Genomic DNA, 144,179 nt, shown 5'->3' on the forward strand with positions numbered 1-144,179 from the left:
TTGTGTATACTGTAATCAATTACTCCTACCAGCAAAACCAAATGAAATCTAACCAACTTAAAGCTGTGATACACTTTTTTGATTCGATTTTCTTGGCTCTGTAATTGTGATTTTATTGCAACTCAAAGTAAGAGCTTTAAAACAATGCTGATTGCACACTGCAATAAGCATTGCATTTCATTCATTGCCATGGCAACCTCTGCACACATCTCATGTTGAAGCATAGGTGCTAATGTTACTAACAGCTGTTTGCTGGCTGTGTTTGTACTTGCTTTGCCAAATGCTAAAATATTTCAGGTTTATTTGAAAACATGATGTTGTAATGGTGTCCAGGACAAAGATCAATTGGCTCAGCACTTGCTTGTCAACATTTGCAGTCACTTTTGTCAATGTGTCTTCCCACAGAGGCTTAAACACGAAACACACTGCATAATAAGCTTCATTAAAAAGAAAATATTTTTCCACACAACCTTTTCCTTGTTTTTGTGAAGTATACTTTTAGAACATGCCATAATGATGCATTTGATGCAACATTTTTCTATATTAATATATGATTTCATCGTGGTGGCCTGTGTTCTTAGTATAGGTGTATGTTGGAAACACCAAAGGGAGTCATCGTCTTCCTTTTGCTGCAGTTGGTATAGTTGGTACAGATTTCACTAAATGCTGCACAATCCACTTTTTTTTTAAATCAATTTAATGCAAATTTACTTTCTCATTATTTACTGAGGTGTCAGGGGCAAGGAACCAAAGAAATACGTACTGGATATAAAATGTCTACACACCCCAGATGAAAGTCCAGGTTTTTGTGATAGAAGGAATGACACTGATAAGCGTACAAGTGCCTCTATTAACTGGGGGTGGGTATTCTGAACACAGTCATTCAGAATTCACTTTTACATTCAAACCCATCAAGAATGGGAGTCGTTGCCTTCAATTAAGCCCATATAAAGTTCATGTGTTCTGCAAGGGTTTTCATGACAGTTTTGTAGTCACCTCTTAGAGTAGAGGTGTGTCAATGTTTTCCATGCACTTTAACTGACACATGGAACACAACATTTTGATCATTTATTTCATCTTCTTAATTTGACCATTTAATTCTCAGGCATGATCATCATTTTACCTCCAACATAAAAATATGTTATGAACATGTGGCCTTGAATTAAATATTTAATATGAATAAAAAAGATATACACTTAAATCTCAATTTTAATGGCTTCGATTCTATGCGACTTTCTAACGTGGTTTGGTTATGGACCCCAATTTGTTTTGCCATAATACATTTTCAAGTAGTATTCTACATGGATGATATAAGGACCGTACAAAATGGCTACCTTTTTTTCTCTTCCATCCAATTCACATAGCATCAAGATGACTTACTCAATCCACCTGATATTGTCACCTGCGTATTACTTCTCTCATTAAAATGTCAACAGACTTCGATGTGTGTGGAGCACTCAAAGTGACGGACGGCAAATGACCCTATCGGCTCCCCAACAACGTGCCTGACATAAATTAACGCAACAAAGGACCCCTTTCGATGCACTTTCGGGGTTAACGCGATTCACAAATTCTGGACCCCAAAGTCCGTGTAAAATTGAGATTCAGGTGTATATTAAATCAAAACCAATAATAAGAATAATAGAATAAGTCCACTTTAAACTGTAACTATAAAAAAATAGGACACTTGTCTCCCTTGGGAAACAAGTTATACTGAATGGGATACCTTTAACACGACAGACACAAAGATAAAACCCTTGAACGTTTTTGCAAACTTAATGAAAGAGTTCAAATTAAAGTCACACGGAGCAGTGTGTGTGTGTTTATTCCTTACAGTGGCCCAACTCAATAATCAACAGGCGGCAGAGTCACCAATTCGGTGAACTCTTCATAGTTAACAACTCCACTCGGCTTGATGTTTGCTTCTTTGAACAGCTCTTCCACTATCAAAAAAGAAAACAGAAGATAGCGTTTTAAGAACGTTTCAAAAGATTGCAATGCTGCCAGAGAAAATAATTTCTAAGTGTTACTAGTTAAAAGGTCAGCTCGGACCTCCTTTCATGACCTATTACTCAAAACATCTGGGCTCAGCCAGCGAACACTGAATTGTTGGAATATGTGAGAATTTAGACTTCTGTACAGTTTTACCAAATTAGGCTGCAGGAGCGAAACAATTTATCATCATAAAGTAAATTAATCAGTAAATTATATACCGAGCTATATTATTCTCTTGAAATTTGTTAGACATCAACTCTAGTTCACTGCCAGAGAAATTAAGGGGTAGTGTCAAGGCACATTTCCAAACAGGTGACTGATCACATTCGGTTCCCACAGTTGTAGGTAGAAGATGGTTTCAGCTATGAAATACTGGTATTGTGGCATTATATCAAAATCTTACAAATGTGTAGTTAATAGGGATGTTCGATACTATTTCAAACCGATACCGATATGAGTACTCGACTCTTGAGTAATGACGTTCCGATACCAAATAACCGATACCACTAATACTTTTGACGCAAAAAAATTGCATGATAACAATGAAAAATCATTTTACAGAAAGATGTTTTATTTATTTCTGACATAAGACAGAATAGTCAATCTGCAGTAGAGAATTTAAAAAACTTACTCTAAATTTAGGATTATTTTATCATTCATATTAGTGGTCTGTGTTAAAAAAAAATCGATGTTTTCAACTGATTCAGGCAGGTATTTACACTTTGTGCATATGTAACAATTTTAAGGGGTGTTGACATTTTTGTAATGTATTAGAGAACAGACTGGTTTTTTTGTCATGACGAGTGAGCCTTTTTCTTACCTTCTTTATCAGTAAGTTTCTCTCCCAACATGGTGAGCTTGGCTCTCAGTTCCGAGGCTTGAATGTATCCTTTCTTTTGTCTGTCTGTCATCCTAAAGGCTTCAAGAATTTCTGCCTTTGGGTCTTCCTGTTGTATCTGCCGGTGCATCATGGTCAGGAATGTAGAGAAGTCCAAGCTCCCTGACTTTTCTTAAACATAAAGAAGCATTTATTATTTACTTGTTCAATTCAGTTCAAGTGAAATAGCAATGAAACGGGCTTGTGTTATTGTACAAGTCTCGAAACACTACTACTCTTGAACTACACAATTTGTTTTCATCAGTTTATTGTGATATTTCCCCACAGGGCAACAAAGTGAATACAATTTAATTTCTTCCACTCATTAAGTCCAATAAGTCGTTTTTTCTCCACACAAAACAAAATGTACTGATTACTGGCTCTGGTGTGTTGGTTTCCTCTTACTACAAATTACTAAATTATGTTCAGATTGTAAATTGAATATAATGATTCGTGGTGGTGAATATGTTATGTTGATTCATCGTGTAATCAAATGCCTCTACCTAGGAAGATGTTTTGAGTGTTAAAAGCAAGATGACTAAAAAAATAATAATAATTGATTTCCACTGAGCAAGTTTCTCCAAATAAAACTAGCATATGCAAGAGGATGGCATTTACTAAGGGGCTGAGTGAAATTAGGATCCTTTGACCTGGTCAAAGATCTGCAATTTAATCGAGACCATTGTAGTGAAAATGCAATCTATCCTACCACAGCTAAGTTAATTTTAGACAACTATTAGTCAGTCATTGTTTCATTGCTTATTTACCAATTTTATGAACTTGAAGATGTCTTTCAATTTCACCAAGGGTGGGGCTTGTCCCAAGGCAGCGCATAACTGTGATCAGGTCCTTGACGTCAATTCTTCCCTTTTGTTTCTTGTCATACAATGAGAAGCACTCCTTGAACTCTACAAAGAAAATAATCTTGAATTGCGGTAAATCATCAGTTTATCAAAACTGTATCATCAAACAAGTTTACTTGAAAGTAAAATGAACTTTCAGGAAGTAGATAACAATATGGCATTCTAAAGCACACATTATTTTCATTTCACTGCCAACCCACTCATAAAAGGGAAATGTACGTAACACGCATCAAAAAAGGCACATCGAAAAGTCCCATTCAAACATTCTTTTGTGAATGATGGGGAAGGAATGGTGGTACAAAGCATGCGGCGAAGAAACCTTACCATTGATTTGAGCTGGTGTAAAGAATTTGGCCTGTGTGATGAAATAACAAAATGTACAATCAAAAACTGGTCTTTGAAGGTCAAAATCTTCCAAGTACTAACACAAACAATTGTTCTTACCATTTCAAGTACTTAATTTGCTTCCCAGTAAGAAGAAATTAATTTTATGAAGTCTCTCCCTCCACCTGTTTAAAGTCCAGCACCAAGCCTTTGTGTAATTTAATATGCGTTGCTGTGGAAACGCAGATACCAGATCCAAGGTGCAGAAAAGTTTAACCCTATTCTTTCCCAGCAAGCAATAAGAGCAACAGTTATAACATAACAACAAACTATTGATTTAAAGTACATTTGAGTTGAGATAAAAAAAAAAAAATAGACAATGCAAAGACAATCCATGTAAGAAAAAACACACAGACAAACACAAGCTTTTAAAGTGCAATATTACCTAGTTAGATCACAGAGACGATCATTTTCTGATGGTGGGCAAAAACAATGACTCATGCAATCAATAAGGACTTATTTAGTCATTTTACCAGTGATTGAAAAATGTCACCAAATCATTAGCATTACAGATGAAAATAGCTTGCTAAGTCTAATACCTTTTTCTCCCCACCATTCGGGATCAGGAGCATCTTTTACTCCACTTCCTCCTCAGAAAAAAACATGTTAGCTTTGCACATTTGGCTGATGTTTTTGGCTATAACTGGACACGAAATAAAAACGAGGGCCGATATAATTAAAAAATATATATAAAGTCAATGCTGGGCCATGTCGGTCTTGAATGAAGCAGCCATTTGGGGAATTGTTCTGAATTTTCCAGTTACCGCCCCGTCAATGGATGCTGTGAAGTTTGTAGCTTCAGTGGAAGCTACAGAGTTGAACACGATCAAATTGTGTTCGACAGGTCTTAGACGGTGGTACCTCAAAATGGCCATTTTGCAGAGGAAGGCGTGTCAGTGGAATTGAGGTTTTATCAGAGTACATTAGCCTGATTTCAATATACACTGCACTTTTCAGATATATATGACAATAATTTGAAAACCGTGTGTCATTTTCTTTCCGCTTGTATGCTTGGAATGCCCTCTCCGGATCGGGGATGAGATCCTGCCCCAAGTTGAGGTGTTCTAGTATCTTGGGGTCATGCACACAGATGGATGGATGGATGGATGGATGGATGGATGGATGGATGGATGGATGGATGGATGGATGGATGGATGGATGGATGGATGGATGGATGGATGGATGGATGGATGGATGGATGGATGGATGGATGGATGGATGGATGGATGGATGGATGGAAGATTTGTGAAAAGATATGAAATTCACCAAATTTGGATGGCCTGTTTCCGCTTGACACCAGCCATATACAAATAGAGGAATCATTTAAATGCTGGACTGAAAAAAAAGTAGATAGTGGAAAATGTGCAAAAGATTATTGTGAGGAATTATATAAATTCTGGACTGATAAAAAAAAGTAGACAGTGGCAAATGTGCAAAGGATTATTGTGCGGGATTGGGTAGCAGAGAATCGTAACGTTACATACAACAGCATTCCGAGCATTCCATTCATTTATTATTGACATCAGTATTGTATTGAGCACAAGGACAGTAGTTGTTGAATACATCGGTAATAATTGGTTATGCCTGAACCGAGCGGTATCAAAACTTAAAGCGACAAAACTGTCTAATAATTGAGCAATGCAAAAAAAAAAACATAAAAAAGTATAACACTTTGTAAAACAGTTTTGAAAGATTTTTCTTGTTCCTTGATAACTGTCTATTGCATAAGTGTCAAGCTCAAGCTAATTTCAAAACTAGTTATTCATCAGTTTGTTGTGAAACCTAGTATACTGTATATTGACAGTCATAACGGCCCTCCAAAGGCAACTTGTGGCCCCCGACAAAAATGAGCTTGACACCCCTGGTCTACTGTAACTGAAAAGGGGGGAAAGCAAATAGAATTCAAGCCAACATATAGTAAAAAGTGTAATGAGGTAAAAATGTTCTGATTCAGTGATCTTTTTGTATATGTAACATGTAGTAGGACCACGGTTCCGGAACGTACACAAAACCAGGGTACTTGTTGCGTAGTACCGGGTCATTCCATAGATAACCAACCCAGAGTGCCACTAAAAGCACAGTCACACAAAAACTATAGAACAAAAAAAGACCATTGCTGTCTGGGCTTAGGCCATGATGCCTTTGATGAATCACCACGGCCACCATTGCAAAAAAGGTGAGGAGAAACAGTTCAGTGATTTGTCCTTCCGTAACCAAGTACCTGCGGTGTAAATGAAAAACAGAAAAGTAAAAGATAATTAAAATTGATAGAATCAATTATCAAATAAATGCATTTGAAATCAACGTTCCTGGCCACAGTAATCATGCAAATCCCGCAGCCACGGCTGGCGTTAAATTTAATGTAAATGAACAGCACTAAGTACAAAGTGGGACATGAAAGCTTCATAAAAGTACGGCTGGAATGGAACACATTGTGCAGGACTCAATCGTTTTTATGGGTATTTTTTTCTTTTCCAGTCAAAAATGATATTGTCGATCAAAAATTCTGACGATATAACAAATATTGTAGGTATATTATGGATTGTGATATTGTCATTATCACGAGCTCCGGATCGTCACCGTGTTGAATCGTGAGTTACCGGTACTCACAAATGTAGACTTTAAAGAACATGATGACAGGAAACTGACCAGTAATAGAGTGCGCTGGGTACAAGTAACAGCCGGCCTGTGACTGGAATCTTCATCTGCTCTGTGGGCTCCGTGAAACATCCAGTGAAGTAGATGAAGAGAATGATAAAGAAGGGGATATACCTAAGACACCAGAGATGGCTTCTTGTGAACTGCACTGCTTGAGTTTTATTCATGAGTTGCACTTTAAGGGAAATAATTAGTGTGTGTGGTGCAGCATCCTATTAGCATACATTCTTTTATATTTCATCTTGTATCCTCACAAACATTCTACCTTAAAGGTTAAGAATGCTATACTGAGAGCTCAAACCTTCACAGCAATCTAATTTAGTCAGTGAATCAAGAATACACCGAGCATTTCAAGACATGGATCTGTTGCATGTTGCTTTCTTTAAACCACCGGTGAATTATAGTGCTCGTCTTTGTTTCTTTTCAAAAGTCTGATCGTCAAATAATTATATAATAATAATAAAAAAATAATTAAAAAAACACACGAGTAATACATGGTGGGTATATTCATTCTGAAAGATTATTGCTGCAACTTACCACATTAAATGTCCCAGATGTTCATCATAAAAATACAGCAGCTCAAATGAGTCAATCTGTAAATAAACAAGAGGCATGGAAGTATTAAAACGCATTCTTCCCAAATTACCTTTCGAACCTAATGACTACGAGTTAATGCAGTGTTGTTCTCTTGCGCAACAGTGACACCTATTGCATTTCCCCTTTTGTGCGTACTGTGGTACGTATGGAATGAGGCTGCAATGTAGAAAAAAAAATATTCACTTATGACTCAATCCTATTTTCTTTGCTTGTCAGAAATAAATAGAAAAGCGTAACAAAAAGGCTGCTTGGAACAATAGATTGGAATGCAAAATTCCAAGGAAAAAATAAACAAATACAACCTGCTCCAGATTAGTGCTGTGCAAAGAAACCTTATTGCCTTAAACCTTAAAGTTTCACTTTTATAATCTAATAAATACATAAATAAAAATAAAGAATAAATGCTTATTTATGTAGTATGCCGTCATAATTAAAAAGTTTAGGATTTCTTTTCACTACCCTGCACCTTTCTCAACCAGCCCCGTGAGAGTCAATATCAAAATGGCCTACAAGATGATCAATAATATCGAGCTCTCACGAAAAGTAGTCAATGGTCCAAAGTTTTACTTTTTGAATTGACACAGGAAGAGTAATGAACAATGGATTTGATCATCAGTCATGGAAGACAAATCCATTGGAGCTGGTGTGCATGGTTAAAGTTTAACGATACAATAAAAGGATGACTGGATGTGAAGGCAGGTTTGGTCTTATGTGATATGTATTGAGAAGTCATTTCTACCTTTTCTTGGTGCAACCTAATATATAAGTGTACAATATTTCATTAGATATGAAAAATAACACTATCTAATGCAACTAAAAGCAATATTTAAAGCCCCATGTCACCACTGTTTTATGCATTGTCAATAAAAGTTAAAAACGAACTGATCAGATTTCGGCCTTTGTGTAATGTAAATTCGTTCATCACCAATCTATCTTTTTATGGTTTATGGAATGTGATAAAGTATCATACAATATGCTCCATGCACAGACTCAAAAACTTACAAAGCCTCCTTCAGGTTGTATACGTGACACGGCTGATCGATCCGAGGAAAGCTAATTTCCAAATTTATATTGAGTCCAATTTGAGAACTACAGTTCGAAACAATATCTTGCATCGTCATTGTGTCACCAAATAAAAGATGAATACAAGTTCATTCTAACAAAAAATGGCACACTTCAGTTCTATCTCACTCGCAAATTACAGAAAAAAAGGCTTCACAAAGCTCACTCAGGCATAATTGTAGCCTTACCAGGGAGGCAGGTTTGAGGTCTTTCATGATCGGGTTTTCTCTGACTGACAGGTGGAGCTTGTAGCCACTCAGAACAAGTCTGTGGTTGATGGAGTCTCCAACCAGGTGGATGCTGGCTCCCATGACAAAAGTGATGATGCAAAGGTAAACTGCCGAGCGGGGCAGCGCCCTTGGACTGCGCTCAATCAACTAACAGAAAAAAAGTGACAAGTCAAAATACGCCAGTGATGGCAAAGAATTTGGTTTGAAAGCCTCTCAGGGTTCATTTCAAATCATGTCATTTCATTCCACATTAATAGCTTTTAATTGATGTGTCCTTGATATCTTAAGGCAAATGCGTACTGACAATGTGTTCGCACTTACCCGAAGCATGAGGAAAGGTGTTATGACATTGTAGGCCATGTGGAAATAGTCTCCGGCGCTTGGTTTGTTCAGGGGAAACCACTCAAGTGGAAGCATGATCTATGTATGGCACACCAAGAAAGTGATAGTGCTCATTGTTTTGTGCCTTTAATGTACACACGTATAAATGCTGGGTACGAGGATACTTGCTTACCATGACAATAGGCCGTCCAAAGTCTAGAATCCAGTTCTGCAGGGTTAGGTAGAACCACAAATCTAAATGGAAATCTTGCATTTTCTTCTGTGCCATGTTGAGCTTCGACCCAAGTACGCAGCTAAAACAGATGAATCCAGTTACACACAGTACAGCACAAATAAATATTTTTGCCGTGTATGTAAAATTAAAAGACTAACACAAAAGGTTAAAAGTGTTAAGGTACCACTTCATATTTTTATGTCTGCCTAATCCACACAAAAGTATATGCAGTTGATTCTGATTATTTTTTTTGTCTTCACACAAGAAAACGCGATTGCAGACTATTATTGATCAAATTCAGAAATGTTTAACTTTATCTTGCCATCAGTATGACCACATTCACTGTTAAGCATCTCTCAATGAAATATTGGCATCATTTTCTTCTTGCTCATGTGAAATACTTTGCAACTGAATGGGAATAACTGGGAAATGACAGTAAATTAACATATTGTTCTGTCTGTTCTGTCAGGTGCACATTGTAGTGGCGAACATTGATTGGCATGACTGTTTTAGCACTATAAAACAAAATATATTTCGGACTTTTGGGGGAAATCGGAAGGTTAATTAACACAAACTCGGAATCAGGTTAAAAAAATGAACTGAGAGAATAGAATGCAACGATGTGCAGAGGATAGAACAAAAAGATTGCATTACTTTATCTTAACCATTATTATTGGAAAATAATTTAACATAAAAATACTTATTTGTGTGTGGCTGGTTCAGTGGTTCTTTATAATAGTAAACTAGTAATCATATCAATGGCCACAACGTTCAGGCCATATTAAATAATCATTATTGATAAATATATTAATTTAAATGATTAAGATTTATTTTAGTATGTTTATTATTTTCCCAAGATGGTAAACAATCACAATGAGTTAATGGTGAAGCTTAATTGCATTTATATAGTACCTGAAAAAGGCTCTTCGTGCAACTATCGACCACCCCAGTTTAATGTTTAATGGGTCGGTTTGAATGTTAACAGTTAAAAGAAGTCTTTGACAGAAACCGCTGAATTATCGACTCATGCAGAAGAAACACGGTACTCTGTCCGCACAAATGGAACGCTATTAGTCCATTGACCTTGTAAAAGGCAACACAACCTGGATGACTGGCTGAACTTGACAGCTGTCGATACCAAGAAAACAGACACTAAGAGCAATCAGCTTCCATGTTTGTGTCTTTATTGTAATAATCAACAAATATGCGATCCTGTCACACCCTGACGAGGATAAGCTTTGCTGAAACTAGATGGATGAATGGACTCAAATTAAAATAACTTCTCAAACTGCAGAATTGCACACGAAATGAAGCATGACAGCTACCACGATGGTTGTTTACATTCGTTGTAACCACCATGGTTGATTAAATTCGTTGCAAAGTAAGCACAGCCACAAATGCAGATGTATTTCGTTTTTAAATAGCACTCCTTTGTTAAACGCTTCAATCAAACCAACCTAGTTTGTGAATTTGTTCGAAACGTTAAAAAGTTGTCCCGGCGTTTCCGTAATGACTGCATGTTCGGCACTGTGTTGGATCCAGTTGGTTTTGATAAATATTACAAAAACCAAAATAAAAACCACGTAAGTTATTAAACTCGCATTTTCTCGTCGCTTGTCCTACACTTCCTGTTTACTGTTACGTCACCAGTTGTCAACCAACCAGCATGCAGCTGTACGGAAGAGTCTACGGAAGAGGATTAGGGCCAGTGAAGAAAAGAAAACGAGGGGTGACAGGATTCTTTTTTTCTCAGAGTTCTGAGAATAAAGTCAGAATTCCGACTTTAAACTCAGAATTGTACTAGTGGGGGCAAAAGTTGCATTCCAATTTTGTGGATAGCACCAAATAAAAAAATTAACAAAGATGTCTGCAAATGGGTGCACACAACGCTAAACACAATGACAACATGGGAACTTTGAATTAACTCTCACAGCTAAAAATTTTTTTATATAGAAATGAAGAAAAATGGGATCTTTATTCAAATATTCTGCACAAATAAGACATGCTTTGCTTATAATAAGCAAGCTGTTGAATACAAATGAAAAGGTGATTGCTGTTCAATTCAGAAAATGACCTTTATAAACAAATCCAAGTTTGTTTGGAATTGGGGGGTTAAATCACCAAAAATGATTCCCGAGCGCGGCGCCGCTGCTGCTCACTGCTCCCCTCTCCCCCAGGGGATGGATCAAAATCACATGGGGATGGGTTAAATGCAGAGGACAGAGCCCTTTGAGACTGCTTGTGATTTAGGGCTATATAAACTTGACTTGATTGATTGATTGATTGATTGATTGATTGATTGATTGATTGATTGATTGATTGATTGATTGATTGATTGATTGATTGATTGATTGATTGATTGATTGAAATCCGACACCACGTTTTCGTATCAAACAAAAGGCAATGTAAGTTTGGTTTCCATGCATTGCCTGTGTCGCTTGATACACAGTTCAATGACAGTCCTATGCTGCAATACTATATTTAAAAGGTCAATCTAATTCTTCACAGTGGATACTCGCATTACAAAGCGTTTCTTTTATTTTTATGTCTAGCTATTCAGAGTTTCATACTTATTTGTTGTTTTTTTTGCATTGATGGAATTTGGATTATGAACCAACCTTGATTTTACTGTTTGATTGTACTGTGTACTGTGTGCTCTAGTAGGCACCATTATTGACATAATGGGGGGGGGGGGGGAAGAAGTGACCAGTGTATATAAATAAAGAAGAAAAATGACAGATTATGGAAGTTCTACTCGACTGAGTGCTGAATACGAAAAACATGCAAAAACTGCAAATCTTGTAGTTTTACTGTCAAGCCGATGTCCACATATGTTTTCCATTATGCATGTTGACTTCAAGTTCAGGCAGACTCCAGCTGTATCCATCTGTTACACATTTGCCCATTCAACTACAAGCCAGTTACATAACATGCTGCACAAAAACATTTTTAATCCTTTTATATGTTTTATATTAACATCCAAAACCTAAATCAAAACAATAAATAATTATGAAAGGTCATAACTTGTCCATTTAATAGCTTTTTCTTTTCATGTCCAACCTGGGTTAACCAGTAACCATGTAACCAGGGAGGAGGAGTCATTTTAAAAACACAGACATAACCAAGCTGCCCCACTGAGGTCCACATCTCTTCTCCATTTCTTCTTCTGAGCTACCATGGATCCACATGGTATTCTGCTTGTTCTGCTAGTGAGTGCATGCACAGTCCAAGGTAAGCTGCCAATGTGTTTAATTAAAAAAGAAACTGTTTTTTGGTCGGTGGGGGTGTCACTTTTCTTGCTGTCATGCATGACTCCCCCAGTGGCTTTGTTTAAAATTTAAACAAAGGCACTGGGGGAGTCAAATTTAAACTTTAAATTTTTGGTGAATTTCATATTGCATTAAATAGAGCCTACTAATAATAATATGTGTCCACAGTCAGTCGCCAGCCTGTATGCAGTGGGACATTACAATGTGTGGAGATATATTCAAAACATTTTCACTTCGTTTTTTCAAAATGACAATCATCATATTTTTGTTCATCAATTTATGCCATCAAGAGGCTGATTAAACCCGCAAGATAGATGATACATAATCATTGTATCTAAATTTTAATGCATCTCATTTTAGGTTGTCTTATACACCTGCCCAAGGACCTGCCAAAAAAAAAAAGTGTTTATTTTAGCTACCTTGAGTGCATTTACGTTGTATAATGTTGTCAGTGTGCATTGTCCCTTCTACATAAAAGAAATAATAAAATACCCTATTTTTGTGACATATTTATTTAGTGACATTTTTTTCCAGAAATTAAATATACTAGGTATCATAACATATAATTTCTGCGAACTACTGGTCCAGATTGTGCAGTACTTAATATTGAACTAGTATCTGTTGATAGAAAAAATCGCAATCAATGAAGATAAACAATCCGAATGTTCTATTGACTGGTAGATTTAAAAAGGCAACAGTGCTCAGTTCTGACTGTCATAACAAAAACAGCAATCGTTTTGTTCATGTGGTTTTAGTTTGCGGTAGAGTGCGATTGGACTGCAACATAATATAAGATGAGTTAAACATCATATAAGAAGAAAAGGACCAAATATTAAAAAGTACATTTAGAATGTTGGTTTTAAGATGGTTCTACAATTATGTTCCATTTCCAAGCATATTTGCATGCATTCCTGTAACCCTCAAAATAGGTTTAAAAGTCAGTGTCAGACTTCTAATCCTCAAAGAACTATCTGAACTTTACTTTTAAATGCAACAATGTCTGTATACGACCAAGACAAATCACATTTGCACACTTTAAATTTTAGTCTTAGCTAAAGTTATCATATTTAAAAACATGTTTGGCAGGGTTGTTCAACCATTTTGAGTATTTCCACAGACCTGCCTTTGATATCCAACAAATATTATCCCATCAGTGTTCACATTAACATCTTAGTCGATGTGCACCAGCACCCAATAATCAAATCTTAAGTCTTTCATATCTTTGGATTCAGGTTTAAACAAAAAGGAGGTGAGCTCGATACAAATAAATGAAACACCAATATCAGAAAGCTATATATTCATGAAAATGTCTGAATTGTTTCACACAATTATGATTGATGGTCCAATCATGTGAACTATATTTATACTCCAGCATCTTTAAAAACACATTTACAACATGGTTTGTCAAACCGAAACGAGTGGCAACAGTGAATTGTGATAAGTGTTGCTAATACTGTTTTATATATATACTGTATATATATTTTGTTTTCATAGTTTCCATTCAAGGGCCAAATGAGCGGAGGCTCTTCGAAGACCTGCTGCGTGAGTACAATGTACTTGAGAGACCAATCTTCAATGAGTCGCAGACTCTCAACGTTGATGTCGGCATCTTTCTCAGGCAGATCATGGATGTGGTGTGTAACTTGTTTTTATGATGATGATGATGATGATTATTGTTATTATTATTACTACAACTACACAGGTAAATTGTAAAATGAATTCATTTTGTTTGAGCAGAACATGGCAAACTGAGAAAAAAGGTATTAGCATTTTGATGATAGAGTATATGAAATGTCAAACCAGCACGATTAAATATCAATATCAAACTCTGAAGGTTTTATAGGAGCCACAAACTGAATTTCTTTTCTCACAGGATGAGAAGAATCAGGTGTTGACAACCAGTATTTGGCTGCAAATGGTAAGTGTCGGTGTGTTGTTAGAAAGCATGAGAAACCCGTTCTCTCTTTAAGACTAGCATAAGGACTTCAGGTTGGGCTGATGGTTCAACCTAAGCTTCGGGTTTGAAATAGGAACATCAGTTCCAGAAATGCTGGTCTGAATTTGTTGAGTTTTCTTATATATTCACCTTGAGTTGACTGCGCTCATAACCACAATAAGAAGATGCTCAAAGAAGTCTATTTACTGTACAAGATGTCTATTGACAGAGAAAAATGTCAAACCCAGTTAAAGTGGGTGCATTAAAATGATGAAAATACAATCCGTAAAATAAACAGCACTGCTGTGGGTGTAAAGAAAAGAAAAGAGGCTTGGAATCAAATTGATGTGCAAGTGAATGCAGAAGTTAAGAAATGACAAAATATTATTTGATACACTAAACATTGCAATCCTGCATTGGGGAATAATAATTGGAAGTATTTTAAAGTGCAATATAAATCCATCATTCAGACAGGCAAGGCATATTTTGATTGGCCCACCTTTAGATTTCATATTTGACCATTAAGTAAAATATTCATTAAGTATTTCACTCGTCCATATTCAGCACAATAATATTTTCAAATTTTTGTCACTGATTTTCAGATCAAGGTAGGACAGTTTAAAAAAAAAACTAAGAGGGCTTACTTCAATACTTTAACTCTAATCCATGTATTAGATGGATCCCAGTCTGAGCAGCAAAGTGTATCAGAATTTAACAGAATCTAGATGAGCGAGTAAGTTTTAGTGAACAATATCTGTGTCTGTGTACATAACCCACTTTCTAGAATATAAAAAGTGGAAAAATCCTGTATATCCTAATTATCTGCTCCACAGTCCTGGAATGACTATAAACTGCAGTGGGACCCATCTGAGTATAATGGATTGCAAGCGCTACGATTTCCTGATCATCTCCTTTGGAAGCCAGATATTCTACTTTATAACAGGTACAACCAGATGTGGATATGAGCAATATACTTATTATTATTATCATTTTATGAATATAATTTTATTTATTTCTGTATATATGTTACTCTATATATGTTACTGAATATAATTTTCTTTTATTTTTATTATATATATACTGTATATATATTCCTTTAAAACCACAAATAAATGTATCTTTTTACACGTCATTTGCATTATTATTATCATTTTATTAATATAATTTTATTTTTATTACTATTCCTTTAAAACCACAAATAAATGTATCTTTTTACACGTCATTTGCAGAGGTTGTCGTAAAAATAAATACTCTTATTTACAATACAATAACAAAGTATGTTACCACAAACCAGTATAAAAGATCAGATATACTTTAATTGCTGCCAATGTCCCCTCGGGTTCTATTCAATATCAGTGTGGCATCATTTTTCACAGGTTCGGTCAAAAATTGAATTAAAAGGTGTGTCTGCATTTCTCACAAGCTGCACTGATGTTGTTCTATGTCATCCACAGTGCAGACAAAACATCTGATCTCCTTCATACCAAAATTCTGTCTTCCTTCTCGGGCGACTGTCTTTATATACCCCCAGGTAAGGAAGATTTCTTTCCACTCTCACACTTGCACATAAGTTCTTTCCTCTCCATTTTCCTTATTGAGCTTTTAGCTACTGAAGTGCATGAGTTTTTGTGTGCACATGTAGTGAAACTGCACTTGGAGTCTTTGATGACTTCCTTCACTGAGTGACTTGACCTCCTCCTTCTTCAAGCAAAAGCACTGTTCTGTCCTCTTGGCTCGCCATGTGAATTCATTCCAGCACTAATAGGTTTCTCAATGACTTCCTTCTGCATTGATTGCTTTTGTGAGATGCAACTTGTTTCTTGACCTTCACTCACAATTCACTATGCATTTCATCAGATTGTAATTTAGTGTTGACCTTTTGCTTTTTGATTGAGGAAAGTTTACACTTGTCTGTCATTCAGATTTTGTCCTCGTTGTATATCCGTTCATTTCATGCAGTGCCACAGTCCATTAACCGCTTGCAACGGAAAGACGTTGTTTATTGCCTTCTGCATAATTACTGAATACATTCACTGCATTATTATTATTTTTCTCTTGCTGTTTTTTTTTTATTATTTATGTGAGTTACTACTAAATTAATGAGTTTATCATGTGTCTCTTTTTTTCTTGTTCTGCATATATTTCCCTGCTAGGGATCATTAAGAGCACCTGCTATTTCGATCTCCGCTGGTTCCCCTTTGACATCCAGAAATGTGAACTTAAGTTTGGCTCCTGGACCTACGGGGGCTTCTCTATAGACTTATCACTGATAGAGGCGGACATCAGTGAATACGTACCTAATGGAGAGTGGGACCTTGTTGGTGAGAATAATTTGATACTCTGCACGTCTAACATAAATTTGTAATAATAATGTGGGAAAGGGTGGGACTCAGATTTGAAAACATTTTCAGGAGATGTTATGCTTAGTACTACTTGGTGAGAATCATCTGTATGTTAAATCGCAAAACAGACAACCTCGTAAGAGCAATTAAACAAGACTATTGAAGTAAGGGACCTGTAGAATTGATCAACAACCATGGCGGATTAAAAAAAAATGTAAAAGTGTCTTTTCACCCGGATACCAAGGGACCAAACTAAGGTCGATGGATAGTTTCTGAACTAAATAGCAACCAAATATTTTAAGGAACAACTACAATCCTATACTCGTAAAGAGCAGAATATAAGAACAACAAAGAAACAGATTTAAGATACACAAAGTTAAGAAGACAGTGAGTAAACAAAAACACAGAAAGTAAAAACAAGAAGGATCTAAACTTTCCACCTTATTTATGGGGGCTCTCATGGGTAACCAAATATGTTAGGAACTTCCGGTAAGAGATTTCTGTTCAAATGCTCCCATTGATGACAATGAGAGTTTTCCCTTATGAAGCGGCTTTTCTACACCCCCCTTTTCTAAACGATCATTAAATCAAGTCAAGTTTTTATATATATATCGCCCTAAATCACAAACATTCTCAAAGGGCACATTAGCCTTCATGCATTGAACAATTTCTTGCAATTCTTGCACATCTTGGGAGCGTGTTGTACTGCTGGTGGTTGTACAAACAAGCAGAAGTTCAATCTGGACTTCAAGGGCATTGAGCATTGTTGAGCATGCCTCTCCAGATGAGGAAAGAGCTGTATTACTCTCTATAGTGTCCACCTGGCAATGAGGAACACAGAGAAACTAGGCTGATGGTCATTTGAAAAGACCAGCTCAATGTTGCACATGTTTTATTTCATGGACAAAGCTCATCACAACACTCGCATTGAACTCTGTGCTAGTGCTTACATTGAACCACCGGCAAAAACGCGCTGGGTGAGTGCCACTTGTATATCTTGTGTTGTTTAAATGTATGTGGGAGACTTCTTTTCGTGACATTGAAATGTTTTCTCTTATCCAACAATTGACATTCACATAATATTCGCAACAGTTACCATTGAAATAAAACGCCGGTTTCACTGGAAATGCCTCTCATGTTTCACGCAAGTTTAGAAACAACAATGACCCAAAATTAATAGAAAAATAACTATAAGAAAAAGACAACAAAATTCTGACTTTGATGCATAAAGTACCTCAAAACCAATTCTGAATCGGAAATGTTAAAATATCAGTAGAAAGCAGTAGAATAATAGCTCACAGCATATTTTCATTTGGATTAAGAAAATACTCTAAAGATATAGAATAAAATATTTTTGGTAAAATAATAAAATACATGTGAAAATATGGCTTGATGGCTCGATCGGGGAATACTGTAAATTACAATTACAACACGTGTAGATTCAATGATGTGTTGTTTTTCTCACAGTGGTTTCAGGAAAGAAGAATAGCCGGATTTATGATTGCTGTACGGAGCCCTACCCCGATGTTACGTACACTATTGTGATGCGCAGACGGACTCTCTTCTATGTAGTTCATCTGCTCATTCCTTCCATTCTGATCTCCATTATGGCCCTGTTTGTGTTCCTTCTGCCCGCTGACTCCGGGGAAAAGATATCACTGGGTAAAGCAATGAGCTTTAAATTCTCTGTATCTCAAAATGTTTAATCCTCTGGAAATTGAATTTGCATTGATAGCCTTTTTTGCCCATTCATTCTGATCAGAAACAGATAACATTGTAATGAAAACATGTTGTATTTATCGTAATATGTGATGTTTCAACATACAAATTCTTATTATTTTGAAGGTACAAGGATTCTTCCCCATTGATATGTAAATAATATCCTCAAAAACGTATACATTTCAGAAACGTAGGATGTATGTTAGGCTTCTCTCATGCTTTAGTAATATAATTAGGCCTGCAATGAATTTTCTTCGATGGACCGCTTCACAGTTAGGAGGGTTCGGGTTCGATTCCACCTCCGGCCCTCCCTGTGTGGAGTTTGCATGTTCTCCCCGTGTCCGCGTGGGTTTTCTCCGGGCACTCCGGTTTCCTCCCACATCCCCAAAACATGCTTGTTAGGCCGATTGAGCACTCCAAATTGTCCCTAGGTGTGAGTGCGAGTGCGAATGGTTGTTCATCTCTGTGTGCCCTGCGATTGGTTGGCAACCAGTTCAGGGTGTCCCCCGCCTACTGCCCGAGGACGGCTGGGATAGGCTCCAGCACGCCCGCGACCCCCGTGGGGACTAAGCGGTTCAGAAAATGAATGAATGAATGAATGAATGAATGAATGAATGGTTAGCTGTTCTTCGGGAATACGCTGTGGAAGGTGGCTGGCTCAGGGGAAGGAAAAACATCTGTGACACATGACTGATTGGGAAATATTTTATTCGACCGATGTCAGAATGAAGTGTCTCACGCCCAGAAAAAAGGTCGAGTGTACCCGAGTCGTCCAGTCTCCCTCCTTTATACCGACTGGTTGCTGTTTGATATATTACTCGCTAGTCCGTCCTACAGATTCTATACGGTCTTCCTAGGATTCTTTCATGAGTACATCCACCTGCTTCCTATATCTTCTGGCACCAGTAGGTCTACATATCTGGAGCTAGACATCAACATCCCGTACCAGGCACCAATATCTCACACGACTTGACCAGTGCCTGACCTGATACGTAAACCAGGCCTTAAGTTAAATATACATGGGATAAGAGCAGAATGAAAATATACTACAGGCCTTTACATTTTGTGGTACCTCGCCCATGAGTTTTACGTAATGATTTTCAATGTTTTTATCCCAAGAAGATGCATTGTTTTGCATGCTTGTATGTAAAATGTGAATTCTTTGGTTTTGAAGCACTAATTGAGATTTGGTATTTTCAGGAGTCACAGTCATGCTCTCCCTAATAGTCTTCATGCTGCTAGTTGCTCAAATTATACCACCCACTTCAGACTCAGTGCCTCTAATAGGTAAGTGGGGGGAATTTTAGAAATTGTTAGTAGTAGGAATTTGCATTGCTCTTTCATCTCAACACTTTGTGTTTGTGTACTTATTCACAAAGCACGTGTTCTGTTTTGCAATGTAGCTACCCCCTATATTTCGAAAAGATATAGTTCAGAAACCCTGATTCCAGGTAAAAGTGGTAAAAACATATTCATGCATGGCTTGCTCTGCAGGGAACATGTGCCCAATGGAGACAACTGCATTAGAGACTATATATGCTATTGATAGCTTGACATTAGAGCAGCATGATGCTTGAAGCAGAAGGGGCTTTAAAAATGATTAAATGAAATAATGTTTTGCCCTAAATGAGAGGGGATAGGCTCAAGTTTGCCCCCATGAAAGTGATTTTATATTATAAATGATGAATGGCTGAATAACCAACCATTTTCTCCTCTGTCTTCACCTTTATAGCTCAGTACTTTATCATCACTATGGCCATTGTTGCGCTCTCTGTGATTGTCACAGTTGTGGTATTACGAGTTCATCATCATGACCCTCATGGCGCCAGAATGCCAAAGTGGGTGAGTGTCCATTTCCTTGTGATGTATACCAGAAACTCATCCTCGCCATTTGTTTTTGTTCAGCTTAACATTGTACTGGTTTATTAAATGTTGAATCAAATGTGAATGATGTTAATTGAATTGGAAGACATATGCAGGTAGTTCCTCAAAACATCATTTCCAGATTACAAAGGGCACATGACTAAAAGCTGCAAAAGCTAGATTTAGCTCAAACCAAATTTGTACAGACAACTTTCATTTACGTTAAAGACCAGTAGACACCCACCACCACCAAAACAATACCAATTATGCAGTGGCGTCACAGAGTATTAGGGCAGCCTGAGGACACCCGTTTATTATATGTTTGGATCTCTCTCCGGAGCTGCTAATAGTGACTGTTGTCCTTTGCCAGCGATGGTGAGTCGGTAGCCAAAGAAACCAAAGCGAGTCTTGGGTCGCACTACAGAGACAGCTGTATTTATGGCACCTTTTGCTCATTACACTCAACATCTCTTTGATATCAATCACTCCATCCACAGCCGCGCATTACGCACACATACTTCCACATTTCTATTTCAGGCAGCCTGCCTCTGCTTCACGCGTGCACGTTCCAACTCCAAATGGCTAATATAAAGATGTAGTACTCATACTCGGAAAGTTTCATTAGTCCACTGTGACGTGTTCTGTAATTTTATTGCTCAGGTGTGAAAAGACTATGGGAGATGGTACGTGTTGAGGTAGTGTTTAATGACATAAGCAGAGCATATGGAAGCCGATAGCCAGAGAAGGGGGTCTTTTGGGTCCGCTGGGCAACAGAGTGACTTGTAGAACAAGGCTGGACAAGGGCCTCAGCAGCGAGCCATCTGGAGGCACACTTGTGGAAGATGGAATCATATGACACTGTATTAAGATCAGACTGTCTCTTAAGATTAGACTGCAATAGTTACTGAACATTTGTATAAACTGCCTCGCCCAGCTTAAAACAAAAAAGTCAAGTCAAGTCAAAGGTATTAATACAACCCTTCATCACAGAAACATGCCCACAGTTGACAAATATTAACAACATACCCTGATCTTAACCCCTAGGGGGGCAAGGAAAATCTAAAAAACTGGGGAAAAATGAAAAAGCAACCAACAATAAACCACAATAAGTGGCTATGTATATACTGTTGACAGCTTTATTTATTGACTGACTAGCAGAAAGTAACGGCCGGCAGTAGTTGCACTTTCACACATTTGAGTTACTGATGGAGCTGCCGGGTGCTTTGATAGGTAGAGGCGTAAGCATCATGAGAGGAAAATCAATGTGACTAGTTTCTGAAAGGCACAGACAAAATCATCCTCTGAGGCTGCGGTGGCAGTCTCCTTTTGAACGCCCGAAGAAGCAGGACATACTGGTAGGGTCAATGTCTCTTCAAGCTTCCAAACTCGACTCCAGCTTGTGCCTAACTTTGATTAAACAAAAAAAAAAGTCTACCCTAGTAATTTTAACGTTAACCTCATCTTTTCGACTTTTTCTTTTTTTCCTCATTGTGATGAGACAAATTATTATTTTGTCATCCCTAATAAGCCATTCAGCGTGACTGGCCCGCCCCGAGCTATTCTATTAACAAAATCAGGGGTCTGGGAGGATTCTGGACAGCTGTTCTCCCTCTCCTCCTGGGTTTTAATGCTCTCTGAGCCCCAATTTCACTGTTTATATTTTTGCCACTGTTTGATGGTATCCTGCCTTGGACAATTCAGCTCTGCATTTCATGTGAGGAATAGTAATGAGTCCTATCTCTCGTCTTTGTATGATCCCAAAGATCCGTGTGGTCTTCCTTGATTGGTGTGCCTGGTTTCTGCGCATGAAGCATCCTGGTGAGGACAGCATGGACCTCAAAGCCAGAATGGCAAGTGTTCACCCTGCCTCGCCCAATTCTGGCTTGATTGGAAACGGTAAGGGTGAGCTTGCCTTCACCAACAATCTGAGCTCCACAGTCGGCTGCAGTGGACCAGAACTCGTCAATATCCTCGATGAAGTGCGTGATATTGCCAAACATTTTCGTGACCAGCAACAGGGAGAGACTACGCGCTGTGATTGGAAATTTGTGGCTGCTGTCATCGATCGTCTTTGTTTTGTGATTTTCTTGCTATTCATTATCCTGTGCACCTTTGGGATTCTTGTGTCAGCACCAAACATTACTGAGGCTGTTTCCAAAGATGTGTTATCCTGAGAACCTGGTCTGAAAATAAATGCCATAGCAAAAGCAAAAAAACTACATCATTATTTCAGAATTTCTTCTTGTCTTTCAAGCATGTGGTGGTCTAGAAACCGGTGTGTATGAGACTAAATATTATCCATCCATCTATCCATCCATCTTCTTCCGCTTATCCGGGGTCGGGTCGTGGGCACAGCAGCTTTAGGAGGGACTCCCAGACTTCCCTCTCCCCAGCCACTTCATCCAGCTCATCCCGGGGGATCCCAAGACGTTCCCAGGCCAATTGAGAGACACAGTCTCTCCAGCGGATCCTGGGTCATCCACGGGGTCTCCTACCGGTGGGACATGCCCGGAACACCTCCCCAGGGAGGCATCCTAATGAGATGCCCGGGCCACTTCATCTGGCTCCTCTCTACGTGGAGGAGCAGCTGCTCTACTCCGAGTCTCTCCCATATGACCAAGCTTCTCACCTTATCTCCAAGGGAGAGCCCGGACACCCTGCGGAGGAAACCCATTTCGGCTGCTTGTATCCGGGATCTCGTTCTTTCGGTCACGACCCATAGTTCGTGACCATAGGTGAGGGCAGGAGCATAGATCGACCGATAAATTGAGAACTTTGCCTTTTGGCTCAGCTCGCTCTTCACCACGACGGACCGGTACAGAGTCCACATTACTGCCGATGCTGCACCGATCCGCCTGTCGATCTCGCGCTCCATCCTGCACTCACTTGTGAACAAGACCCCAAGATACTTGAACTCCTCCACTTGGGGCAGGATCTCATCCCTGATCTGGAGAGGGCATTCCACCCTTTTCCGACCGAGGACCATGGACTCGGATTTGGAAGTGCTGACCCTCATCCCGACCGCTTCACACTCGGTTGCGAACCGCTCCAGTGAGAGCTGGAGATCACGGCTTGATGAAGCCAACAGCACCACGTCGTCTGCAAAAAGCAGAGACGCAATGCTGAGGTCCCCAAACCGGACACCCTCAACGCCTCGGCTAAGCCTAGAAATTGTCAATATGATATTAAAGGTAAATAATCAACTGCCAGAGTATGACTAGCATTTGTAGAGAAAGTCTCCCCCCAAAATTGCATGCCTCTCCCATGCATGCGTGTTTGCCTTCTTACAGGGCGTCACATAAATAGTCAGTTACACCATGTATATCCCTGAAACATCCTTAGTCATTGATTTTCCACTGGAGCCTGCATGATTATTCACCCATGTTTCTTCCAAGCCCAAATGGTCAAGATATAATGCAATTCCCAGAGTCTCTTCCAAAGTAGGCATACATTTTTACAATGATTATTGTAATGCAAACCTATGTTTTCTCTTTCCTGGAGCCAGCAACAATTATGTATGCAAATCACTCCTTCCAGCAGGCTCTAACTTAGAAATTAGTAACTATTGCAGCGTCAAATCATATTGATTGATTGATTGATTGATTGATTGATTGATTGCTTGATTGATTGATTGATTTTTCATCCTTACACCCCACTACATCAAAACCTGTAATCCAAAAAATATTGTTTTTCAACATTTAATGGATCTGCACAAAATAAAAATTGTCTGTTCTTGAAAAGTTCACAGTGAATCCCCACTGAGCCTTTTATCCATTGCAAAGAAACTTTTTAAATACATTTGTTTATTCTGCTGGCTTGTGGATTTGATATCAGCACGTTGCAACCCAGACAACTTGAAATTCATCAAGAGTCAGTCATGGATGAATGTAAAGGAAAGAATGTGGTTACTTTTCAAAATGAAATAACCGTAAATCGTTCGTGCTCTAATTATTATTCTTTCATTTTTGCGGCCCGGTCCAAGCTGGACCCTGGCCCAGCACTGGTCCACAGGCCAGTGGTTGGGAACCACTGGTCTCATGTGTCCAAAATGGTTCATGTTCTTATTCTGTCTTGAGCCACATCCACACAGGAGATTGGTCTAACAAAACACATACAGGAGATTGGCAGAACATTAAAGTAAATATGCCAAATTTGGTCTTAACTGAGTTCAGCCGGTCAAAGTGTGCCCTAGCAAGAATAAATTGTCACACTAATACAACATTCTACCTCGATTGTGGCAGGAAAGATGAAATTCTCAATCTGATCTGTGCTTATTCAAGTGTCGGTTATTAATAATATTGTATTTAAGGATTAAGGGAACTCCCTAAAATCATTTGCTGTACCCTTTTTGTGAACCAACAAACACTTTGATCAAATCAATTCATTGACACATTTTCATTCTTCTGCTGAAACTAATTTGATCAATACAATAATTTGGATGTGTTCAAAACTTCCAGAGAACTGTCAAGCTAAAATATATTATATTGCTGATTAAAAAAAACACACACACAATTTGTTTCATGTAATGTGAATAACTATTGTACTTGGATTATTTTCAACAGGTCATGTATTTTACAATGATCTCAGGCTTTGAACCGGCCTGAGACCAATGTAACCACACTGTGCATTCTTTCTGATAATCATTGGATCCAAAGGATACTTAGGAAGTATGTGTATGCTCAGACAATGAAAAAAACCTCGGAACAGCGAGGCAACGTGCTAAACAGGTATCAGTTCACCTTGATTTTATGTTTTGGTTGTACAGTGCCTGTGTGGTCCGAAGGCCAACGCATAACATTAAATGGTTTCATTTTTTTATTATTATTATTATATATTTTTTAAAAAGGATGTTGACCTGTGCAAGGGAGAAAACAAATTGTAGCTACCATTGTACTGTGTGTTAAATATTATTGGTTGCCATCACATTTAAAGACTGCAAAACTTGTTTCACAGTGAAGACGACGTCGGCATCTGTTTTCCATTAAGAGTGTTGAGTTCCAGATGAGGCGGGCTCCAGCTGCATCCATCTTTTATACAATGTCCTCTTGGAACTATGCATAAGTCTATGCACAATATGCACATTTTTCTTTTCCATGCAGTTGGGGTGTCATAGTATTAGTTTGTAACCTGGGTGGAGGAGACATTCTACAAACACATGTTCACTCAGTTGTTCTAAGCAATCAACACCTCATCTTGAACTTATAAATATATAAAATGATAAAATAATAGAATCATTTTTAATATTTTAAAATATATTTTGCCGAAGATGAGATGGACTCCAGCTGCACCCATCTCTTACATAACATCTTATTGGAACTATGCACAAGTGTATTGCACAACATACAAGCTTTTCTTTTCAATGCAGTTGGGGTGTCATGTTAAAGTTTGTATCCTGGGAGGAGGAGACATTCTAGAAACGCACGTAGAAACGCTCACTCTGTTGTTCTAAGCATTCAAGCCCACTGAGGTCCACACTTCTCGAGTTCCTGTTCCAGACCACCATGGCTCCCTATGATGTTTTGCTTCTCCTTCTAGTGAGTGCCTGCACAGTCCAAGGTAAGCTGCTAGTATGATCATTCAACACACTTTCATAACTGATCCACTTGTATAGAATTCCCATTGGAGCCTTTTTTGTTTTATGTTTTGTAATCACTTTTTCTTCCAGTCAATCTAGTGCATTGCTCTTTCACTATCCTTGTTTAAATTTCCAACTGGTTGCATATCAAATAGTGTTTTTTTTCATAAGATATCCCCGCAGTCCGTCTAGTCCAGAGACTCCAACGAGTGTGATTAAGGAGGGGAAGAAACAGTTGAAAGAGGGGAAGAAGACTAATCGAGATGCAGCAACCTGGAAAAATAAGAAAAGGTGGAGGATAGCTTCAGCTGTGTTATGATTCAAGAGTGATAGGCTAAGAGGCGAGAGCTATAGATCTAGAGATATTGTGGACAGTGGTCTTAAAAAGACAGCAGGAAGCAGATGTTCAACCTGTCTATAGGGATGACCGTTTTAACTACCGTAATTTTCGGACTATAAATCGCTCCGGAGTATAAGTCGCACCAGCCATAAAATGCACAATGAAGTGAAAAACAAAACATATATAAGTCGCTCAGGATATCTGGTCCCCGGGCCTTGGGTTTGACACGTGATGTAGCACATTTAAAAAAAAATTACCAAGTGCTATGCTCAACACAAATAAGTGTGAATAGAAAATACTGATAATATATACTAAAACTGTCTAATATACTGTACATTTTTTCATGTTTCATAGTTTCTATTCAAGGTAAATATGAGCGCAGACTGATTAAAGACCTGATGCAGGGCAGTGCGCTGGAGAGACCAGTCATCAATGAGTCTCAGGTTCTTAATGTCAAAATTGGCATTTACCTCACCCAGATCATTGCATTGGTGTGTATCTTTTTTTAATTTTTTCAATTATTGTTCAGGCCGAAGAAATAACCGCTGTTAGCCACACATGAAAACTTTACACACACATCAGGCTGGCTATAAAAATATAGTATATATTAAAAACTAAACAGGCTCTGTAGTGGCACCTATTTAAAAAATTACACAAAACAACCCATGTGTTTATTCAAACAATCCAACAAATTGTTTTTGTGTGTTTGTTTGTTAGTTTTTTGCAAAGCAACACAAAATTGGGTGAAATTGGGGTCAGTTCAATATCTACCAGCAGATTTAAAGGTCACAAAGTTTTGTTTGCCAGGACAATTGAGGGCACCTCTTGCAGCTTTGAATTGGTTATCCACTTTTTCTTTGGATTGTTTTATATGATGTGTTCTAAGCGCCCTCTCTGCATCCATTGCAGCCTGGTCATCCTGGAAGGGGTATCCTTCCATCTGTGGTCTCTTCTCAAGGTTTCTCATTTCTCCCCTTGGAGGGTTTTTTGCGTTTTTCCTTGCCCTCCTGGGAATTTAAGATCAGGGGATGTTTGAGAACAATTGTCATTTTTTGTACATGTGAAGCCCTTTGAGACTTTCTTGTGATTTAGGGCTATACAAATAAACTTGACTTGACTTGTTCACCTGGGACTGCTAAACACGCTAAACAAAATTTTGCACCTGTATATCAAATGCCAGCCCAGCATGAATAAATATCAACCTTAAACTCTCAAGGTTTATAAAAGCTAATAAAACCCAAAATAAAACTTATTTTCCTTTTTTTCCCCTCACAGGATGAGACCAGCCAGGTGTTGACGACCAACATTTGGCTGCCATTGGTAAGGTTTTCAAGTTCTAACACTTTCCATGAATGTTGCTCTAGCGACACAGATGCTGTCATAAAGCCAAAGAAGAATGTAAAATGTCAAAAATGTATCCGTTTTTATTTTGCAACAAATATACACTGTGGTGTCTTGAGATATGAATGCTTTGACTTGTGAGTTTTTTTGAGAAACAACCATCCATTTTGGGGGGGGGGGTCTTGCCTGCAGCGGTTGAAAAAATACTGGCATTCTATACATGAGTAGAACTATAATTATTTGTGCAAAATAAACAACTTTGGTAAAAGTATAAGTACTTGCTGCATGTTTACAGCTGGAGGATAACTAAATGCAGTTTTATGGATGGATACATGAATATGTTATATTATGGCTGGTCCATTTAAAAATGAATGGGTTAGCTTACTCCGAGTCTTCATAGACTGCAACCTGCTTTTTGTCTTACCCTTGGAGATACAGCACAGGTGTGAACTCAAACTACTGTTTGTATGCTTATGTTTATCGTGGGGGTAAAAAAATAGTAATGATGATCTGCTCCACAGTCCTGGAAAGACTATCAACTGCAGTGGGACCCATCTAAGTATGATGAGTTGGACACTCTACGTTTGCCTGGTCATGTCCTTTGGAAGCCAGATATTGTGCTTTATAACAGGTACAGTCGGTCGGCACTAGTATTGTCAGATCCGCTGCATGCTGAATGTAAAACAGAACAACAAATTCTGGTAAAGTTTATTACTGTTAGTACAATAATCCCTAGTTTTTTGCTGGGGTTACGTTCCGAAAAGAACACGTGATGGGCAAAAATAGGTGGTGTAGAAACTTTCATTTATTTTTTACCATTATTATACAGGTGTAACATTGAAACCAAAGAACAAAAGCAGTTTTCAGGCCCAACCATTTGTATAACAAAGAGAAGTAAACGCTTTCTTACAAATAACTACAGTAAAATAATTTCATCATCAATACAAAATACATACTACGTAGTAGGACAAATTGTGACTCACGCATATTTCACTGCGCCTCTGACTGTGCGGCTGCGGCTTGACTCCGTTCTGTCGTGTCTTTTTCTTCTGAAGCCCCAACACAATGCACTGTAAAGCAGCGAGGCTGTGATCTAGCAAGGGATTACTGTAATACTAGAATAGGAGTGGCAGAGGTAGTAGTAGTACGAGTAGTCGGATTAATTCAGTGCAGTTTTGTGTCCTCAAATGCTTTGATAACATATAAAATGTACCTTGTGACACTATACATGAGGTAAAAATGAAAGTACAGTAATCCCTCCTACTTCGCGGCTTCAACTATCGCGGCTTCGCTGTATCGCGGGTTTTCAAAAATGCGTAAATTAATTATTTTATCGCAGAAATTTCATCATTTCACGAGGTTTCGCGGCCACTTGAGTTTCTTCATTTTCCTTTAATAATGATAGCTTACGTTTAAAAGTCGTTTTCTTGTTTTGAAATGAATAAATTAAAGAGTCAGTACAGTATACTTTATCGTCACATGTGACTTCAGGGCGTTCTCTCCACCGGCGGTGGCCTTCATCTGGACATAGCGATACACTGTTAGTCTCGTCGCTAAGGCATGAATGCGGAGCGCACAGTCCATTGATATGAAAGTCCCCTAGCAGCGAGCTGGTTGATGTCAGCGATAAAAATAGAATATCCTGTTTTAGAAAGCAGTTTAAGTGTTCTGAAGTGTTAAAATTATGGCTCATACTTCAAAAAAATCTAGTTTCTATTTCGCGGAAATTCCCATTTCGCGGGTGGGTCTGGAACGTAACCCCCGCGAAGTAGGAGGGATTACTGTATTCTAAAAAGTATTGTAAGTAAGTAGAACAAAAACAAAATAAGTAAAGTAAAATTTCTGCCAATATGCCTTCTGGTTCCATTTCATCTCATTTTACAATAACGTTATGTGCAATCATCATTCACTTGTTCAGTGCATGCATGAGGAAATTGTCTATTTACAGAATCTATCAAAAACCTTACGAGAAGGTGAGTCCAAACCTTTGAATGGTACTGTCACTAAAGCAGCAAGGATGTTATTCTATGTTATCCACAGTGCACAAGAACGATTTGAGACTACTTTCGATGCCAAGGTTGTTGTTTCCTCCTCAGGCGACTGTAACTATATACCTCAAGGTAAAGAACATTGCACAAATGTCAACTCAGCCTTGCTTTTTAAGCCTTCATAGATTTAAACATGGATTTGTGCATGATGTCAGTTTTTCAAGTGGAAGTCAAACCCAAATTTTCATGAAAATAATATGTTGTATGTGCCCCGACTAGTCTAAATACAGTGCGTTTGTGGAATATGAATTAAATAGCAAAATCCACCCCTGTTTATCCATCACAGTTGCCAGATCTCAGGTCACAACCAATCACGTCTCAGCTTGCAAGTGGAGAAATGGTCACCCCCTGAGATGGATAGAAATACTCATTGGAATTTGCCCATTTAATTCATATTCCACAAACAAAACATTAATCAGAACATTGTGTTTCGACGAGTTTGTACATAGCATATGATTACAAAGATTTTTTTGAGGTTGACATCCCTTTAGAGTGTGTGTGCACGCAATAAAAGAACTCCCAGTCGTAGCAAGTGATTACTGCCTTCACCAATAGATGACTTATCCACTCTGCCCTCTTCCTAAAAAAAGCACTTTCTTGCTTTGTCTCGCCTTTTGAATTAATGTCATGGCAGCTGAGACTGAGTAAACTTCTGTATTGAGCGCCTGTGTCAGAAACAAATTCCTTTTCAACTCTCCCACATGAACCTTTGCTGGAAACAATTATCTTATCAGATCGTCTATAACAGTCATTTAGTCATCGATTGTTGTTTAAAATTCTTTGGTAATCTTCTCCCTTGTCTGTAATTACAATGTAATTGGCTGGTCTGCGTATCCTTTTTCTATTTCAATTTATTCCGTGCTTGATGCAGCGCCACGTCAAGCTCATGATAAATGATACTAGAATGACATTGTTCACTGCTACATTCTAATGTTTCTTGAAAATGGATTGGAATTTGGATAATGCTTGCCTCCTGAATAATTACTACTTTCACCATAATATTACCATTAACTCTCAATGCTTGCCTCCTGAATATTTACTACTTTCACTGCAATATTATCATTAACTCTCAATACTTAACTTCAGAAGTTGTCAGCGTAGCTCTTGTGTTGTATTTCAAGTCCATCACAGCTTACTTTAGCCTAGAAAAGATAAAATAATTTTCTCATGATGTGTCTGATTTTTTTACCCTTGTTTCACATTTATTTTCCTGTCAGTGATCTTGAAGAGCACCTGCTATGTCGATCTTCGCTGGTTCCCCTTTGACAGCCAAAAATGTGACCTCAAGTTTGGCTCCTGGACTTATGGCGCCTGGTCTTTGGATTTAACAATGAGCGAGGCGGTCATAAGTGAATACGTTCCTAGTGGAGAGTGGGAACTTGTTGGTGAGAATAGTTTGATAATGAGCGTCAAACTTAAATTCTAATACATAAAATATTTCATATTGATGAGGAAGACTGTGGAGGGGAAGGCACTGAAATCGGATTTGAAGATCCTCTTGAGATGCGATTACATTTGACTTGAGAAACATTTTTCTGAAATGTATTAACCTGCCCTCAACTATGCCTAGTCTAATTAATTGGTTGGCACAAATATATATTTCTTTCTGTACTAAGTTAATGTCACTCAACACTGAACCCCAACTAGGCCACAATATGATGAACCCAGTGTATTGTTCACATGACCGTTTTTGTGTCCATGAATGTGTTAAGGGTGAGATCATAAGCAAGTGTGAAGCAACAGTAAAGGGAGAGTCAAACTACATTGTGTAAGATGAAACCTGCAGCAAAGAAGCGGTAAAATTGCAAATGTAGTATTGAGAAACACATCTGGCTCTATATTCGAAAGTCTGGGCAGAGTGTTTCTCATTCTGCTACTTTTGCAGATGTGCGCATTTCTAAATGGGCGGTTTGCACCCTTGTGGGTGTGAACACAGCCAACAAACTTTCCAGCCAATGGAAGCGATCCTGTCAGTTTGACGCATGAGAGGCACAGACTATTACATGAGGGAAGCAAAAACTGATTTTCTGGAGTATTTTGATGACATCAAAGCACAGAAATTGATCTGAAGTAGGCCAGAGACATTATAGATCACTACTGTTATACTCAGGTATGTTTTGTTTGGTCTCACAGAGGTCTCGGGAAAGAAGAATAGCCAGATTTATGAATGCTGCGAGGAGCCCTATTCCGATGTCACATACACCATAGTGATGCGCAGACGATCTCTGTTCTATGTACTCCATGTGCTCATCCCCTGTATCCTGATCTCCATTCTGGCTCTGTTTGTTTTCCTGATCCCTGCTGAGTCTGGGGAAAAGATAACACTGGGTAGAGCAATGCACTTTCATTTTATTCAAATTCTTTGTACATGAAAATTTGTTCTCCGGAATTTAACATTGCATTAGTAGTCTTTTCTTCAATCAGATGGAAACTTATGATTGATCCTTATGTCCTTATCATATTATACAGTGTAGTGACTTTTACAAATGATCTTTAATGCAATGCAAATAATCCCACGTAGGGTTTATGCTTACGCGTCACTTGATGCGTACATTCAAGTTCGTTCAAGATTGCTAATGGTCGCAAAGACGTTCTCCAACAGTTTTAAGGGTCTCAAATAATTTTGGTTGTCGCAAAGAAATTTTGAACATGTTAAAAAAAAACAGAAACACTTTATTTTCATGTTTGTATGTAAGATGCAAAGGCTATGCAGTTTTAGATTTGAATGCAATGGCTCTGCAATTTTGGATTTGAATTTCTAATTTAGATTTGGTATTTTCAGGAGTCGGAGTCATGCTGTCCCTCATATTCTTGATGATGTTAGGTACACAAGTGATTCCTGCCAATTCGGAGTCAGTGCCTCTAATAGGTAAGTGACGGGGATGTCTGGAAGGATTTCAGTTAAATTAAGCAGCGAGCCAAATTTGTGAAAAAGACCTGGCTCACACTGTAATTGATTGAGACTTTGCGTTGAGTCAAATTTTTGAAGATCTGTCTCACACTGTAATTGATTGAGATTTTGCATTTCACATCTGCACTCATTCTCACAACGTTTGTAAATTCATTGACACGGCGGTATTTTCTGTTCTGTGCTTGTGTGGGTGTTGTAATGCGTCTTCCTCCTACAATTGAAAGACATTGATTTTTTTTTCAAATGTACATCAGTCAAAGCTGAAACAGTGTGACAGAATACTTGATTTTTAAAGTTCATATTTATTGTTTTTTTTTAATGCATGGGGAGCGTCTGTTTAATAGAGACAGCTGCATTATTTCACCAAAATAAATACATTGACATTAGAGCAGCGTGGTATTCTGTACCGCTCGATGCAAACAGGCTCATAAAATGAGAAAAAGAAGCACAATTTGTCGGTGCCATACATCAAAGATGACAGGCTCCTGTTTCTGACCCTGAACAGAGATGCATACTGTACATGAGTAATGTCTGAATACCCAACAATTTTCTCCTCTGTTTTCACCTTTCTAGCTCAGTACTTTATCATCACCATGGTCATTGTTACACTCTCTGTGTTTGTCACGGTTGTGGTCTTACAATTTCACCATCATGACCCTAATGGAGCCAAGATGCCTAAGTGGGTAAGTGTCCATTTCATTATGTTGTGTATCAAAACTTCATAATTTTTGCCTTGTTTTACCAAACACCATACCGTTATTTGTTTTTGAATCAAATACCAAACCCATATATTTAATTGGCAGAAATATGAAAGAAGATGCTCAAAATAGCGAAAGTGTGAAATGGTGAGGGGTTACAGGATCAGGATTTTGTACCCAATCACCAATTGAATTAGAAGATGGTCTTTCACACATTTGGATTACTAAACGAGCTGCCCAGTAGATTGATGGTATTCTGCATTGGATTTGATGTGAACACGTCCTATCTGTCTTTGTTATTTGACCCCGAAGATCCGTGTGGTCCTCTTTGATTGGTGTGCCTGGTTTCTGCACATGAAGCGTCCTGGTGAGGACAGTGTGGACTTCAAAGAAAGAATGGTTCAAAGGGCTTCACCTGATTCTGAGTTGGTTGGACAAGCTGGTGAGGGTGAGGTTCTCCTTACCAAAGTTCCGAGCCCCACAGTTCGCAGCCATGAACCAGAGATTGCCAAAATCCTTGATGAAGTACGCTATATTGCCAAACGCTTCCAAGAGCAGCAACAGGGAAAGACTACGCGCAGTGATTGGAAATTTGCTGCTGTTGTCATCGACCGTCTTTGTTTTGTCATCTTCTTGCTATTCATTATCCTGTTCACCTTGGGGATTTTTGTGTCGGCAACAAGCTGAAGCTACAGTGACGGCAAACATTTCCATCATTGAGCTCAGAATTTCCCATTTTCAAGCACGTTGTCTTCTAAAAACAGTATATTCTGCTCTTAGATCACCAAATACTAGATTTGGGAGTGTTACTTAAATAAGTATTTTTATACACTAACTAATTACCACTAACTAGTTACCTGTTAAGAAATCTAGTTCGTAACATAATTCAAGTATCATAATATCAAAGTAATGTAACTTGATTACTTATAATTACGTTTGGATTTGTTTACCCATTTGCATGAAATATTTAATAATAAATACACATATACTCTATACAGTGCTTCAATGGCCGTTTCTGACTTATAGACGGATTTAATATGCATGCTTTTTTATGCACACAGATGGACGGATGGATGGATGGATGGATGGATGGATGGATGGATGGATGGATGGATGGATGGATGGATGGATGGATGGATGGATGGATGGATGGATGGATGGATGGATGGCGAAATGGCTTGATGGACAAAATGGATGCATCTGACAATTTGGTGTTGGAAAGTAGCCGAGACATAAGAACAGATACAACATTTTTTTGAAAGTTTTCATTCAGATTAAATGTGACTTTGTTCTTTAAAAATACAGTTACTATAAATGATTTGTGGCAGAGTATGAAGCGTATAAGAAAACTGTATCCAAGTGAAAGTTGTCAGGGTCACAATCTTCCCCCGAGATGTGGGGTCGGCTACGGCCACCCCTGGCTACCACAGAGTTCCACCCTTGGTTACAGAGAGGGATTTGAAGAATGGAAATGATGTGCACTCATGTACATGCTTTGTATGGCCACCCTTTAGTTCGGCGTCACCCTGGCCATCCAACTGAAAAATGTCCAACTATGCCCCTTGTAGTACACAACTGGGGAGATGTAGCAATATAATGTTCTTGGCCTTTTCCTGATTTTCTGCGGATGGTTAAAACAGAGCCCTGTGACGTATCTGTGATTGTGACGTATCTGTGCCCTGGCATCGAGTCACCCCTTCATTTGCATCACCAAGTAGGTAATCCAGATTGCAAGACACTTTTGACTGGTGAAAGGGACTGATGTGCATCATGACAAAAACTGACTGTAGCGGGGATTTTTAGCAACAAAGACTCTCCAGAGACATGCTTTCTAGCCACAGGTACGTTGGCATTATAAATAGACCAGCTTGTCATACAGGTACACCCCCATGAGGCTCAGAGCGAGGAAGCCGATGCCGATGAGGCTGAAGATGTACGTGTTTTTGATGGCCGCAATATGCAGCATTGGCATGATGGCATTAAACAATCATTCACTTTTTATGAAAAAAAAAAAAAAAAACGGGGGGGAAATGGTGGGGAAAAATATCTCGAAAGGAACAGGAAAAATCCCAAATTTGAAAAAAACAAAATGAATTCGTGGGTGTCAAACCGCATATGTTCATGGGTTGCCTGTCGTTTTAGGTTGTAATAACACTAATCACCACTAGATGGAATGTATTTTTTGCACTCACACAACAACGTGAGTAGGCCTATACATTTTTTGCCTTGGAATAATATACAGGACACACAATAGTACCTCAATAATATTAATATTTTAGTTTTGTGAACGAGTGTACAGAATGAGGTGCATTTTGTGTCCGACACTTTTGTGTCATACTTGAATGGAAATTGTTTTAGCAAGAGAGACGTCTGCACTCTGAAAAATACAGTATCCTTCAAAGCCTTTGCTCGATCTTGGATCTTTAATACATGCACTGATAATGTACTCGCAACAATGAAAGATATAAAGACCACATATTTTGCACGTGAAGGAAGTGGCCCCGGAGTAGCAGTGATCAAAAATGTTGACCCCGTCCAACATTTAAATTACTCATCCCTGATTTAAATTGCCTAACCTTGTTTAAATCGTATTTTTGCTGGTGTAGATTAGAAAACAGACAAATAGTGTTGCTGTGCTACCATCTACTGGATGCAACAAAGTTAGTTGTTGTGATCGTTGCATTGCCCCCCTTCCCTAGAGTTTGAGACTAATGTGAGTCTGTTTTTGTTCCTGTGTGGAACCATAATCTAGTTGTGCTAATTTTCTTCAGGAAGGGATTTCATGCTGCACTGCACAAATTGTGTGTCCTTTAATTCCACCGGGTAGAAACACAGCTGAGTTGTGTTTGACAAGCAATCTCTGGATCATCATAAGTCTTGGCGTGGTGAAATGTCAAACAATTTGTTGCAGTGGTGTTTGGAGCAGTTACATCACCAGTTTGGTCTGGAGGCATCTGAAGATATTGTCAAGTAAGTAAGCTTTAAAAAAGAGAATTTACTGCTTGTCTAATGCAAAAACCGACCTACGTGTGTCAAACTAGCTCGGCAGATTGTTATGATTAAGTAAAATCTGTATCATAATTTCAGTGTCATTGACAAAATATGTATTCAGTGGTGCTTTTTCTCTAAGCGTTAATGTTATGAATGCTTGTCATTCAGTTTGTCAGCAAGCAGACTTAGGTTTCCAGCTAACGTAATTCATTCTAATGTTACGACACAGTGTTCTTCACTTGTTGATAACATTGAACTCACTTTGTGAATCCTCAGTTCTGTTTCACAATAGAATAAATATGCCAAGTTGGTAACCCCCAGATGATAAGTACGGCACCGTTGATTTTATTTATTTGGTCGTTATTTATTCACGTCGTATGATCATGCATTTATTCGTGCATTATTTGTTTACATTCAATGATTTAATTGGGATTTTGCAAATTAAGTTGTTTTAGTCGTTGTATTTTCTGTCATTATTTTATTGTTTTTATTACAGCTCTAATTGTATATTTAAATGGATATTTAAAAGGAGGTAAAAAAAAACAGGACCCATTGTAGGCTTCTCAAAGTGGTGATCATGCACACACAAATTTATTTTCTCTCATATGGACAATACATGTTTGAACTATTGATTATTAAATGTCCTGTTATTAACTGAAAATTATATGCGTAAACCTGACTGGGTGCAGTTCCATGGAAGAGAATATAATCTTCCCAAACCACCACTAAAGCAATCAATATAATTTTCAAACACTGAATGCAAGCATCCTTCACACAGTCAAAGTAGGATTGTGACAGAATTTATGCCATCCTGTTGTTTAGATACATTATATCCATCGAAAAATCGGAGGAGATTGAGGAGTATGTGGGCGACCTTCTCCAGGGCACAGATGGGAGGAAAGGACAGTTTATTGAAGAGTTCCTCTGCAGGTGGAGGAAGACTCAAAGACAAGCTGGTGATACGTCTGGTCTTTTCATCCTCACAGAGTCAATGTCTGCAACAGGTGGGCATGCATTATTTGCCCAAGATGAGTGAAGCATCTCTGAAGTATCCAATTCACGATACAGGCTGACCGGTATAGATTTTTGAGGCGGATGCCAATTATATTTGGCTGACACACATATATAATGAAGGAATAAAGAATTTGAAATAATTGTCTCTGAAATGAATCACTACAGATGTTAAAAGGTTTATAATACACCAATTTAATAGGTCTGGCCCTAATTTTCAATTTTTCTTAATTAGACTCCCAAGATATGACCAGAGATTCCCAGAAGAAGTCTAAACGCAAGGGTCGGAACAAACAAGAGATGTTGACTGTGAGTCAAATGGACCCTGAGCCAGAGGCAGTCAAAACCCCCATGGATCTGATGAGGGTCAGTGTACAAATGAATATTGAGTATATGGATACAACACATTTGTAGCTATACGTATTGTTGTTTTGTTTTTATTTTCTTCACCCACAGGTTCAAGAAAGGACCAGTACTTCTTCAACTAAGAAGAAAAACAAGTTCACAAACCTTTATGCTAAAGAGGGCCAGGACAAGCTGACGGTTGTACTACCTGGCCGACACGGCTGCGAGTGCCTTGCTCAGAAGCACAGGCTCATTAACAACTGCATCAGCTGTGGTCGCATTGTATGCGAGCAAGAGGGCTCCGGGCCTTGCCTCTTCTGTGGTAGTCTGGTAAAACAATTTTTGTTCATCAACCCCCAACCAATCCTTACCCCCAGTAGGATCTAGGCTCTACTACGTATATAATCTAAAGTCAGTTGAACACGTTTCTTGGCCATTTTAGGTCTGCACCAAAGAGGAACAGGAGATTCTGCTAAGAGACTCGAACAAAAGCCAGAAACTAAGAAAGAAGCTGATGGGAGGTGAGACTCTTATGTAAGCCTACGCTACCATAACAACTGAACTGCAATATAAGATGCAACTTTGTTCAAAAACCTTTTTCTTCTTTAATCCATGCATTTTAAAGCAAGATGGCTTATGTATGGACTTTTCTCCAAACCGTACGAGGACCATGTTCGGCTTCTCTTCAACACATCAAAATTGAATGCATTGAATTGATGAATGTTTGAAATGAATTCTGCCCACTCCGCCTCATCGTGATGATAAATTGATTGGGTGCTGCTGGTATACTGTTGCGCTACATATTGTGTATTTTACGGTCTTCATAGATACATTTTTTTTGCAACAGATTGCGGTGAAAAAGATTACCTGGCACAGCAAGAAGCCAAGATGAAGGCTGGCTTAGAGAAGGCTGTCCAGCATAAAGACAAACTTTTGGAATATGACCGAACTAGGTTGTAAAACATTTATTTTGTAAATCTCAATCTAATTAAAACGACATCAACTTCATCTAACATTGCTGGTATTTTTATGTGCAGTGTCAAGAGAACTCAGGTACTTGATGATGAGTCTGATTACTTTGCCACTGACTCTAATCAGTGGTTGTCACATGCTGAGCGCGACAAGCTAAAGAAAAAGGAAGAGGAGCTCCGTGAACTTCGGCATGCGTCTCGCAAAGATCGGAAAATCACCTTGGACTTTGCTGGTAGACAAGTCCTTGATGAGGGAAACAACCTGAACGAATACTACAACAGGTAGGAAAGATGCGGTGGCACCATTTCACTCGTGATTTTCACGCGTTCAACTTTCAGTGACAACACTCCACGGTTGTATATTTCAACAATGCAGATTAGATGAGACCCTGCAGGCAATGAACACCGATGCTGCGGCAAAATCCCCACCGTATAAAAGACAAGGAGTACATCAGAACCTCAGAGATCTTGTAAACCCCAACATAAGGCAGAACGCACCAGAAGTAGGTCACCTTTTACGTACAGACGTACCATATGTCTCCTCTACATTTTCATTTTTTTTTTAACACTTCTCTGTAATAGGAAGGAAGTGCTTTGTCCTGGATATTCTTCAATTTTCATTTGACTGCTCCATTACACTATTATACTAACGTGTTTCAGAGAATATCTTAAATCTTTTTACATGTCCCTCTCCCGCTGAACAATTTCTCAGAACTACTTAGCATGATAATGACATGACCATGACGAAAGAATGTAAACTCACATTTTGGTTTGATGGCAGGCATCCTAATGGAGGAATTGGTAGATACAGGACTTGACTGAAATTAAACTCCTCTCTTGTTTGTTTTTCATCTTCTTCCTTTCTCCTTAAATTGACCAGACTGAATGTGTAGATACAATTCATCTGCCATCTTAAGCGTACCGTAAATTAAAGCTTGGTATGCTTATTTTCAATCGTACTAGAATTGGTCAAAGTTTGAAACGTGAGCACAAATGCCACTATTGACTGGTTATTTCTTCACATGGACTTGTTTGCAGTTTCTTTTATACAAATTGTTCACCTAGCGTTCATTTGTCCTGTTTATATTTCAGTGGGTAGATGTTGGCAGCAGGGGAAACAAAAGAAACACGGAGAAAGGACAGAGTTTGGCAGAAGATAATAAAGGGGCCAGGTTGCGTCTTCAAGACAAAGAGCTGCAGGAAATGAGTGACGGTGGCTGGTGTCTGAGCATGCACCAACCGTGGGCATCACTGCTCGTCAAAGGCATCAAGAGGTATAGAGTTTTAGAATTTAGTAGTGATCATTCTCAAGTCATCAAATTGCTTAAGGTGCTCACATACAACATTTTATGTGTTGTATAGAGTCGAGGGTCGAACTTGGTACACTTCCCACCGAGGCCGTCTTTGGATTGCTGCAGCCGCCAAGAAGCCCACTCCTCAGGAGATTGCTGAGGTGGAGGCCATGTACTGCACTATCTACAAAAAAGGTACCGGTAAACGGGCTAGCTCATGAGAGTGGGTTTACTTGTCGGTTCAACCGGAACACCTGTGGCTCAAGCCACACTGGCAGGATATTTACTTTCTGCATCTGGATTTGACACTTCTGGTTGTGAAAGTAGTTTGGCGTTGTTTTTCCTGCCCTCACTACTTATAGAGTGGGTCCATAGACTTGGCAAGCGTGTTTCTAATTTAAATGTAGAGAAATACCTGCAAAAATTCATAGAACAAACAAACATCTTACTGTGTTATGAAATATTTCAATGTAAACTACTGTTTGTGTAGGGTTAAAAAAAAGAACTGTTACCTGGCATTAAGCTAGAACCTGGAGATTTTATTGGTTATGCCTCCATATACACTCCCACTGTTTATGATGTAAAATATTCAAGTTCTCTTGAATGTAGTCAGATTGCTTTAATAACATTTAAATTCACCGTAAAAGTTTATTTTTTTTCCCCATTCATAAGTTACAGTGGAATAACTCTAATTTTCAGGGCAGTGAGCATTGAAGACAATGAAGCACACACATGGACAAAAGTGATATTCTCGCTCTGTTACAAAATGAAAGAAAGAAATAATGATGAAAGAATAATAGTAGAAATATATCAAATTTAATGATAACTAAAAGGAACAGGTCTGGACAAAACTGAAAATACAGGCTTCTCGATGGACTGTAACCTATAAGATGTGCAAAGCCTAAAATACACCTGAAGAAGGCACTTATGGGAATACATTTGATTTTGTTGCATGGTGTCAAGTTGGGATGTTATTTCATATATCCAAGGTACCTTGTTGGCTAGATGATCTTTGTTTGATGTCAGTTTATACCCACTATACCATCATGGTGAATATGTTATTGTAAAACATTGTTGAATGTTCTGTCGTAATGGTGCTGTATTTCTTTTCTTTTTTTTGGCTGCATAGAGCCCAGGTTTCCTTCTGACTATCCCACTGGCTGCCTGCTGGGCTGTGTCAATGTCACCGATTGCCTTTCTCAGGAACAGTTTAGAGAGCAGGTTAGTGAAATGTACTGTATTACTTTAAAGTCGTTTTGTTTTCAGTAATAGTTCATATTACAGGAACAATGGTACATACAAGTGGAAAAAGATCCACTAGTATGAACCACAAGCAAATTAATAAATAAGGTGAATTTGTGACAAGTCCATTAAGGTAAATCAGCCCAGATAGAAAAAATAGACATATTAAAAATATCTAAAATGATATTTATTTGAAGAACTATTTGATTGCACCAAATTGTAATTTCTGAAAACTTCACATTCTTCATTCTTGGGGGAATTTATCTTTTTAAATTTGTAAAATAACATTGGAATAATTATAGCAGGAGTGATTCTCACATTGGTTATGTAAGAGATGTAAGGCTTATGCTACCAGCAGAGGTCAGGCTGCACCTCTTCACCCATTCTTCCATAATGGTATGTGATACTTTCCACCAGAGGCAGTCGCAGCCATAAAATTAAAAGTGAATCTGAAATGTAATCCTTTATCCTACCAGTTAACAAAATGGTGGTGTATCTGCAATTCATTGCCAAAAGGGAGTTGCGTAATGACTAGAAAAAAAAGTCTCATCTCGTCTGTCATTTGAGTCCTCCTGAGAGTAGTAATACATTTACCAACTGACGAGACACACATGTTGTGGTGCTCTCCATGCTTTCGCTATGATTTCCTCAATGGGCACTTAAATAAAATCCATTCTGAGATGAAGTGTATTGCAAACAACTGAAACTAGGATCCCATTCCGCCGTTAGGTCATCACATGCCTACAAGGTCAATAGCTCATTTGTCACTGCAATAAGCAACTGTAATGCAGCGGCTCCCTGCACAACAGGCGACATTATAGGTTAATTGGACACTATTTTGCACTTTGATAAGGTATTATTTTATTTGTGACTTCACATCAAACACTCAAGGGAGAGGAAATGTATAACATTCATTATATTGCACATCATGTCCTACCCTGACTGTTGGGAGAATAACAGTCATTGCATGCATCTCACGTATGCTCGCATATCTTTACCGAGGTTGGTTTTTCAGAAGTGTAGAGGGGGTGGGGGGGGGAAGCTTCTGTGTTCCTACATGGTTTGCATTCTGACTACTGGTATCTGTTTATTTCAGGGCTTTCCCCTTTTGTACTCTGGCCTCATTCTCTCCTCTACCACTCATTCCACCCTGGGCTGTAAAATCATGTTTGCAGGCTGTGTGACTGCCCTTTCATCCTGTGAAAGGGTGTGTGTCTGTGAGCGAGTGTGTGTGTGTGCACATGTGTGTGTGTGCGCACGCGTGTGTGTGTCCACTTGCACACAAGAGCCATAAATAACACCCCCTCCCCACACAAGGCACCACTGAAAAAAGAAAGGCAGATGTCAGGGGGGGAAAAAAACTGAGGGACAAAAGTACCAAAAGTGTAATGATGGTTCTGAACAGTAGATCTGTTTCTCCATTTGCCATTTTGAAGAGTTGGTGCCAGACACTGTTAGCTGGCTTAAGTCTGCTCACATTCATGTAAGTTGACGTGTGAGCGTAATGCATAGTAGCACATATCCATGCTTCTCGGCTGGAGGAAACGGGTGAAGTGTAGGATTTACAGGCCATTTCTGGCAGCTGTAGGTGGTTAAATAGGGGCCGTGGAGGACTGACAGCCATTAATCTTTAGGCTTTATTAATGGCACAGTATATAAGACATTGGGAAAAATTTGAATATGGGGAGATGAGTTTAGCATGAAACAACACTAAATACCCAAATAACTGCATTTGCCCTACAATACGGCCAAAGTTGGACAAAGAAAGGGCATGCATTATGACAGGAAAAGAAAAAAAAAAAAACACCTCAGGCAAACTTGGATCTCACTCGGCCCAATTCTTTCCCTCATTAGAAACTGACTAGTGTATTGATCCCTTCTCCCAGTCCCAGTAATCCCTCTGCCCGCCCAGCTCCCCTCACCCCCTTACAACTGGTAATTGGCTAGCCATTATGATGTGTGCTCAGTCCCTCCATCTCCACCCTACCTCCCTGTGCTCTCTCAGCACTAAATGGATATGTACACCCAACTTGCCAACAGTAGAGCCTAATCAGAGAGGGTAACAGATATAAAGTATTTTACAAAGTGAAAATGAGGATGATTTTACTAAGATAAATGATTTGGGTGTGCATCTTGGCCAATCTGAGGTGGTGTATAAACAAAAAAAACACAAATCAGCAATAATGTATTCAGAATTGTTCAGAAATGTCATAATGTTTTAACAGTGTACGCAGGTTTAAGTTTACTCTTGGTCGTCAAAATGATTCGCAGACTACTAAAGGCACAGCACACCCCATACAGCGCCTAAATACCACTTTCTGCTGACTCCTGCAGAGAAAAAAATTTATTGGATCAATGCACGGCCCTAATAAGGATCTGATTTCTTACCCAGTTCCAAACACTGTATCAACAGATGGCGAGCTACATGTCTCAGTGAATACAAGTCAAAGAGGTCTAATCTCCTGGACTAGCATGCCAAGCGCAAATCCAGTGACTATTAAATCTGCATTGATCAAATTGAATGTTTTAACAGGGCAGCAGGCCAACGTGGTCTTTATATGTGCGATTGCAATGTACAATGTATCATTATCAAATAGCTCTCAAATGATAACATTTTGATGGAAATGTCTTCTTCAGTCAGGCGTTTTATTGTTCAGTAACAATACAGACAATGGTGCCAAATACTTTATGGATAACAATATTTTATTAACCTCGGGTGTCTGGGGAGCTTTGGAGTTGCAGCTTTTTCATATCTGATATGCACTTATTTGATACATAGCTTTACTGCTTGCTGTTTGCCAACTGGCGAGGACAGATGCGTCACATTTCTATTTTATTGCCATGTCAAGGATCAAACAAATAGCTCATTTTAACACCAGTTTTTAATTTATTTTTATGTAATAATCAATGGAACAATCTGTTCGAAAGGTAGTTGATAATGGCAGTCCGACAGTATACCTTTTCTTGCTTTTGTCTTTAAAAGCTAGAATAATACGATTAATAACACAGTTTTCACAGTTGTTATTTTCGTGCTATTAATTGGATTAAAACATTGCATAATTATAGTGCAAAATCTTTTTTCCTGCTCATTTAGTATCAGATGATCAGATTATTGTTATTTGGACAACAAACAAACATATCTCTGTCTTTTTCCTACTTTTTTTTCATCTTAATTCATATTTTAAACATGCATTATTAATCAGAATACCGTGTTCAGACTAGGGTCACATAGAACCCATTATAAGGAACATTTCCTTCCCCCTTATAGTTTTGTATCCTTCGTCATGTTTCTGGTTGACTTTGCATTTACTAGCACCTAAGACAAAAATGCCATTTCAAAAGAGTGTCTCTTATCTAGTGTCTGTGTCAGTGGTTAATCAACAACCAGTGTTACTATGAATTGCAAAAATAGATATAAAGAACTTCTAATTTGATACTAGTACTTGAGTAACACAAAATCCAAAATATTGGCCACAAATAGAGACTGACGAAACTTTTGCCCCGAGATTTTGCTGCGACCGTGGTACATATTTACACATGCATTTAAAGATCTCACACAGTAAATTTCCATTCTCCTGAATCAAAACTACCGTATTTTCCACACCATAAGGCACTTCGGGTTAAAAGGCGCGGACTCAATTACAGGGTCTATTTTGTATTTAATCCACACATAGGGCGCACCACATTATAGGGTGCATGCATGCCATGACTTACGATAAGCAAAAAAAAGAGTTCGGATGTACTTTATTCTACTGTTTAACCATTTACTCTACTGTACTCACATTATTGTTAATCGATACTCGTATGCAAATCCTTCCAAGTCCTCATCTTCTGCATCCAAATTAAACAGTTGGGCAAGTTCCTTCTCATCGTTGCTCTTCTGCAATGATCCTGGCTTTCCAGAAAGCTCTAATTGTGCCTCGTAATTATGTCTCTTTGTCTATGCCATTTTAGAGGGTCCTAATGCTGTTTTCTTTGCTCAAACGATAGTATTTATCAATGGTGGCGGAGGTACGTTCTCAACGTGTTATGTACAGTCCTCTGATTGTTGTTGTTTTTTTTGCCTCGATCTATGTAAAAGGTAATGTCCTCTGATTGGTTCATCGGGTCTTCATATTACGTCTGTCTATTACGGAAGCCACACAAAATGACTTTACATATTTTGCAATTCGGTCCACACAAAAGGCACACCTTATCAAAAGTCGCACCTTCGTGTCTTGAGAAAATGAAAGGCTTTTAAGTGTGCCTTATGGTGCGGAAAATACGGTAGTCATGAGCTTATCACAGTCCATAAGCAAAGTTCAGTCTGCAGTCAGTGAGCTATTCCCGGTTAGGGGCATGTCTCATCAGGTGTCGGCTGAGTGATTATTTATCTAGCATCGTTTTTACAAAGGATGGCCTTCCTGATGTAACCCACTCATTTTTGTAACCTGGGTTTGTTACTGGTAGGAGCTGGGAATTTGGATCCGGGAAACCCGCTAGGAGGTTTTAGTTCGTAACTGGGATTTGAACCCTATTCCCCTTTGTCAAAGGCAGCGAGCCAACATTTTGCTCAGCCACTATAGGCAACACGTTTATAGTCTACCATTGCTAGTTGGAACGTAGTTACCCAAGCATCACTAATGTACTGTACATTGTGTTTGTATACTAGATATGTATCATGTTAAGATGTGTAAAGTTGGAAATGGAAACTAATTTGTGTTAAAATGCTAGAAAAGTAAACCTCGCTTAGCATAGCTCGAAACACGCCTGGTATAAACATATCACTAAGCAGAGACTAAGTGCAAGTATAAGCAATGTAACTATTGTGGAAAATGGTTACACGATGTGTTGATTGCTGCTCGAGATAAGCAATGCTCAATGGCTACATCTTTTTTTCCCTTTCCCACAGGTTTTTGCTGAAACTAATTTTATCACAATTTTGCTGACTATTAAGTGATTTCAGTTTTACTTAACTTCAACTTTAGCAAACACAAAGACGTCACATTTGGTGGGGAACATTCTTCGAGGAGGGTGCAAAGCCATCTGATTGCTAATTACTTAATTATTTGATGGACTAGTCAACAGTTTAATTGATTCCAAAAATATCTGATAGTGACACTCCTGGTTGTTTCATTAGGAAAATATATTGAAATTTTGTTTTAACGTGAAACTTCTGCAGCCTGTTTCTTTAAATCTTTATATACAATGTATATTTCATTCCACTGTATGCTCATGCACATTTGTGCCAGTTATCAGCAACAGAGGTAATGTTTTCTGTTGAATTCCATTTGTACAAGCTCTGCCTCTGACCTCTGAAGTGGAGTTCCGTTGCTTGTTAGGCTGGGTGGGAGCTCAATTTGATGCCTGCGTTTCCTTGTGTGGTAATGTGATATTTATATGCTGAAAGCCTTCCTTCCAGCAAGCCACACAAAAACACACACACACACGCACACACATGCGCACAAAGAAGACTCTTAGGATATGTTGGATGCATTCCAAAGAACTAAAGTTGCTCTGTATAACTGCTACTTTTTCCACTCCCCGTCCTTCTTTGTAACATTGTGTAAATCCTCTGTCTTCATATTGCTCCAATTTTGCATCCAACGCTATGGGGTTTAGGCCAGGACTGTGGAGTAAATTAACTTTTGCAGAGGATTTAATTTATGTTCTATCAACGGATATGCACACTTTCTCCCTCTCGCTCTCTCTCACTCTGCTCAACCTCAGTGGCAACACTAATACACTCCCTCCCTCCCTCCCTAAACCCTCCCTCCCTCCCTCACATTCCTCCCTTCTCCTTACTGGGCAGTTTGCCATAGCAGAGATGTCAAACACCATGTGATTCTGCAGTTGTGTAGAATGCATTCAGCCCATCGTCCCCAGGCACTGGATGACAACCAAGCAAACCTCAGTCACATTTTTTCACGGCATAAAAAATTCAAAGAACCATCACACTGACAAAAATGATTTGCTGCACTGTTTAAAATTTCACTGCTGTTCTCAGTCCACTTCACTTAATGTCAGTTTCTGCTGTTGGGGTAATTAGCTCTTTATATTATGTTATTTACCGTAATATTTGGACTATATGTCACTCCGGAGTATAAGTCGCACCAGCCATAAAATGCACAATAAAGTGAAAAAAAACATTTCTAAGTCGTCCTGGAGTATAAATCGCACTTTTGGGGCATATTTATTTGTCAAAATCGAACACCAAGAACAGACATGAACCAGCAACAACAGGCTAAACGATAGGTATGCTAACGTGACATAAACACAAACGAAGAGCTGAGATTGGGCCTGACGTAACATTCAGAGTTATTCTAATAACTATTACATAAATAACATGTTTATAAAACCATCTGTGTCACTACAATTCATTAAATCAATTGATCGTCCTTTATGTAAAGAATGCCGCTTACGCGCGCCGTCGGTTTTATACTCCTACTTATACTCAGACTTATACTCGGTGCGACTTATACTCCGGAGCGACTTATAGTCCCAAAATTGTGGTATATGTACAGCTTAGTTTTTTTGTTCATAAAACACAGGCTCCAATCTTGGAGTACTGGTTGGAGCAGCTCCATTCTTTGACTTAAAAGACAATAATGATAATGAAGATGACGACGAATGTATTTCCTGAAGTGGTTCTTCAAGTTACATCACAGAAATGTGCCTGAAACAATTCTTATTTGTAAAGATCTTCGGCGCAAGTGTCAACACGAGCGTGAACAAGAATGCCTGCTATCAAATACAGCACATCTACATGTCAGTTAAGTGTAAGACAAATATTCGATGAAGAAATATAAAGCAAACCCGAATTGAGAGTAGCATATTGATCAATGTATAGATTATTCTTTTGTCCTCACTTGATTTTTTCCTGCAATAGTCCATAGTCCATTTGGCACAAAAATGTGTATGAAATGCCAAGAGGATTTCAATAACTTGCCTCACACAGTCTCACAACAACCAAAATGTGCTGTAATGAAGCATAGAAGCAATACAGTATATTTGACAGCTGTTCACGTAACTTCTTTCACTGAAGTCTTCAAGTTAGATTTTAGTTAAACTATCATTTTCTTTGCCTCCCCTTCATGCAATGCTTGTCACCAGTCAAATATGATAAGTGTCCAGTTTATGTTTTTGCCTGAGCTGTCCAAGCAATTTTACCACAAGAACTAACATAGCAGCTCTTAGCGCTCCCATTTAGAAACTGAAAAAGTCGCTTCCACCGCAGGGTCAGAGATTACAAACCTGATTGTTCTTGGTGTTGCAGGAACTTGTCAACTCAGCATCTTCCTCCTGGGAATATATTGTAAAAGGGAGCTGCAAGCGAGGCTACCTATTCTTACAGCATTATTAATCTTTGACAGAAAATATATAAAACTGGATTTGTGGCTAGACACGAAAATAGGACCACTCAGACTAGGCTATTTTTTACCGTACCTAGTAGGGCTGTGCAGCACTCCAATAAAAGATGATTCCGTACGAATCTGGATGGATAAATGTGGTGCAGTACGATTCAAGGACAGTTCATTTACAATGATTTGATTCAATTCAGTAGGACTAGGATTTGATTCGATATGGAGCGTCTCAGTTCAATATGTTTATGAAACGACACGTCATTTTCGATAAGTAAAAATAAACTTGCCAGTATTGTTAATCTTGCATTTCATTAAGTCATAAGCATTGTGTTCTTTTATTGTGGATACTGCTGGAGCAGTGAAATTGCCTTGTGGTAGAGTACATTTTGTAGGTATTTAGCTAACTAGTTAAATAGTGTCGGGCTGGAGGATCCTATGTTCAGATTTGGTAAAGTCATTCACTGCGTTTCTTTGTTTTACTAATCTTTTCTATTGGTCTTGTTTAAATTCCTGAAAAGTGATGGTTGTGGAGATACAAGTTTTTCGCCCAATGCCTGTGGACATGAAAATGCATTTACCGTATTTTTCGCAACATAAGACGCTCTTAAAAGCGTTTAAATTTCTCAAGAAACGAAGGTGCGTCTTTTAATAAGGTGTGCTTTTTGTGAGGACCAAATTACCAAATCTGTAAAGTTGTTTTGTGTGGCTTCCGTAATATACAGGCAAAATATGAAGACTCGATGAACCAATCAGAGAACATTATGTTTTGCGTAGATCGGGGCAGAAAAAACAATCAGAGGACTAGACCTAACACGTAGAGGAGTACGTACCTCTGCCGCCATTGGTGAATAAATACTATCGTTTGTGGAAATCTGTAAAGTTGTTTTGTGTGGCTTCCGCCACACAGAGACCTAATATACAGGCACCCAATGAACCAATCAGAGGACACTACGTATAAATAAATACTACTGTTTGTACTCCATAAGGAAGTATCAGGTTTTTTTTTTACTCCTTGCTTCAAATATTTGCTGATGTTTTTACTCATATTTTGAAAATTGCATTGAACCATATCAGGCAGGAGCTCTTGCCACGCTCCAGTAGGCAAATATCAAATGCTTTTGCAGATTCAGTCTGTGGGGGAGAATATTGATTTATATGCGACATCATTCTCTTTCCGCTGAAATTCTGGTGGTGTGCGCAACAGTAATGCGAGTCAGCATAACTGCTTGAATACTGCTGGCACTTTATTTTTATCTGAACTCTGCTGTTACTATTTGTCGAAAATCACCATCACTTTTTTTTGTCAGCTCAAGAAGCATTGTCTTTGTAAAAAAAAAAAAGAATTCTATGTTTTTTTTACTCTTGCATTTTAAATTCACATTCACTTATGTCACTCTTTTGTCTAACGTCTTTAGATTTCAAATGGTTAATTGGAATACAATATGAACCTCATTGGTCTAAGATCACAACAAAAACCTGAAATGTATCATCTCTTTCTTCAAATTAAAAGAAAGTCCCCTTTAGTGGAGAAACTATGCCCGAAAAATATTTTTATTCACCTGCACATTGAAATTCATGAGAAAATCAGAAGATGCCAGGAGGACATAACATGAAATTGGTGGATATTTTCTCCTGCAGTAAATGGAGTGCTTTGAAGTGCTGTGAGGAAAAACAATATGCCGTAGTTGGAGAAAGAATTTAAGAGCTAACATAATCATGTCATTAATCCTATTTTTTGTTTTAACATTTTAGTAACTACTTTTCAGAAGACTAAGGGATTTTTTTTCTAAATATACAGATGTATTTAAAAGAAATGAAAACAACTAATTCTGACTAATCTAAGGCACTGTTTCCAACCTTTATTGAGGCAACACTCATTTCACATCAGAAAAGAATTCACAGCCCACCACTTAGCAAACCAGTTCACAAAAGGGGCCATTACGTACCTTAAGGATCTGATTGTTCTGCCTGTTACTATACGATCAATTACCAAAATATTTTTTATAGAAAATAAATAAATATCCAAAAATGTACATTGGATAATTTCCTGCAGCATACCTGATAATCTTTCATGGCACACTGATTGGGAATCGCTGATCTAAAGAACAAATTCACAGTATCGACAGAAATGTTCAATCAAATGCTTTAATAAAAAATTATTTAAAACATTACACCCATTCGTAATCGATGACAGCTACTTGAAGATACAATGTCTAAACAGTAGGTGTACCAAGAGGGGGACCTCAGCAATACAAAGACGCAAACCAAGATACTTACAGGCAAAGCTTTTTAGAGTGTGGGGAAGAACTTGACTGGCTGACACAGAGCCCTGACTTCAATCCTATTAAGACCCCTTTGAGATGAAACACTCTATAGCAATTGTGAGCCAGTGCTACAAAGTCAAAGCTGTTTTAGCTGCAAAACAGGTGACCAACTCTAGGCATAGAACTAAGGCTGTGGTCATAGGCAAACTTTGAACTTGCCATTGGTAAGATTTCAAGAAATCAAGAATGGACTTTCTTTTAAATTCATCCCGGGGTGCCTTCAAAGTTACATTTCCAGAGAGTTTAAGTGAACTCTGATGGAAAGGCTTGGACTGAATTTCAAAGTAACTATCCCTCTTAAGAAGAAACTGTCACATTCATAAACTCTGCAGTCCATCTCAATTTTCCTGTAATGAAATCATTCCTGCTGTGAAAGGCTTTGTTACTTTTGGATACATGGGAGCTTTTTTTGCTGACGGCACCTGTGCTATGAATAGCTGGGCTTGTGACTCCAATCTCCAAAAAGTAAAGTCTTGGTGCAACTGAAGTGTATTAAGTACGTCTGTTCCCTGGATACTTCTCTATTGTGAAATGGATTGGAAGCTTAAACTGTAATTATCTCCTTGCTGTGTGCGTGTGTGTTTGTGTGTATGCATGCATGTGTTGTACAGGAAACCAATGTGCCTGCTGTGCAATTGGGTTTTTACATATAGTCTCGCAATACAATCTTTTCTTCATAATTTAGTCATCATTTCAACACAAACAGATGCTAGAATGACTGAAAGAGAGAACGCTCCCTGCTCGAACGTTCCCACAGTTACCTCTTTGAGAATCAAAAGCCTACACTGTTGTCAGGCAGTCTTGTTTGCTTCTTGCCAGAGGGCCACCGCAGGAGGTGAAGTCATAAACATGGCTGGGAAAATAGAACTGAGCTGTGCAAGGAAGTCTGTGTGAATCTCTTTGCGCAACCACATGGCTTTACTGCACCTGTCAGCACTAGTGCTCGCTGAAGGGCTAATCTGTGGCTGGCTTTTAACCAAAATTCTCCCAGAGCCGAATTGTTATGCAAACAAGAACACATACACTTGATTAGAATACCTCTCCCGGCAGATTGTGGGCTCAACATTCCACATTATAATTACACTGAGGCCATTTCTATAAATCCTCCACACTTGAGTTGATTGTATAGGATAGCACGTAGTAGTAATGTTTTTCATAGTAATGGTCAAGTGTTTTGTGTTGTGTTTTGATCTATTCTCATAAAGTGTATGTATGTGTCTAGATCGATGGATGGATGGATGGATGGATATGTTAAGTGTTGGTTCTGAAACATTTTACACAATGTAGCACCTTATAAAAGACTTAAAATACTTCTCATTGTAATGACCAACATAAGTACAGTAGTAGGCCAAAGTGGTCAAAACAAAGGAAGATATTCCATTCCCTAAAAGGTATATGCAGAGCTGCCAGATGTGACAAATCGTCTGTATATTGTTATGGAATTCAACAAATGTTAATCCGTTGCAACACTGATTATTCAGGTATTTTTAAACCATTATGGGTCTTATTGCTCAAATGGGGAGAAAACAAGCAAAAAGGGTAAACAACTGTGATGCGTTTGACAACACACTGATTGCGAAAGTGGCAGTGTTCCATGTTCATGTTGTTCACCTGCCACTTTGCCAGTGACGAATTAAAACAAAATTTCCGGCATCAAAATCCTGGCTTGTGTATGCTTATTCATAATCGGTCATCATTTAATAATGCAACTAAGGAGTTCTGTTATTCTCCTTTGTAAAATGCTTCAGTTCGGCGCTGCTTCTGACTGAGCAGACAGGTTCATGGGCTTTCCCAGCTGCCCCGGTGGATTCCCCATAACTGATGCTGTTTGTGCCAAATCAAAGCATATCGCTGCGGCGTACGTATCAAGTGTCACTCGTCAATGTATCATACAATTAACAATTAGCTCTCATCCATCCGTCCATTTTTAATACCGTTTAGGCTCACTGCTGGAGCCTATCCCAGCTGACATTGGGTGAAAGGCAGACTACACCCTGAACTGGTCGCCATCCAGTCGCAAGGCAACAATTAGCTCTCGCAGTTACTAATTGGCTTCTTTATCAATGAAAGAGCTGTTGAGCACCCTTTGTCTGTAAGGATGCTTGCTCAGCCCAGGTAGTCATTTGGTGGCCCAAGGCAAATAGTCAACACTCCCCACACTTTAAAATCTCAACTTGAACCTACATAAAAACACGATGACCTGTGATTGGCTGACGACCAGTTTGGCGCGTCCCCTGCCACTTGTCCTAAGTCAACTGGGATAGGATCCACCCGCGACATTAATGAAACTGAATACTATCAAAAATTAATGAATGAATACACCTACATTGAACCTACATAAAAACACAATGCCCTGTGATTGGCTGACGACCAGTTTGGCACGTACCCTGCCGCTTGTCCCAAGTCAACTGGGATAGAATCCAGCTCACCGGTGACCCTAAGTAAAATAAATAATATGGAAAATGAATGGGTAAATAAACGTTTAAAAGTAACGTGTTTTAAAAGATGAAATGTGTGTTCTTAAAAGATCAATACAACTGAACTTGGCCTAATAAATTTAAGTGCACCAAATTCAAAGAAAAAAAAGGTACAGTTTGCGTGTGTAATTCAGTGATTCGTTCACATATCCCCAGAGGGAGCCCACACTTGTACCGCACTTTAAACCACTGAGTGCTTCCAAATAGTATCTATGGCTTTAGTGGAGTAAAATGTCAATTAAGTTATATCATATAATTTTGAATGGACGTGAGTTAGTGTAGCATTTGAACAGATGGACATGTGCACAGTAATAAACACTTTGAATAAGGAAGGCTCCTTCTCTGGTAGGGTTATTAAAAATGCAAAATTTCTGCAGATGGTCTTTGAGACTCCCATATAATTAATGTTCCCTCTCTAAATTGACACCAGTTGATTCTGTCGCTGAAGGACTGTTTAATTTTTAATCATCACCGTGCATCGCATCCAACTTCGCTTGAGTTTCATCAACGATGCATGATTTTCAATTAACTGCCTGTTCAGATTGAAGCAGTCTTACGTTGGAGTAGCTCTAAAATCTTTGAGAGAATAGTGTATATTACGTCTATAAAAATATGACTAAGACACAAATACATTTAGCCCAAGTAAAAGAAGTCAAGTGTCACTTAGTTTCCATTACCAGCACTCTGTTTGGGTTTGCTCATTAACGTGTGCTGTCGTCTGGTCTTGTGCAGCAGTGGAAAAACAAACAATCCTGCTATAACGTGCAACGACACAAACAGCAGTTACAGTGACGTTTCCTGAGGGCAGCTGTGTTCTGTTAAAAGGGTTAATGAATGCAAAAAAATAAAAATAAAACAGGCTTGTGTTGCTTACTGAACATGATAGATTAAAGAACATTTGGTGCACAATTGCTTCTGCACACAGTTCCCAACAACACCCTTTCACCTCCCACATGTAGCTCGTGTCTCAGACTACCCATCTGTTTCTCCCTGCCCTGGGTGGAAAACAGCTTTGACAAGATTGGTTAAGTAGTGCTTCCAGGAAGACTCACTATATGTGGCTTAGTATCCATCAACATCTGCCTTTTTGTTTCAACCTCCCTTTCCTCTTATTTTCTGTCTTTCTCACCATATCACATTCTGTATGTTTACTCTCTAGTTCCCTGTTTCTTTATTCTCCCCACTCCCACCCTCCTTCCTGCTTCAATCCGCCCTACTCATTTTTAAAAGCCACATGCTCCCAGCCCGTCTGGCTCAGTTGCTCCCTGCCAATGAAGGCCTTTTTATTGGGCTGAGATTGTGTGCAGCCAAGCAGTGCCTGGCTAGGGCCAGGCACACACACATGCACACACACACACACACACACACACACACACACACACACACACACACGTCCACACACACGTCCACACACATTCGCATGCACACACACACACATACACTCGCACGCACACAAACATACCACTGCCACTTCCTCCCTTCCCCCCTGAAGCATAGCCCTCTCCACATGCCTGTTCTGGTCTGGCCCTGTCGCCCAGAAGGAGATTACTTGTTTCTGTTGCCCTTAATTGCTGACAGCAGCTGAGTGGAGTCAGAGAGAGAGACATTGTAGGAAGCTACGAGAGGGTGCACTGTTAGCTTGTTGAGCTGTTACTTGACATGCATGGACTCAAAGTTTGTCTTCCTAGCACTGGAGAAATTGCTTTGGATATTATGCTTTTGTAAGAGAAACGGTTGAATAGTGCACACAATAAGCTTAATAAAGGTTTTAAACCATGCACAGGATTGGATTAGGGTACATTTGCTTGACAACCAATTAGTGGAGAGAGAAAAAACACTTTTTGTTCATTTTTGAAGAAAAAAAAAACAAGACATGTAAAAACTAAAAATGTTTGAGGTTAAAAAATGTATTACAAACATGAAAAAACTGAAAAGGCTTTACATCATTTACGGACTAACCACACGCACGCCTCAAGTTATTGTTTTTCTGAACACACTTTGTTGGTGTGTGTTGTATAAAGAATATGTAGTTTGTTAATGTAATCGTGTTTTGTACTGGACGAGCTCAAAGATAAAACCTTGCATTTGTTGCCAGGGGTGCACTTAAAAATGTTGGTGTGATGCTCAAATAAACACCAGAAGTTGTTTGGTCCTCATTTTTTTACCAACCCACCACCTCATGGGTGAACATGAAGACTTAAGGCACATCTGGGCACTATTAGGTGTAGATAAGTCATTTTAATGCATATCACATTGTTTTTTCAATTTTTAGTTCACATACCAGGGATGCAAAAGGGCAGCTTGCTACTACAGTAAATGTAGCATTTACACACATTTTTTTGAGGGGTGGGTATTTTTTTCATCCATATTAAATCACTTTTTAGCCTTAGCAATGGGGTTAGCCACCAAGTGTGACACTCTCAAGGCACTTGTTGATGAATCAATTTTGAAGGAGAGCCACTCACCATGCTTATGAATCCCTTTTCGATGTAAATCCATATTTCAAGTGTGCCTTCTGCTATTATCCTTAAAATGCACCTTTCTTTTTCTTATTTTGCATAGGCTCTTGTGTTGAATCATTACTAGGTTTTTCCCCAGTGCAAAAAAATATGTTAATTTATTTTACTATTTTGCTAGTTTGTGGATTGCATCACGCAACCCGGACAACTTGGTATGCATCAAGAGTCAGTCAGAAATGGATGTAAAGGAAATAATCCGGTTACCGTATTTTTCGGACTAAAAGTCGCTTCAAAATATAAGTCGCACCAGCCATAAAATGCACAATAAAGTGAAAAAAAGCATATATAAGTCACACCAGAGTATAAGTCGCCCTTTTGGGGCTAATTTATTTGTCAAAATCCAACACCAAGAACAGACATGAACCAGCAACAACAGGCTAAACGACAGGGTATGCGAACGTGACATATACACAAATGAGGAGCTGAGGACGGGCCTGAGTAACATTCAGAGGTATTCAAATAAGTATTACATAAATAATACGTTTATCAAACCATCTTTGTCACTCCAATTCATTAAATCCATCAATCGTCCTTTATGTAAACAATGCCATGTGTGCGCTGCTGACGTCGGTCTTGTCGTGAATTGCAGTTCTAATTATTCCACATATAATGATATATAAAGTATATATCTAATAACTATCATATAACAACAATATTATCAAACCATCTGTGTCACTCCAAATCATTAAATCCATTGATCAAATTCCTCGTCCTTTATGTCAACAATGCTGCGCGTGCGCCGCACAGATCTAGTATATAACTATATTGTAGCGTTAACAAAGTGCCAGGAAAGACATGGGTTTGGTAAACGGTTCGTTGTTTAACAAAACAAGAGTTCAACGAGCCAACAACTACTGAACTGTAATGATAAAAACATATACAAGCTGCTACACAAAATAAAATATATCAAATAACTACCATAAATAACACGTTTTTCAAACCTTGTGTCACTCCAAATCATTAAATCCTTCAAACGTGGGGCCCTTCGTCATCTTCATCATCCCGTGATTGAATCCTTTGTCCTTTATGTAAACAACCGCCCCGCCGCTAACGTCACTTGCAGTTCAAAGGACAGTAATCCCTTGCTACATCGCGGTTTGTTTATCGCGGTTTCACTACATCGCGGATTTTTGAATTTTGAACATTTGTGAAAGAATTTACATATAAGTCGCTCCTGAGTATGTCAACAACAATGAAAAAACAATATGGTACTTTTTTAAATCAAATACGTTTCAGCCTCAGGCATAAATAATTTTGTTTTTTGTGCGGTCTGCCACAGCCCAGTACAGGCCGGTGGCTGGGAGTCACTGCTGTATAATCATTTCAAAAAAGCAATGATTCATTTCAGCCTTTACTAGTGAACAATTTTATGGGGTTGCTGCCCTGTCATTTATGAAATTCAAAGTGAAATAATTTGTGAAGATTTTATTGACTTGACAGGCTCTTGATTTTGTGAGGGTTTATTACTTTTGACTTTTATTTCTATTTAGGATCATTTTTGCAAATGTTTTTTATAATCTTTTATTAAATTGTGGCATGATTGTTGCAATCTGCATAACTGTCATCCATGACTCCGTAACTTTATTTTACAAAGGCTCATCTTTAACCAGTGGTAAAACTCAAGGCCTGCATTTTTAATTGTACAGCCTTAGCTTTACTATTTAAAATACCCTCATATAGACATTAGTTATTTGAGGAATTACCACTTGGACCTCTGAATTAATTTGATCTGGCAGTTATCCTCACCAGCAGCCTTTTCATGTGCATCTAGTTAATATCCTATTTGTGTGTGTGCATGCGTGTTTGTGTGTGTGCGCGCGCTCACACGTGTGTGTGTTTCCAGCAACATCAATTGAATTTGTAAGTAAGTCTTCTTTCACTCTGTTAGATCCTTCCTGATGAATATGGAGTGCCTTTGTGAAGCTTCTTGTCACTCAACCACAATGTTAAGTGCCCTTTTGATTAACATGGGATTGAAACTACTAGACGGGGGAGGTAGTGAGGCAAAGTAGCACATTCAACGACTTTAAATGCTAATAAACTAATGGAGGATAAAAAAAAAAGTAGTCAACTGGAGGGGAGGGGGGTTCACAGAAACACACTTTTCTACTGCAAAGGCTTGTTTCATCTGAATTCAAGACCATGCTCCATTTTGTTTTCCTTTGTTTCCTTAGTACCATAGCGCATTGATATATGATGATCTGTGATCGCCCTGGCCAACTTTACATCATCCGGTCTTCTTGCAATTCCTTTTAAATGTACTTTGCGCGTCAATCTCCTGCATGGACCCAGCGAGTCAGTTTCTGTTTCTGCAGTTGGTCTCTCCTACGCTGAATTTAAAAGGAATGTGAGGAGCAGCTCCTGTTGGCCGTGAAGGAATTCGGTTGTGTTCACACCCACAATCATGTAAACACCTAACTGCAGTATCTGATTGCAGGCATCTGCGAAAACAAAAGAACGAAAACTCCACACGTGCACACAGTTCAATAGCCTTGCGCTATCCTTGAGGTTTCACTTCAACACAAAATAGTTGTTGAATGCTGTTGCAAGCCTGCAGTTGCGTTAGCCAGATTGTTCTTGAGTGCTGTAGTTTCCGATGATTGGCAAGCTCATCAGTGTGATTTTTGTTTATATGAGTGACTCGACGGGCAGGATGAAAGGAAGTAGAGAGAAAAAGACAGCAAACGTGAAATGTACTTTGACAAGATGTAGGTAGATGGTTACGAGGAACAGCACATTAAAGTTTTGGCATGATTACAGAAGACAGTAATCATTTGTTTTGAAATAAAAACATTTTTGATAGCTCACTGCTCGCTCTGGTTCCTTCGTCCAAGCTAAAGCAGCTCTTAGAAGACGAGCCAAGCAGGTGCTGCAGTGGCTACTGTGGGAACACCGTGATCACTGAGGCCAGCTTGTAGACAGAGAGAAAAAAAAATGTTTCAACGCTATAAACTTTGGTTTTATTTGTTGTGGGAGAGAGTAAGAGCTCAATCTGCTCTGTGTGGTTTGTAGCCAAGTGCTGCACAAGGAATAAGTAGAAATCTTGGTTCTCAAATACCCTATTTTAACAAAACTCAGGAACAAACCATCTGACTGTCGGACTTCGCTGTGATATGTTCCGAACAATACACTATCCAGCTGTCTTAGGGCAGTAGGTGGGGTATACCTTGAAGTGGTTGTCAGCCAATCACAAAACTAATTCAGTTAATTTAATTCCGTTTTTCATTTTATCGAGTCACGTTTGTTTATCCATCCATCCATTGTCTGAATCCCTTTATTCTCACCGGGATCGTAGGCGTGCTAGCGCTTATCCCAGCTGTCTTCGGGCAGTAGGTGTTGGACACCTTAAACTTATCGCCAGTCAATGGCAGGGCACACATACACAACAACCATTTTATCACACACAATCACATCTCAGGAATATGTGGCTTACCATGTATGTTTTGGTAATATGGGAAGAAACCGGAGTTGCCGGAGGAAAAACACGCAGGCGCGGGGAGAACATGCAAAGTCCACACCGAAAGCCTGCAGCCGAAATTGAACCCTGCACCTTTGAACTATGAGGCTGATGTGCTAACCAGTGTCCCACTGTGCCACCCTGATGAAGGTTTCGTGATTCAAATTCAGATATAAATGATTCAAATTCAGTTTATGGTGGTGCATAGTTCAGCCCATATATAATTTTTGTAATTTCTGGACTATAAGCCACACCTGATTATAAGCCGCACGAGCAAAGATTAGGGGAACATTTTGTTTTTTTCATAAATAAGCCGCATGGTTCTAAAAGCCGCATGTACACTCAAGTTATTTACAAAAAAAGACGGTACACAGAAAGCCTTTTTAAAGTTTTAATAACATACCTTCACATTTCTTCCCAAACACTGCCTGTGATGCGGCAGTAATACCGCAGCAACACGGAAGTAACACAGCACTAACAGGGCTGGATAAAAAAAACATACGAGTTAAAGTCACTGAGACACGACGATAACAAAGCAGCAACACGGAAGCACAGCACCAACAGGGGTGGTTAAAAATAATATACCAGTAAAAGTCACTGAGAGCTGTCTTCATCTTCTTCCTGTGCACTGAAACCATCGAAGTCTTCCTCTTCAGTGTGCGATTGGTATAGCGTCAGATATACTTCGCCTCACACTTTCTCAGTCTCTCTTTCGTTGTCGCTTTTATGCAGTTCTTCTAGCATTTTCAATGATGAGGGTCTTTTCATGCTAATTTTATTCACGCACAAAGCACCTAGTTACATTAAACTAGCGAGCTACACGTATAGCTCCATTAGTAGACGTGACCAGGAAATAATAAAGAAAAGGGTGACGTAACACGATGTCATCAACAATAGCCCAGTGCCCCCTAGTGACCGGAAGAAACCTCTACAGTACATCATGAGCAGCCCTCGTTCCTACATTAAGAGCCAAGCTGACTGTCTTTAACTCAAAAGCGGCATCATATGTATTTTGTACCCGAAAATGAAGGTTTGTGTATAAAAGCTTCCTTTCTTCAGTAATGTCCGTCTTGGTCTCGTTCTGTCTCTTCTTTGTGTCAGTTATATGGCACTATTTGCCTGGTGGATGGACATGCGATCAACACACCACTCTTGTCCCCAGTGACCGTGTCACATATCCCTCCGCCCAGCAAAGTGGTGCCGCACAACAGCGGTCTACAGCTTTTTTACGAGTGTATAAGTGATCAAGTCATCACAAAAATCACGAAAAATCCATAGATACGCCGCACCGGACGACAAGCCGCAGGGTTCAAAACTTGAACAAAAGGTAGCGGCTTATAGTCCGGAAATTACGGTATGTGTGTTATAATATTTTATGGCTCAGTGTTCTTAAGTTAAATGGTCCCTGGGTCAAAGAACAACTCCTGTGGCATTTATAGTAGAACTACAAAAAAACAGCTATACTTATTAAGATATCTGTTTTTCTGTAACTTTGAAGAATTTGTTGCCATTAACAAAAAATAAAATACAACCAACCTATCGCATTTTAGTCTCACAACCTTCACCTTTTAAAACTACTTTATACTCAGATCAATTTACTCAAGGACTGTTAGAAATGTTCCAACCCGAAGACAGTGTACTTGACCACAAGACCCTAATTTAATTGGAATGCACTATAGGATGAAGGAGACAAAGGACTCGACTTGAGTCACCATCTATCTTTGACTACCCTTGAGTGTTTACATATTTTATCACTTGTGTAATACACTCTGGTCGACGGTCACGGACTGTAATCAGAAATGAATATCTCTATCATCTCTTCTCAGTTTGTCACAGACCATATGGCTAGGTTACTGACTCTGCTGATCTTCCCCTAAAAGCCCCAAATTTGTCACAACCTTCAGTGCTCCTTTGAGGGAGATAGAGAATCTGTGATTAAGTGAAAGGGGAGGTGTGGGGGAGTGGAAGCATGCTGTCAGGAAGAGAGCCGCTTCCTGGCTGCCTAGATGCAATCATGGGCACTATCTGATAGCACCGGGGGAAATTGGATGAGCTGAGAGACATTGGCTGCCAGTGATGGAAAAGATGACTCCTTTGTCACCGTGTCAGTCAATTCCCTACTCTCACCTGAAAGACCAATCAATAACAAATGGAAAAATAGTGTCCCTTTGTGTCTTGGTCCAAGTAAAACATCTCATTATTACAAATGTCTTTTATCACACAGTCTTTGTGATAAGTTAATAATTGATTTCACCCTGAATCTGAAAAACACTCAGGATTTGTGGTTGATGTTGGTTTGACTATACTTGATATTATTCTCACGTTTGCCTACGTTATAGTCTAGAAGACCCTGGTTGTTTTATATCGGCTGTCACGATGTGCTTGAACACCGAATGATCCATTACAAATATGTTAGGGATCATAGTTTTACATTCGGTGAAAATTATGGTCATGCTCAGTCAACATTCAAATGCTAATTCTCTCCATTTCTATCCACAGTTTCCCGGTACATGCGACGAGTCTGCTTCCCCATTCGTCTTCATCTGCACTCACCCCCAAGAGCTGCTGGTGAAATTCCCAATGAAAGGGAAGCACAAGATCTGTAAGTCCAATCTCTTTTTATGACAGGAGAAAATAAGTGCATGCCCAGACAGTTTTTAGTAATGATTCAGTGCTGAATTTTGCATGCTCACTGGCATACACACATTAAATGAAGATGTAAATGATTAATGCTGGTAACTATACTACAAGTGAAACAAAGGCATACACACAAGTTAACTTACACTACACATTCTCTCCAAGAGATTTTGTTTCTTGTTTCCCGGGGGACAAGCCTGTAAGTATGTAGGTATGTAAAATGTTGCTGCTGTGTTGTGTGATTTATAATAAGTGCCACACACATCATCTGCGATTTCAACTGCATCTACAAAATGATGGTACCTGTTAGCTCTTTTGGTAGTATGTCAAAATCCTCTCAAGACTTGAGAGTGATTGTTTATACAGGTGTGCTTCTTTCATATCTTTACATCTGCATTAGATTAGTGGTTTGGTTTCATGTAGAGGATGTCAAAATTTGGCACAAGGATTACCTTGTTGTTACAGTTCAATTTTGGACTATTTTTAAGTAGACATGAAATCTGTGGTAATAAAGATGCACGCCATGAGAGCTCCCATCTTTCCTAAAAAAAAGAGATGCAGAGATGTAATATTAGCTTTTTCCAAAAGGTTTCCCGTATCACAACATAACCACAAGCGGTTTTGAGCAAGACAGTCCCTTAATGTACACCTCTGTTTTATGAACGGTACTGTTCAGATTCTATCACTTCGCTGCACCTGCACTTGTGTGAATACGGGTTGTATAATCTGACAAATCCATCTTGCCAAACCTCATTCACTTCATTCAGACTCATTATTTGTGGCTGTTTTAAGAAGGTTGTGTGGTTTACAGTATGTTGCAAACATAAATAATGGAGCAGAATAGCATGGGCATACTATGGCAATTGATATATTGTCTCAGTGTCTCTTTGAATGACTGCAGTCTCTTGTAATATCAACTGGGATTTAATGTACAGGTTATGAATATGGATGTTCTTTGATAATACCTACATTTCATTGATGATATTCTTTTGTCAACCTTGTCATCTCAATCTTGCTAAACAGAATAGAGACTATATTTTCTTTACTTTTGGAGAACTGTCATTTTTAACAAGCATTATCATGACAAGATGTCAGCCTTTTTGTTTGAAATAGGAAGGAAATGTAGCCTTTATTTCAGAATCATAAAATTTGCTTCCTCTTTTTTTCATCTGCATTTAAAAATTGCCTATCATAAAATTATGCAAGGTTATGCTGGATGCCGGCTGAGGTTGATCAGTCATTACCCTGTGGAGGAGTCTGTGACATTTAAAATGGCAAAATGCCAAGACTGACTCCCAGTAATAAGGGAAGTGCATAATGGTTTATGTTCACATCCTCTGAACATTTGTATCTGTGTGCACGCTTGTTTTTAACCTGAAGGTCATTGTGAGTGTTAAAAGCTATTTGGCTGTCTGTCATGTGCCCAGATTTCCTTCAGCTTTCCTCTATGTCTGTCACTTTCCGGATGGTTGAATTGATCCGAAACCTTCTTCAAATACTGTTCAAAATAAAATAAATAACTAATCTTATCGTCAATTTACATGCAGTACGATCACTGTTTTGTGAAAACCTAAAACACAAGCTACGTTTACGCGGACAACATTTTTTCGGAGTTTATATTCAAATTATGATGACACTAAAGCTTTTGACCCAATTACAATATGCGTGTTCAAGAGTCTTTCGGGTGGAACAAATCATTCTGACATGCGCAGATTGACAAAATGTACCAGAAATAGTAGTAGAAGAAGCCATAGCAACCTCCATGTCAACAAAACAACGCTCTGTCCTTTTCTACTTTAAACATTAGCGTTATTTTGCGTAGTTTCCTTGCTGTTAAGCCTGGGTAACATTGCCTCATGGAGCTGCAATGTATCCTCCAGGAGGACCACTCTTAACGCCCGCCATGTCTCGCTCTGCTTCGACTAGTTTAAAATATAAAATAACGTGCCATATACTGACGGCTATAATCTATAAGAACTCATTTACGGGAATATAATTGAAATTACGCAAGTTTACAGATGAGACGAATGATGAATTCATTCTTTGTCAACTGGACTGCCTAATTGGAGTTACGATAATGTGCCATAGATGTTTTGATGTGTTCCCATGCCCTTGCTTATTGTATTCATTTCACACGCTCAGTTTGTGTCCTGACAGATGCATGCTGTGTGCGTCTCTCAGGTTGCATCACATAAAATAACATCATATGCTCCTGATGAAAATATCCCCCTTTGAATGTTGCGCCTCTGCCATGAATGTGTGATTCCCTCTTTGTGTTAGATGTGAAGTCACTGTGGCATTGCAAATGAAAAAGAAACCAATTACCCAACAAACATCTTCCTTCTTTTTTCAATGTGGTTATTATTCTCCCTTTTCTGCTGTCCACCGCTGGGAGACAGAAAGAGGTTTTGAGACCTAAAAAGCTCCTTGGGTATTAATTCATATTTCTATTTAATATTCATGCTATTTCAGGTCAGTGTGGATTTTAAGGAGAGAATCTGTAGCTTCTGAGGCAGTAGGGGCCAAAACTCATGTTTCAGCTCCAATGAGTCCAGCAAATGAAGGGAAGTGGGAGGGAAAGAGACGGAATGTGAGAGCAGGGTTTCATGTGTTCTCTAGTAAATGAGAGGCAGGCCTTGAAGGTGACAGGCTGTGTTTATTATGGTTCTGTCAGCCGGTTAATGGGGAGAAGAGGAGAGGAAAGGAGAGAGCTGAGCTGTTGAGCTGAAAGCCAAGCACACAGGCTTGGGAGCCCCAAGCAATAAATTTTCCTCCACTAGATCAGCCTGCTCTCTTAGATTGATAACACTCCTGTTCCACTGAATACCCTTTCACTGATAACTGTGTGTAAAAGATTATTTTCCTTTCTCCCTCCTAATATTTTCTTAATCAAACGACATATACATGGGTTTTATACACATACGTTCATGCTTTTTTTGCAGATGAGACGATTTTAAGATTGTGTGGTGTATTTTTGTGGCTTTTTTGAAAGTCCTTTGTTAATTCAAACCACTTGCCCTATCATCCTTAACCCAACCCATTTAGATAAGGCACAAAACACAGACTTCTTCTTAAGGCCTATTGAGTGAACAACTCTCAGATTGTGCTATTGATGTTTTGGTCCCTCAGCTCCAAAATTAATTCTGCTTCTGGATGATTCATTACCTCTTTTCATCTGTTAACATCCTATGTACCGTATTTTCCGGACTATAAGGCGCACCTGATTATAAGGCACATCTTCAATGAATGGCCCATTTTAAAACTCTGTCCATATATATAACATTGTAATAGTAATAAAGCAGTCATAAAGATGAAACAGCTCGACTTCTTATCAAACCTCTTTAAATTGGTCACAGAAATTCATTGAATCACTAGCGTCCTTATATCATCCATTTAAAATACTACATGAAAATGAATTTATGCTAAAAAAAAATTGGGGTCCATGTCCAGACCGGGTTAAAAAGTCGCGTAGGATCGAAGCCAGTAAAATTGAGATTTAGAAGTATGCAGTGTTTCCAGTTGTTTGTTTATTCAGTAGAGGAGTCATTCGGATACTCTATTCTAAAATGATTTTATCGTGACGGCCCTAGCTGGCACACACGATATAATCTTGCTTTATAAATTGCTGTGTTTGGTTCTCTTTTTAAAGTTCATTCTTTGTAGAGAGCCATTGTTGATATCATGCCTATGTTAGCACTTGAACACATTTTTTGCTGTAAAAAAAAGCCTTAGTTCATTTTGTGTTCTAAGATACTCATTTGTGATCCATTTTTTTAAGAGCTGCAACATTTCATTTATTTCATTTTAATAATCAATTAATTTATCAATTAATCATGTTTTAATGTCCATCCCTTAAAAAAAAAAAACAGCACATTGTTTCAAAATGGCAGAGCTGAAAATTCACAAATGTAGTTTCGGATTTATTTGCAAGTTTGCTTCGCAAAATCTGTCATATTGATCATTGTTTTCCAAAGTAAAAGCAGATGTTTTGCAAATATTACAAATGCAATATTTTATTAGTTTCAAAAAGCAATCATCATCAGTCTGCTTTCATGAAAGACGACGGAAATCTAACAATGTTTACTGTTGAGATGCTGAAATTCTGAGGATTTTAAGTTTAATAAGGTGTCTAAATAATTAATCAATTACCAAAAATATTCATCAGTTAATTGATTAGTTGTCATTTAATCATTGCACCTCTTTGTTTGTATGGTGATCTCATCAGAGACACTAATACTTTACTCAGTATTTACTAATATTACTATTTACTAATACTTTACTACTTACTTTACAACAACGCAATGGTCCAGTCACAGTTGGAAAGTGAAAACATTTACACTTCTACCTAGAGGCCTTTGCTATTTCTTTCCAAACCCATCTTAACATTAACGACACAATGTAGCTCAAATGCACTTGGGAGAGAGATCAAAAGTGGTAACTATCCCTGAGATGTGGCTTCCATCAGCTGTCAGCGATTTTGCTCTTCCCATTTTAAAAAAGAGAATTTGATTGTTTGTGAATTTCTCACTTCCACTGAAAAGAAGCAGACAGATGTAATAGCCATTAGCCTCAGGGAGCAACAGCGCAGATGTGTCAACAAGGCTTGACTTTTACAGTCCAAGTGAATCCTGAGCAAACAGTAGCTGTAAAGATCCCTGTGTGGATGAGCAGTGATCCAGGGATATGGTCGCATGGGGTTGCCCTGGGACTCCAAACAGACCGTGACTCTTCTCATTACATCAGTAGTGGGTCAGACCACCCCAATATGGAAAATAAATAATGCAAGAGAAAACCTGAAAGCTGCCACCTTACTGACAACAACTACCCAGCCTTAACCGTCACATATAAAGTGGTTCAGCCCTTTATGATTGCCGACAATGAGGTGTATTTTGGTCTTATATACATATATTCAATTCATTAGATGTGAAGAATTTCTGTTTAATCATACAATTTAGTCAGAATTGGGTGCAATTCTTTGTTGCAACCAACAGAGGCAGTGTTCACTTACTCCCAGCTCTTTTTCTGACGAAATAAAAGCATGACTCCTATGGGATGATCTCCACTGTGGCAAACTCCTTTCCAAGCAGTATTATTCTGCTCAGTGCACACTGGTGGGCACAGGAGTACACAAAGTCTGAAAATAGATTCTGCTATCCCGTTAAAGAATATTTACATTTTGAAGACCAATCAAATGAATAGTTCATTTTGCCTGAACCTGATCAAGAACACGAGCTCTAATTTTAACTAGACCTACATAGAGACTTCATTCTGTTTCTTTTGTGTAAACCTTGAAATTACCTAAAGCGATTCCTTATGTCTTTACCATCTTTTCAATCCCTAAATTCAATGCAGAAAATTCAACTCCCATGTTTTAATTTGATCAGTTTTTTCGATCGGTCGCAGTAAAAGGTAAATGTGTTGAAATGCTAAGCAAGCTATCATAAAAGTATCATATATTTTGGATTCCTAAATGGACATTTTTTTTCTTGTCAACCCTCACACTCTCTCTCACAGTATGTTTAGCTTGATCTTTTCAAATTTATTTCCTGCTCCATAACCAAAGGCAAGAGCCCTTGACTTACTGCCCCCAACAGCCACAGCCAAGGCAGCCATTTAAGTTGTGATTAAAAATTAATGGTTGAGTGAGAGACAGCAGAGAGAGAACAAGGGAGGGCAGGCTAGGAAACAGGCAAGCTCAAGCAGCAGCTGCTCCCTGATAGAAGATTGGAAAGTCTCTCCACAATACTGCTGTGTTTAACTGCTCTGCTCACACCCCACCATGAATATTGCATTGTGGCACTATGGGGCTCTTTGTGTGACCTCCTACTGAGTGTTGAGTGGGGCTGTAGCCACAAAACTCAAGAATCCACATCAAGCCTGCCATACAAACTAGTTCTGCTTTGTCTCCAAATAATCATTCAGAGGTGCATTTTTTTTCTCACACTACCAGCATGGGCCCAAAATATTCACAAGTATCATCCTTGTTTTTTTGTCCTGCTCATAATGTGTTCAGTATTGTACTGTCCCTTGAATAGTAATATGCTTTAAAACAGCCAATAGATGTCACGATCATACTCATTGGCCACAATATAATCCAAATATTATCAATATTTTTGATTTTCATGGTACTTACTAACCAAATATGTATATTAAACGTCTATACACACACACACACACACACACACACACACACACACACACACACACACACACACATCTGAACATACAAACACTGAAACATATGTACGGTATGTATAGTACATACATACATACATGCATACATACATACCACATACATACTATGCAATTAATCAAAATTCAATTATGATTTTGATTATTACACTCGAGAATTACAAAATTGGCATAATCGAACAATACGTAACATTGATTGTGTTGTTTTGGGGCATGCAAATCAATTATACATGTTCAATAAGATATTTGCATTGGTCTAGTTTGTTTGGCAATTGACAGATTTGCACTCCATTTATGAAACAATATACATACTAATTTTGTTTATTGTCCGAACGAATCTGAAGGCAATTCTGAACACATTCACTTGGCAGGTCATAGCTCAAGCCATTCTGAAAATGACTGGCTGTTGAAGTATAACGTGTACACCCTCCCTGGAACACCTAAATCAGTGAAATCCAGTAAAGTCCACTGAATTTGTGCGTCTGATAACTTTTGACATGAACAACAATGCACACAGCATTCATTGTCATGGGCAACAATGGAGTTTGTTTGTAGATAATGTTGTAATCTAAGAATATCAAGTGTGAAACATTATCTGCTATTCAATATGCTTTTAGCCACCTCCCCTTTGCGACACACTGTTCTTTCACTTCTTACATAATCTGTTAATTCTGTCCTATTTCTTCTGCTGCCTTCACTGTTTTTGCTCGAGGTGCTATTTGTAATGCTAATGAGGCAAGGCAGCAAGTAATGGGTGGTCGGGAAAATAAGCTGCCTAGAAAGATGGTGATATGGTAAAATGGCTTGCTGTGCCACTTCATTATATCATTGTTGTTTGGACTCGAGTTGTATCAGTACCAATCTGGAAACGTATTATAATATTAGTCTTGGCTGACCAACAAAATCATTCACGCAATTGTATTTACTATGCCCTCTTCAGTGATCAGCATTCTTATTAAGGGGGTAAACATGACTGCATATGTGTGTTTGTAAAATATGACTAAAACATGCCGTCATCAAGTTCGGACTGTACCTTGAAACAGTTTACTAATGCTCGCTAATAGAGATTGTCTCATGCCAAACCAAACACAAATGGAAAAGTTAAACGCTATAGTAGTATATGGCAACATGCCTTAAAATAGTAAAGTTTCCTGTTGCTTTCTTTCGTCTTTTGTTTAAGAAATTGTTGACATGATAGTGCAGTGTCTATATGCAGTACATACTATAACAACTTAGTCAATACACCTTGTTTAACTGCCAAATCTTTGTTGTTAAAAAAAAGAGATATTCACCCATAAATCTTTTCGAATCCTTTTCCACATTCAATTCATTCTCTGCCAGCCCTTTTCAGCTTATTTTGACAGATCTCTCAAGACCCACTCAGTATTGATGTGTGTAGACTTTTTATATCTACACTACAGCCCATCAACAGGCTTTCATGTTTTTGATTTTCTATGCCCACAGCTTTTATTTCACTCAGCTAGCTTAGAAGAAGCCATTGTTATTGCACCTATTTCTTGCCTATTTGGCTTGTTATTCAGACAGGCCATGGAATCATGTTGGTGGAATGGCCCATATATTTGTTTACATAAACTGAGGGATTGCTTTGTTTAGTGCATTTGATTTAGCTAATGGTAAACAATCATCGTTATTTGTTGGCGTCTGCAAGCTAAAATGTCAAGTACATGGATTTACGTAGTGGGTGGGTACCTACTTTACTTGACTTATCATCTACAAACACCACCCGTTAACGAACGGAGAACAAGTTTGCTGTCACCAAATAATTTACACTCATTCAACTTCTGTTTGAAGTTGAGTCATTTGGACGTGTGACAATTCCGAACCTGTCTGTTACTCTCTCAACTCTGACTGTGCTGTTCAACGAGGCGGCTTCATATCAGGCAAGGCAGACTTGTTTTAGAAATAATTTTTGGCTTACCCTCAGTATTTCCACTTTGTTACCGAAGTGCATTTTGTAGTTTACGGAATAGTATAACTTATTTCAAGTAAGTAAACTGTAAACACAAACAATGACTTGTGTAAGTGTTGGATTAAGCATGGGCCATTTACCCATGGCTGCACTCCCTGTGGACCAATCACCCAACGCTTCATCCAACTGTTACGCTTGTAAAGTCGATGAACCAGAGCACGAGTCGAGCTTTTTTATTCATTCACCAAACCGCAAGGTTGCCAACCCTTTGCCAGACACTCTGCACCAAATTTCCTTTGTGAACATTAAACTTGTTGGCGAACGTTCGCCGGGTGTCTTTGCGACTGCTTGTGACTTTTAATGAACCCCTATGAAAAATCAACATTCACTACCTTTGCAAACCCTCGCAAACGAGTGGCACAAAAGGTGTGTTTGAATTAATGTGAGTTAACTAGAGCCCACTTTACAAATGTGTAAATGAGCTAACCTAATCTAAAAATGTAAAATGTATCAACTGGTGTTGATTGGTTTTGGGTGATTAAACACGGTCGAATAAAACATTATTTCAAATACGTACCTACTTGCAGGGCTGGTAAACACAGCATATTTTCAAATATTTGATATTTAGAAAAGATATTAGACAAGGAGAAAAATATAGACACACAAAGAGGTTCCATTGTTTAGGATCGTGCAGATGTTTGAAATACAGTCAAAGACAATTGTTTTTGAAATTGATAATAATATGTGCTACTGTGGCATGATCAATACTTTCATAGTCTTGTGGCAAAATTCCATTCGGCATACTGTGGTAGTTGATTTTGGTAAAATAGAACAGCTGAGAGGGAGTGAAGAAAAAGGATTTTGTTTGCCCTTTTATGCAAATAGGAGAAAAAACACGTGGGTTCTCTGGCATATGGTTATAATTGCTGTTGATGGAACCCTACGGCTCTCTGGAGAATTCCTTTCGCTTGATCTTGATCCATTTACTCCAGTGTGCACTGGAAACGCTGCAGTCTTGGCTTCCCTTCCCCAGAAATAAATCATGCAGTACAAGCATTTTCTTTTTAAACATTCATTATCAAATACTTAATTTTACATTTTCGCTGACAGATTTTTGTTTTATGCTTTATCCTTTAGCTGCTGCTTCAAAACATTTTCAGTTATGTATGTACCTTATATAGCATCACTATTTTTTGGGTGTGTTAAGAAAGATACAATTAATTTGATTACAAGCCGGGTTCAAGTTTTAACCAAAGGACAACAGTCAATGTAGTTCTGCCTTTAAAAAGCATATTGAATTTATTGTCAGTAGATAGATTTTCATCTTCAGACAAGTCAAACACTGCTATCAGATTGAGAACATCAGTTTGACCCTCAGGCAAGGTTCATAAAGCATGGTTAGTTAGCCATTTGCCTGATTCTGAATTCCTTTGCAATAGAGGGAAAACACTCAAGAAAGAATTCTCTATATTTACTCCATTCTTGCCTCTCAATCTATTTGCCACATTACACAAGAATTAATCATTTTTAGCTCAAATTTGTATGCACATGTGTTTGATCAGCATGCCACTTGAAAAGCCTTTTCATGCGAGATTGCCAGCTCCCTGTGGGATTGTTCCTAAGCCTCTGCAAGCAGACTGAAACGAGCAGAATGAAACGATAGGAATAGGATCAATGCTTATGTTTAGTCAGGCAAATTGAGTGTGTGGAAATGTAAACATGCACAAAAATGACATTATTTCATCGCTGAATTAATGATAAAATACGTTACATTTTAAAATTGAAAACAATTATTTATTTGACAATTAATTTTATTTCTTCTGGAATGTGCACACTGGCTAATAGTTTTACTGCTTACACATAACTTAAAAATTGTAGGTTATAAGTTATACATGTAAAAACAATGGATGAAGAATGTGACTCAAAATGACTGAACATATAGTAAGTAATATGGTGTTTTGGCCACACTGGATATTAATCTCTATCTCAAAAAGGTTTTACTGGTAGTCTAGTTTTTATCAACAAAACCAAATAGGTGTTAGCCTTTTTTCAGACATATTTGATAAATATTTATTTCATCTTAATAATTTGTACTTAATAAAAGTTCATACGTTTAATAATTTTAACAAATTTATTTTACAGAAATAGCATGACATAACTATCAAACAAGCAAAATAAAAATGCTTATTAATGGCATAACTAGCAATGGCTAAAAATATATAGTATCCTGTACTATCGGGGTTTGTGTTTTTATGTGCATGGGGAGAACGCCAGCTCTAAAATGCTACATTTCCCTCACCAGCCTAAAATCTCTGTCAGTTCATAATTTATGATGAAGCTAACATTGCATAAGGTCATAAATTGAAGTTAGCATAAAAACTAACTTTATCCTGGAGCTATCTAGCAGCCCATTTGCAGCAGAACCTTTGTGGAAAACTTTAACAAGCTGATTGTTGAGTAACTTACCTTTGAATGGACATTGGTTTGTTCCTCATGAGAGTGACCACAATTGGCAGGCGGTTAGTGTACATATTAAATATCTTCAAGAAAAACCCACCAACAAAAGCTCACACACCTCTACGTCATCAAAGAACTATAGGTAGTTGGTTTTCATTGTCCCAAAAAAAGAGCATCAACAAAATCATTTCATCATGGTCAACCCTGACTCAAGCAATTCTCCTGTGAGTCTTGAGTCAAAAGTCGGACCACAACCTCGACAAGTCGCCAGTCATGGTGCAATTGGATCTGAAGTGCTGAGTGGGGATTAATCCCACACCAGCTGCATCAACCATAAACCTATGCCTACAATTTGTGATATTCTTTGTCGACGAGCCAGCAATGAGTGGAGCTAGACAGAGAATAATAGAAGTGTTTTACCATAGGACATAAAAAAGATGGCCTCTCTAATCAGTTTCATCGGCACTCACATCAAGCATCTTTGCTGCCTCAAAAGAGCAAAAGAAATATAAAACAATACTGCAGTAACAAGACTCCAAAAAGAAATGATTAAAATGTGGTCTAGAATTAGTCAAATTCCATCTTCATAGGAAAACATTCTCTCATCTTGATGCCACTCCTTAATGTGATGTCCCCCCGCCTCTCAAGCATGCCTTCCTTTTCCTGCTAATTATCAAGTGGGTGGCTGTATTCCTCCAGCTGCTTGTTAACTTCTCCAGGAGCATAGTTGACCCACTTTGCAATCAGATCTGGAGGCTAAACTTTCTCTTATTTCTGGTGAATCTTATCCTGCATGACTTCATATCTGCACAAATATGTACAGTCATGAATAAAGAAGGAGAATATTTAATGCTGTTTGGTGAATCATGTCATATTTGAACTTAATTGTATCAGTGCTTTCACCTCAGGTTTTGTTTACACGAGAATTTGTCTTTGTTGTAAAAATGGCCAGCCAAAACATGTTTTAAAAATAAAGTATTCATAATTTCAATAATTCATGATTTTTTTTAGGTATTTTCTGATCAACGATTCAAAATCAAAGCACATTGCATTTGCAAAGATTCAGTCAATAAAGTCTCACGTCGGTCGTTGTAATTGACTAGCATTATCTTAAATTGTTAAATTTGTTCACCAATCTGTAACTGCAATAAACATCTAATCAATATTTGTAAACTACAGCATATTGCTGGTTTTTATCTCTTATTTCTTGCAAAAGCACATAAAAAAATTCTGATATAATATAATAATGTTGCATGGTTGTGTTGAGTTGGCCCACCATCATCTCCTTGGTGAACAACCGTCTCAATAACTATTACTACAATTACTCCGACTGTGCAATGCATGCATCTTCTGGTGTTAACTGTGGAAATGCATCTACTTGCGGACATTACAGGAAAATCTGCTGTCATCTTTTGATCTAATCAGCACTAAACACAAAGTCTGTATTTAATCAGTTTTTACTGAAGACAACAATGTTCACCTTTGCAGCAAAAGCCTGTTAACAAATGTCTGCCCTGGCTTCTTTTTTCCTCTGCTCTCTTATCTACCACCATGTTTTTATGCAGCTGAATTATCTCTCTCATTTGCATACTTGGGTCGTTAAGATGTACTGAGTGTGAAATTGTGCTTTTATTGTGGCCCATTAATCTGGACAACAACCTCCCGCACAGACTTGCAGCTTTATTGATATGTATTCAGAAAGTATTTTCTTTTTTCAAATATCTGACCAGTTTTTCCAAAGTGATGCTTGAGAATAACAAAAGAGACAACCAATCTCCTCACCCATCACAATTAAGGCTTCATTAAATCACATTAGTCAAGTGGAAATGTACAAATAATAATAGCACTGAAGTGTGAGGGATTGATTACCGAAGTCATTTTCTCGGGAGAGGAAAGAAATGAGATTGTTCAGCAAATTTTACACCAATACATTGTTTTGAGTACATGACAATTTATTGGATTAAAGCGGCACGATAGGCAAATATCCTTTGCTGCAGTTGGTACCAATTCCCAAACCAATCTGTGATTTTCAGTGTTCCTATATCACAAATTATATTGGCAGACATGTAATTGTGTTTTCTTATGGGCTGCACTGTAAATACGTGTGAGCATATTTGCATTCAAATTCAGGTAAGGAGGTTGTAATTCCAAATAACGTCTGTATGAATGAGTTAAGGGACGCCCACCCCCTGTCCATAGCAAATTTGGCATTCCCTTGTGCAGTTCGAGCAGTGATTGTTTTACAGTGTCTAGTATTACTTTGATCACAAACCTCCCTTTAAAGACCCGTTTCCTGTGACCTGCACAGTTTGATTTGACACTCTGCAAATGGAAATTATCACCTCTGAACTGGTTTGCAATTCCATTGCAGGGTGTGGTTGGATGTTGATAGCTTTGTCAGCTATCTAAATCATCCCAGTGTGACGCTGCAAGACCTGCGGGGGTGGAAACTACTGACAAAATAATTTGAAATTCTCATAATATTATAGAAGTGTCATGTAATGACAAACATTTACCAGAAATGTAATTACGTCAAATGTTTACACTTCACCACTCATACGGAACGAAACATTTAGAAAAGCTGCAAAAGTATTCTGTTTTGTAATTTCCTGTAAAAAAAAAAAACACCTATATTTTTTTGTACTTGTGTTTAATACTGTCCCATGATTTGCTATTATTTGTTAGTGAGTAATGTGATTGAAAAAAATTCAAACCATACCCAAACATCCACACCAAACCAAGAATACTTAAGATAAGACAATTTAGTAGCTGTAAAAAAACATATTACTTGAAGTGAAGTTTTGAAATTCCGCTTGTATTTTCTTCCAAAATTCCACACCCTCCCACAGCACCTTTGCAGGGAGCGACAATTAGTTAAGGTTTGTGCTGTAAACGGCTTGGGGGGGCAATGCCAACAAGCTAATGTGGCTAATTGATACAACACCATGCAGACTAACTGGAGTATATGAGCAAAGAACATTTACTTACTTTTCGTCATGAAACCAATGCTGAGAATATTAATGATGTAAATAAGAAGAAGGCAACTAAACTTGTAGTGGCTTTCAATCTTTTCACTTGTAATCCCCAGTGTATTTTCTGGTATCGACGAGTCTCGTATGCTTTTCTATCCCAGAGTTGAACAAAAGGATGATTTTCTATTGGCCAATCCACTGACTCGAGTCTGTGTTCCACGACGATACAAGTTCGGTTAGTATTCGAAGAGACAGGTTATTTTGGTACTCTTTAGGCATACATAATTTGACTTGATCATGGGAAATTGCAGTCTGATTTGAATTGCACTGCTTGGCACAAACTGCCATCCCTCCACTTGTGTTGCGGGAGTTAGTTACACCATGTCCAACATAACTATATCATTCATCAGGCTCAAGGCTCCATTAATGCAGCACGTTGTTAGAGCACTGAAGCCACTCTGAAAATTTCCATCATGAGCCGAACCTCCTCTGTGTCTCCCAACCCCCGCTCTTCAATGAAAAAAAAAAATCAATAGCATTGGCTACCGCACAGCTTTAGCCTGATACGTTGCTGAAGGAGACAAACAGTGGGTGAGGTACATCGATTGAGCATCCATCCTCCCTTTATTTAGAGATGATTATTTCCAGGATTCTCTGTATTGATGAAACAGTAAAGATGGTTTGAATTCATGGGAAATTTTGTAATCAAAACAAGTGATTCCTGAACGGACAGCTCCGACATGAATTTGTTATTGTCGCTTGTCACGGCGTTTGAAATAATGATAAAAGAGCTCGAGCTCACTCGGTGAGTGAGCACAAAGCATTTGTCACATGCCTACAGTGCTTGGGGGTAATTACCGTGTGACACAGAACACAGCTAAGTTAACAAATGACACATATAAGAGAGCTAATTGCATGCTGTGGCATATTTTCATAATTACAAACCCCTACCCACCATCGCCACCCGCTTGATTGAAGTGTTAGCCTCTTTAAGTATTATCACAAGACACGTGACAGCAAACTGTTAATCAGGAAGGGGCTGTGCTTCCTTCCCCCAGCTGCCTCTGTTTATTTGCTCTACATCTGTTTGAAGTGTGTCTTTGCTCGAGTAACAGCGTTGCACCGGTCTCCGAAATGTTTGTATAGGTCTCCCGGATTTGTTGGTAGTCCTTGTAGCGATAACATTGAGCATTCATGTGTTTTCCTAAGCTTATTTGTCCTACACACACATTTGAGGGCACGTTTAGATTAATTCTAGTCCGTGCTCTGAAATGTGAATAACATGGCTCACTTTCCATTCTTATTAAACAATCCTGTTACATCTGTCATGGGAAATGATGCCATGAGTTCTGCTGGATTAATGTCATCGTGCCTGGAGCATGCCAAGTAGCTTTTTCACTGTGTTGCGACTTCCCTGACTTCCACTTCTCCTTCCCCCCTCACATTCATGCACTAAAAAGGGCAAGTACATCTACTTTGTAATATATATACTTTGTCTCTCACCACTTCACCTTCTCTCCTTGCCATTTCTCACCCGTCAGTCGACAGGATATATTCTGACATTTGGCAGGCCCATCAGCATTTTTCCTCCTCTCGGTTTTACAGCCAGCCAGTGTGCGGGGCCCCAAACATAACCTTGAGCCAAGTTAACCTTGAGCAAATGAGCTACTTAACCAGTCCCAAGGGAATCAATCCTCTGATTATTTTCCAGTCGCGTTGTTCATCGTAAGCACCGCAGCCTCGTCGCACATGTCTAATGAAGAGATACAGCTTGCGAAACTATTCATCAGGAAATATTACTAACCACTTTTTAAACCCCAGCTGTTAATTCTATTCCACTTGCTCCGTAGCCCTCCCACTGCAAACGTGCACTCACGCAAATAATGTTTGGCATGGGCTTTTGTCCAAAGTAGTAAGAATTATGTGCAGTGGGAGTAGAGGCGCAAAAGTCTGCCAGGGTTTGTGCTTGCACTCCTCCCCCACATAGAGCAGACAAAAAAAAGAGGAAAGCTAGACTGGTGGAAGACCACTCAGTCTTTCAAACAGTGTGAGACAAATAAGATTATTTTTTTTGCTGATGCAATACCATATCAAATCCACCACTGTCTGTTCATAACAAACTGCATGAAGAAAGTCTTTGAATATGACTCAGCCACCACCCCCTTGCAAAGAAAAAAAATATACATCACTATCATATCTTGTCTAATAAAGCTGTCTGAGATTTGGCTCAATCCACAAGAGGATGTTCAATATTTGAAAGCAAAAAACCCAAACGCTATGAGAGGATTTATTGCGCATTTCTGCATGTCCTAAAAATGGTAACATTAATTATTCAGGAAGGTTCCGTTCCCGTATCAGCGATTTGTCTGAGCAGCTTGCACAATCAATATGGAGTCGAATATGTTCTCATCTTAGTTGTATTGCCTCATTTTTTTAATGCTATGCTACGGCTGCTCAATCACTTAGAGGAAAAAGCTGAAGAGCTGTAAATGCAAGCAGACGTGGATCAGTGGACTCACAATGCTCTCCCATGAGTCTTAACAATATGTGCATGTTACAACGTCTCTGTGATCCTTTTATTCTTTCTTCCCTCATATTGTCTTACCTCATGCCTAAATGTCTTGCTTATATACCAAGTACGTGTGTTTTTTTAAACACCGAAAAGTGCTTTAGAAATATTCTAGTAGGATGCATACCTATTTATACACATACGACTAGTTCTGTCTGGGAGTGGTGAGTGAATGGCCTGCCGCATTGGCTCCTTTCCCTAGAGATGAGTCTTGTATGTACTTGAGCTGAATGTTAAACAACAAGCACCACTGTACTTCACCGTCCAGGGACAAAGCAATACACAAAGCTTTCCATTCTGACCTCTAGTGTGTGTGGAGAGTGTGCAGATTTGGTGTTCCCTCTATATCAGTGTTTGTGAGGATAGTGCCTGCAGGGGTGTCAGCGTAGGTTTAAGATATGCAGCTTGCTGTCAGTACCGACACATTTTTCCCCTCTGCACTGCTGCACAGATATGCAAATGGAGGCTCCTCAGAATGCAGAGTACCGGATCAGCTTCAATTTATTCTATTCTGCTCCCCCCCCCCCCCCCCCTTTCTCCCATCCCCTCTCCCTGCTGTCTCTGTTCTAGCTTTGGTTTTCTGTTTGGTCTTTGCTGTTCAGTTCATGGCATCTGCCCCCAATGAGGAATTCCTGAGAGGTGAACAGATTTCAACTGCAAAGCGTCAAATTGAGGTTTCGTGCCAAGACGTAAAATGTGATGTCAGTGTGTGTTTTAAAGCACACATGTTCTTGTTTATATAGTTGTTATGTTTGTGTTATTGTCAATGTTTCTGTTGCATTGTTATTTTATGTTATGTTTTTATAAAGCGTTTTCCTACCACAATAGTTGTCATGAACTGGATGGATGGATGGATGGATGGATGGATGGATGGATGGATGGATGGATGGATGGATGGATGGATGGATGGATGGATGGATGGATGGATGGATGGATGGATGGATGGATGGATGGTGTGCGTGTATGAGTTACCACAAAGGTAACAGTCTTTGTTACTAGTGGTAAAATACAATTAGTAAATTGCCAAGTTGCTTTCAAAAAGGCTATCTCACCAACACGTAGTGTCATCATTAATCTAGTCTCAGCATAATCTAAATGCCGATGTCTATCCTCTGTGATCCATTCCCAGCCCACACTACATTTACATTCTAATTAGATGAAACCGAGGCTGCTTTATAAGGACCCTTTGTAATAATGCGGTTGTACTAGAATAGAATAAAGAATGTATATCGTTTTAAAGCCTCTGAATTCAAATGTATGTGTCACGTAAAAAGAGGATTTCTGCTCTTAAGAGGATGAATGATAAATGGAATACTAAGAACAAGAGATATGATGTCAAAGTAGTAATGAAAGTGTGATGCTATATATATATATATATATATATATATATATATATATAGCACACATTTCTAGAGATACGTATGCATAAATGACATGTAATTGCATCTCAATCGGATTATTTTAGGCATTCCTCTGATGAAAGCATCCCATTATTCAAGTCTGATTAAAATACTCTGAATGTGGATTCTCAACCTTGCCATAACTAACATTGCAATTCAAGAGGTCCAACATAATCCAAGGCATGGGTAAAAAAAAAAAAAATCCACGGAAAATAAACACAAATAAATTAAGCACTCCCAGGGTCAAAAAGTCACCAAAACCTTTAGCAGAATACAAAACAATAAAATAAACTTTTATTACTCACGTAATGAAGAAACTATTTTGAGGTTTTTCAGCAGCAAAATGGACAGTAGCAGCTCACAAGAATTCTAAAAACATCTACAACATCTGATAACAAGAGCGACGTTGCATGTGGCAACTGTCTGAATAATACATTCTACAGCTGTCACCAAAAGTATTGGCTTCCACATTTTCCTGGCCATGAACCAAAAATATTACTATTTTTTGTTTCTTTTTCCTGACCGCAAGGTGCTCAATCATTCTAAAAAAAATCATTGTCTGTCACCAAACAGTTCTTGAATGGGTGGGAGAACTTTGTCTAGGTATCATTTTAACATGGCCCACTGAACTTATCCAACTATTTTGCCCAATAATGTGCTAACGCCGCATATTAATGCATATTAATTGATGTAAACATACTACACCTAAATCTTGATTTTACGGGGACTTTGGGGTCCAGAATTTGGGTATCGCGTTAACCCCGAAAGTGTGTTGTATAGAAAGTCCTGTTTTTTGTTTTTTTTTTGTTTTTTTTTTTAGAAAGGCATGTTTTCAGGGAGCTTTGGGTACTTTGTTACATTAATTTAGATCAGGGATGTTGTTGGGCAGTTAAAGGGGTCCGTTTGCCGTCCGTCTCCTTACACACCCAAGTCTGTGGACATTTCATTAAAAGAGAAGATGACAATATCAGGCGGATTGAGCAAGTTATTGTGATGCTATGTGAATTAGATGGAAGAGAGAATAAAGCAGCCACTTATTCTCCCCCCTGTAAAAGGATTAAAGCTATTTTGCACATTTTAAAGGCGCAATACTCTATCCAAATGTTCCTGACCCGGCCGGCCCTTCTTTCAAATTGTGCAAGTCAAGATTTTGCCCACCCCCTGGTCCAGGAGGTTCTGGTATCATTTGTTGTTAATGGCTGTGTACAAAATGTTTAGTGAGCCCACTCACTTGGCTGAAAAACAATTCCTCACATGAATGGTCAAAGGATGCTTTACTGTTGGGAAAGCACAAGCCTGATGGTTGTGCCCATCTTTTGTTTTGCAGTTAAGCATTTTTTTTCGATTGCCTAGGAAAGGGGATTAATCACAAAATGAATTCTGAAACGGCTGAATGAATGAATCATAAAATATGTATTCAATTCAATACATACTTCAGAATTGACATCACTCTACCTTTTGCAGAATATCATTCTGTCCCTGTTCATTTTCTTGGAGTGAATGGATTTATTTTCTTTTACCTATATGAGACCAGGCTGTCCTGGATCTAGAGTTGGGACGTATTTATTTTAGTCCGGACAAGCAGCAGTTCAGAGTGCCCTCACCTTTTGCAGTCATTGCAGGGGGTGATGCAGAGTGCTCTTTTTGCGAACTCCCTCATCTTCTTGCTGCGAGACTTCAATTGTCAAACAGGCAATCATAGTGAAATCTGAAAAGGTATGACTGTGATGAAGATTGTCGTTCATCAGAAACTTAAACCTAGAATAGAATTTTTAGTCTGTGTCAAAGCTTCTGTGCATTTGACTGTTATTTTCAATGTCGCCACATCACACTTCAGCGATTCATATTTGGAATTGCGGCAAAACCTCTGGCCCGATTTATCAAATATCATTACAGAACCTGGCATACTGCGAGAGTGCAGTGGAGGATGCACAGTTGAGTTGATCACGCTCAAATCTCACCTCGTTTGATTGGTGCTTATTTGGAATGGAGAAGCAGCAAAGGCTTGGCCAAGCCGCTGTGATGCATCATCGATCTGTCGTTGTAAAGAAGGAGCCGAGCTGAGAAGCGAAGCTCTCGATTTCCCAGTGAATATCTGTTTGCTTAACAGATGAATCTACACGTTCACAATCACAACTATGGTGAGCTGTGATCTGAAATGATTTCCCCCCACAATGGATCAAGGATCTCCCTTAGAGATAGATACAAGTATGTTCATCTGAGTGCTGTTCATAGTAGAAATGCTGCTCTTCAACATCGAAAGTGGCCAGATGAGATGGCTTTGGCATCTGGTTAGAATTCCTCCTGGAGATCCCCCAGCTCACGTGTTCTGGGCATGAGTGACTGAGAAGAGGCCCCAGGGAAAAACCAAGACAAGGAAGAGCTGGACAAAGGGCTCGAGGAGAGGAAAGTCTGAGCTTCTCTGCTTAGGTGACCCCGCGACCCCGCAACCTGACAAGTGGAAGAAAATGGATGGAATTAAACTGCTGCAAGAAATGTCAGTCCCAGTGTATGTAGCAAAAGAAACACTATGTATGTGTCATCAAATATCTACATATCACCACATGAGAATTCAATAAATATGGTTGAATAATAAATACAATTTCATACTCTGTACTCCATTTGTCGCACATCATAATAGTCTGATTTCCGTGGAATAGCTTTTGTGTGATTTTAGAGAGATGTTAAGAACATTTTCTCCCAAAGAGATGGAACCTGGACCTTCCCAGCCAATTTTGTCATTTCAAAGTTATGTGTGACAAGAAAAGTCTTTTTTACCACCCACTTTCTGAAACGGCTGGAAGTCTTCAAATCTGGATCCAATTGGCTCTGACCTGGTATTTCCACATTGCTGTTTCTGGTTTTACTCTTGGATTATGCGCACTCATTTTAGGAGGCTTTTTTTCCCTCTCATATGGATATGCCTAATTTGCTGTGAGTAACGGCAGTTAAAACAACATGCAACAAGACTCGGCCTTGGTGACATCTCATTGCTGGAACTGTAGAAGTTATGACAGAAGCTAATGTAAACAGAATAAAACATCTTATGAAGGACTGCCCTGATTTTCACTCTTGTCTTTTGGGCAGTGTCACCATGTTTCCCCATTAGCATCACTATCACTTCAGGCTGAGAGCATCATTAACATTCACAAACTAATCGGTTTTGTGCACCTTTTGCAAAAAATCTCTTTATAGAGTACATCCTGAAAATGTGTTATTCTTTTAGTCTAAGCTATATTCATGATTTTTCATTTGATGCTTTGTAGTTATTACTACTTCCTCTCTTCCACTTCAGTAAAAGCTGAACCAGTTAATAATGAACAGTTCATATCTGAATGTGTCTGTAAACTTCTTTGCACTGATTGCATTTGGGTTTGTAGTAGACCCAGAGCGTCTGAGTTAGAGTCAGAGGGGATGAAGTGAGGAATACTTATTTAGAGCTGCCGTAGAGGATTGAATTATTGTAGCAATATTGTGGTTACTTCAAGAGTATTTGAGATTTGGACTGCTACTTATACACTGAGTCAGTATGTTAGTTGTGTGTGTACAGTATGTGTTTTGAAAAGCAGATATTCTTTTCGTAGCATGATGTTGAGATTAGTTGTCTAGTGATCCACTTTGTTTACCATTTCAGACAAATCTATAACTAAATATTGAAACTCATGATTCACTTTAGAATTTGCGAATGCTTATGGATTTGATGCCAGGATTTCATCATAGGCAGATGGCAGCGTCTTCTTCCTCAACAGCACTTTGAAACAGTAATTCACATCTTGGTTGGATTACTATAATGCATTTTATTTTGGAGTCAGCCAGTCCTCTAGCAAGTTGGTGCAAAATGCTGCGGCTCACCTCCTAACTGGAGCTTGTAAGAGGGAGCACATAGCACCTACTCTGGTATCGCTTCACTGGCTCCCTGTACATCTTAGTTATTTTCAAGATTAGGTTATTTGTTTTCAAATCTTTAAATGGCCTTGCCCCACCTTACCTCTCTAAGCTTCTTCTATTAGAGGTACCAAGGACACAATGAAGGCTTAGAGGGGATCAAGCCTTTTCCATTGCCAGCCCCATTCTTTAGAAATACCTCTTGCCAAATGTTTATATTCTTTGGCTAATGACACAACATGAGACTATATAATGAAAGAAAAAATTATATATATATATATATATATATATATATATATATATATATATATATATATATATATATATATATATACACATATACATACACATATACATACACATATACATATACATATATACATATACATATATACATATATATACATAATATTATATTATATTATTTTCATAATACTGTTGGAATACGCCAAACAGCCACGGCTTAATGATTGAAGCCTAGCTAAGAATGAGTCATATTTTTAATCTGCTCTTATTTCAGTCTTTGAATTGGAAATGCATTTTAAAAAATATGCAGAATATAAGTTTCTGTGTGAATGTGTATTGTTGGAATGTCAACTGCAAAGTAAAAATGTTCGTTTCTGTGTGAATGTGTGCAATGTGTATTGTTGGAATGTCAAGTGCAAAGTTGATATTTTAATAGTGTTTGATTCATTCATTTATTCTTTGAAGCATTAATTTGTTCTGTACAAAGTCTTGATTTTAATGAGCTTAATACTCAGTCATAGGCATGAAAGCAATTGTACTAGTAAGGTTGCAATTTTGTATTTTGCACATTTCCGGGTAAACCAAGTTAACCATGTTAAGAATGGAAAGAAAATTAAAGAAATACATTTTCACTATAACAACCCCAGTGAGGAAGCTGATGTTGTTTTGCTGTTGGCGCACAATAAATCCCATGTGAAGGGAAAATAATTACACTATTGATGCAATAAATACATTGAAATAACAAATTAGGAACCTGAAGTGATGATTATGTTGTGTAATTGAACGTTTTTTCTTAATCCAATTCCAATTTGTACTGCAAAATGTACTTGACAAAAGGTCAAAACTATCTAAGTTTGATAGTTTGGTAGCTCCATTTGAAGTATCTTGATGATTAACTTTAAAGGAAAGATTTCTTTTTTCCATCAGAAACTTTGTAATTGTTTGAAGATAGCATTTTTGCTTTACTTGTTACTATACTATTGGGGGATTGCAGAGTGGTGTATTGTACATGCAAAATTAAAAGCAATTTTTTTTCACTACACATATATTATTAACTTAATTGACCCTTTGTCATTACATTTGTACATGCAATATTAAAGATTGTTACTTTGTGTACATCCTGAATGTACTAAATGACTGTTAATGTAATGTTTTCATGATCTCCAGTTATCTCAGTAAAACGTGAATCACTAGCTTGTTAACACAGCATGGGAGCAGAATGATTGATAAGCTCTGGCTCATTTTCAGCGACGACTCATGACTGCGCAGAGAGCTTGCTCCCTGTTATGGAATGCTGGATGCAAGTCATTTCAGCAGAAAGGGACAATTTTGTACAGTCTCAGTGTATTATATCTATAGTGCTTTAAAAACCTTTGCGTTTTTGTAAATAACACACTTCCAAATGAAGGACCAAACATCAGTGGTGCTCTGACAGAGTAGGACGTGTAACACATGGCTTCCAGAAGGAACGGCCATCTGTTCCTTCTTTTATATTCAACTGTGTTGTAAGTATATTTTGGGGGTGGGGGACAAACACAAATTCACACGTTCGGAGTTCCTGAATACAAAAATGCTTCTGGATGTTACCGCTACATATTTTCAGACACGTTATAATTATATTTGTGCGTTATCAAGAGCAGCAAGTGAAGCACAACAGTAACAAACACAGCCCCTCACGCTCCTGTTATCCCCCTATGAATTCAATACTTAAAGCCCTTTATACATCTATCCTGTCTAAATAAGGTTGCAGCAGGCTCTTCTTGTTTGTTTGCCTTTACAGTTAGAGGAACAATTATTGTCCTACGACAAGATGCTAATGAACCTGAATGTAGTTGAGGGAGATTATTTTTAAGACCTTACCATATCGTAAAATGTTAACTGTTATCCTCAAATAAATGAATTGTATTATTTGGGGGGATTAACAGAGATATAATACCCCTCAAATTTCCCTTCAAAACCAAAAACAGATACGGTTGAAGCTGCTGTTTGCTTCGGCAGTAACATAATCCAGCGATCATAATGTCATAACTACTCCACTACTAACCAAGCAACCAGCAACACCTTTGCTTTCCATGACTTGTCAGACGCTGCTTCTCGTGTGAGTGGTGACGAGCTGTCATGCGCGTGACTAAACCATTTCAACAGCCCACTGTTGGTTGGAGAAATCACTCAGCCATTGCAGTCTGTAAAAACAACTTCAGGCAACAAGGTTTTGGAGAGACCAAGAGATGCGGAGAGGCTGTTTCCTTTTCAGTGGGACGTGTGGTTCATGCTTCTCTCAAAGCCTTTGCAAACAGCATGCACACAAGTCTCAAACATCTCCTTCTCTAGCCATTTGGAAATGAACTCGGTCACACGCATAGAAAGGGAATCTAAATTAGGTGTGACTAACAGCAAGATGAGAATCCAAACTGGGGGGGGTTTCCACTCACTGTTTTGCTGTTGTCTCATGGCTCTAAGGGTTTATATTCACATCCACTAGAGCATCCTCAGCTTGGTTGCACATTTCAAACTCCATTAGCTGGAGGTTTAGTATCAGAAAAAGAAAACTGTCATCTGCTGGGCAAGGAGATGTGTTCTTTTGAAAGCAACTGGCACTGTATTTTGAGATAGTAACGCCTACATGATCTTGGCTCTAAGTACTCACTAGAGATGTTTTTCGAAGGCTTTCTAAGGATTAGATGTTCCAACTGCCTTGGGGTTTTGAAATGAAATATCATAAGTTATGATATATTGAATTAACCTATAAGTTCAGCACAGGATGGTAAACTCTGATTTGGCTTGTGCTCCTTCTGGGGTGTGTTGGCGGCATTGGGACGTGTGTCCATGTGTGTGGACTAATATTATTTCGATCATTAATACAAGGTCGATGATGGTCTTGTGTGTTATTAATGTCACTGGCAATGTCAATATCAATGTTGATGCCTTTTTTTTTTTTTTTTCCCTCATGACAGCCCAGGAGTTCTCATGGGATTATGGTTTGAAGCACTAGTGAGCTTTCGTCTTCAATGATATAGTATATTGGGAAAATAATTAGTAAATATGTTACACAGTGTCTGAATGAGCATCTGTGTTGAAGAGCTTGTTGTACAATCTTAATGATGGAGACAACCTGTGCTCTTTTAATGGCCTCTTTTTTCTTCCTCGCAAACTCCAAGCAGTGCAGCAATCAATGGGAAATTATCTCAGCCAATCGATGATCCAGCCTTTTATACTTCACCCTCTTGCTAGCTCTCCTGCTGTCCTCTTGAGCCTTTCGCCTCCACGCCTCCCTCCCTTTGTCCCTTGGCAGCTTCAAAACCATTAACGATATTCATCCACACAGTCAGACTGACCTTGCTTTTAAAATAGTTGAATACATGCACCCGCTAGAGTAGCCTACTCCCTCCTCAGGTTAGGTTGTTGTTCATGGTTTAATGTTTACAGATTTTTGCCATGTGTAAAATAACAATAATAATAATAATGAAGTGTGGTTATTGTTGGCTATTCAGATTAATACATATACATACGTACATGACTTTAAAGTTCTGTCTAAGCCAATTATGTGTGCTGTTTTTACAGCTCACAAGACTTTATTTTCTGGCTCAGGGTGCAGTTGTGCAGAGAAATCAATTCATCTTTACTGAGGAAACTACTTGTCACTATAACCTTCACAATCTAAATTGTTACTCATCTTCAAAAACCTTTACATTTTTAACATTAGATTATGCAACTCAATCAATTGAACGGCTCTTAAAATTTCAATAGCGCACTCCATTTTGATACAACACTAATTGAAAAAAATTATTCCAAAGCAAATTTTATGTGATGGCATTATAGCCAGATACCCTGAAAATTAGTGGTTAGCTTTGTCAGCAGGAATGCTATAGTGTACAGTAGATGTAGTTTACTATGATACAAAATAATGTGACTGACTGTTAATCATTGGAGAAACCATTTTGTTTCATATTTGCAGGAAATCATCACAGTACAGATTTATTTTTTACACTCTCTGCATTTTGGTTGCTTTATGCCATACGGAATGTTGAGCAATTGGATTTCAAATGTAAGTGTATAATTTGGCTAGTTTTACATTTCTGGAATCAGCTGGTTTATTTCTTTTTTTTTTATCTGACATTTCTCTCAAAACCAAATCATTCTTGAAATGTTTAGAGAGGTATACAGACTCTGTTGGCAAGAAACTCGACTGCTTAACAGATTTTTATTTTGCTGTTTGGTTTAAGTGGCAATGTGCCGATTCGCTACTCACGCATACACACCTTTTGTTCTTTTATAATAAAGTGGCTCGATTGAGTTAATGAGCTCTTATCATCTAATATTTATTCCCTCTCAGAGGCGTGAGTAGAATGATGCTCACACGTATCATTCCAGATTCGAGTCTTCCACTTAATAAGCATTTTCCTTCCGGCTGTTTTTCATCGTATTTCCACAACTAAGCAGCACTTAGTGGTAACAGACCACTTTGATTGACAAGGCTTGGAAATGGCGAGCAAAGAGCACTTCTCTCAGGCACCTTGTTTATTCTGCCGCTACCCACTGAGTCAGGCCATAACGTGACAACATGAAGTGAGAGCGCAAGTGAGATTCACCAACCATTTTTGTTTCCCTTGGGTCAGCCATGGTGAAAACAGCCAGCTAATGTCAGTGTTGGACAACAGAATGGCCGTGTTTCACAGTGATGCACTCGACGCTTATCCGACCGGACACTTAACCCCGGGGCCAAAAGCGTTGATCCGGCAGCAGCGGTTGTTTACTCGGCAATAATGAGCCTACCTTTCAACGGCAAACTCATAAGATTCTTCTTTTTGAAAGAATCTGCTACTATCCTCGCGACAAATGTTGTCGAAGTGCTCGTATCGTTTTATCACCGCGCCAATCGCCAAAGCAATGAAAGGGCTTTGCAGCGTTTAAAAGGCAATGTGCTTAACAGTTTGAGCAGGTGCTCTTAACATATGCTCGCTGATGATATCCTGGTCTGTTCATTCTTGACATAGACAGGATTATTGGCCCACATATAGAGTGTCGTGCTGACGTATGGATTGCACTAAAGCGTCACCTTTCCCACTATGAATTGCTTACTGCTGTTCCAAATCATTTGCTGTAGTTGGTATCTTGACGTCTTGTTTTCCTTAAACTATCTTTGGCGGCCGTGGCTCAGGCAGTACAGTGGGTCGTTCAGAAATCGGAGGGTCGATGGTTCGAACTCAGCTCGTGTCATTGTGTTCTTGGGCAAAACGCTTCACACATCTTGCCTCAGGGACTACAGATGAAAAATAGCCCCTTGGCTAATTCTGCTGCATCTACAGAAATGCTCATTGATGTACACTGTCCCTGTCAAATAAACTAATAAAATAAAATAAAATGCTTCACAACAAGAACAATGTGAGCTTGAAACGTCCAATATGGCACTTAATTTATTTTGTATTGTCAGTATATTTTTTGATGGATGACTCATATTTTTAAGGCATTTTCAAACAAACTCCGTGAAATTTCTCTCCACATTGGTTCTCATTACTCAGAATACTGAAAAAAAATCTTGGAATGCTTGTGAAGTGTAGTGAATGTGTGTCCATTTTGTGTTCACTTTACTAAAGATGTCCTGCCAGTTGTCGGGTGGAAGAAAATCATTTCACAGTGAACAAAAAGAAAAAAACTGCTGATCAACCCACAAGCCTTTCTTTTAAATGCATTCATTGTAGTCGCTGTGCATGGGGCTTTCCCACTAAATAGTTTGATTAAACAGACACTGCCATGCTTCTTGTGAATGTTTTGCACTCATTTATAATCTTTAGTAATCGCAGAGAGACTTCCATTAGGGTAACAAGAGGCAGCGCATGGATTAACACAATTATTTTTTCCTATTTTGTATTCAACTTTGAATGGGAAAATGCAGTTTTTGCAAAAAATGTGCATGTTGTTTACACTCTAAATGCAAATGTACGTACATTATGGTTTCCTTTCATCCATATGCATTAAAGCAGGGGGTGTCAAACAAATTTTTTCGTGAGCTGCATCATAGTCATAGTTTCTTTCAGAGGGCCAAAATGCTTCCAATATTTTCAATAATGAATGGAAATAAAAATTGCTAGCAATAACTCCATATTTTAAAAAAAACACATGAATTCGATGCACAATTTGTCTTTGCGGGCCACGTAAAATGATGTGGCCGGCCGTATTTGGCCCCCGGGCCTTAAGTTTGACACCGATGCATTAAAGCATTGACCTTTGATCGATGGAAGTTCTGTATATATACTGTACATGCAACAGTAGCTAAAGTGTGTTCATCCAACATTAAATACACAAACGTGGTCAGATTAAGGTGTTTACAAGCATTTGAAAAAAACAAGTCTGGTTTGCTTTAACACAATTGCCTGATACTCTCAAGTGTGTGTTGCTCTTTTTTTGTTTGTAGTCTTACAGAAAACGCTCCAGTAATAAGCAGTAGCCAGGAGTAGCATAGAAAAGCTGGGGAAAAAAAACTTAACAGACCCTTGGTGGGAACCCATCTGCTTTATTGGCACGGCCTTTTGTTTTTCATTGAAGCGTGGCATTTAAAAGCATATCAAGTCTCTAACATTTAATCCCTCATAATTACCAATGTTAATTGTCAGTCACACCATGGCAAACAATCTCAAGTGTTTTCCGTAAAGATCATCTTGATATTAATGCAATTTAATATGCTGTAAGGCTTGGAAACATTTCAAGGTTCAATCAGTAGATTAGTTTTTTGATTGTTTCTATCCATATGGGGGGGGGGGAGGGGGGCTGTCTTTGGATTTGTCATAGGAAGTCTTTTTTTCCGGTGTATTTTCGCACTGGATGTACATCTCTATAACCAGATTAAAGGACACCTTACTTTGCCGTCAACAAAGGCTGTATTCTAATCTCTTTCAGCCACGGATTAAAGAGTCTCATTGGCCTTTTAGCTCTCGCTTTCTCTTCGTGGCCCGTCTCTCTCGGTGCTCCGCTCTCTCCCGTGTCTACCCAAGGCCGCCTCTAATCAGCAGGCCTTGAGCTCTCAGAAAGGTCACCCTGTCCCTTTGATGGTGTTTTGATTCATCTCTTCCTCTCCCCTTCCTCCCGCCCTTCCCTTTCACCTCTTTTCTTTTTCAGGGAAGCTGGAGAGTCACTACCACCAGGGTGCCAAGAAGGGGCTGGTCGCTTCGGCCGCAGAGTGACGTCCCCAAAGAGTGGAATGAGGAAGAGATGAACCGACAATCCACCGGTCCGTTTCACTCCAGTTCAAAATAATAACAGTGTGTTTGAATAGCAGTAAAGTTAAAAATCATTTCATTTTAATGCATTGAAAATGTGGTGGGAACATTGCATGTTCTATTCTAAGTCCAAACAAGAAAAGAATGATCCTTTTTTTCCCGGTAAACTTGCAAACTGATTAAACTGAACAATGCTTGGCTTTCCATAAGCAAGGCTGGATTTTCACAATTCTTTTTTTTTTCTTGTGCCCAAAAAGCTCAAATTGTATTTGAGTCATGCCTGTGTAAGGAGAAATGACCCATGGATTGGTGTTCTTGAATAAAGAACCAGGTACATATTGAATATTTGGTGACTTGTGTGCAGCGTGAACACAGAAGGGAAAAATTCAGTCAATGCAAGCTTGACATAATCAAAGTAGATAGCTTGTTGTTATGTATGCTCAAACAACATGGAAAAAAAAACCCACATGAAATGTGCACGGAATCAGTCAAAAAATAAAATGGCTATTAGACTCGCAGTGTCGAACCAGCCTGAAAAGATTAAAGAATTGTGAAAGGTAGTTTGTTGTTCCTGATCATGAATGGATATTCACTGATGTCAGAAGGTGGGCGACTCCCTGCAGCAGAGATTCAGTGATTCACAAGAAAAGCACAACCTTCTAAGCTTTTGTCAGTTTTAAGTCTGAGATGGAGAAACTTACTATAAGCAAGGCACGCCCTTTCTTTCCGCTTTCTGCACAATTATTCCGAATGTAAAAGTATCTTTAATTCCAAAAAGCCTTGAGTTTATTTTGCCCACTTTTCTCCCTTATCAGATTTCTACCAAGTTAAAAAGAGACTGCAGAGGAGCAATTTACTGGCGGATTGAGAGATAAAAAGAAATGCAGAGACCCCTCCTTTTTTTATACCCAGCCTATCATTACCCTCCTAGCACCTACGGCCACATTTAGACCGACAATAGTTTGGGAGTAAAAACACAGCCTACTCATTTATTTCAGACAGAGAGACAATTACCTCAGCACAGTAGGGGTGATTATGCGGAGGGCTTTGGCAAGAGAGGCAGGGTCATCCAAGAACAATCCAAATGGCTTACATTTCTTTCCCACAGTGCGGCAACGTACAGCAAGCCTTAATCACTTTTTCTTTGTTTGCCCATTTGAGGTATAAAAGCTTGCATTGTGTGAAACACAGTTTGGATCATTTTGTTGTACACTTAAGCCACAGTCACGGCCATGATCACTTTCATTCCGACAAGAATAAACACACTGTGAGAAACACTCCAACTCGTGCTTTTTCTTTTTTTGTCCTTCAATGGTATTTTATCTCGTCGTCGTACGTGTACCAACACGCCCTGCGTAAGATAACTCCGGAAGATTTTGTTACATGTTCAGTCTAAACACTGCCACGCAGCATGTTTATCATGCTCTGGTACTGCCCGGGGCACATATGTCACAACATGTCATCTTTTTATGATTTCTCTATGTGAATTTCTCTTTGTTGGAGTCGTATGTAAACCATGACATTAGTACGTGGTATGTACAGTATGTTTTTTTTTTTAATGCAGAAGTAGCCCAATAGGCATCATTGAACATTTGTGGTTTACTAAAGAAAAAAGAAAAAGATATTTCATCATACAACCTTAAAACTGCTGGGTTGTTTTTAAAATTGACCCAAATTCCTGAGTAGGTCAAATTTTTAACCCAAATCGGCTTGTTTTTATCGTGGCCTTTTTAAGAGTGTATGTCACATCATATCTGACTAAAGGAAATTGAGGTTACGCTTGAAAACGTTTTTCCATTTTCAGGATCGTTGGTAAATTGTAAAAGGAAGATCTTTTTAGTCTGAAGTGACCGGTAACTTTCATATCAATGGAAAATCAGGTATCTGTTTACTTGACAATTGGCTCATTTACCATTAACATTTTGCAACCTGATTCTTGCACACGCATACCAATCATGATGCTGAAGTATTCATGCAAGGCATTTCGTTGGCCGTTGGCTGCTGTTGGAATGCAACCCAGCATAGAAAAGAACAGAACTAAATATTAGATTTGGGGAATTTTTTTAAGCAATGTAGAAATTCCGGTTTTAATTGTAGCAGAAAGCAGCTGTGTGTGTGTGTGTGTGTGTGTGTGTGTGTGTGTGTGTGTGTGTGTGTGTGTGTGTGTGTGTGTGTGTGTGTAAACCGTACATACATAATTCAATATAAATATTCATACAGTTGTGAATGAGTCATCTATATGAAAAATTTAGATTCTACATATGGTAGGGTAGATTTACTGTACTATGTTTGTGTATGCAATAAATATATACATAAGCAGTTGAGAATAAAATAAACACCAGCAACATCATCAGGGGTGCGCCTGAATTCTAATACGCATGGGTCAATATCACCTTATTGGAATCACTCAGTCATCATAAATGTAGCAGAATAATGAAACTCTCAGGTCTTATTATAAGTGGCCAAACAGTTTCATACATAACAGTTGCAATGTATGTTTTGTGATATTTATCTTACTGTGGAGGATGTCAAGCTTAACCCAGTCATTGTGAAATACCAATGGATTTATTTATTTTTTTAAATGTTTTTCAAAATCAAAATATGTTTGTTAAAAAGTGTCTCGCTAGCTGAATCACCATTAAGCACATTCATTGCTGACGTCCATCCTGTTGTTATCCACCCTGTCAACGAGCGCACATATTTTTGTAGTTTGCTTTATCCATTGTGCCCAAGCGCACCCTCTTTCCAACGTGCCAAATATACCGTGCCTACGTGCAAACTAGTCAAACATGCTCTAAAATGCTGTGAGGGTGGCTCACTTATCTTACAGTGACAATGGTGTCTCTCTTTTGTGTAAATCCAAACCAGTGAAGAAAAATATTCTTAAAAACAATCATCTACTACTTTTTGACAAGTTGTTTTACTTTTGATGCTTTATTTAAATAGTATCTAAATTATTAAAATATTTCAATAATGTATTCTAAATTGATTTGCACTGAGCACTCACTGGTTTATTTATTTATTGCACCTTGGTATTTTGAGATGAAGCCAACAAAAAGCCATCTTGATGAAGAAACACGAGGGGAATGCGTCGTGAAATGCAGAAGTGAATAAACAATCATGGCATATTTACAAATTATTGAGAGGATTACTAAAACTGTAAGATACATTTTATTCTTATAAGATCGCTGAAGTCTCGGAAAACGATTCAGATCAATGTCGTGGATTTGCATTAATATTACAGCAACTTTCATTTGTACAATTTGTGAATCGATGTTGTTTTCTTCTCACGAGTAGCTGCTGGGATATGAGCTGCGAGTGACATAACCGCGTTGGCTGAGGAAGGGATGGCGGGCAGTCATGGTTGTCTCTTTATGGCTCATTCACACACTATTGGGGGCTCCCAGTTGTACAATAGCCAATATATATTGTTTCTTACTTGTTACTGATAAGACTTCAATCCACCAAAGAAATAATAGCAAGAGTCAAGTGTGACAGCAGAATAAGCTGTTTGGCACGGACGTTGAAGATTTGGCCCACTTGACATGGCCACAACACATACTCAGTTATGCGGCTTATCCCACAAATGTGTGTTTCTTATGAATGGCAAGTCAATTACAAGGGAAATAAACAAATTCTATCAAAGCATTTTTCCACATGGAGTCAAGCTCGTTGGACTTGAAGTGTAATTCATCATTTGGACATGATCATTATTTTTTTTCCTGCACTGGGCTTTTGAGAACCTTTATTACAACTGAATAATCTAGTTCAATGACTGGTGGTTGGGGTATTTTTATTTTTTTTTTCCTCTTCTGCCACTGCAATATGGGGTTTCAACATTTTACCTGCTCTTGCGTTGTTGCAGTTTCCTCCCCAGCGTGTTGAGTGGCACTCTCGACTAAGCCTCTTCTTGAGGGCGTATTTCATCATAGTGAATGAATCACCAACCGATTCACACACACGGTCATTCTGGCTCGATGTGTTTCTCGCTGCCTTGGCATTGTAAATCGCTGTTGATTATCTCTGATTTACTCTTGTTTGAGTTGCAGATTAGCTACAACTCCTCGCTCCACGCCATTCGGCATCCAAACACAAGCCCTCCCGGTAATCTCCCTCCATGAGTTTCCTTTGTGAAGTTTCTCCCATAGAATTGCTTTTTTTTTTTTTCCCTACTGCAGAGGCTGCTTAAGAATTTCCTAAATTCAACCCCCAGTGAATGAACGATGACAGCTCATTGCCCTGTGGGTGGCCTTTTTTTCTGTCCCCCACATCAGGGGCATTCCTCTGGATGAGAGCAGACATCCAAGTTCACATAAACAAGGCCTCTGTGCTGCTCGGCGGAACAATTAAGCACATGCGCTCTCATTGGGTATTTTTTTTCTGAACAAATAGCGCAAGCCTCATGTGCTGTTGGTTTTTCACGCACAAAGGATAATATGAGCCACTTCATGTAGAACTAATACGGAGTGGAATAGATTGACTACCATGGGAACATAAATATCATTTGCAAATCTGATACCATAGCCCAGCTGTTGGAATGTTATTGCACAAAAAAATATTATTGATGCAATGTATTTATTTTTAATCCTTGAGTAAAGAAAGTTTGCTATCTTTTTACATATTCAAATCTGTTCCCTAATGTTGATCGACCGCAATTCCTTTTTTTAATTCAACTTAATTCACCTTAGATAAATAAAGCTTGTTAAAGTGCAGGAGGCGCTTAGGAAAATGTTGTTATCGTGCCTGTGCCGCTATGTTTTAATTCCGTCCGCTACCTCGTATATATTCTTGATTTGGGTTTTTACAAGTCGCCTGGTGTAATTTCCTGGAGCGGAGCCTTTTGTGTGTTCACTGAGAGGCTGATTGAACTAAGGGCAGCGACTGTCCCATCCCCCACCGCCGCAGGCAGGCAGGCAGGCAGACAGGGAGGGGGAATTAGGATTTGGAGGTCTTTGGGAGAGGTGGTGGCAGGCAGTCAGGCAGCAGAACAATACAAACTGGAGACTTCTTTTGGCTCATCCGTCTCATAATATGTCACAGAGGGATGGGCGTACAAAGGAAATATTTAGGGAAGGAAATTGTCCCTCTTTGGTTCACTGATGATAGAGTAACAACATGATATTAAGACCAGAATTATTCATGTCCTACCCTAATGGTGAGTGAATCTCAAGTGAATTTCTATCTGCTGAATCTATTAGCAGTTACGAGAAACACTGCAAGAAGCCTTTCTAGACTTGTACTTGTCTTATTTTAGGACTTTGAAATTATACGCTGGCCGAAATAAAGTTGCTTTTTGTCTAACTGATATTACATATCAGTCAAAGATTTGTTTGTTTTTTCAAGACATTTTGATTGGACACTCTTACTCTTATCCAACATTTTAAAGGAAACACAATCTTTTGCACCATTCTAATGTAAATTCAAACATAATCAAGAGCACTTTTTTCTGGTTTTAATTTCAAACATTGTTTTTTTTTAATGAGTATCATTAATTTAAGACATGAAACATCCGTTTTCTATGGTGCTTATCCTCTTCAGGGTAGCTGAAGCCTATGTCTGACTCAAGTTGAAGGGCTAAGATGGGTTGAGTCAGTTTCAGGAAGCAGACAACCATTGTCACTTGTGTTCACACTGGCACAAAGTTGGAACTGAACCCAACCTCCCTGCACCAAAGTCAGGCATATTAAGGATGCTAAAAAGGAAAAAAAAACTTTGCTGACATTGAATTGTTAATGGCTATTGCCAGTGGTTAGCGGCAGCTCCGGTGTTAGCAGCTAGCTGCTCCGTAAGTGAATGCCACATAAAGGCTGGCAAAAGCCGTCCTATTACTTTTCAAGACAGTTTAATAGCTGAAAATGACTTTGCAAGTATTGATGCCAACGGTCTGACACAGTTGCTTTTTCCACTGATCACTTTAACAAACCAGGCTTACTCAAAATTGTTGTTTAAGCTGGCAACATTATTAGCCCACTGTGATTCTGATGTCACTTAGTTTAATAGACCAAAATCTATGGGGAGAGATTTGTCAAAAATCTTACCAGAGAGGAAAATCATGTGCTGCGAAGCACAGTTTTGATTTAAGGAAAAAGTCAATGATCCAAAAATGAAAACCAGTTAGTCATTCATTATTAAGTGAAAATGTGTGTGTGTGGAATCTTCTGTATTCATAATTGTTGTTTTACAAGGCCCTAACCCGACATATTTTTAACAAATTATGTGACAATTCGTAAGAATTCTCAGCAGAATATCGGACTACCAAAATATTCCATAGCTGCAGTCCTAGTGTACAGTACAGCCAACATTTCAAAGTCAAAGTCTGCTATATTGTCAATTTCTTCACGTCAACACACACAAAGAGATCGAAATTTCGTTTGCTACTATCCCACGGTGATAAGACATATTACACATTATATATATATTATATCAGCCTTTGAGAAAATGTTAGGTTTTTAGGTGCGCCTTATAGTCCGGAAAATACGGTATATTATATAGGTCCACGGACAAACAAAACATTCAAGTAAACAACACAAAAAGTAAAAACAAGAAGGCACATTCAATGAATAATAAGAGCGATGAATAAATAAATAAATAATAAATAAATAAAAAAGAGGAGCAAAAATGGAGCAAGTGTGCATACAGCAGACAGTAAGTCAGTTTCCTGACATCCTCTGTGTAATGCACAATTCAGACATTCTCATTCGTCAAGTGCTTGACAGCATGTTGCTTTGCTTAGACCGGAGGTCTAAGTTGGGCCCCATCTGGGAGGGGGAAGCACATGTACATTTGAATGTGGTTGTCCCTCAAGGCAAGACACGGATGCGGCTTTGTGTTCTCTTCTTATGAGGATCTGTTAGCGCTCAATAACCAGCCAACCTAAATGGGAACATTTCATCTTTTCGCCAGTCCCTTCTCATCAGAGGAAACTGTTGTTCAATTAAAAAATGGATTCCCCATTACAAATAGCTTACATACATTTGCATTTTCAAAGAGTCGCTGCCGAGAGATTGATTTGGTCCGCAACCCTTTGACCTCGCTGAATGAGGTGTGACCTGTAACAACTATAACAACACGTAGTAGGAAGTTCCACAAAAAACAGATCCAGCTTAGAGCCATTCACGCGCGTTTTTTAAGATGAGCGCCGAGTCACATCCACACGTTGTAAACAAATAGAAAGAGCCAATAGTCTTGTAACATGATCCATGATAAAGAGAGTCCCCCGAGCTCGCGCCATTAGGATCTAATGTGTGTCCACACGAGCCCCTCCCAAGGGCGCCTCCTGTTCAGTGTTTCAACACCACACAAGACAGTTCAGATGATAGTTTGCCTTCAAGGGCTTCTCTGTCAGGAGGGCTAAACGACTGAACATAGTGATTTGTCAAGCTTTAGTCCCTTGAATATGTAAAAGACCTTCTTCCAGCTTGCTGTTTTCTTACCAGATAGAAACTGTAGCATATTCATAACAAGATTAGTCGAGATTACCATTGGCCTATCGCAATGTGAGATACGATAAATGCACAACCACGTTTGCCACAAGATCATGACAGTTCCATCGCGTCGCCTCGACCGTTATGTGTAACCATAAAGAGAGATTTGGCAAAACGGCTTAAGCAACAAATGTTTTGTAATGACCGCCGTGAAAATTGTTTCTTTCTTCCTAATTGGGTGAAAAAAAAAGGAAGCCGGGCCAATAGAAATACAGCGTGGAGGCGAGATGGTAATTCTCTTAGCAGACGATTGGCAAGAATTATGTGGGCAGATAAAAGTCAAATGACTAACTACAACCGATGGTTTTGTGTAACTTGAACTTCCTGTACTTTATACTTTTACTTCATCATCTCAATGTATTGTAATTTTTCATCCTTGGTGTATTTTGATGACCGCGTGTGACAAAAAAAGTGATTAAAACACTTTTGGAACCGCTTTGAATTGTGAAATAAAATACAAACCGTCTCTTTGAAAGATTATCTGTGACACACAATCGCACACATTTCCTTCCAAGCAGACTTCCTCGATTCTTACCACCTTTCTAATTTCTCCTGACCTATTTTGGTGTGTTTTAACCTGCAGTGTCACTTGACAAATATTGCTCAGAATTATGCCCCAAAATCCCCCCCCCCCCCTTATGTTTATTATTTTCGGAACTACGGTATAATATGATACAATTGATCACGAGAAGAGCACGAGAGTCACTACCTAATTTCGCTGCGATCGATCAAATAGATTGCTGCGACATCCCTCTCACGACCATAAATATGAACCTGCTGGTGGTGCTAGCGTTGTCATTAAGGTTAAACCCTGCGGGAGCCATCAGTCTCTGTACGCTCCCATCCCCAGAGCTCCACTCCATAGAAAAGAGGAAGGCATAAGTGAATAACAACAAAGAGGTACAGATCAGCAGAAATGGCCCTTCTACCTATCAATCAGGGAAGGGAGGATCAATTGGATTTGGTGAGCCACTTGAAATCATATATAATTATGCTGCAATATAGCCCATCACGGGCTGTCTGGCTGGCTGGCTGCAATGCGCCCAATGTGCGACAATGTTTGACACGGAGCTTTAATTGTGAGTGTGTGCCGGCGAACACGACTGTTTCAGATCTGTCCAAGAGCTTTAACAGCGTCTTTTATGGAGTAATGGAAAGATGATCGCGCACAAATCAAGGCGGTCCTTGTGAGATTCCACATGGCTGGGTTGATTGGGTCTTTGGAGCTGATGGAAAACACATGTCGTCCACAGAGCCTGTTCCCTTCACTTTGTAGTCGACGTGACTCTTGGAAAGGAACTCGGAAGGCCGGCCACCACCTCAAATGTGTCCCCTGCAGTCCTACTAGCCACTGACTGTTACTTAGCCCTTCATTGGAGGCTGCCAATTCCCTCGGGAAGGCATGAGTGTGCCTGGCAGCAGGAATGCATTTGAGGCAATCGAGCAAGATGGAGGATGGTGAGGAGCTGCTGCTGCTGCTGCTGCCGCCGCTTCCCCCTCTGTGTGAAAATGAGTCCATTAATTCAACCCCAGTCCCTCCTCCTCCTCCCCATCGTCTTTGCCAGTCCTCTCTGTGCCTGTTGTCTGTGTTTGTTAGCAAGATGATTCCCTCTGTCATGTCAAAGGCAACATTATCATATTCCTGTTGCCTGGGAAACCAGTGCTGAGAGAGACAACGACTTAAAGCCTCACTGGTGTTTGAAGCTCCTGGAACATGAAAGGTTATTCATGGTGTCGCCAGATTTGGAGGTCTGACATATCTGAAAGGCTCTTATTCGGAGAAGATCACCGTTTCATGAGAAACTCCCTCTTGGATTTGCTTCAATTGGATTCGCTGTGCTAATATTGAAGCAAAGGTTTACAGAGTCAAAAAGGAATGTTTGTCCTATACAATGAAATGAAAATACATGTGCCATTTATCAAAGAAACTGTTGTTGTTGTTTTTTTGTCAATAGCAATAACTATACAGATGCCCTGTCCTTGGTTCCATTGGCGGCAACAACCTGAATTTGTTGGAACATGCCGAGGCTATCACTAACTTTCTCGAGCACTTTTTTTTCCATTTGTATGTTTTATATTTTCAGATTCACATCTCTTTTTTTTCAGGTTCAACTCGTGATTTTTTCAGATTCTGATCTTTTTTGGTTTCAAGTTCAAATCTTTTTTTTCGAGTTTCACACTTTTGACCCAAATTTGGTGTGGGGGCGTGGTACTAGCAGAGCCGGGTCGTAGAATCACGATTGACAGCTTTTTGTTTAAAAAAACAAACTATATTTTTTAGAAATTTAAATCTCGTCTGTCCCCTCAATTTTGATCTAATGAATTTGAGTATTTTGATCATTATTGCACGCATAGACGGCAGGATAAATCATCTTTGACCGCCCAAAAAAGCTAGCTGCAATATTACATCGACTTATACAACAACATTTTAAGGTATTTGATGACATGCTGACAAGGTTTTGTCAGATTCTTTCATTGCAGGAGGACATTTATCCACTGCGGTACAAGAACCTTGAAAAACTTAACATATTGACAAAGTTAGAACACAGTTTTGTTCCTTTAATCCATCTCTCTTCCAGTGACATTGGTTTTGCTGGAATTTAAAAGGATTTCAATTTTATTGTCACATCCTATAATTCCAGTGCTTCACAAATACAGGTAAATATTATATTAGCAGTCGTCTCTCTCTCTCTCTCTCTCTCTCTCTCTCTCTCTCTCTCTCTCTCTCTCTCTCTCTCTCTCTCTCTCTCTCTCTCTCTCTCTCTCTCTCTCTCTCTCTCTCTCTCTCTCTCTCTCTCTCTCTCTCTCTCTCTCTCTCTCTCTCTCTCTCTCTCTCTCTCTCTCTCTCTCTCTCTCTCTCTCATCCATGTAATCAATTTATCTGTTCAAATGAAATTACTACAGTCATTTTGACTGACACTTCAGATAGTTAAACTTTATATGGCTGTTAACTTTTTTTTATTGCTCAATTGAAATTGGGTTTGTTTTCCCCGGAAGTACGTTTAACCTAATGGTGAAAAGTGCTTTTGATGCTTGGTTGCGGTGTGACCTGACTCTTCCTACTACAATGATCCAATTCCGGGTGTTCCATGAGTTCAATCCGTGTGGAGTTTGTTTCCAGGTGTTCCAGGCGTCTCCTTCTGTTGCCTCCGCTGTTGCTGTTGCTGCTTGGCTACATTATATCAGTTCCCACACGAAGAGCCGCTACGCTGTTTCACGCTCAAACGGCAAATACGGAGGAATTAACCCGAGCGGAAAGCTATTGGCTTTGGGATTACATTGGCTGAGGGTCGCGGGAGAGGAGCGGGCTTGTTGTTGGTCTGCCGGCTGCACCTCGAACATGTCCTCTCCCCCCGGGCTCGGTCGTCTTCGTTGTTGACGCAAACGTTATCTGCACTTGAGATGGCACAAGTCCAGTGAATCGCTGGCCTCCCCTCCTCTCCTGTGCTGGATGTCTTTGGGGATTGCGCTGCCACTGCTGTCGACTGCTTCGGCTTTTTCTTGAGCTGCATTTCAAAAGCTTTTACTCTGACTTGTACTTTTTTTTTTTTTTTTTTGGCGGAGTGGCCGTCACAATGGAACAACGAGGACCTGGAATACGCATGACTAGCTAAGTCAGTAAGTTGATCTTTCTTTATTATTATAAGTCGTTGACTGTTTATAGTCAGCCCAGGGTTGGCTAGCTTTGGAGCACATAGCCAACACAGCATGCCGCAGAGAGTAAGCTAATGTAGCTGAGGCTGAGCTCATTGTTTCAGTCTACTCCTCGTCAGATGAGCTTATCACGGCCAACTGAACTCCCTTGAAGTTCAGCTCTTGGAAACACGCTTAAGTATTAAAGATATTCACGCTCTACCGACGAACGATCAACCTCACTCAGTAGAGCACTTGGAGTACTGTAAGTCAAGTAAACAAGTGGTACATAATTTGATTGTGATTTCTCGAATAAACACGTCATTGAAGTGTACATCCTGCTCGTGTCTGACATGTACAAACAAACTCATCTAGCTGCCTAAATAGTGTTCTAGGTACCCCAAGGGGTCTTATAGTAGTTTTCGCGAACATCCCGAAGGGAACGCATACCGTGAACGGTGTCACTATTGAGGGTATTTCCCCATTTGATTATGTTGCTGTCAACAGGAGTAGGTGCAGTGTTTCAGTTTGGTAGTAAATCTTGAGTAGCACTCCTAGGAGAAAAGATAACACCATGGTTACCAGCTTTCTTTCCAAAGCAGATTGCCTGCATGTGGCAAATGGTTTGTTTATAGGTTGTCTGCTTTACTCCAAGTACACAAGTATCAGTTAAACCAATATGGCTGCCCCCGTGTCATTGGGTACTTGGTATTTTGGGGTGATTACTAAGCGGCTTAATCATCTAGAGGTTTACATGCCTGCCAAACGGTCTTTCTTGCTGGAGAGTCAACATAAGGTTGTCAATGTTCCCTCTAATTTTTCATGGGTCTGGGCATAGCTCCCTCAGCACACCCAAGGACCACTGTGAACAACATCAGATGTGCACGCTGTGGCCACACACCAGTGCCCCACCTGTTCGAAAACCTTGGATCGTAGCAACTTACATGGCTTATTAAAAGAATCACCTTACAGCAGTCATTCTCAATTTCGTCTACTTAAAATGAAAAGTATAGATGTGTAGTATGTTAAAGTGGAAATCCACTCCAAAATTTTCTTTGTAATAATATGTTCTATGCAGCTCAACTGGTTGAAACTGTTGTGGTTAATGTTTTGTTTTATGGAATATGAAGTAAACAAGTCAAATCCACCTGGTTTTATCCTTCTTAGGGGCTGGCCATTTTGCCACTTGGTGTCGACTGAAAATGACATCACATTTGCCAGGGCTCAGGTCACTACCAATCACGGCTCACCAGTTTTCAGAAGATGGGTCGTGATTGGTTGTGACTTGAGACCTGGCAACTGTGATGTCATTTTCAGTCGACAGCAAGTGGCAAAATGGGTGAATTTGACTCGTATTCCATAAAAATATTTTTCATCAGAATGTCAAGTTTAGATTAGTGTTACTTTGGGGTTAATGTCCCCTTTAAATGATACCCTGTTTCACCGCTTGTTTTTCTATTTGAAAACATACTCTCATTACATCCTAAAAGACCCAAATTTACACACTGCCCCTTCATTTTACCATGATAAAAGCTTGCGTTTCTTAACTCCGCCGCACAGTTAGCAGCTCTAGCTAGCTAGCTAACCTGCATGATGCGTATGAGCAAGGCACATATGCAAACATTAGCAATGCTATGATTGGCTGCGTAGCGTAAGTGAACCGTATGGTATCATTAGTAAACTGTATGGTATCATTAGCTGGATACCTGTCACTCACTGCATCACATTAAAAAGTGGTACCGAAAACACATAATTGGTCTAATTAATTGGATTATGTCTACTATTAGATATTAATTAATAAGTTTATGATGAATTTCATGTTATGCGCCGCATAGAGTTTCTTGTGCGGTGAAAATTTGCGAGCAGTGCTTAGAAGGAGCATTGAAGGTTGTCCATGTCAGACACAATCTGGGTTCCAGGAAATGCTTTTTGTTGAAATGGGGGTGTGGCCCCTGGGTAAAGCCTGTCTGAAGTGAGACTATATGTAAAGTGTCTGTTGTGGTCACATAACCAGTTTGTATTCAGTCAATGTTCAGTCAATCAACTTTTTGTCAATATTCCTTTTTCAATATAAATGTATTGTGGTAATCCTTAATTATGGTCATATTCAACTAAATCAATAATATGGAACGGTCTATAGGAAGAGTTCGTAGCAACTCCAACTTCCCACTTATTTTGGATGTACATATTGTGCCATATTGATGTGTATTTATAAATGGTAGTGACAGAACGCTGGAACAGCTTTTATAACTTCATTGGTGCAGACACACACGGATTGGGGTCTAAATGCACATCCTGAAATACGATTTGGCATTGATGAGTTCTGTGTTGACAAGCAGAGGAACATGCTGTGGTTAGAGGAGCCTCTTTAACACAGAATCAAACCAGAAGACCAGGGATCGTCCACTTTTGCCTTTTTACTCTGAAATCCACTAAAGGCAGGATTTTGCCGCAGTTGTGTCTGCTTTAACACAGTGGCACAGTATCTCACAATCAAGATAATGGGTTGGGATGAGTCTGGTTGTCGTACAGCGACAATTGCTTTTAAGACACCAGGGTGGAAGAAGTGAGTAACTGGTGAACTTTACTCTTGCAGCATTCTCACCTAATGCACAGTTTCTGACACCTGACAAATAGTGTGCCATTTGGGTGTGTACTACATGGACTGTAGGAAACAACGGGGAAAGTTGTCGCAGGACATTACAAAGAAAACTGTAGACAAGAAGATTAAAGAAAGACATTCTCATTCTATAAGGCATTCCTCCAAGCAGCTTGATTTCAGCAGTTGCGAAAGCGTTACATAAATAAAGATGAGTTAAGCTCCTGTGACTGCAGATCTATGGGACTGCTGCCAACCTGCCTGGGCATGGCTGCATGAGGAAAAAAGCTTTACGAATTGAAGAGATGGATAATGTGAATAGTAACAAAAGAACCCAGAACAAGCTCCAAAGTTTAAGGGAATTTCCAAGGACAACGTACACGAGTGTCAGATTGCACCATACGTGGTTTTGAACCAAAGTACCCTTTATGGGCGATGACCAAGAAATAATGAAAAACGACAGACTAGGGCTGCTCGATTATGGGTAAAAATCCTAATCACTATTATTCAGTTCTATATTGAAATGACAAATATTTACACGATTATGTTTTTGAAATTGGAAAAGCAATTTGAGAAAACATGCATTCAGTTCACGTTCGTCCAAAATATGAACGAGTTCAAGAACTTTCGTTCATTGAATGCGTAAAGGTACGACGCTGCCTCTTGAATATGGCTTGGATCTCCATACACGTTGGAGCATCGCGGTTGAGTTGCGCAACCACGTCTCAAAACAAAAATACAAAATAATCGCTTGACCTCGATTATATGAAATTTGAGATCGTCTGGAGCCAAGATCGTAATCACGATTAAAATTCAATTAGCCCTACGCCAGACCTGTATTTGATAAACTGCGTGTTTATAAGCAACAAAGTGTTCTCGAGGTAATTGCTACAAAAGGTTGTGCAGTTTCAGTGAAGGCTACCATTATATTTGGATTTTCAAAATAAAAAATGATTTTGGTGAAGTCAATTCAAAAGTAGTGTCTGATTGTCATTAGTTGATTTTCATTTATTTTAAATGTTCACTTTTGTCAGATTGAAGTTATTTCTGTGACCGCTATGCGTTTTTCTTTTGCTAACATTTATGTCCATATGTGGGTATACTGTACGTGCGACGTCATAGCAGAGTGACATGAAGTGACGATTTTACCATTTCAATAATAAAGAAGATGGTGACACAGGACATTAAAAATCGGTGTCAATGTGAGATCCTGAACGATAGCAGCTCATTCAAGACCACAACGCTGTTCCACCTCAGTAAAAGAACCCCAAAAAGCTATCTAAATTAATGTTCCGTGGCAGCTTTATGACACCATTGTTAACTTGTGTGTAAAATAAGACTGCAGGGTCACTTTGTGGACTTTGTCTAATCTGCCTTTCATGATTTGATCTCAGTGTACACTTGGAATAATAGCTACTGGTGCATTCTACACTGTTTCTAGACCTTCTCATTTTTGGCACATCTGAATCATCAAACATTATACCATGGCATAAAAAGAAGTACATAATTATGTATTACAATTATGTAATGTTGCATTACTGTTAGTTCTTTATACAGGGCCCAACATAATTATTGCCCCCCCTCTCCCCCGTCTGTTTGAGATGTGTTAAATGCTCTAAAATGAATAGTATATATATATATTTTGCAGAAGTATGGTCTCAAACTGAGATTCATAGACTTGACTCATCAGACATAAAATGAAGATCTCCCTATGGCCATCTCAGGCCCCAGACCTCAACCCCATTGAAAACCTTTGGAGTGAGCTAAAATGGGGAGTTCAGAGGAGATGACCCATGTCGCTAGATAATTTGAAGAGATTGTGCAAAGAGGGATAGTCAAAGGTCTCTCTTTCTGCACTGTCCCATCTTGTGAAACATTATAGGAGAAGATTAAGTGCTTTTTGCTGCCAAAATACGGTTGTGCACAATCTCAACATCAAGGGTTCTAAAAATTGTGACGTGCATGATTTGATGGCAAACTAATTATTCCTTAATGTGGCATCTCCCCATTGAATACATGCCCTTGAATTAAAGATAGGGTTTTCCTCTCTTTTTAAAATTTGGTCCTGTTTTGCTGCCACATTCAGATACTACTTCTCAATTTTAACCCTAACCGTGCTGTTGGAATCCATCCATAAATGTTTAATTGTCAACTATCCGACCAGTAATTATGCACCATAATTTATGGAGCTGCTACTTACACCCCCCCCCCCCCCCCCCGCCCCCCACATCCCCACCCACTCTTTGAACCCCGCGGCTTTTAATGTGACTTCTTTGTTAGTTTATCTGCTTCCTTTCATTGGTTTAGCTCCTTTTTTTTTGTTTGGATGTGCATGTACGACCATAATTATGTGACCATAATTATGATTTTGCGTGTAGTTGATGGTAAAAAAAGCTAATATTGTATCGGTTAAAATTTACGAGTAGTCTGCACGCTTTGCCGGTCTGTTCAACTGAGTGGAAGCGAGCAATTTTCAAAATATCAAATTTTTGTAACAATGCTCAACTATGGTCACGAGCTATGGGTCGTGACCGAAAGAACGAGATCCAGGATACAAGCGGTCAAAATGAGTTTACTCCGCAGGGTGTCCGGGCTCTCCCTTAGAGATAGGGTGAGAAGCTCGGTCATCCAGGAGAGACTCGGAGTAGAGCCGCTGCTCCTCCACGTTGAGAGGAGCCAGATGAGGTGGCTTGGGCATCTCATCAGGATGCCTCCTGGACGCCTCCCTGGGGAGGAGTTCCGGGCATGTCCCACCGGTAGGTGACCCCGGGAACGATCCAGGACGCGCTGGAGAGACTATGTCTCTCGGCTGGCCTGGGAACGCCTTGGGATCCCCCGGGATGAGCTGGATGAAGTGGCTGGGGAGAAGGAAGTCTGGGAGTCCCTCCTAAAGCTACTGTCCCCGCGACCCGACCACGGATAAGCGGAAGAAGATGGATGGATGGATGCTCGTCTTTCTTGAGCATCCCTACTCTCCACACACGCGGGGGCACCGCGATTGAGTTGCACATACATGCACGTCTCGGAACGGAAACCGCAAATAATCGTTTGTCCTCGAATGTATACATTTTGAGATCGTCTGGAGCCAAAATCGTAATCATGATTAAAATTCAAATTATTTGAGCAGCCCTACTATGGATCAATTGGGTTCAATATTTTATTCAAGACTAGCAAAATGATCCAGTTGCAAATGTTTTTTTCGATTGACCTGAGATGGGGAAATCTTCTTTATCCAAGCAATTGAAATAACATTGTAAATTAATACCTAGATATCCATAGTTGACTGTGAGTCAGTGTATGGATAATATTTGGAAGGAGGGAATAAGGAAAGGTGGAATGGACGGGTTCACATTGTAATATGACGTTTCCTCAGGGGTTAGATATGTTTCCCCACAAACCGTGGGGGTTGGTCAAAAAGACCAATCGCAATCAGCAACCTTGAAATGGCGCTTTTCGGAATGCATTATGTATCAGCTCTTGAGTTTGTCTAATGTCTACAGCCGTTTGTTGCATTGGGTAGGCACTAAATCTGTTTAACTGCTTAATACGAGCACAATAACTAGTTAAGACTGCAGTCAAAGCATCTCCTGAAGTTCAAGTCAACCGTAAGAAAGAGGAAGGAAGACGGATGATTAGGTGACTTTGAATGTGGCATGGTTGTTGTTGCCAGATGGGCTGGTGTCCCTATTTCAGGAACTGCTGACCTGATGAATTTTTACACAGACCTCTTGGGTTTACAGAGAATGTCTCGAAACAGTAAAAAAACAAGCCACGTTTCCTGGTCTGAAATTCCTCAATGATGACAGAGGTTAAAGTCATGGAACAGTCATTAAATTATCACTCATTGAACAATGTGCAGTTCACTTAACTTAGACACAGTGTTCCCTTTTTTTTTTCTTTCAACGCTCCAAAGTTGCAGAAGCTACTGTGAACCTTGGATCAAATTTAAAAATGGAGGATTGTAAAAACATCACTATCCTTTTATAATGCTGATGAAAGTGCCCTTTATGACAAGAGTGAACCTGACTGTACCCACTGTCAGCAGGATAATGGACCATTACACACGGCTCATCTTAGACTGTCTTCTTCAATATGACACTTGGGTCACTGCGCTTAAATGGCCTCACCTTTGGGTTATACTGCAGCAATTGAAACATTTGGAATGCAATGGTATGTCACCTCTTAAGACTAAACCCCCCGGCAGCGTTGCAGTAATGTAAAGACTCTATGCTTCTGAGAATTCTTGAAACTCTATCGGCAGCAAGTTCATGTAGAAATATTGTGGCCAGTATGAACAACAGTACATATGCCTGGATCGGAGATTCCAGATTTTTGCAATGTGTTTAGAATAATACCGATGCAGAGAGGTAACGTTTTGTGTCAAATGGAAGGTCTAACCTGGATGCAAATTTATTTCTTGCATGCTCAGCTGGACAACAAAAACAGAAGCTCATTCAAGGTACTCATGAGACATGATGTTTCCTTTATGAAATTTAGAAATGTTTCAATGGAACACATTTTCTCTTGCATGAAGCAATTAAGTCACTTTTCTTTGATTTCATTTGTAATGAATTTAAGGCCTACATCATTTTTTGTGTGTAGAGACCCAAGTCTTTGAAATCTCCAATGTGTCTTCAAGATTTGTTCTGTTTTGACAATTGATGCATTCTTTGGCCGACAATGAATGTAAAACGGCAAACTGTAGAAAAGAATACAAAACATTTTTTTTCTCCAAAGCGTACACTTCAGACTAGCTTAACAGAGCCATTATTGATACCCAAAGATAGATTGTAAATTTGTTATTGGAATTGTAAAGTTTTATTATGGCTCACAAAATGCGCACTCTAGTAAAGTTGTTTTTAGTGCATCGGTTGGAGTTATCACAAGCCAAGAGTTGATCCCTGCAGAAAATTGCACAGCTTGAAAGCTAGTTGCACAATTGCATTTTCTTTTTTTTTTTGCCAGGGATGTGTGATATATCTTTTCCTCGGATGTGTGCCCAGGTTATACTCAAAGCTTTCTCCACACAAGCCATGAAAATATTGTTAGTTTTTATATTGTGGGACAGTGGACCACTGTAAAATGTAAGTTTTAGTACCGGCCTCTCAATAATTTGTTTTACTTGCACTTGTAAAACAAATCCGTATCAAATTACTTGGGCATCTTTGACATTAAAGTGTTGAGTGCTGCTTTCAATCTGCTGTTCAAAAGCAGCATGACCTTGTTAATTGCTCTCGCTTCAGTTGCTCTTAATGCTGCAGATCACAGATACTTTCCTGCTATAAATCAGGCCTAAAATGGCAGAAATAAATGTTCAGTCCTCGCAAAGTTTCCCCTGGACTCCAGTTCAAAAGAAATTTAGTACTGTCTTGAACCCCCTACCCCAATGTTTTTTTTAATGGTCTACGTCATAAGTGGTATTAAACTGTAAAATATAAAACCAAAATTAGAGTTATCTATATATAGGATGTGTCATGTTATTTCTAAAATACATTGTGTCAACATGTTTCAAAAAGTAATACAAATGTCAACTAAATGTAAATATTCATTTGGGATCATTAATCCTCAGCTCAATTGTTGGTTCTCATAATCAAATTGAAGGCAGCTCTGATGAGGCTGTGTAACATAATTATCTGCCCGGTTCCTTTTCCAATTAGTCTGGCAACATAATGGAGCCAGATTTAAATAGGATGTCATACCCAAATAACCTTTTATTTTTTATTTTTATTTATTTATTTTTTTTTATAAATATGGCTGATTAGAAGGCATATAGTCAAAAATTGTTCAGCATTTGCAGGAACCTCACCACTTTTGCTCCAGCAGATAAAATCAGTGACGAAAGTTACAACTTTGTCGAGTTTCCTCAGGCATAGTTTATTGTTTTACTCTGACCTTTGAGCCACGTCTAGTTTATGACGAACTTACTTGCACTGCGAATGGATACTTGACCAGTCATGCTTCAATCCAATTCATCTGGTTTCTGTCAAGTTGACTGTGCCTTTGAGTTGGAAGAAGCAAGTCATTTATTTAGTCAGTCAGTTCAAGCAGCAAATCTGTGCCTCCGTCAGACTCATGAGATTTCAATGTGTGGTTTAAGAGACCCCCATAAGCCAAATGGAGGCTACATTATTTGTAAATTACAATTACAGGGCCAGTTTACAAGGTCACAAAGGTTTATTCAAGAATAACATGGCCAACATGCAGGGATGAATAGTCACGAGGCTATGATGGTCGTTTTAAGGACTTGAGTTTAGGTAGTTTAATGGATACGTTTAGAATCAACAAAATTTTTATGAATTGTGATTTCAATATCACCAAAATAATTGTGATTATTTATTTCTATGATCGTCCATCCCAAATACCTGTTAATAGTTTTAACCCATTTTCGTTTATTTCCAGTTATTATTTTTTTCTGTTTGTGTAATTTACATTGTTTCATCATCAAATCTCAACTTTAAAGCCCATAACAGTCTACTTGAATACCTGTTAATAGTTTTAACCCAGTTTCCTTTATTTCGAGTTATTCAGATCTAATAGTTTTCTTTTTTCCGTCTCTGTTGTTTACATCGTTGCATCATCGAACCTAAGACATCATCTTTAAAGCCCATAAAAGTCATTAAAGAAAATTGTATCAAACACAAGAAGGGTATATAACCACACAGTGGTCCACAGCGGTTAGCATATATGGCAAAACAGAGAAGAAAAGAAAAGAGAGAGAAAGACAGGTTGGCTGAACACCCACAGAAAGGCTAAAGGAGCATCAGTCAAGTAATATCAGGTCCGAAAAACTAAAACAACCAAAATGTAAATTTGCAAACAAAAACAAAGGTTGCCTGTATTCCTTTTTTTTTTTTTTTTTTTTAATGTGAGTAGAAATGCTTTGAGAATAACTTTTAGGCTACATAAATACTATAGACACCATCACTTTTACAGACATATGACCCTTAAGTACTATCTGAAGTATCCCTACCATGCTAATCATTGTTCACTAACAAGAACCAGTATGTCCCCCCGGTCGGTGTTTTATCTAAGATGATAGTGAAAACCTCTTACTGTCATGCAGAATGTGACCTGTCCTTTAGAAATGCTTTACTTTGCACAACACAAATTACAGTATTTTCTTCACCATAAGGCGAATTGGATTATAAAGAGCACTTTGATAGAAGTTTTTTATTTTAGACATTTGTATCGGGTGCACCGGATTAAAAGGCGCATAGAATAAAACCTACTGCATCGTACTGCGGTTGACTAGGGTTGCGATAGGCATCCACTAGATGGAGCTGTGCTAAAGAGATTGTCAACCCAGTCAATAAGGTAAAAAAGTCCAACTCCCATTCCGTATGAAAGTGATACGGTTTGGCTTCTTACTTAGTCCAGCAACCCCACTCATTTTTGATGGTCATAAACTTTTAGTTTAAAAGAAAAAAAGTGAGTATGTGCGGTAATGCGTTTATTAGCTTGTTAGCTTTAGCACCGGGTTTGTGTATGCGCAGCCAAACTTGCTTCTTTTCTGAGAAGTGGTACAATTCTATTACAGCAAAATACTGGTTTATGTTGCTATGACAACGAGCTAACATGAGAACGCGCTTAACGTCATCCGCAGAAAGAGCCCGGAAAATTCAAACCCGATCCAGTCTGATAACTACTTTTCATAGGCTTGCGAGAATACCCAATTGTGGGCATCTTAATCTGCTAATCTGCTTTTTAGAAGACGTGTGAGTCACAAATGGCCAAATAAAAAGGTTATTGTGAGCATATACCACGGAATGCAGCTTTAAATGTGTACCGATACTGTGACAACAGCCCTTTCCACAGTTCGGCAAAATTAAAGCCGTTATCTACAATTACAGTGCTACCGTAATAGCAGCTTTGACAACTGAGTAGATCACAGATAGATCATGTCGCCTTGTTTGATAAGATTGTAAGAGGATCTCTAGTTGACTCTGCCTCATGTTGAGCTGCCGCTGGGAGCAAGGGAGGCAGTTATTTAAAGGTTAATGGTTGTTGATGCCCTCTTTCTAGTTAGACATTTACATAGAAACACGGCAACTGTCAGTGGTGGTGCAAACAGTGGAGCAGTTTATTAGTCGCTCAGCGGTGGCCTGTTATGTTTTTGTCAGGAGAGGCCTGACTCTGCGGGGGTATTTAGATAAGCATGTGCAACGTTTGGATTTCACTAGAAGAGTCCGCCAACATGAAGATATGCCACCTTCCAAAAGCAAGGCCAATTGCTGTTTTTTTTCTTTCTTTTGTTGCTGTAACTAGAATTTACACTGATTGGATTGGCCACATCGGATCGTCCAAAGAAAATCATCATGCATTTCAATGATTTGTCGATTATCCGGTCTCAAATTTTTGGTTGTATGTGGGCTGAGCTGTTTGTTCCCTTGCAATTTGACATTATTAATCCCGACAGACCCGCACAAAAAAAGCGAACCAGTCTGTTGACTGGCTGTTAATCAGAAGGAAGAGATGAAATCCTTTGGAGAATCAGCGTTATTATAGATTATCCAGAGTTGATTTGTTTTAAGAAATTGGGTGACAAATTTAAATGTGTTGGTTTAATGTATCTATACCAATCAAAACAGTAACGGGCAAAATAATAAATTCCAGTAGATAACAAAAAATACATAATTGACCTTTATATTTTCTTTCTTTTTAATGTCTTTTTGCTTAGTCACGTGCTGTGGATTTTTTTTCCCAGTGTGAAATAGTTGGCTCCACAAAGGTTGAGAAACACTGCTCTAAGTGGCTATATTTTGAGTCATATGTCATAAAGTTGGTTGAAAATACTGTACTTGTCTGCAGAATGTGATTTGAGAAATAAATTGATCATATAAGAAGGAAACCAATTGGTAAATTCTCTTACACTTTCTTAGAAGAATCCCCTCATACTGTTTATGTTGTTTAGTGTTTCCTGGTGGTGACTTTTCAAGGTCAATATTTCACGCTTCTGTTTAATTTTACGGAGTTGAGTGGCCATATTGGTTGGTACATATTGCTTTTTGAGAGCTTTAACTGTTGTAGGCTTGCGTTGTGTTTTGGGTTCTTCCAGTATTCTCAACTGACTTTCCTCTCTAATGGTCTGTGATCATTTCGCTTCGACTGCACTTTGTCACCCGCATCAGCTTTCCACTCTAGTTGTAATTGGCAGCTTAATGGCTCACTCCCCAAGAATCGCATTCCTTTGCACTATGTCCAAAGAAAGATGAGCAACTTGTTTGACATTATGAAGGTTATTTTATTTGTGTCAATATAAAACCTAAATTGGGCAATCATTAATAGTATTTGACAGTCTAAGTGCTCTGGCTTGCAGTAAGAATGTTATTTCTGATTTCACAGCAGCCCAGCCAACTTTAATTTCACAGCGTGGTTTTGGCACTCCTTTAGTGGTTACATGTGCTATAAAAGTATGAAAAAATAAAATGAGTTTTTTTGCAGTGCTCACTCAGATTGTAATATTTGCATGTATTTATTCAGCGGACTCATATTGACTGAGTTCTTTTTATGTTGTAACAGAGTAAAATTATAGCTGTAGTCTGTTTACCCAGGTCTACAAATGTGTCTACATAGAAAGGTATTCATTATCCTTACCCCACTATTGTTCTGTTGTGCTAAAAGACCATTTCAGCGATTAATTTCCTACAATGCAGAATTGTTTTCATAGCTAAACCAAGGTAAAAGTTAACCTGTCAGTAAAAGTGAGTAATGAAACAGTGCAGTAGAGTATTTTTTACCCTCTATGTCTCACAGAGGTTCTGATGCTGACTAAGCAACATGCAACAAATCAAATCTGTCAGATTCAAAGGGGAAAACCAACGATTTTGAACGTTTCAAAGATGTGTTCTTGCTCAGTCTTTGCTGCTTGATAATAATCTCCATGCAGCACAATAGCCCGCGATTTTTGTTTGCACAACTGTGACATGTTATTTATAGCATGTACACTTTTTATTTTATAGAATGGGTTAGTTCCATGCACTGCATGTCAGGCATGTTTTGTGGTTGTAGGTGAAGCACAACCAATGTCATTGTGTTGAAGCTGATGGTTATAAACATTCCGTTTCGTATTATACCAACATAAAAGGACACAGATGTAGCCCAACTTTGAGCCGTGACTGAGGTATCGCAGACAAAAGTAGTGTCTCGTATGACATTTTGTGTAGTCCTGAAGCATTGTAGCCAAAGTAGTGTAACAACATGCTATTGACAGCTGTTCCACTGGAAAGTCGTCGAAATTCGCACAGAATTATCACACCCAGATTTTATGTGAATGGTCTTTAGCCCGTTTTACGCAGATCAGAAATAGCTGGAACAGAACCATAACGGCAGGTAAAGATAAAATATTGGAAGCATTGCCTATGTCGTTTATGTAATATGAATCATTTTGGTGCTAATATTGATCCTTGAAGTAGACCACAGGAGATGACCAGTGTTTTCCTATCCGCACAAAATAGCTAACTCTTGATATAACTTTTTAATCAATGTAACCCTACCCCTGCAATCCCATTTGGTTAGTATTTTGCTTAAAATTTCTGATTATAAATGGATGTCCGTTTCCAAATGTGTTACTTAAATGCTGATTATGTGAGTGCTGTGAATTGTTACTTTCCCAGGACTGTTGCTGTATAACTTGGCTTCTGATCTCAGCATTTGAGCTGACGGCATATTAGGTTACCACGCACATGTCCGTCTCATGCTTTTCTTTAGCCAACCCTATGTTTAAAACCACAGCAAAATCCCAATTGTTCTCCACACCACCCATCCTGTCTTGGTGTTATTTTGGAAGATCTGCAATATATCACTTCATCAACATTTGCCCTTTTGCTTAGATTGTAAGTAGTGAACGCTCCACCAAAGCTACGTGAAGTTATTTGCTTACTTTGACACCAGCTGCGAGGAGCCTGGCTGGACGCCATGATTTTGCTTGACAAGTGAAACCAGTTTCCATTTCCACTTTAAACAGTAACATTGTACTCTGACATGCTGTTCCCCCCATCACGTTTGGACCCATAATAAACGCACGATGACCTCCCCCCGCTTATCAAGATAGCATCAAGATGTGGATTTCTAAAACTGTTATATTGCCTAAAAGATTAAATGTTCAATACTAACTGGAGCAATGTACTACTTGAACATTTCAGTTAGATCTCTCAATGTACATTTTCTTTCAAAGACATTTGTGTTCATCACTTGTTTGAATTGTTTCTAATCCTCATTTCTTACCATCAATTGCCCTTGTGTTATTTTGCTTTAAAATAAAATCTGACTTTATATTCCCCGGAAAATGAAAACGTCAATGTTTCAAATAGTCTTGCTGAATTGGAATGAATACAAAATTAAATCAGCCTTAAAAATTATGAAAATTAAAGTCTTGTGTTTTCAGGTCTCATTATTTGGGCATGACTGCTTAATGAGCTGAAAACATTTCATGTTAAACTTTCATCTGTCAATCAAATTCATTCGTACGTCGATATACCGACAGCTTTCGATCTGCTTAAATCCTTCTATGGTTGGAATATAACTCAGTTGACGTGGGGGCTTTGCACTCTGCTCAATTAGACTAGACACCAAAGAAACTAAAGCGCCCATTTTAATTTGGAAGTCATGCTGGATTTTTAATTGCATCTGGGCGCCATTTTAGTCATGTCACAAAAAAATCTGGGAACTTGAAATGGTACATTTTTAGTTAATAACATCAAACGTGTAAAGTATATTTTGAAACAAATCTTTTAGCGGAATGAAACACTAATTGATGATCAAATTAACCTGAAATTAACTTGAAATGGTACATTTTCAGCTATTATCATCGAACGTGTAAAGAATATTTTGAAACAAATCTTTTAGTGTAATAAACAACTAAGACTGAAATATGTTACAGCAAACCAGCAAATTTGATTGGACAGTTTTCTTTGAACGGAGGCCCAGCCGTGATAAACAGTGTGCCCTCTAGACCCACTTTCTGAGACGGTGTGGCTTGCCAGGCTCCGTGATAATGGCCAGTTGCCGTGATGGGGGAATTTCAGGCTCATTTCACCGCCACCCACCTCTGCCCGACTAAGCCGGCCATCAATAGTGGCCGACCAAGATGTTTTTTTGGGCGACCACAGCAATGTGACATCCGCAACCCCCTGGGACGGACCTTTGTCTAAGCCTAATTTTAGCCCGATCTCTAAGGCAGCGCACCGAGACTTCCCATCCGTTGGGGATGGTTTACCAGGTTTTCGCACTGGGTGAACAAGGGTGAATTACTTGCATCAACGTCCTGTTATGGCCATATTGTTTTTGGCGACAAGCGCCTTTTGTATCAGGGCAATTTGTGGGACTTTTTATCAATTTAATCCAATTTGATTGACACGTGTATAATTTGCATAAGAAAATCTATCCTCTTCACGTCAAAATTTTCTAAAATAGCACAGAAAATAAATCATGGGATGATTTTTTTTTTTACAATAAATAAATGCGATTAACTGACAATACAAAAATTTTATTAATCACGTTTAAATATTTTAATTGTTTGACAGCGCTAGTTGTTGAGATTGGATACATTTATTGTGTATGTATTTTTTCATTATTACACTGCCAAACATTCTGTACCATACCTAAATGTCCAGCTTATTGTAAAAATTGCATTGGAAATCAAAACAAGATTTGCGCTGAGCCTCAGGAGGAACATCACTGTGATGATTCTGGTGAAGAACAGTGTCTTGTCTTACTGATAGAACTGTTTGAATGCTTGCGGAGAAAAATAGTTCTCAAATAGACTTGTTTAATGTAACCACTAATCCATGCATTGATTTTGTTCTCTGAATTCCACCCACCAGTGAGGGAATAGTTGGGTCATAAATGACAAATTTTGGAAAGAGTTGAAATAACTTAACTTTCCCAGGGGAGCAAGTCAATTCCAATATAAATGCTCTGCACATCATGTCCAAAATAAATGCAACTGGAAATTTCATTCTACCTAGATTAATAGGAGTGTTAAACTCGGATAATGTGCACTTTCCATTTTCCTCACACATCTCTCCCAGTGATGCTTTATCATATAAATGGAAATAGTCTACACATCGTCTTTTGTAATTTAACCACAAAAGTTATGAGAAGAGCCCATTTTGCTTGGTAAATGAGTCTTAAAGTTCAAAGCAGATTTCACCTCATGTGGTCCCTTGTCATAGCTAACTTGGTGTAACTGGATCTGTGAAAAAGGCCAAGCACTGTGGGTGTTGCACAACATGCATGCTTTTTGCTCAATGAGAATCTCACTGGGACATTTCCCTCAGTGTGGGGGCTTTTTCAAAAACGGCTTGCATGGCAGTTCCAGCTGAGGGCAGTACAGTAGGTCAACTGCTGATAGAGTTACAACCTCTCCTTTGTGGGGGTGTTAGACAAATTAGACCCCACAACTGTTTTCATAGTCTAACAGAGACAGCTGCATCGCAACACCCTTCAAAACATGCTATTGACTGCTGTTCCGCTTTAGAGTTATCGATAGAAAGAAAGAGAAAATTATGTAACGTGAGATTCTGTGTAAGGTAAGCCATTTCGAACATTTCGAAGGCAATGTAAACCTAAGAAACAAAGCGAAATGAACCAATTAACAAAGGGTGATTGTGACAACAGGAAAAATAAAACACTTATTTTGAATTAAATGTCAGTTGCTGGGATTTTAATGACTCTGTGTTTTCTGTTCATTTAAATTTGAGTTTAAGCTTGAATGAAACAAACAATTATTTAAATAGTAAATTGTAGGTATGCGCTGCCAATCGTGTTTATACCTACAGAAAAGGCTTTGAAGGCCCTGACTGCACCCCACCGATACACACACACACACACACACACACACACACACACACACACACACACACACACACACACACACACACACACACACACACGTATGTACGTAATAAGCACTTGACAAGCATTTCTCACTAAATCCGATGCATGAGTTTGGTTTTGCTGCTAGTGTGCACACCCACTTATTTTCTTCCTCATCTGAAGTGTAATTTGATTTATTTTGCAGTTATGCTGCTCAGCCAGCCATGTAAGAAACCGAATGAAGTTTACAACATAGTAAATGCTCTAAGAACTGAAGCCCTTTGAAAAATACTAGCAGGATAAAAGCAGCTTTTCCTGATCCTTTAAATACTTAAGAAACGTTTTTGAAATGGTTGATAGCAAATGTGACTTGGTGGTTGGATGTCCACTTGCAGAATTTGACAGCAGGTTCATATTTTTATATTATTCACAGCAAGTTGTGTAGATTTTGAATGAGTAAAGCAACCTTACACCATCACACTGCCACTACAATGTTTGAATGCTGGCTGGCACGATCAAATTTGATCAAATACCTTTTCAAATTTGTCTCACAAAGTTTGCACACTTCACAAAAAGTTCAGCTTTTGTCTCATCAGCCCAGAGAATATTCCTTCATGTTTCCTGGCAAAAATATAAGATGAGTGAGGTTTCTGCCTTAGATCATGCCCAAATGAACATCATGGGTGGATGGATGGGTTGTCTTTGAAAGTATTAAAATTGGCTTGATGTTACGAAACATTTAGGTTCTAAATATACAACAAAAACTGAGATAGAGGCAAATACCATTTCATACCACTCTTGAAAATTAATTTGCAAGCCACAACACAACATTGAAGAACATTGCTTAGCACAGACACATATTTATTGACACCTTATGAAGGTTTTCATCCAAAACTGGATCCATGAAATCTCAGTGATACCAACAGATGGGATATATTTTAATTGAGCAGATTATCTGCTGCATCATAACCATCTGGTATCAAAATTCCTATTCCCTTTAGAATACCGGAATATACACACGGAATTTGTACATATACACAGTCTAACAAGTGATCATGAGCAATATACGCAAATATATCTTAACCTTTTGTTGTCATGAATAATGTCCAAGGTTCCAGATTAAAATAAATATGTTTAGGGTTCTAGAATTTTCATGTTTAGGGTTCTAGAGATAGATATAGACAGACAGACAGACAGATAGATCACATTAACTAATTGAAGCATACCAGAATGTCTTTTTTATTTGATCTGAAATATTTTAACCTTAAATCCATGTTTGTACAACAATCCTCTGACATAAACCACTTTAATTATTTACTTGTTTGTTTTAAGACCAGGTTATGCAAGATTACCAGTGTCATCTTGATTTGAAAAAGCACGACTCCATAAACAACATGTGAGCGTGTATCATAGTGACACTAACAGCGATGCCTTGTGAAAATACAGCCAGTCATTCAGAACAGTGGGGCCACATTGGCTGTCAAAGCAGGATTTAGGCTACATTTCCCACAGTTGTCATGGTAACTGGGGGAAGTGATTATGAAGAAAGGGTTTCTGTAACACCAGTGGGTAGTATCACAGGGATTTGCACAGTGATCATCTCAGAATGACTGGCTTATGGGAAAACATTTTCCTTTGTAACTAATGAAATGCTATTTGCTGGATTATTGATGTCTGCATTATTACATATGATTGACTATATTGAATTGTGTTTTCTTTTCAGAACAAAATGTGGCCAAATGGAACTGGAACGATTAGACCGTGAAGATTATTTAACCCCTGCCCCCGAGTCCCAACCGTCCGAGATAGCGTTGGACCTCACTGAAGCAATCCTGGGCCGTTGGCACTAAAATGTCCCTAAGTGGTGGCACTGCAGGCGGGAAAGGTGTGGACTCTAATGCGGTGGACACTTATGACAGCGGGGATGAATGGGATATTGGTGTTGGAAATCTGATTATTGACCTTGACGCTGACTTAGAGAAGGACAAACTTGAGATGTCTAACACCAAGGACGGCATGCCGGCGCCACCCAGTGCAGTAGCAGCGTTGCCTGACAACATCAGATTTGTGAGCCCAGTGTCTGGCTCTCAAGGCAAGGAAAGCAAATCCAAATACAAGCGCAGTAAAAACTCCAAGGACAATAATAGCAAAGCTTTAACTGGAGATGTGGCAAAAAAGGAAACTACAGGACGGACTCAAGGCGAGCCAACTGGCACGGCAACAAGTGCAGTGGTCGCAGGCAGCAATTCGACCTCTGGGAAGAACATTGAAAAAGGGGGCAAAACCTCCAGAGGTGTTCTGAGTGGGAAGAAGGACAAAGAAGGGGCTCCGGGCAAAAGTAAAAAGGACAAAACAGAGGGAGCTGCAGTTGTTGCAATTGCTGCCGTGGAGAAGGAGGTAGTGTCTCAAGTTCAAGTTGCTCTGGGGAACTGTCGTAATGCACCCTTCGAGGGCACACAATCAACGGACTTAGTAGAAGCCAATCAAATTGGGAATATTGCTCTTGAACCTGTTGGGATATTACCAGCATTAACCACAAAAACTGAGCCAGAGGAGATTGAAAACGGTAATGCTGAATGCAAGGCCTTGAAGAAGGTGAAAAATGAAAAGGTATGTCCTTTTTTTTTTTTTTACTTCGGACACTATAATGCATACTTTATTATAGTTTATTAGTGCAGACTGATTGATTTGAATTGATTTTACGTTTTTATTTTATTATTTGGGATTTGCTGAATTTCTTTGTCGTTAAAAGATTTTCTTTAAAAACAGGTTTCCTTTTGATATACTACAAAAAAATAGACCTTTTCATTAAATTTTAAGTCATCCCTGAGTGGGTTGGATGAAGATATCAGCATTATAAATTGAATGGGATTGAAATGCATATACAGCACATAAAGTGACTAAACCCTATATAGTCGCTTCCCAGGGTGGATGAACGGAGTTAGGACGTTTGCCTTTGCCCTTGACGTAGTAAGTAGACGAAGAGTTGGGTTGGTGTAGGTAAAGAAAAGACGTGCAGATTTATTTTCCAAATGAAACAACACGGCAAATATCTCATCACATAAAAGTAGCCAAAATAACCACGTATGTTTCTGACCGTAAAAACAAATAGCTACGAGGCATTGACACAGTTGAAAACCGCTGGCTTCCTGTCAACCCTGTCAGTGTTCGAATTCACCGCGGGTTTTTATAACTTCCCAGTACAATGCACAAGAGTCCCTGTCGTGACATGGGGGGTAAATTACAACAATGCAAAAGGACAAAAAGGGCTCACACACAATTGCTTTTTGTTGACCTAACATCTGTGAAAATTGTCTTTTGAACTTGCTGAGTTTATTATTGTCCAAGTACATTTCAGGACCTGGGATTGAGGGGTTCTTGAAATTGTACTTGTGGGGCCCGTTCCAATTTCTGGCTGTCTGACACCATGATACCATCATGCAGTACAAATCCTCCAGTTTTCTATCATCTCCAGAAAATTGTCCTCAAAACGCTGCTTCTGGGCAGTCTCTTTTTTTTCACACAATCAATATAGTCACCATCTTAAAATAATGGCCAAAGTCATATTTTGACCAAAAACAAATCTATTCTTGATGCTGCTTCAAAATGGCTACCTCCTTAGTTAGACAGATCATTCAATTGTACCCTCAAAGTAAATTATTAATTCACGTCATCAGTATTTGGTTCTGGTTTTTGTGTTTTGTCAAGTGTTATTTTAGGAGGGTGGTGATCTGGTTGTTTTGTATATTATATATAATATATATTCGCATTAATGCAGTGTAGCTATCTACCTTTTAAAATTCAAGTTAGAGCTACGTGGTGCAGGAAGGTGTAACCTTGTTTCCTTTCTGGGTGACATCATTTGAACACTGTCACATGAGAACAATGTAATTATCTGTGTAAGTTATTCAGTCATACTTGTTCACTCATAGGGCTGATCTATCACTGTGTCTATTGTATGCTTCCCAGCACCCTTTTCATGCTCTCACAATTTAAAAGACAGAAGAACAGGGCGGTGCTGAGGACGGTTTTTTGTCTGTCATCGTGTTCCATTCTTAATCCCACAAGCCCCCGCTATGCTTGTTGGAGCAGTGTGTGGGGGAGGGAGTTTGTGCAAAGCACGCCTTCATCATTTTCCTGCTGGTCTAAACCTTGTAGGGGGGAGGGGGTGTTAGAAAGCCCATTTGATTACTTAAATCCAGGACATTTTGCCTTGTTTTTTGTTGTCCAATGACATTTCAGGAACATCTTTGCTTGGGTTTCTTGTGTATTTACAGTATTTCAAGTAGGCCTAATACACATACATCCAAAATGACCATTTACAACCAAATGCTTTAAACAACCTACAGATGCAAATAGCATATAAATACAGGTAACTAAAAAAAAGTCTCAACTTGGAAACTTTGTCTTAAAATTCCCTTTTAAATTAGAAAGCTTTAACGTAGCTGTTGTCTCCTGGGATATTAGCTATATAGGTCTTGGGCTAGCAAAGATTTTAACAATATCTGCAGTTTGCGCACTGCTCTAAAACCTAAATGTTTAAACAGGCACTTGCAACAGTGAACTCCGTACAGATAAATCTCGATTTCTACGCGGACTTTGGGGTCTAGAATTTGGGAATCCCTGAAAGCACGTTCTATAGAGTGTCTTGGGTTTTTTTTTTAGAAAAGCGTGTTTTTAGGCAGCCGAAGGGGTCCTTTTGTGACGTTAATTTATCAGAATCAGCTTTATTGACCAAGTTTGTGCATGCCAAACAGGGAACATGTCAGGCATGTTGGGCAGCCGAAGGGGTGTGTTTGCCGTCCATCACCTTGAGTGCGCCACACAGGCATCGGAGTCTGTTGACATTTCATTTCAAGAGAAGCAACACGCAAATGACAATATCAAGTGGATTAAGTGAGTCGTCTTGATTGGAATTGGATGGAAGAGAGAATAAAGCAGCGACTTATTCTACTCCTCTGCCCGGCCACGTTCTTTGACTAGTGAGTGACTGTGTAGATGACGATCTTCCGAGAAATTCTCTCTTTCTGAATCAGAAATGATCCTAGCTATCCGTAACACTGCAATGAAGCAGTCATAAAGATCAAACAGCCCAACTTCTTATTATCTAACACCTTTAAATCAGTCACAGAAATTCATCAAATCACTAGTGCCAAGGTTTACATGGTAGTCCTTTAGCTTTGTACGGTTCTTATATCGTCCATTTAAAATACGACTTGAAAATGTATTAATGATGAAAAAATTGGGGTCCATGACCAAACCGCATTAGACAGAAAGTCGTGCTGAATCGAAGCTTGTAAAATTGAGCTTCAGGTGTTAACAGTCTAGCTTTACACGTCCTTTTCATGGAAGTCTTGGGTGTAAAAGTGGACTGTGAAAATTCAGTTACCCATGGGAATTATATTAAAGAGATGTACAGACCTCTGGCATTGGCTCACTCTTCTATGCACATTTCACTGACCGAAAGAAAATGTATGTAACGTAAAGGTCTGTGAATCTAATCTTAACTCTAATCTTTAATCTTCCTAACACCTGCCAGGGAAAACACATTGTGTAGTTTAACTACCGCAAAGCTATTTGGTGTTGTAGTGACGATACTAAGAAATGTAGTCAAACTAGTTAGTGTAGCTACTGCTAAATTTGCTTGTATGTGTAACATAACATAAAGCCCAAAAACTCTTAATCCTGGTTTAAGGAGGGGCCACCTTTGTCTTTTTGGCTCAGATCGTCATCATATAAATGTAGCCTTATTTAGGTTTTTTAAAAACTAGAATATGAAGATATTCGGGTAATTGCAGTTCTTTATCTGGAATATACTGGTTTTGAAAGAATTATTGACTGCATGTAAACATAGTCACACACAATTCTGTTCACAAAAGAAGATGCAATTGTGTTTATGTTAATGACCACGTAAATCATTTTACAAAAAAAATCCTAGTTGGCATCATACTCTGCAGTGTTAAAAGTGATATTTCCCCACTTTTGGATAGAGCCTGATTCCGATGTACTACAGAATTCCGTCTGACCTTTTCTCTTTTTGCTTCCATGAAGCATATCTGATTTGTGCCATTTGGAGTGAAACAATTGAATTGACACTTGACCCATGCAATGTTGAATTCTGTAGTCTTCATCAGCTCGTTCATTATTAATAAGTGTGAATATTGTTGAGACGACAATAGCTCATCTGTAAAGACCAGCTTTGGAACCAGAAGGTGACAATCCAAATCCTGCTGCCCAATATAAAATAGCAGCAGGTTTGTTGATGAAATGTTATTTGCTTCTTGACTACTTTGGAGATATGCTTGAACAGTGCATCGACCCAACCCCCTCATAAGCAGTGCTGTTTGCCAGCCATTTTCACTTTGCAGCAGATAAATTAAATTTTGCCATCAGGGATTATTGAATATTATAGTTATAGTTATATTAAAATCCATCGTCACACCACATGATATGTCAGATTCAGATTATATATTTTTTAAGGTCACCAGAGTTAAACAGCATTGCCAACCAAATGACAACTGCATTGGCCATCCGCATACTCATAATCCAATGTCCTTGTGAAATGGAGGCTGTCTCTGCTCCATGCTTAGTGGATGTCCTAGCCTCGGCTTTCTTAGTATATGGCAGCCTTGACACATGCCATTCACGTCTTCATGGCAACCTGTGTTAATTTTCTTGGTCAGGTCACCAAGCTCATCCACAACACTTAGAATATATGAATTTATATTATCTTTGCTGAATGGTAGGTAGTAAAGAATATGTAACTTAATGGTGCAACCTTAGCATTCATATCATTATGTTTATCAAAAGTAAATATTGAGGATCTAATCTTGTTGTTGAGTCATAAATCTTTTCCACATACCCTAAGTATTGAGTAATGTATTACCATCCATCCACCCATCCATCCTTTGCTTATCCGGGGTCGGGTTGCCTGGACAGCAGTTTTAGGGGGGACTCACAGACTTCCCTCTCCCCAGCCACTTCATCCAGCTCATCCCGGGGGATCCCAAGCGTTCCCAGGCCAGCTGAGAGACATAGTCTCTCCAGCGCATCCTGGGTCGTCCACGGGGTCTCCTACCGGTAGGACATGCCCGGAACACCACCCCAGGGAGGCGTCCTGGAGGCATCCTGATAAGATGCCCGAGCCACCTCATCTGGCTCCTCTCAACAAGGAGGAGCAGTGGCTCTACTCCGAGTCTCTCCCGGATGACCGAGCTTCTCACCTCATCTCTAAGGGAGAGCCCGGACACCCTGCGGAGGAAACTCATTTCGACCACTTGCATTCTTAATAATTTTCTAAAAGCATGCTGATTGCTTTTCATTCATTCATCTTCCGAACCGCTTATCCTCTTTTAAATAAACTGTCAAAGAAATAATCAAGGGAAAAGGATTTGAAGATGAAATGGGTGGGTGCACTTTGCCTATATTAATTTGTAGTGGCTAGCTGTCCTGTCTCGCCATTAATAGTCATAAGAACGATTAGTATGCATGTGGCCAGCAATCCTTTTCTCTGTGGATTGGATGTGACAGTGTAGCTACATTGATAGTGTATAAAGTTAAAACTCCCCAAAGCATTGAAGAGCAGATGCTGAATAAATCTTCTCTAGTTTCTTCACACAAGCATTATCCACTTCTGAGTGTATCTCATTCTCCCACCTCTCATTATACATTTGTAGAGGCGCGAGGCATTCCTCAGCTGCCTTGATCTGGCACTGGCCTTGATAAATGGAGCGGGTCTCATGGAAAATTACATTGCCAGTGCTACTTTGAGAAAGGAGGCGAGGAAGGAATGGCTGCACTTTAATGAAAGAGTTCAGCCACCACTGCCACTGTTGCTGTTAATGTCAGATGAAGTGAACGGATCCTTCTATTTATATTTACCTCTGCCTGGACTGATATTGTCTGCCAGTTCACTCACTGTAAGAAGCTTTTTAAATGTTCTCCATGCGTCGTGTTTAAAATGTCGACTTGAATGCTATCGGTTAGGAATTCAAAAGTGTATCTTATCGCCATCTTGACATTCGAGGATCCTTACCACAGTGACGACAGTCATTGTACGAGATTAATGAACAGACCAGGCACCCTGTGGTTTGGGGTAATTCCAAGGGTAATACAAATCCTTATCAAGTGGCACCACATTTGGACCCTAAGTCTTAAGTTTAAGTCTTTAACTCTAGCAGTAGTCACCTTGACTTTGTTGATTTGTGCCATCAAACTCAATCAAAAATTCAACTACTTTGCATCCAGATGTTATGCTTCAATCCATTTTTTTGACAAGGAATATTCAGGACTACTATTGAAAGCATTATGCAATTCTATAGTGTTAAGCTTGTTACCACTGTTGAGCTGAGTTTGAGACTTCTTTGAGTCAACACAACACACCATGGGTTTTGTTCATTTGTGGCATATGCGTACAGTCCTTTCGAGTGGAGCCTGTGGTGATCTGGTATTAAATAAGATCTTTGAATTCATTTACTTGTTTGTCCTACCACACATTTATTTCCAGGCACAAATGTAGTCAGCCAAAAAACAGCTAAAGCTGGCAAATGTAAATCATGTCCTCAACTTTGGCTGGCAAAATAAGACCTCACCGCACTACATGAGAAATCTTTTCCTAAATGTCCCAATTTAAGTCTCTGGTTAGCAAGTAAAATCTTTCAAGTTTTTGACACCATAAATTGTCTTTGAGTGTGAAGATTGTATATCCATTTCGGAAAATGTACATTTCAAATAATTGTGACCTGGTAATGAAATAGGACCCAGCTAGAGTTTGGGAGAAGGTCATGTTGCATATTATGAACGACCCTCACTTCATTTAAGTTTTTATTAAATCTGTCTGCGAAAAGTGCTGCTTTTCTGAATGTGTCATAGACAATGAACTAACCGGGATACAGTAGTCTTTTTGTTTGCTAATCGGTGTGATTGGATATTTTAGCCTTGAGTGTTATTTTCATGCGCACCATCTAAACATTTGAAATGGTTTTGTTGCAGATAAGGGTGCTGTCTGTTCCAAATTAAGCCCCAAAGATTATGCTAAGTATTTGGCCATAGCAGCTAGAATTTTCAAAAGTAAGCACAGCTTAATTTGTCTTTGAAATCAGCAATGAGACTGCATTTTCTCTGTTTTATCAGTAAGTGTGTTTACATATCTGCATGTATGTTTGTCCACTGTCCACATGACCAGAAAGCAACCACAGACCTGTCAAACAACCCCCCCCCTGTTATGCTTTGTTTTTCCCTCCCTCTCTCCTAAGCTTTCCATGAAGTGTATTGCTGTGTCTGGATCAGCCTGCTTAAGAGGGGAGCCTTGAGGGGGGGAAGGGAGCAGAGGCTTGTACAACTAATGCAGCTCTTGAAAGACATGTGCAGCAAGAGCAGCTGTCTTCCATTGTTAGCCTACAAATTTCCAATGTGCCTCATTTCTCCCCTCTCTGCATGAGTAGTGAGTGTTCTGTGGAGGGAAGTTAAGAGAATGGAAATCAAGCAAAACAAATTGCTGTATTTGCTTTGCCTTTTCATTTTCCATGATTTGGGTATCCCAAATGATCACGACTAGGAGTCAGAATCTTTTGGAATGGGATAGTTGTTGAAAATTAGAGCAGAGTTGGATAAAAGAGGAGTATTAATGACATGCTTTGAGTGCCTAATGCTTTATTTGGTCTGAGAGTGACCTTTTGATGCATTCCAGGTTTGTCTCTGATCCTGGCTTTGAGGATTGTCTCGGGTTTTTCTCCAGAAGACAGATAAAATGTTCTTTTTGAGTGGTGAAATGAAGAAGAGGGTGTCTGTGGGGTAGAGAAGGTGGGCTTTTGGGTGGGGGTGGGGTGGGGGGACTGCCCGAGGATAGTTGGCCAGTGTTATGAATGGATAGACAGACTCTTTAACCCTCTATCCACTGAATAGTATGTCACAGGCTGCTGCGGCTGTGAGAGGAGCTGGCAGAGAGCTCTTGGATTCCTGAATCCTTGAGGCATGTGGTCTGATTAACAGAACAAAACCCACACAGTGGGGAGGAGCAGACATGCCCCCCCCCCCCCCCACACACACACACACAAGTGGAATTTTCTACCAGCGAGGGAAGAGGTGGCTCAAATGGGGTCGTAATTTGCAATGGCTGGAGTGAAGTTGGCCCAATCATATGAGTACTTCCACTCTACATGGGGTAAATTTGCCAAATGCATTTCTTCGATCTATTCAGTGATTTTTCTGTTATTATTATGTTCATTATGTTGTCCTTTTTTGTGTAAAATGCTGATTGTTTTGTTTTCACAGAACCATTTGCCTAAAGCACCTTACCTCAATGAGCTGCGAGCAATTGCGAGTGTTTTCGAAGACAGCAAATGTTGCATTATCGTCAGGGTTTGGCAAACATCCAGCGAACGTTTTACGACCTTGAACGAAGCCTGACGAACTCAGAAATGAATGCAAAATTCACTGTCTTCAAAAACACTCAATGGTAAATTGTCTTGTAATTATACGTCAAGGATGGCCTTTTTCAAACCAAGTGATATAGGGGTTGTGAAATTATTTCGCTGCTTTTAACACTGGACATCTGTCTCTGTCATATAAACATGCAAATGGCCAGTTGGCAAATAACTTAACAGCTCTGATTTTGTCTTTTGTCTTTTTGGAGGGAAAGAAAACTGATCCGATTTGATGGTTAGGTTATGTTAGATGTAGGGCTGCTAAATTAATTGAATTTTAATCATGATTACGATTTTGGCTCAAGACGATCGAAAAATTCTTATGATCAAGGACAAACGATTATTTGGTGTTTTGTGCATTTGCAACTCAACCGCGACGCCCCCACGGGTATGGGTTGTAGAAATCCAGGCCGTATTTAACAGGCAGTGTCGTACCTTAACGCATTCAATCAACGAAAGTTGATGAACTCTTATATTTTGGACGAACGTGAACTGAACGTTTGCTCAGTTTTTTTCAACGCAGTTATTTTGAGGCCTTGAATGGTTTTGAATGGCAGTTTACTTTTATTCATGCATGCCAGTTTTTTTTCTTTTTAAACTTCAAAATAAACCCCCACTAAACACACTGTAACCATCCGATGAAAACCCATGTTGCGCGACGATATTGAACAGAATAATTGTGATTATGATTTTTACCCATAATCGAGCAGCTCTAGTTAGATGCCTCTAAGACAGAGACATGGAGTTAAAATGAACAAATACACATTCAGAAGTCAGAGCCCTAATAACAAAGTAACTGTGATTGTGACCGTGTCCCCACTTCTGGCAACCACTGAGCCGTAAATTGCCAGGGCGACAAAATAGTTTTGAGTCAATTTGTAGAGCAGGCCAGGTCTTGATACTGATACTGAACCCAGTCACAGAAGACATGCATGATGGGATAGGTTGACTGAATTGCTCCTGCAAACTCATAATGAAAATGTTATGATTGTCACCAGTAATATGGGCCACATGAAAAAGCGCAGGTCTGTTTCAACAAGATTTGCTCATTACTCTTTCAGTTGAGTATATTTCATTGAAAACATTTTCTGGAAATCCGTTCAACTATCTTCAGTGTAACTAAAATACATTTGATTTGTAAATATTTTATCTGGTAAGAGAAATTGCACGTAAATTATTGCACCATTGTTTGTTTTTTCTGTGTAATAGTGACAAATCGGGTTTCATACTTTACTTTAGAACCATTTTTGTTATGTGTTTGTGTCAACCCACTAAGCCTGCATGATGACATGCTGCGGTTACCAAACATGACATCTTTTGGAAACAATGAACTATTGTGTGTATTCTTGAAAATGTTGGTGCCATTTCATAAAAAAACACCTTTAAATAACAAGAACTGTCATCTTTCTATTCCTGTGAACTTTTGATAAAGTAAACACTGGCAAAAGGCATTGTACAATGCAGCGTCAGTGTAATAGTCATTTTTTTAGCTCTCTAAATTGATTGCATGTTGTTTAAGGATGCCATTGCAAGTGATAGTGAGAAAAATAGAAATGTGTTTTGAGAGTTCATTATTTTACATAAAGATGCAGAAATAGTTGTTTTGTAATCGGAATTGTAACTGAATGGTGAGGGGCACAAAGATTCCCACCTCTTGTCTCATCTGTATAAATTGACAACTAAACAATTATCAAATTAATTGATAAAACAATTTGAATCTTAAAGACATTGATTAGAGCCATTGTTTCGAACCTTTGATTCTGTTGCTACCATCATGAGTTACATCACCATTAAAGACGAGTGAGCCTGCATGAGGTTTCACAATGCTTCACAAATGATGAGCTTGTATGTTTTGGATCTCAAGCAGATCCTTTCCTTCTTTATGCTTCGGCCTTTCCATCACTTAGGTTAATCTCTTATCCAATAACAAGTCATAACTTGTCATTTCTCAACTGATTTTCAAGAGGGTTATGGTTGTCAACGCCTAAACATCCGCTATCAATGTTGACATTTAGACAAAAAAAAAAAGTCTTTTCATTCACACACATGAAATCCACTGACAATTCTGCTGCTCCTAACATAGCAGCGTTTGTAGGCACAAAGCTCAAAAAGAACCACCTATTCAGAAATGTGGGCTCGAGTGTTGACAGCCTGTGTAACTCTTCACAACAACGCAGACATGGGCGGCTCCTTGGCATAAGCGTTTATTGCATGCACATCTTTTGCCTTCTACAATTATAAATCAACAAAAATGTACAAATGAGACACACCTCGTCGACATGAATTCAAGTCAACATGAACAAAAGCACATCGACATGAGAGCACAACAAATAGATACCATAATGGACGCTTGCAATGAAACTAGGTGGGTAGGCAAAAGAAAATGAAACTAGGCACCTACATTTAATGTCCCCGACACTGAATTTTCCAGATTAGCAAAATGAGAAAATAATGGTTCCAGACATGAACGCAGTCCAACACTGTCAACTGTAATTAACATATTACTGGCATTGGACCGAGCAAAATCTTATACGTCCAAAATAATCACTTTTCAGCAGACCCTAATAATGGCAAAGTAAAAGATCTTCATTTTCCACAGAAAAAATGTCAACAGATGAAATCACAAGCTATGAAGATGCTATGCAGCTAATCTGTCAGTTTATGATCTTGATTACCAGGAAATGAGGGGAGCGCGGATTACGTGATCACGAAGTAAAATCAGATTTTCAGGGGTGGTTTTTGTGGTTCGGGGGCGGCGTATAATATTCGAGTGTGTGTTATTCTCGAGACTTTACAACTCTTTCATTTAAACGCTTCAAGATGAAAGCTAATGATTGTTGTATAAGAGCAACTGTTTGCTGGTGTGATGAGATGTGATTTACACCTAATCCAATTAGTCAACTACTTGCAAAAATAATCAGTGATTAGTCGCCCATCAAAACAATTGATTGTGACAGCTTTAAATCCGACTGGGCATTTCAACAGACAGTCATTTCTGGCAAATCTACTGTTACTGCTTGTAACACAACTACTGTACGTTTGTCAATTTTAACACCAAATCTGTGAGACTACAAAAAAAACATGCGTGTTTTTGCTTCATTCACATCAGAGTACTTTGGGAGTTTGTTCTCATTCAGATTTTCCCCTTGTATTTTTGGAGTATTATAAGGCTTGTGTTGCAAAAATAGAGTGGCTATGCTTATTTCAAAATGAGAAGTTTTCTCGAAGCTCTTCTCACATCCGGTGACTGTGCTGTTTTTGAATGTAATTACACGTTGTCAGTTTTAACTCTTTTTTTTTTTTTTTTTTTTCAAAAATAATTTGACGACATTATGGTATTGGAGTGTCTGTGTTGTCAAGTATGTATTTGATGTTTGGCACAGTATGGCTGTGCATACATGTTTTGTAGCCCGGAATAACACATTGGAGATGAAAGGATTTTCTTTTCCATTCTAATCCACATAGACAGCCAGGCCCTTGTGATTATTCCCTTCCCGTTCTTTCCACTCATCTCTTTGCTTGCAGGGCCTTTCTGTTTCACCCTTAAAAGGGTTTCGAAAGGGGATTATACAAGCTATAGAAATTAAAGTGAGAACACGTCCGTCCTTTGGGACCAATGTCAAACATTTGTGATGCAATGGATTCTGCTTGAATATGGGTCGCTTTACTTATCTGAGCTGGTAGGTCTTATTAGACAGTAGTTCTCGATTCTTTATAGGTGGAAATGGCAAAGATGTATTTTACCATGGTTTGCAATCTCACAATGACTCAATGCAGTGAAAAGAAGTTAATGCGGCATTGGGTGGTTTTGGTATTGAGACTATAACACTTTGTGTATGTTTCATGCTTTTAGCATGAAGCCATTTTCAGGACAACAATGGAACAGCACAACACATGTAAAGGTGATCATTGTTAAGGCTTCATTTTTCATAGATTGAAATGAAGATGTCGAACCAAATGTTAAAAAAAACACATATATATAATATATAATGGTATCGTTCATTTAGATGGTCAGTGTTGATGAAACAAAGGTGAATGAATACAAGGTATTTCAGCTCTCGTTTGAAAGCCAAAATCTCCATTTAAGATGGACATATCTGATTCTGTTTTATCATGTACCATGAAAATGAATGTGATATGCAACAGTATCAATATTTGGCTCACCCCGATTGGCCCAATCGCGTAAATAATGAATAATCTACCAGTATTTGCTTATCTAACCATCATGAGAATATCATTTATTATGGTGAACATATTTCCAAGTTGTGCTCAAAGATGTTAATACAACCTCAAAATGGCATTTACACTCTTAATTTAAGTTAAAAAAAAAAAATAGATCGACCAAATACGCATTCTGGTTTGAACTAACGTGTTTATGTTTTCTCCTTTATCCGACTCTTCATTTAATACTCAGTGACAAGAAACGATTTGATTTGGAGATCAAGTCACCTTAATGTCACATCACATTTGTGTAATAGGCTCAGGTACCTTTTCCAGGGCTACATACAGCACAAATTGGTTAAAATATTGTAGATTTATGATTAGGTTGTCAGCAGAGCAGCCATATAAACTGGCCTTAGATGGCAAATCACTCTGCCAAACATTTTCTATATATTGACCGCGGATAATAAACTCTGCTTAGCTGGATTGTATTCTTCCATCAAGAGTACAGTTTTCCTCTTTCAGCTGTCTTGCATCAATATTGATACCTTATTTCTCTCCCCTAAGCTGTTTGCTCGAGTCACTTCATCTAAATCCCGTCAACGCAATGCAAGATTTCCTTTCTTGGGAATAAGAGACATACATTAAGCCATCGCTGTCACAGCATATATAAGTACTTGCGTACTCAGTCTCAGCGGATATTGATTTACTGTACCACTATGTTGTAGGTTGTTTAATAGTCCAGAATTTGAATTTCATTTCGTTATTTTTTCGCTATCTGTTCTTGATCATGTTTTCATTCAACTTCACTTTTCACATGTAACTGTTACGTTATTATAAGATACTGAGGGCATCAATAAAACCTAATATAGCTTTGAGTTTGAGGCTGGGTTGCTTAGTCTTTAGCAATGTATTATTTCTACTATGTGCTTGCATATTTAATTAAATTTCGTTAGCGGGGCCTCGCTCTTCAATGTCGATGTCTAAATTATATTTAATTATATCCGTGAGGGTTGTGTATTCCTTGAACAGTGGGACCATTTGGTTTTAAATTAATCACTGGAGTCATATGTCAAAACTAATGAGGTATTTTCTCATTGCTAATGTTATAGCTGAATATATTACTATTTGATTACTCTGGAGGACTCAATAGTTTGGTCGCTTCATAATAAGATGTTTAAAGTGCCAGGTAACTCTATATTGTCCTGTCGGCTATCTGACCTAATTTTGGTAGCGTGAAGATGACAATATTTCACCGCACTGCCCATTGGATGGATGCGTGTCGTGGTGGAACTACATATGTAAATGTAAAAAGCCCGATTGGGCAGTAACAATCAGTACAACATTGTGCAACATTGGCAAGATTCCATCCCTTCATAATTGACGCTTCTTTTCTCAACGCCAATGGGTTTGCAAGCGAAAGGACGGAAAGGGGCAGAGCTATTCAATACACAACATGCAATTTTGAAAAAAAAACCTCCACTTTCAAATTGTGAAAGACTGGCTGAGAGCAGCTGTTCATATGCAGCATTGATTTATTTACATGCATTATTGTATTGTTTTCCTGCACTTTTTATAAGAATGTGGTTGAATTTAATTTATCTATTCCAGTATATCTTATTACCATGATATTGCACACTTTTTACATGAACACATTTTACCCATCTCAGTTGTAATGCACACGAGTCGGCATCCAGGGAACAGTTCGGGGTTTCTTAACCACTTGGCCAAAGCTCCCCAATAACAATTAGAACGTGTTCTTATATATTTTAATCAACATCAGTCATAGTTTTGGCAAACACCATAGTTGAGGCTGTCGGTGTGACTAAATCCAATGAACGGACAAAGATGGATGTATCATCCAGTATTTGTGGACAGCAGCTGCAGACAGATAGGAGGAGGACTACAATGACTGGACTGACTGTTTATTTTTATCAGGGCATTAGCAGATTAGGCACTTAAACTAACAAGGTCATCAAACTCAGATGGCTGTAAGCAGCAGACCTCTGCTGAGCAGCTGGCAGCAAGAGACAAGATTTTGTATGTTACTGTGGGTTTCACTTTACCCCTGCCTCCCCCGACAACACTACCGAAAGACTTATTAGTGGTTTAGATCATATAAAAGGCAGCAGAGGATAATTTGCTTCAAAATACCCTGCCAGTTTGCGATTTGACACAATTATGTTGACCTGCAGCCACATGTCATCATGAAGCAAATGTCTCAGTGACATTGTTGTGCTCAAGCTGCTTTTATCATTGCGCCAAATTGCGTCACGTAATTAGTTGCAAACCATTTGCGGTGCCTTTTTGATGCATTTGATACTTGCTAATGGAGACTTGAACAGAAGAACATGTCACTTATACTCAAGTCAGTCCAAGACTAAAACAGATGTCTATGTCAGAAAAAGTCTGTAACTTGATCTGGGCACTCTCTGTCAGTGCCCTGTGAGTTTTCCCCTCACTGAAATTACAGTAATATTTCATAGGATGCTGACAACAATTTTAAACCTATTTTTGGTTTCCCAGAACTGCTTAAATTCAATAAGATCATCCATCATAGGTTACAGGTGGTTGAGCAATGACAGTGCATGGTTAAAGTGTTACCGTGAACTATTGCAGCACTACACTATGTGTTATTTAAAGTAGGGCAGATAATTACGTTTTCAAGAGGGTCAATACATGAAAAGCGTCATACGTTCTTCGTGCCGCATGCGATTATGAAATCGCTTTGTTGTCATGGTCACAGATAACACACCTCCAGCTTCCAATAAAATAGCAACACTTAACACAGCTGGTCGTATCCATCAAGAGTGAGCATGGTCACTTTTGGAAAGTCTCAGAAGAAAGCAGGACCAACATAGCTGCCACTTTCTTGACATAACTACATCTAGATGTTATTTCTACCAATCATTAGGGGGATCAAGTAGTTCTGCATTGTGTTGTATCGTTGGACTTGCCGTTCGGAGAGGTTACTAAACACAAAGGAAAAGTTCTGAGTATATCTAAATAAAATTAGACTGTGGGAATTCCCCAAAGAATCTCCAAGCGTGGTTATTGTTTTGTTGAAACTAATTATCTTAATCTCTTAAAATAAGCTTTAGAGTTCAGCAGAGGAAGATTTTGTATGTTTTTTTTCCCGAAAGAGCCACCTTTTGTTGTTTACGTGATCTCCTTTGAGCTTGTTAATTTAGTCTAGGTCCACGGCTTTTGTCAAAGTAAACAATGGCGATTCATGAATGACTCATTTGGTTTGTTTTCACTGCAGTCTGATCTCCCAAACTGATCCAAGAAGAAATCCGTTTAACTTGTTGGTGTCAGGAGGTGTCAATGATGACAGCCTCTCAGTTTCTTGTCTGGTTTCCCTTTGCTGTTAGATAACATTTAGGGCTGCAGAGCGAGCTGACAAAGAAATCCTTGTGGGCTCAGCTCAGTTTATCTGGATTTCTTCTCTCACCATAGCCTCCCTCCATGTTTGACGCGAGTGCATGACCTTGACAAGAATGTAGCTCATTGTTATTTTCGACTGAACTGTGGTCAGGATTTGAGGAAGAGGAATGGGCAAAGAGTGATATCTACAAATACATCATATAATCCTAATCTACTGTCAATAAAATGGTCACCTCTGTTAGAATTTAAACACGCTTCTTTTTTTTAATTTTATTATTATTGTCTTTTACGCAGCTAAAATGTTTTGTGTCTAAAACTGAATTAAGATGAGTTAGTAGTTTGCAGTTTGTTTCACTGGCTTTCAGTGTTGCAGAAAATACACGATAAACGTTGTTTAGGTTACCAGCAAAGCGTCCAGCTCTACCCACTCTAATGCACTTAAAACCCAACCCCCCTCCCACTTTTATTTTACAAACAATGCCAGGCATCGCTTCCAGGCAGCATGCTGAGCCAGGAAGAGGAAGAAAGGAGGAGGAAGGAATTGGGTCGGTAAGGTCATGTTGAACCAGGGCAAGTGGAAAGTATACCAAACCACCTGCCAAGTGTTGAACAGTCAACCACACAGACTGTTGCCTCCCCATGTCATTTATGCAATAGCGCAGGTGTAAAAAAGCAGTATGAATGCAATGCAGTGTAAAGATCCATTTGACTTTCAGCAAATGATTAACTCTCACTGCTCGACTGTTATTTAAGCTCGTTCAAAATTGGGCCCGGGGGCAGTAAAGCTCGTTCAAAATTGGGCCCGGGGCAGGAATAATAAACAGACCGGGCGCAAGTTTGACAAGTGAACACCGAGTGCCTTACAGTATTCCTTGTTATGTAAAGCTTACATCATAGTATGGTTGGACATTTGAAAATGGTACTGCTGGAAAATGCATTTATAACCACAGATTTTCCCCGCCACGTGTTCAAATCAGATTGGATAAAAATTCCAAAAGTCAGCCAACCATTAAGGGGAAACACTTATCGGTGTAGCTGCACCTAACACCATTTTTTCAATGGCATTTGCGTGCACTCTTGACAACAACATTGCTATTTTTATACTCAGTATTTAACTCTGTTGGCAACGACAGGATTACTCAGGCTTTCACATGTTCCTGTTATACAAAACAACATAGCCCAGAAGCTTCAGTTAGGATTGGCTCCTCAACCAAAAGAAACTCCAGGCTACTGTCACCTACACATCATGGCCAGAACTGCCAGGTGTGAGTGTTCATTGCACACAGGACAGCTAAAATAGTGCTAGATGACCTAGATAAAATAACTACACAGAGACGGGATGACTGCAAGTATGGCTTATTGTCCACACATAACACTTTAACAAATGTTACTTATTGGCTATATAGCAGATAATTATTGCCATCCATTTTTTTTGTACTGCAAACTCGGGAGGTGGGGAAAGGGAGCTTAAACCCTCGACTGGTCGGCAGTCAATTGCAAATCCCTTGTAAATGGGGCATTGAGTGCTCGCTGCATGAAAAGTCTCCTATGTGAACCGCAAAACCAGCCACAGCTAATTATTTGTATTATAATAGATGGTTCATTTGTGAATCTCAGCTCACTTAAATATATGACTTACTAATCCTATTTGTGCTTGCCGTTGTGGGCTTGTCGAGTCAGATGAGTGTTTTTGTATATAATTAATAGCCCAAATGTTCTAAGAGTAGAAGGAATTGTACTCACACTCAGACACAAGCTCAACATCACATATACTTCCCATCTTGCTCATGGCTATAAGAGATGCCTTTTGGCTCACGTCTGTTCTTTTATTAGCGTTTGCAGATGGCTTCACAGGAGTAGCCTTACATAATCTCTAAAAGGATGTCTTATGAGATGAGCATAAAGAAAGCCCTTCATGTTTATTGTACTATATTGGAAACATCTTGATACATACATCACACCAATGAGAAATGCTTTATTTTCCACACAATGTACAGAATTAGTTCAATGTTTAAACAAAGTTTCTCTTGGTATTCAATGAGAAACATTGTCAAAACAGGGTTCAGCGTTAAGTCTTATGATGGTGGTGGCTCGACAGCCTAGTTGCGGTGGCTCTGTCAGAAGCTGTACTGGTTCTGTATTTTCATTGTATGATACGTGAAATTGTCTGGATTATTTCAGTTAAGATTATCATAGTGAAATCCAAAATCAAGACTCTAAATTTTGAGTGACTGAGTGACTGAGTGGTACATAAATTACAATGAGAAAGTGATGAAAACACTGTTTTCTCTCCCACTCATGTTAACATGCCAAAGTTCAGCAGTAATGTCTGCATGACTGTTGCATAGATGATTTTCTCTGACCTGTGCCAGCAGTCTCATTTGAATATGCAACCATGACAGTAACATTCATTCATAATTAAGCACCCAACATGAGTTTGTGTATGACAAGGATATTCGACTAGTAAGTGAGCCGAAGGTGAAGACTTGACATTTGACAGTCTACCCTTGATTCAGTGACTGTGGTTTGCGGTGAAGCTATATGTTTGAAAGACCAATTTACGAGAAACATAACCAAAACAATAAAAATCGGGGCTGGTCACTGCCATCATTATGCTCGCAAATGCTCCCATTTTTTTCAATGTGTGCTGGTAAAAATGTCATCCCATTGCACAGCGTGACTGCGTGTTGTAAGTCTCTTACTGGTATATGCAGTGAAGGCGCTCTCAAAGATTGCACTCAGATGTTCGAATGCATGTCAAGTTAAATCTTTCCTTTATAAATTACATAAATACAAGTCCAAGTCTGAAGGTGTACTTTTCTACGTTAACAACCATCGAACGCAACTAACAATATTTGAGTTGCAAAAAACGGCTTTGTTTTCAGCTTGCTCACGTTCACTGTACTCCACACAAAATAGCGGCTCTACTTTTGGAACAAGCAAAGGAAAACCTTAACTTACGACTGCCAACATTTACAAGCACTTTATCAAAACAAGAAGCCCAGAGTGACCGATGATGATACATGGATCTGGTAGCCATGGCTCCACTGATGGACTAGGCTCCAGCGCACTCGCGACACTCGTGAGGATGAGCGGTTCCGATAATGAATGGGTAAATGATATTATCATTATCTATGTGTATAACCTTGTAAATGGTTAGGGTACATGAAGGGAAAAACAAACATTGGAAAATTTACTAAGGAGTTTTACCATTGTAGAATACCTAAAATCGGCCAATTAATAGGCCGCGCAGTAGTTAGCAGGCTTTGCTTCATTGCTCCAGTATTCAGTGGACAAATTATAGTTCAGAGATATTTGTTTTGTAACCCATACTCACATGTCATAGTCTTCACAGAAATACAGTTATAGTAAATCTTGACAGTTTTACCATGTTCCTCTTTCAACACTTTGTGGTATGCGCTGCACGAACCCAAAGTTCATTGGCTCTTTGTAGGTCAGTTAAACATTACTCTTGTCACAGTGAGTCTCTCAAGAGACTGCTGATTTGGGTTTCAGTGAAGAAAACGGTGTGAAACTTGAGCATTATGGTTTGGAGAAGTCATAAAATCCATGTGTCAAGTCTCATGAAAAGGGAGGATATCTTCACTTTTTGAGTTTTTTTGAAATCCCTGCGTTAACATGAACACAACAGATGTGAACAAAATCTGTGAAATACATAAGTGAAAGTACTGCGCCATGATAAAACTATTTGCTATTTGTTATCTCTTCTAACTTCATCAAACAAATGTAAATATCATACAAAGATGCAAATCGTTAATCTTATTAAATAAGGAAAAACAAACTTCCAAAGCTACATGGCCTTATCATCTTAACTTAATAACTTGTTGGCCACTGTCAGCAGCAACAATGTAAATAAAGCATTTGCTTTAACTGGCAATGATTCTTTCACATCTACATGGAGACATTTTGGTCCACTCTTCCTTGCAGAATTGTTTGAAACTGACGGCAGAACAATCTCTCTCAGAATTAATGTTCACAACACTCACGTTCTTTGATTTTAAAGAAAGATTGCTTGGGTTTTATTTTGTTTTGTGCACAAGGCCCACAGAGCTATCATGCAGAATTTCTTGTCTCATCAACTCAGCACACCACATTATGAATCAGAAACTGATACACAGTGATTAAGATGTCATTAGGCTTGATTGACTTTGTCAGGCTGCACACATTAATTCACCATTACTTTGAGGGTAATCCACACTTGTATAACAAGTATGTACCATGTGTCAAGCAGTTGTTTTTTCTTTTTGTGTTAATTAAAATGAGACACCCATTGTTGTTTTTGTCAAACATCTCGAGTTTCCCCATAAACATACATGAGTACAGCGAAGGTGGGCAGAGCTTTATTGAACCAGGCGTAAGAAATCAGATTGCCATCTATCTATCTATCTATCTATCTATCTATCTATCTATCTATCTATCTATCTATCTATCTATCTATCTATCTATCTATCTATCTATCTATCTATCTATCTATCTATCTATCTATCTATCTATCTATCTATCTATCTATCTATCTATCTATCTATCTATCCATCCATCCATCCATCCATCCATCCATCCATCCATCCATCCATCCATCCATCCATCCATCCATCCATCCATCCATCCATCCATCCATCCATCCATCCATCCATCCATCCATCCATCCATCCATCCATCCATCCATCCATCCATCCATCCATCCATCCATCCATCCATCCATCCATCCATCCATCCATCCATCCATCCATCCATCCATCCATCCATCCATCCATCCATCCATCCATCCATCCATCCATCCATCCTATATGGATGTGAAATTAATCAGCATCGAGTGGATTTTCAAATTAATTGATAATTTTTAATAATCGATTGTTTACATCCCTTTTTGATTAAATTTTTGTTGTTGTCAATTTAAAAAATGGCCTGTTTAATTAAGGAATGGAAATGTAAACATGTTTTTTTTCCATCCAATTTATCGATTAATCAACAAAAATAATCCACAGATTAATCAAAAATAAAAATAATAGTTTGCTCCATCCCTAGTATCTGGTAGTATAGGCGAGTGCCCAAAAGGAAGTACTTATGCCCGTTATCAGTGCATCACTCGCCTTCTGTCACTGTAGCTGTTTAATCATCACTAGGCTTCCTGTCTCGCTTTCTTCCACCCACACACTCGTCTAGCGTGCAGTGCACTTCATTGGTTGCTCCCTGATGGCTCGCTCCTCCCTTCCTGTCGTTTTCCTTCTCCATGTAGGCCGGCTGTCTCTTCATTGCTGTCACAGTGTCAGAGCAGGTGGAATCAATTCCTGACCCAATGCACCCAGCATCGTTATCACAACTAGCTTTTTAAGTGAGGGATTTAATGAGCGATCCCTCTGCGAGATGACTGGCGGCATGGGTCACACTTGCCCGTGTGTAGTGGAAGGGTGGAAAACCGCGAGAAGGCATATTGGACCAAACCTCCATTACAAAGGCACACAATTCACATGCCACTCTCAGCCTCTTCTTTCTGCTCTTCAGTTCTCAGAATATGAAGAAAAAAAGACAGTACACTGATATTGCCGACTTATTACTAAGCAAGGTAGTCTCACCGGGGACAGACATACCACAGTATAATCCGTGCACAATTTTCACATCCGGTAACTGGCATTCCCTGAATCTATCTAAGCAGGATCTCTGGATGCGTTTACATAATGGTTGGGAATTCTTTCACGTTTCCTGGTCTCTCTAAATGTCCAATTTTTCCTTGCAGATGGAATCTCCTGTCTCAACACCAGTCCCTCCCCCGCTTCATCTTTTGGCTGCAGTAGGCAACAGTGAGATTGCCTCACCATGTGAACAGATAATGGTGCGCACACGTTCAGTAGCAGTGAACACATCCGATGTGGCCCTATCCACGGAACCCGAGTGCTTAGGACCTTGCGAACCTGGCACAAGTGTCAATCTCGAAGGCATTGTGTGGCAAGAAACTGAAGATGGTGAGTGCACTATTTACTTTGTCATGATGAGGAGGGAAAACATCTGTTTGTGATATGGAGTGAAAAAGCTACGTATCAGAGTGGTGCAAATGTTTTAAAAACCTTGATCGAAATAATTTTGGTGAGTAGAAAATAAAAGAATGCCATATATTGAGATATTGTGCAGCTGTGAACCGTTGAAACCCAGAGACTTGGAACAATGCTCTGTCTCACGTGCAAGCCAGTCTGTTGAAAAATGAGCCTGGGATTCTAACTAGCCATAAAACCAGAGCTGTGACTATCAGTGTTTTTCTCTGCAAATACTGGCTTGCTCAGTTTGGTTTGGCTCAGCGACTCAGCAGAGTTTTATGTTCCTGTCACAATATAGTGGCTTCGAGTTGTGTGTTAAAAGCAAAAAACAAAATCATTGCAGGCTACACCATGGCTGCCACCGGTACACAAATTCCAAATCACTAGCTAATAACCTGAATTTCAGTTGCTTTACTATAAAATCAATGGTGTTAAAGCAGGATGTGGAAAAAAAATAATCATTTTTTAGCCACAAAAACCTTTACTCTTCTTGGAAGGCTTTTTACAAGGTTTTAGAGTCTTTCAATGGGAAATTTGGTTTAGTCATAAAGGAGAACGTTTGTGAGATCAGACACTGATGTTGGATGAGAACATATTGCTCACAGCTCTTGTTTTCAGTGTTTTATTAATAGTCGGCCCACATTTGACAAGTTTATCATGATTTTGGTTTCAATTTCTTTGAATGTGGTTTGTTTGATCAAGTGTGAACACTTTGTTCTAACCTCGGTGCGCACCAAACAGTCGGACAGAGAGCTAGCTGTAAGAATTGGCTCTTTTAATGCCATTTGGATCAGTTCAACTTAAAGATCATGTGGACCAAAGATGCAAACTTTTGTTAAAATTACATCAGAAAGCAAACAAATCCTGAATAAATATTGAATAAGTGCGGTACAGTGCAGCATGTTAGTGTGTGGACGTGTGAAGCAAAAGAACGTTTGGTCCTTTATTTGTATTTGAGAGGCCCTTCATAACATAAACGATGTGGTACGGACTTATTCAGATTGCTGCTTGTTATCAAACGTTTTCTTCTTGTATTGTCGATGAATGTGTTCCTCAAAAACATAGCTTGAACAAAATTTTGAAAAGAAATGAAATCTTCAGTAAAACAGCTCCTGTGTGGCAGACAATATTCTGCAGTCCACTATTTATAAGAACATTTAAAACATGCTCTCCTTGGTTGAAATATATGTACATTCCTTCTTCAAATGGCCAGCGAGTGCCCTCAAATAAGTCATCAAAAGATCATTCTGCGTAATGAAGTCCAAAGATTAGTCCTTTACCACCAAAGCTGTCTTGTCCTTTTTCTTTTCTGCTACCAAGTATCCTGCCATTCACCCTTTAACTGTTCTTCATGAGAACTGAGAGCGAGCCAGGCGAGGGCCTGCGGCAGGGGTGGGAGTTACACAAGGCGACTTCTGTTAGTGACACAAACATGGCTCAGAGCCAACCGCAGCACTGCATTTGTCTTTTGCTTATTCTTCGCCTCTCGCCATGTGACTGCCCCCACCTTTTCTCGACCCCCCCCCCCCCCCCTTTCGCTTCCTAGTTAAAGTTTGTCCTTTGCCTGCACTCTCTTGAAACTGCTATTTTGGCTAAAACAGGCTGTGGATTAGTCTGTTGAGTGGCATGGGGGAATACTTGAAGTGGTTTTTAAATGTTATGGTGGGAAACTACTGTAAATGTCGCTGTTGAAAGGGGCTTGGCAGGATAAGGGCACTGTGCAGGTGCAAGCCAGGTGGTAGAAACCATCACGAGCTTTCATATAAGACTTTTTGACACCTTCTAATATTCCTATTTTTCATCATCCTTTCGTTGGGTACAAGTTGCAGTAGTACATGATAGTTTGTTGTGTAGTTTGATTAATTGTCTACGTATAGCTTAACGGAGT

At 39.0% G+C, this 144,179-nt stretch overlaps 6 protein-coding genes across 13 annotated transcripts in view; 4 read left to right on the forward strand and 2 right to left on the reverse strand.

The window, feature by feature from the left end:
* Nucleotides 1-1,107: 1,107 nt before the first annotated feature.
* calml4a (calmodulin-like 4a) lies at nucleotides 1,108-4,259 on the reverse strand. Its single transcript, XM_085907659.1, has 5 exons — nucleotides 4,180-4,259; nucleotides 4,060-4,090; nucleotides 3,640-3,780; nucleotides 2,816-3,004; nucleotides 1,108-1,943 (listed from the first exon to the last, which is right to left on the reverse strand). Exons 1-5 carry the CDS (start codon nucleotides 4,180-4,182, stop codon nucleotides 1,846-1,848), a joined length of 462 nt encoding a protein of 153 aa, XP_085763785.1. The 5' UTR covers nucleotides 4,183-4,259; the 3' UTR covers nucleotides 1,108-1,845.
* Nucleotides 4,260-5,585: 1,326 nt separating this feature from the next.
* cln6a (CLN6 transmembrane ER protein a) lies at nucleotides 5,586-10,846 on the reverse strand. The gene is made up of 7 exons (XM_085907719.1): nucleotides 10,680-10,846; nucleotides 9,181-9,301; nucleotides 8,988-9,086; nucleotides 8,625-8,813; nucleotides 7,315-7,370; nucleotides 6,769-6,891; nucleotides 5,586-6,340 (listed from the first exon to the last, which is right to left on the reverse strand). The coding sequence occupies exons 1-7, from the start codon at nucleotides 10,739-10,741 to the stop codon at nucleotides 6,070-6,072; spliced, it is 921 nt and encodes a 306-aa protein (XP_085763845.1). The 5' UTR covers nucleotides 10,742-10,846; the 3' UTR covers nucleotides 5,586-6,069.
* A 1,454-nt stretch (nucleotides 10,847-12,300) lies between these two features.
* Nucleotides 12,301-22,567, forward strand: LOC147059038 (neuronal acetylcholine receptor subunit alpha-7-like). The gene is made up of 10 exons (XM_085906980.1): nucleotides 12,301-12,453; nucleotides 13,986-14,125; nucleotides 14,365-14,409; nucleotides 15,261-15,370; nucleotides 15,882-15,958; nucleotides 16,581-16,748; nucleotides 18,237-18,431; nucleotides 19,689-19,775; nucleotides 20,221-20,330; nucleotides 22,115-22,567. The coding sequence occupies exons 1-10, from the start codon at nucleotides 12,399-12,401 to the stop codon at nucleotides 22,523-22,525; spliced, it is 1,398 nt and encodes a 465-aa protein (XP_085763106.1). The 5' UTR covers nucleotides 12,301-12,398; the 3' UTR covers nucleotides 22,526-22,567.
* Nucleotides 22,568-22,713: 146 nt separating this feature from the next.
* LOC147059039 (neuronal acetylcholine receptor subunit alpha-7-like) lies at nucleotides 22,714-34,250 on the forward strand. Its single transcript, XM_085906981.1, has 10 exons — nucleotides 22,714-25,907; nucleotides 26,621-26,757; nucleotides 27,542-27,586; nucleotides 28,129-28,238; nucleotides 29,648-29,727; nucleotides 30,873-31,040; nucleotides 31,789-31,983; nucleotides 32,438-32,524; nucleotides 33,140-33,249; nucleotides 33,577-34,250. Exons 1-10 carry the CDS (start codon nucleotides 25,853-25,855, stop codon nucleotides 33,949-33,951), a joined length of 1,362 nt encoding a protein of 453 aa, XP_085763107.1. The 5' UTR covers nucleotides 22,714-25,852; the 3' UTR covers nucleotides 33,952-34,250.
* A 1,760-nt stretch (nucleotides 34,251-36,010) lies between these two features.
* Nucleotides 36,011-91,081, forward strand: trip4 (thyroid hormone receptor interactor 4). Of its 4 annotated transcripts, none has more exons than XM_085908206.1 (13): nucleotides 36,011-36,234; nucleotides 37,078-37,259; nucleotides 37,502-37,632; nucleotides 37,723-37,941; nucleotides 38,054-38,132; nucleotides 38,459-38,564; nucleotides 38,649-38,864; nucleotides 38,959-39,085; nucleotides 39,675-39,856; nucleotides 39,945-40,069; nucleotides 41,004-41,095; nucleotides 61,736-61,838; nucleotides 78,564-78,825. In XM_085908206.1, exons 1-13 carry the CDS (start codon nucleotides 36,155-36,157, stop codon nucleotides 78,734-78,736), a joined length of 1,815 nt encoding a protein of 604 aa, XP_085764332.1. In that variant the 5' UTR covers nucleotides 36,011-36,154; the 3' UTR covers nucleotides 78,737-78,825. The 4 variants fall into 4 exon arrangements, with proteins under 4 accessions (XP_085764332.1, XP_085764333.1, XP_085764334.1 ...); XM_085908208.1 differs by lacking the exon at nucleotides 78,564-78,825 and adding an exon at nucleotides 90,638-91,081 and having other exon boundaries at nucleotides 36,013-36,234; XM_085908207.1 differs by lacking the exons at nucleotides 61,736-61,838; nucleotides 78,564-78,825 and adding an exon at nucleotides 42,213-43,510.
* Nucleotides 91,082-101,200: 10,119 nt separating this feature from the next.
* Nucleotides 101,201-144,179, forward strand: part of znf609b (zinc finger protein 609b) — a 58,941-nt gene continuing 15,962 nt past the window's right edge. Inside the window, exons 1-3 of one of the 5 annotated variants that reach the window (XM_085907063.1) lie at nucleotides 101,201-101,840; nucleotides 119,993-120,879; nucleotides 141,997-142,222. In XM_085907063.1, the coding sequence (XP_085763189.1) occupies nucleotides 120,121-120,879; nucleotides 141,997-142,222 (985 nt within the window). In that variant the 5' untranslated portion in view covers nucleotides 101,201-101,840; nucleotides 119,993-120,120. Of the gene's footprint in view, nucleotides 101,841-101,896; nucleotides 102,121-110,903; nucleotides 111,233-119,992; nucleotides 120,880-141,475; nucleotides 141,826-141,996; nucleotides 142,223-144,179 lie in introns of those variants that run through there. The other 4 variants (XM_085907065.1, XM_085907066.1, XM_085907064.1 and 1 more) reach the window with 4 other exon arrangements.

Source organism: Syngnathus leptorhynchus, chromosome 3, assembly GCF_054491065.1.
Source record: "Syngnathus leptorhynchus isolate UIUO chromosome 3, UIUO_Slep, whole genome shotgun sequence".
Classification (NCBI taxonomy): domain Eukaryota; kingdom Metazoa; phylum Chordata; class Actinopteri; order Syngnathiformes; family Syngnathidae; genus Syngnathus; species Syngnathus leptorhynchus.

Bases quoted from the DNA above. Each gene is read 5' to 3' on its own strand.
- LOC147059039 (XM_085906981.1), top strand. From the start codon at position 25,853: ATGGCTCCCTATGATGTTTTGCTTCTCCTTCTAGTGAGTGCCTGCACA. The intron at 26,758-27,541 runs GTGTGTATCTTT...TTCCCCTCACAG, and splicing joins TCACCCAGATCATTGCATTG to GATGAGACCAGCCAGGTGTT. The intron at 31,041-31,788 runs GTGAGAATAGTT...TTGGTCTCACAG, and splicing joins TGGAGAGTGGGAACTTGTTG to AGGTCTCGGGAAAGAAGAAT.
- cln6a (XM_085907719.1), bottom strand. From the start codon at position 10,741: ATGCAGTCATTACGGAAACGCCGGGACAACTTTTTAACGTTTCGAACA. The intron at 9,302-10,679 runs GTTGGTTTGATT...CATCTGTTTTAG, and splicing joins CGAACAAATTCACAAACTAG to CTGCGTACTTGGGTCGAAGC. The intron at 6,892-7,314 runs GTAAGTTGCAGC...CTGGTGTCTTAG, and splicing joins CATCTGGGACATTTAATGTG to GTATATCCCCTTCTTTATCA.
- calml4a (XM_085907659.1), bottom strand. The intron at 3,781-4,059 runs GTAAGGTTTCTT...TTTTCTTTGTAG, and splicing joins TACACCAGCTCAAATCAATG to AGTTCAAGGAGTGCTTCTCA. The intron at 3,005-3,639 runs GTAAATAAGCAA...TTTATGTTTAAG, and splicing joins TCTTCAAGTTCATAAAATTG to AAAAGTCAGGGAGCTTGGAC.
- LOC147059038 (XM_085906980.1), top strand. From the start codon at position 12,399: ATGGATCCACATGGTATTCTGCTTGTTCTGCTAGTGAGTGCATGCACA. The intron at 19,776-20,220 runs GTAAGTGGGGGG...TCACCTTTATAG, and splicing joins AGACTCAGTGCCTCTAATAG to CTCAGTACTTTATCATCACT. The intron at 20,331-22,114 runs GTGAGTGTCCAT...ATGATCCCAAAG, and splicing joins GCGCCAGAATGCCAAAGTGG to ATCCGTGTGGTCTTCCTTGA.
- trip4 (XM_085908206.1), top strand. From the start codon at position 36,155: ATGTCAAACAATTTGTTGCAGTGGTGTTTGGAGCAGTTACATCACCAG. The intron at 36,235-37,077 runs GTAAGTAAGCTT...CCTGTTGTTTAG, and splicing joins GCATCTGAAGATATTGTCAA to ATACATTATATCCATCGAAA. The intron at 37,633-37,722 runs GTCAGTGTACAA...CTTCACCCACAG, and splicing joins CCCCCATGGATCTGATGAGG to GTTCAAGAAAGGACCAGTAC.